This window comes from Thunnus albacares, chromosome 12 (assembly GCF_914725855.1).
Source record: "Thunnus albacares chromosome 12, fThuAlb1.1, whole genome shotgun sequence".
NCBI lineage: Eukaryota > Metazoa > Chordata > Actinopteri > Scombriformes > Scombridae > Thunnus > Thunnus albacares.
The window spans coordinates 17,272,003-17,409,536 of NC_058117.1; the positions used below are offsets into that span (position 1 = coordinate 17,272,003).

Consider the following 137,534-nt stretch of genomic DNA (forward strand, 5'->3'; position numbering starts at 1 on the left):
CTAGACTGTCTTAAGATACAGTAAATAGTTTGATTGACTCTCTAGGTGGCAGCAGTAAAATTGTCTCGATTCTGATTAAAACACTGTAAATGACCATTTGTGGAGTGAACCCCTGCTTTTCCATGATTTGAGCGCCCCAACAGGAAGCGGTTGAAACTCTAACATAAATAGCAATCAGGCCATGAGTAAACCAATCAGCAGCTTTGTTTCAAAATATGCACCAATCAATTAGCAAATGGATTTCCTTCCAAATTAACAGACCGAATCAAAGCAACTCAGGAAACAAGTTACGGACAATCTACAGTTTGTTTTGCTTAATTGAAGACCTCGTGGCAATTTGCAGTCTCAACCTTAGATTTTTATTCACTTAAATGTGTTTACATTGTAGAGGTTTTAATCAGGTCTAATCCATCTATTCTTTAATGAGCATTTTCTTAATGTATGGGTCTTACTTTTTTGCAGTTGCTGTCTGATCTAATTTTGATTTATTCTGTCTCTCGCGGTAACATATTGTTGTGAATTGTGTAGATAAATAATATTTGATTATGTCATTACTACTCTTTATTTTTAAAAAACTGCTCACTCACCTTAGAGGGTTTTCTTACAGGCGTTTGAAGACAGCCTGTTGGCCTCATATGTACTCCAGGCCCACTCACACAGCTGTCTCCCAGGCTACAAGCAGAGCTCCATCACCTGCATCCAGCTGCAAACCACAAACAGATTGAAGTATTCCCCTGGAGGGGGATTTTGTGCAGTCAGACTATCATCGGCACGGAAGATGAAGAGTAAGAATATTAAGTAAAACCTGCCCATCAACAAAGGACAGTTTGCACAACTTTTGTGCCAGTAAGGGCTGATACAGTAGTAGCTAGGAATGTTGTCTGAGCATGTGACAACATTTCCCAGACCACTAACATTGAAAACAGACCGACAAGGCAACATATTGCATTGATTTAGTCATTTGACAAATAGCTTTGGAATGAGTATCCACGTCCAGTCGTTTGTTAGCGGTTGCCATAAAAGTAGTGGATAAAAGGAAACATGGTTTCTCATTTTAAGAGCAGGAAATGAGACAATGACAGGAGACAAACTTATCACATATTGAGACGATTGTGGTCATCGTGGTGAGAAATGCTCCGTGGATGGTGTCTGTATTGTCTCTCCATGCTGCAATCTTGTTGTGGTCATCCTATTCAAAAGATTTTCATTGCATTTGGCATCCAGCTGCAGCCCATGTTCACATGTCTACAGTCCAGGATCATATTATTCAGAGCATTTTTCCCAATAAAGTTTGTAATAATCTACATGAAATCACAGTAACAATTTAACATTTGCATTACATTTACTATATGTTCTTGTGTGTGAGACTGTCTGAGACATTATACCACTTTTTTGGAATATAGCAGATTAGACAAGTGATTACAACTCAAAGACCAAGGGTCTTTTGTGGCAGCAAGCATCTAAACTCTTAAAGTATCTGGATCATTATACCAGTTGTCGGGACTCTGGTGTGTTGCCAAGCATATACTCTGACCTCCTTGGAGGCAGGCAATCGAAGAGGAATTTCCTTGTGTGACTCACTGTTGTGTTTTTCTTTTCTTTCCCCAGTGTTCAGATACTACTGGTCCAATTTGTATTAAAAAATCACATGTGAAAGTAATTGTATTGTCATTTTTTGTGCATGCATTTTTATTGGGAGTATTTCAACTTTAAATCGATGAACATCCCAAACTGTATTAAAGAAATATGCATTTATTGCATATTACACCTTACACACCTGCCCTATGTGTGAACACAGAGTAGCTCTTACATTCTGCACCTAGGCAATCAGCACAGAGTTTGGCTTGTCAAAGCGGAGTGATTGCCTTCCATTTGATTTTCCTAAACCCTGCAAACTCCAGTGTGGAACTTCTGTCAGCGAGAGCAGCACAGTTGAGAAAACAGGATTACTCTCTATGGCAACACCTGGAAGCAGCACGTGCAAGCAGGAGAGAAAAATGATCCCGGTTAACTGCTGCAGATAATGACACTGCTATATTTATATTTGTCTTTGGCAAGGGACAACTCTGCCATTCCACTACTCACCACAGCCAGCTTTTTTTTTCTTTTTTTTTTGTCTAAACAGTGCCAGTGTGATTCTCAACTCAGTGTTGTAGTGAAGTGTAACAGAAGAGTTTCGAAACACTAACAGGGTCAATGGTGTCAAGTGACTTGGAGTCCTCAGACTTTCTAATTACTTGAATGAGGAGTTGAACACTACAGCATGTCAGTGACTCAGTGCAATAATGTGGTTGACAAAGAAAGACATGGAAAGTGAAGACAATAGAAGGTGTTTCATTATGTAAGTGACCTTGTGATTAGTCCAATATGCTCTCCTGTGGTAACACATTAAAGACACTTTCCTTGATTGCACTATAGCACCTCCAGAACCCATGTTTCTGCCTGAACTCACTGTTAATGTTTTTTAAAAGGAAGAAAACGTTAAATGACATTGACTTTAACTTTGATTTCGCCCTTAACATTGACATTTTCAAGGGTGAAGACCCAGCTGAAAAAAAAACTTAGAGGCCAGGAGGTTAGGGTAAATTTACAGAGAGGGAACATGACCGATGCATTACAGCATGCAGGAGGAGCAAGAGGAGCTGCGCCCTCAGATTTCCGTCAAACTAAAACAAAAGAATGTTTTGGACACAATTTGAAGAGTGTGCCTTGAAATTAAGGAGGAAATTGCGAATACTTGAGGAAAGGTTTAAGGAAACCCACACTCTTGCCCTGGCAATATGATCATATTTCCACTGTAAAAGCACTCCCATTCTTGGTCTTGTATTCTAAGTATTAGTCTATATCATCAAGAATTTGAGACTAAATAAGCAAAATTAAAGATCCCGTCCAGAGTCTGCTTTGGATAATAATTTGCATCTGCTCTGGTTTTTCCACCAAAAAAGGGTTCAGTTAACTATTTAACAATTCGTAAAAGCAAATCTACTCCATTTCCTTCATTGAAAACAACACAATCTATGAAAATATTTTTTGTGTGCGAATATGCTAATATTTTTTGTTTACAAAATTTAACTGCTGGATGTAAAATGTCTCCTACTCCTGCTAAAAGTCCATTCTTTGTACTACATTGTTAATTTCTCAAAGAAATACAAAGTACAAAGTCAATAGGTTGTGATATGCAGCACACAAAGCTAGCAAAGAACTGTAAACGGATGGTGTTTGCCTTACACAGAACAACTGTCTGGAGACTAAAAATGTCATCACTGTAATTAGTCTTTGGAGCAATTTCTAAACAAACTAACACAATAATCTTTGGGGTGAAGGAACATTTCATCCGGTGCAACAGTGAAGCTCATTGATGTGTTTTTAATCGTTTTTGGACAACAGCAAAGGTCTACGGCACAGAGGAATAAGATATATCCGGCTTTGGATACACTAATACTTATAAGTAGGATCAGTTCATTGTTGGTTTTGCTCGGCACATAAGATTTGTTAACAATAAGAAAAATATAGAAAAGGGAAAACCTTTACCCTTTAAGTGAGCACAGAAACCTTCAGAATATAAAAACAACCTCCTAGTGTTAAACTCTGCACATACATCATTGTGCAAAGCTCAAACTTCCAACTAAAGTAACAATAACAAGACAAATTTTTAAGTGGAGGGGGACTTTAAAGTAAAAAAAAAAAAACACAACTGATCTGCTTTGTCAGCACTATGGTTGAATCAGATTTGAATGACAGTGGTATCTCTCTGGCAATCTAAGCAAACAACTGTTATCAGATTCTATATTGCTACATTCTGATCCTCTGTGGAAATACTTTTTTCCAATAAACCCATGAAAGCGAAGTCAAAACACAACTATAGAAATCTCTCATGTGAAATGAACTACATCACTCTCACTTTGGCAGATATAGTATAATACAATACAATGTGACAATGTGTTCATGCGGGACCCTGTTGGGTAGAGTAAGAAGCAGATTAGAGTAAAATAAGTTATCCAGTCCTAAAACACAAAGGTTTTGGGTTGTACAGCAATTTTATTTGTTGCTGCATATGAAAAACACACAAGCTCTCTTGACAAGGTTATGTGGAAAATCACTGAAGCATCATACGCGTTTCACCACAGATTTCTCCAGAGGACGATCCTCTTGATTTATCATTCCCAGTCAGGACTACTGATAATGCCTGTCTCTACCCTCCCAGGCCTCAGGTCACGTTCAGGTGGAGCTTCTGTTTGACGCCACAGGGCCACGATCCCAACCTGACAGACCTCTTTTTTTAACAACTCTGTGACCCACAGGCCCCAGACAGTACGCCAGCCTGTGTACTGCTTTTATTGAGGCTTTTCCGGTCCATCACTGTACACATTGTGCCAAAAGAGATGGCCACTATCAAACGAGACGGAGAGTCCAAGGTGAGAAAGGGCAAAGAGATGTACAAACAAAGGGAGCGTATGAGAGATAAGGTGTCAGACAAAGAGATAGTGAAAGAAACAGAGTGAAAAACGTGTTATCGTGGGGCCTGTTCGTCACAGACTCAGGTCAGAGGGGTGTGAGACATGAGTTGGCAGAGCTAAGTGCAGAGGCTTGTTGGAATATGTGTGGGGCCATAGGAAGTGCTGTGTGGAGAAGATAACAATGTGTGAGTGTGTGTGTGTGATGGAGGGGAGAGGAGGCAGTGAAGGGGGTGGGTAGGTTGCGAGAGTAACAGTGTCCTCAGCCCTGCCCTGCTTTCCTCTATTCACTACCCATATCCTGTCTGTGTGCTGCTCCTTAATGGCTTTTAATGAGCCACCGGTGAATCCCTCTCCTTCCTGCCTTCGCACAACATGCCAGGCGAGAGGGCGAGTGAAAGGAAGAGAGTGAGAGGGAGAGAGAGAGTAAGCTGGGTTGAAATATCAACATCACAGGCTCCAGGGGTGGTCACTTGTTCTCTCCTACAGGTCTGCAAGGAAATACAACCATCCATTAAGGTACCATGAGACGACGACTGACATGATAAGGTCATGATGCAGGAGTCCCACCCAGAGGGAGCATGGTACACTGTAAAAAATTGACTTAACAAGTATTATCATAAATGATCTTGACCTAAAACAATATTGTCTATTGCCTATATACATTTTCTAAGACTTACTGGTTATGACTAACTGTAATAATTCCCACTGTCCATACTAGTCGTGAAGTGATCCCTTCCAAGCACGACTCCACTGTAAAAGATAGAGGACAAAATTCACAGTGCTATTTTCATACAAAAATGCAGTCCAAAGTTCAACTGGAGCTAATATGAGGCTTCAGTTTCCTGAGTTAACCAAATCAAGTGGATATCTTCCAGAATATTTGCTTCATGGATGGATACTGTAGGCTACTTACAAGTAGCTGTACGTAGGGTTTTTTTTGCTAAACAACCCTGTGTCCTAGAAATTGCATTTACATACTACTAATTTGCAATAGCAAATACATTTTAAAGGAAACATAGTGCTGCCTGGACATTTTTTCTAAACATAATGAGGAAATTTACTAATTAACAAATCCAGCAAGTCACAACATGTACTGACTGATTTCCATCTGTTTTCCTACAACATCCGCTCTAGCAATACAATACAGTATCTGTTCATGGCAACTAAAGTATAATTAAACTTTTTTTATGGTTATGTTTATGCAGGACATGTTTACTGTATTAACATTTAACCAAAACCACTATCATTCTCTAACTTTGCCAAAAGAGCTTTTGTGGCCTAAACCAAACCACACATATGACTTAAGATGCAAAACTCCAGTGTCACTTTGTGAAAGTAACTATCATCACTGGAAAAAAACATTGCCTGTGAACATAAAGCAACAACTGTGTTTCCTATCAAAGCAAAATAAATGAATAGCTGATGAATGTAATTTTTAGGAGAGTTGTGCCAGGACACAACACACTCCCATGACCAAGATACCCACTTCATTTGACTAATTCAGATTCCTGAGGCCTCATTTCAGCTTTGGAATACACAACACAGTGAAACAGTGTAGTTGCACATGGTAAGTATGGACAGGGTGAATGATTATACAAAAACTGTGTTACATTAAATTAGACTAAGATAGAAAAAACGATCCTAACTTAAACCCTAACCCTGTCTTGTTTAAAGACAAAACATTTTGTATGTAAAATAAAGACAAAGAAATAGAAGCCAGTAAAATCATCTCACCCTTTTTTGTTATTTGCCGTGTTTGACAAGAGAAAAACCAACACAGAAATGAGCAAACATGTGATAGACATGTGATCCCCCAGTCAAATGCTGTACAGGTTGAACATTTGGGTATGAAACACTACTTAACACTCCCTTAAATGTCACTTGCTCATTTGTTGTCTGTCTGCCCGGTCTCCTTCTCCATTGTGGCTGGCAGGATTCCGCGGCTTGGAGTTGTGTCTCCTCGTTGTGATAGATGACAGGTGAGAGGGTCTCTCTGATCCCTCTGACACTCTGTAATCGAGTTAAGAATGCTGGATTAGAGGTTCCTTTTGAAAAGGGCTGAGGTCAGCTCTCTATTCTGCCTGATGCATAGCTTCAGAGAGCGAGAAAAGGCCTGACATAGATTGCAGGAATGCGCGTGCATGTGAGAGGGAGACAGAGGGGGAGAGAAAAAGGGAGACAGTTATAGTGCTTGTGGAGGAGATTGTGTGGGGCCTTAGGTGTGCTCTTAGGTTAGGATTGAAAACAAAGCTTGTAAACAAAGAGGAGTTAACTGCTATCTACCTTGCACATGAAGATCAGCTGTGATCCAGTCTTTCATGGCTATCTGTCATCTGATTACCCCACATCTCCACCACCACATTTAATATTAACAATCAAATATATATCTTCAGTTTTATGCTTTAGATTTTTTTTGTCTGCTGTTTCCTTATCTTTGTCATGCTTTCTTGTGTTTCTCTTATACAACAACTGCTGTGAATATGACAGCATAGCTGAGCGGTCAGAGAGATTACAGCTGCAAATGTGCAGCAGTAATTCATCTTTAGCTGCAGCAGAAAGTCCTCATTTGTTGGGGGCTGAGGGTTAACAATCAGAAGTGACAGCAAAAGTCCTCCCAAAAGTTGAATCTTTCATCCACTCCGTGGGAGGTAGAAACAAGCTAAATATGACACAGCTAAACAAGGTGATGTATGGCGGGATGTTTACTGCTTTTCCAGTTGTTACAGTTGCCTTGAAGCTCTGGTTGAGTTCACCCACAAACCAGGGCTCTGGTCAAGCTGGGTGGGCTGAACTCCAGCCCAGTTGATAATGATATAGAAACATCTACAGTGCCCACAAGAATGGAAAACTTTTGTACAATAGATGACCTGAGATGAGAGAAAGGGTTTAAGTCATGTCAAGTCATTCATTGGCAAACATATGGCACACTGTAGTATGACTACACACTACACTAGAATCCATCTACACAGCCTGCGCTTTCAGTCCTTTCAACCACAGCCGAGTAATAGAAGGAACAGTTGTCTTTTCATTCCTTAAAAATCACCCATCATTTCTCTGGGAAGAGCCTTAAAACAAATGGAGCGGACTTTCAGCCAAGTCAGTGCTGTAGTGGTGACAGCACCCAACAGATGGTGGTTAGGTTAACATTAGTCATAATAGTCACGATGGTGATGATGATGACAATAATAGCTCCAGCAGCAGACAACTGCAGTTGCAGGTGGAGATACAAGGAGGAGGAAATGTGTGTGTGTATGTGTGTGTGTGTGTGTGTGTGTGTGTGGTGTGTGTGTGTGTGTGTGTGTGTGTGTGTGTGTGTGTGTGTGTATCCATGCAAACACCTGAGTGCCTTGGCAACCCTCAGAGGAAGGCTCCCAGTCATCGGACATCCCTGCTGCAGGGCCCACTCCCTGCAGCAGACCCCCTAATCAGTGGGAACAAAGGGGGGAGGGCGTCTAACAACTCCAAAATAGCACGAGGAGTAGGAGGAGTGGAAGGATGTAAGGAATCTGATGCAACGCCTTGTAGTGCACGTATTAGTTATGGTCAAAGTCATCTTAAGAAACATTATACCAAGTTAATATCTCTACTGTTCTACAAACACAAACACCTCATATACAGGAAGCCAAGAGAGTGAAGTAGAGCAGAAAGTGAGGCAGTAAAAGCAAGAGGAAGGTTTCACTGTTGTTTTTCAAATGTTTACTTTTGCTGTGTTTATTGTGCATTTGATAACATAAATCTGGTGTGCGTGTGTATATGTGTGTGTGTGTGCATGCATGTGGTTGTGTGTGACTTCCTCAGCTGTTCATTATGAAGTGACAGCCTGACAAACTGTGGTTATAGTGGTTGCATCAACTTCCTGACTCCACAAGCCACAGTGTTTTCCCTGATTGACTTTTCCTCTTAGATGCCGCACAAGATGGGAAAAAGAGTGTACAGTCATAGTTTCTGGGTAGGATTACATCACAAATCTTGACATGAATCTGTCGTGCTAACTACAGTAAATATACAGTACATTTGTGCTTTAGCATATGTGCACATTAATGCAGATTTGCAGCCTGGATTGGTTTTAAAATTAATATCCCAAGATGTCCACAGAAATCTGTTTAGATGACACGTGCAAGCCTCCTTGTGAGTTCCTCTAAGCAGATATCTCCTGTGGCTCTTTTTCATGATAAGTCCCTGTCCATATGGAGCAAGGCCCATCAAAAGCAGGAGATGATAAAGTGGACAATAAGCGGGGGCCACCAGGTCCCCCTCCTCTGGAGGCCACAGATTAGGCCTCCTGCACTTCCTTTGGAAAACAGGCACCGGACCCAGAGGAAGCTCCTGTCAGCTGCGCTCCCTCACCTCCCTGGCCTCTCTCACTCTACCTTCTAACTCCCTTTCTCCACCACTCTCTATCTCCCTCTTTCTGTCACTCTCTCTCGCTCTCTTATTCTCTCTGTCTCACAGATGAAACGCAGGCCTCTCCGTCTACAACTTGCCACCATACTCCACCCGGATACCACAGGCCAAGCCTCATCAGGCTACTGCAGCACACCACACTGACACTGTTTTTTCTCTTTTTTCAAGTGGTAACTGATTTTTTTTTTAAAATTAGTCTCTTTTGTGTATCAATACATTATAACCCATACCATGTGCGGAGGGGGTGTAATTACAGAGGAACACAAATCTGTGAATAGAAATAGCGAAGCTCCTGCTGAGAATATCCTGCGTTCTGCTGCCAGGGCCGGACAGTCAGACAGTGGAAGGTGGAGGTGGGGGTCAGGTGGTCAACAGTGATTGAGTATGGACACTCCCTTGACTGCAGAGCCAAATCACAGTTTAAGTCATCAGACAGATAGTCCTTTGTCGCCTCCACCCGTCTACTGTCTTGAGGACTAGGTGGTTCTTTGGCCTTTAACATTACAGAAATATGTTTGGCTGCATCACATAAGAGCTGTAGCATATTTGTTGAAATCGGCTTTGTTGAAAGCGAGACTTTGAACTTTTGAAAGAAGACATGACACAATCTTCCTTTTAGAAATGAAATGTTAAGTTCATAAGGAATAAAATACTACCTTTTTCAATTCAATACACCTATGTTTTTTTTACACTAGCCTTACTTGGTCTGGTATGACCAGTTGTTTATAGTGGATAAAACACCCATTGTCTCAATTCACTTTCAGTCAAGTAGCTTAATGATGTTGTTTTGTAAGAAACTAAAATTCAGTGTGTCATTATCTTGTAAATGCTGCTTGTAGCCACAGTGGCCGGTGGTTAGCAAAAGTAACATAGTCGCGCTTTTTATTTTTGCAGCTGTGGCCATCAATTCTATTATTTATGATAACTATCTATAAAAATAAGTCCAACATGACTATAGACACACTCAGACATTCTTACAGGTTGTAGGTAAGCCATTAGGTCAAACTAATTTGGAAGAGAAAACTTAGGTGAAAGGGAATATAATAATTACTCACACTGTAAATGTAAAAACCCATCACATCTTAAAGGGATAGTTCATATTTTTTTAAGTGCGGCTGTATGAGGTACTTATCCATAGTCAGTGTCTTCCCTGCAGTAGATTTGGGTTGGCATGTTCCCAATTTGGAGAGGCAGACACGAGCACGGAAGCTAATCACTGTACTACTGTGGACGGAGCCAGCAGCAAAACGTATCTTAGCCACCTAAATAAAGGCCAACCTAAAAAGGTCAATATTAATTTAAGTGTACACTATACATAGAACTTCTGTATTACTGCGCATGTTGCACACTGTATTACGCCGCAACAGCACTTTCTGACCGAAACAGCTCATCTGTGGCGTAATATAGTGCACAGCATGTGTAGGAATGCAGAATTTCCACAGTAGAGAAAATGTAGTGCCAAAGGAAAGGGCTGTCTGACGGAAAGGTAAAGCGGTGAAAATGTTCTAAATTTAGCGAACACTTAAACTGATATTGATTTTTTTTGGGTGGCTAAAATACATTTTGCTGCAGGCCCTGTCCACAGCAGTACAGTGTTAAGCTTCCGTGCGGGTATTCCTGTCTGCCTCTCCAAACTTGGAGCATGCTGACCCAAATCTACTCTGATTATGGACAACTACCTCATATGACACCACTTCAAAAAATGCAAACTATCCCTTTAAAGGCAAGTAAAGTTAAACAGTGCAGTGTTAGTTATGTCTCTGCATTCCCAGATTTTAGCAATTAGTTTGATGAGAATGATGTTATCATATAGAATCAATGACCCAAGCTACCAAAATAAAACCCATGTTGTAATAAAGTTAGTTAGTTATCCTTAAAGCATATGGCATACAATTGTTTATTTTGTTGAATTTTCACAGTATTTTCAACCTTGCTCATGAGCAGACTTACTACTTACTTACTTACTCACTGAACTTTGTGACTTCACGTGAGGCCATATCTTGTCTGGCTCGCACAATGCCAAAAATCATGCTGAAGTCACAGACCCTAATGATTGACATGTTTAGTGTCACTTGTGTGGTTATTATTCCATGCAGAGGTTGAGTTCTGGTCTTTGTAGACATGACAGGCATTTCAGAGGACTGCAGCACTGTAGGTTCTATTTCCAGCAGTACCGCCACAGACAATTTGGATCTCCTGCTGGCCAAGTAGTGTGCCTGGTGTGGGCGCACATGGAAAGCCTAAGTAGGTAACTCTGTCAGGCTTCCCTGCAGTTGCAGTGGCCACTGAAGGCTGGCACACAGTGCCCTCTTCACCACAAGCACTGCCACAGGTAATGTTTTCCTGAAGCCATGCCAATGTTTTAAGAATTTCCATGCATTGAGAAAAAAGACCCAGGCCTACCTCCTGAAATACAAGCAGTCTTTTCAGCCAAGACCGACACTAATGTAGTCCACCTTTACAGACAGCAAACAGACTAAAGCTCTCCTGTCTTGGAACCAAAGAGGTGAGAGGATTAGGGCTTGCCACAACATTTAACGACACTGAACCTTGTTTGATTCAATCAAGCATGGTAAAAAGCAGGCACAGACGACTCTGACCTAAACCTCCTGTTTTTGACCCTGCCATGCAATGTGTGGTTGTGTATATGTGTATGGGTCTCTGTGTGTGAGAGTGTGTGTCTGCTGAGTGAGAGATTTCTGGCAGGTTGCCACACATCAGCCGGCAGAGAAGACAGATTGATCCTGAAGCAAATTTCATCATGTTTTCCCCTGACAGATTTGACAAATTCACAGGAAAATCACATCATTTGTAATCAACTTGCACCTCTGATGAGATTAAAGGTGAGACACTGGTCCTTTCAGAGAAGCCCTTACTATTCAGACTACTTAATGTCTGAATGCTGGACCAACCTGTGCTCTTTTTTTCTCATGAGTCATTTTTTTTAAAAAAAGCGATGTCTGAAATAATATATTTTAAAGCTTAGTATGTCAATTCTAAAAAGGCTATGTTAACATTTTCTAAAACCATGTATCTTATTATTATTTCCCCAATTTCACATGAGCCAAAAAGCCGACCTTGCCACTTCTAAACTCCAATTGCATTCATTTCCACTGCATGACAAAATGAACAAAATGAAAATGACGCTAAAACACTGAACGCGCCAACTGAATGTTACTTTAACCTTTTTTAGAGTAAAAGCTCAGCTCGTGACTGAGATGTGTCTTGCTATATCATTCCTTCCATTTCATATGAGCCAAAAGCCAGACCTCAGCCAGACACCAGTAGGCCCTATCCCTCTAGAGACAGGTTCCGTGATTTGACAGGGTCTGGGCTTCAATCTGGTCAGGCCGGAGCGGAGCGGAGTGGAGCGAGCCGCAGAGGAACGACGTGATAAATGGGTCTTATCTGGAGGTTGTGGCGTTGGGAAGCTGACTCTGTTTCCCTCCGATTACATTAGCAGGCAGGAAAATGGGACGCGGGGGGAATGGCTGGAATTCCATAGAACGAGGGGCAGACGCTCATTTTCACTTGTTTGCCGACTGATAAAGAGACCAGGAGGAGGCATAGAGGAGGTGTGCTAGACACGGTCTGGGTACATACGAGGTCTGAGTACTATTTGCCATGACTGTGGTGTTTTTATCTGACTACACAGTGCATTATGAGGAGGGAAAATTCAATTAAGTCCATTTAGGTCAGGTTTATCTGCGACTACATAACACACTCACATTCATTTTCAGGATCATGTTTTTTTTTTTTTTGTTCCACTAAATGAAAGGGGGACATAATTGTGTGCTGCTATCTGCTGACCTTAGCCCCTATCATAACAGACTATTTAGAGTCAATATCCTGGTGGCTTCATGGGTCCATACTGGGTGATTCATTACAAGACCCAGGTGACATCAGAGTGCCCACTTGACTATATTGTTTCCCAGCCATAGATCTCTGCAGTGGTGCACAACTTAGGTAAACACAGGTGTCACAAGGTCATGTATCAGCCATATCCCTCTCAGAGTGGGAAAGAATGTTAATAGTTTCTGTTTGACATTATAAAAACTGACCTTTGAATATTATTGTATAAGCAGATACAGAGAATTATGTAGCAAAGTGTTTGTATGTAACTATTACCAGGTTTATATTTTGCCTCAAGAGCATCTTGTATTATATTTTGGTATGTATGAATTTGTCAAGATGCTGAAAGTGTTGCACATAAATATTTGTAGATTATAACTCTCTGTTTTTGGCGAGACTTGACAAATCTGTGCTGCCAATATCTCATTCCAGCTCATCCCAAAGGTTTTATTGGGCTGAAATCTGGGGACTGTATTTTGGAGTGTGGAGTATATATCTGGAAACAACTTAACAAATAGATCATTAGCCTACTGCAAGCATCTATTCACAAATAATTAAACAGATGCACTTTGTCGGCAATGAAATTTAAGTATGCCATGGTAGGTTTTATATTTATTTGGTATGCAAGGACCAGAGTATGTCAAGACAAAACTCAAATAATTAACCAACCACTAGCATAATGTGCCACTGATACCAGACAGAATGGATCCATGGATTTCTATCTGCTGTATAGCAAACTGATTTAGACTTAGACTTAGAAAACTTTAATATCCTCCAAGAGGCAATTTGTGGTACAGCACAGAACATATAGACACATTAATAGAACATCAGATAAAAATAACAATAGTCCAACATCATCTATAGCAGCCATCATAAATATCATCACAGTCCAGACAGGCATTTAATGTGCATCTCAATAACTGTATACCAACAATTGTAATACAGATAAATAGTGAGTATACTGCACATCCCCTATCACATCCATATCACATCCCCTAGTCCATGTATTTCTCCAGACTCTCCATGGCTACCACATCTTGTTTAATTGAGTTATTGTCATGGGAATAAATTAGTTTTTTTTCTTGGTTGGTTCTGATCTTGGGGTATCTATACCTCCGACCAGAAGGGAGTGGCTGGAACGCCACTGAAAATGGATGGGATGCATCCATGCAGACCTTGTGTGCCTTCTCAGTCACCCTGGTCAGGTACAGGTGGTACAGGTCAGCCTGCTGCTCCCCCATGATTTTCCCGCAGGTCTTCACAATTTTTCCTAATTTGATCTTGTGAATGATTTTGGAATGTCCATACAGGCATACAATACAATAACAAAGGATATCTCAGTAAAAGATTTGTAAAACGGAGTGAGAATTTTGCCATCAGTGTTAAAAAAGTTGAGTTTTCTAAGAAAGTAAATGCACTGTTGGCCCTTCTTTAAAATAGCATGAGCACATTTGTCCCAGGAGAGTTTGTGATCAAGATACTTCTACTCCGTCACCACCTCAATCTCCTCTCCTCAGATCCTAGTTAGAGTCGTTAGTGGAGCATCACATCTAAAATCTATACCCAGTTCTTTGGTCTTGGATGTGTTCAGATTCAAATGTGAAACCTCACACCAGTCGACAAAGTCATTTAGACTTCATCCTGCTCCAGTAGGCTGACCAAGGCGGTGTCATCCGCAAACTTGGTGTCCAGGGTATCCACTGCGACAGTCAGTCCATGTGTAAAATATATAACAAAGGTGACAGCACACTGCCCTGTAGTGTGACTCTGACATGGTGTTGCCAACCCTTTGAGATCTGCCCACAAGGAAATCCAACATCCATGTGATTAATCTTGAATCCAGTCCAAATTGCTCTTTGTCTGTCAGCCAAGATTAATGGGTGGATTGTATTAAATGCAAAAAAAAAAAAAAAAAACTATGATCAAAAAGTGGGATATTCACTGACTGGATGTTACTTAAGTTACTTACATGTCGGCTCTTGTCCCCATTGTAAACAAATGAACTGAAACGCTTTATACATCATTCATATATAACTTGCTACATACATTTAAAAAACATTACTTTTAATTTTTCTATTTTCGTTTTGTTTTGTTTTGTTGTCCGTTCGCTAAAATCAATAAAGAGAAAACATTTGCCCCTTTTTTACAGATTTTGTTGCTTTCGAAGAAGAAATAACATTGTTTCAAGATTTTGGTCAGATAGAAAACACAGAGATATAGAATGATACTGAGGGAGAGGGAGAAAGAGGAAGAGAGAGCGATTGTGATAAGAAGTAGGCAGCAGCCCAGACAAACATGGCGTGGCCCTTCCTCACTGACATCCTGAGGAGGAAGCTGTGGTGCTCTGGCCCCTCCGAGACGAGCTCCTCCAACAGGTCATCAGTGAGCCAGGATCAGCGCTTATTAACACTTTCCCTTCCGCTTTTTCTCTCTCTGACTCACTCTCTTATTCATTTTTCTACTGAACTGAACCTAAGATAAACATGTGCGTGCTGTCTGCCTTTCTGTCTGTCTTGATATCTTGCTGTCTATATTTCTCCAGCTTGCTTGTTTTTTTGCTCCCACCATTGTCTCTTTTCTACAGTCTCTCTTTTTCCATCATTTTCCATCAACTTCCCCCCCTCCATTCACTTCCTTTCCACTCTCCACATCACTTATTTTCCACACCTGCTTGTCATGGCTCTGAATGTAAATCATATACCAAATAACTGCAGATATCCACCAGACATTCAGGAGAGCAAGCAGAGGGAAAATCTGACTCCCGGCACCATAAATCACTATTCAGACAATCAAGCTAATTGCCGGTTAAATGGCTTCTAACGAAGGTCTAATTGAATAAGGTGGCTGGTGCATTTAAGCAGTACAGTAAGCTGAACTCTGGAAAGGATATCTTGGAGCGTGTGTGTTTAAACGAGGCAGGCCTGCTGGCACCAGAGACACAGTGGTAAACGGCTCAGTTTAGCATTACAGTGGTGGCTCCCTGCGGGCCTGTCCTCCACTGTAGCAGCAACCTGAGGAATTGCAGGCACTCGGAGAAAAGGCTGGAAAATAAAGAGTGAGAGCAGAAGAGAACCAGGTTGTGCCAGTAAAATATGTGCGCCACAAAACACCCAAGAGCAAGCGATTTACACACAAACTCACAAGAGCATTTTTGCTACAATATACATACGTGCCTGTTCAGTTTGAGCTGTAAATGTTTATAGATTTCTTTTAATTACACATTTCTGTTTTTGTAAAGCAAGAAATGTGCTATCAACTTTCAAACACTGTGGGGTTGATAGACATGTTTTGAACAAGGCGTCACCGTCAAAAACACATAGTCCAAAAAACAATGAGCAAGCCACTTTTTTCACCACGTTGGGTAGATATTACTGCCCTGTGTTGTTTTTCTCCTTTCATTTTGTTCTCATATCTATTCATCCTCTGGCATGGTTATCTGCCCTCTGCATGCCTGTCCAGCACAGCGGGGGTCCCCCGGGAGAACAAACCCATGCCGGTGGGTATGGAGCAGTCCCACAATCTCCTCTCCCTCCCTCCCCCCCACCTCTTCCCTCTCGCCCTCTTCCACTCTGTCTGCCTCCTCCTGTCCCACCATGTCCCTGCCTATATGCCCCGCCAGTCTGCCTTATGACCTGGTTGCTGATAAGGCCAGAGGCCCCGCGGTGCCCAGTGCCTGGTGCCAGCACTTCCCTCTCATACAAAGTCAGTCGTGCTGTGTCACAGATGGGATAGGTGATCAAAAACAGCAGCCCTGCTTAAAAAAACCAGTTGAACTATGAGACAATAGGGCTCCGTGACATGGTAGTAAGGCCCTTTTAACCCTGTGTGCAGCTCCGTTCTCACCACAAGTGTTTTTTCCTTTTTTTTTCTTTCTTTCTTCAGGCTTTTTGATGAAGTCATTTGAACTTAGAAGAAGGTTCTGATTTGTTCCAGTTGAGCAAAACGTATTCGGCCACTTTATGCCACAGACAACACCTACACAAGGAGGCATGCACCCTCACACACATTCCCGCAGATACATGTTTACATACAGCCCTTCAGTCACTCCCTCACTCAATCACTCAATAATTCACTCACCTATTAGAGTGTGTGTGTGTGTGTGTGTGTGTGTGTGTCTGGCATGGCTGAGTATAGTCCCTGTTACTATTTGTCTGGACACATGTAACAAGGATCATCAATCTTCTTCAGGGACTGTTCAGAGTTTGAATTAAAAACACCTGGGCCTCCGCAGGCTGACTCATGAGGTGGAAACACACTCCTGCCCTGTCAGAACAGCGAAGAGCGGTCAGTCTAACACAGCCTCAGACAGATAGATACCTGGACCGGGTACAGAACCAGGATGGCGCTGCGGTGCTACAAGAAACTTTATCTGTCTCTGCAGAGCACCACTGGAATGAAAAAAAAAGGAGCCAGACAGCATAGCATATGATCCGCTTAACTTAAAGCAGTAAATGTATATATGAACCCATAATAAAGCTGCTGGAAAAGATTAGAGGTAGAAGGAAGCAATAATTGTGCACCAGCAGTCAAGAACATGCACTTATTGATGATAAGGCTGTGACGCACTATACAATGCACCTCCTACTGGTTGGCGATTGAAGGAAAACATTAAAAAAAATCCCGGCAGTGAGAAGGATATTAGCTTCCTTTGTGGTCTATTTGCCTTCCTGAGCTGTTCTTGGCTCTCACAAAGATTAAGTCAACTACAGAAACAAGAAAGGTGAAACCTGAGGTAGACTTAAAGTGTGCCCATGTTGAAAGGTTGGTATAATCCACAAAGGAAGGAAGAACAGGCAATCTGAGAGTGTTTCATAACACATTCCTGAGCAAAGCTGAAGCACTGTAGACAATAAATGTGTCTGAGGAGAAATTTAAGGCAGTCCCTGCAATGAAAGATGATTAAGACATAGTGTGAGTCTGTGTGTAATCGTTGTGAGTGTGGGTGCGTGTGATCACATGTGGATAAAGTGCATGTGTGTGTTTGTGAGTGTGTGTCTGAGCGAGGTGCTTTGACCCCGGTCAAGTCACTTGACTTCTCGGCACCTCTGCCTACTCCAGCTGTATCAACACATCCCCGCTCTAGCCGGGCAGGCAGTGGGCCGGCAGTGTGTCAGGAGCCTGGCTTCAGCCCATCGCACAGAGACTGACTGGGTGTTTGTGTGAGTTTGGGTGGAGGGGATAGAGGGTGGTGGGAAGGGACCTGCACCCCTCACCACAACTCCACTCTATGGAATTCAAATTATTCCTCACTACCCCCACGCACCCCCCACTGGCAACCATGCCCTGAGTAAACAAGCAGCTGGGGTCAGGGGCAAAGCAATCAGCACCACTGGGTAGCCTTTAATGGATTGCTGTGTTTGCTGACAGGTGGCTTGGTGGTGCCTCCAAATCAATCGAATCAGTAGAGTTCACATGTGTGACATGTTGCAATGCAACAATGCAGCAAGGATGATGATACAGTGCTCATTGATCATTAAGAAAAACCTTTTCAGTGTGCTTCAAGTTAGGTTCATTTAGCATGCAGTTGCTTTTGTTTCCAAAATCCCTCCCTTGTTGACTTATTTACTATTTCCTACACAATAAACACTTGATTGAATACTTGATACTGCTTTCTAATATGGGTGCCTGATAAGGATTTTCTAATAAACTATCTAGTCCGCAGTTAGAAATGTTAATAAAGTCATGTTTCTGACTTTCTAATTAGCCAATAGTAAAAATTAGTAATTATATCTGCATTTATAAATGTTACTAAGGCATCAATAAAGGGTTCTTACATCAGTCAGTTAAGTGTGCAGTTAGAAATGTTGATGAATGGATTTTCATCTAAGCACTTTTCTTGTCAGTAAGAAGTTGAATGATCCATTCATGATGAACTTCAGCGCCAGCTAAAAAGACAAAGCAAGTGTTGCGAAAGTGGAGGAAAAATACCAGACAAAACACAACCTGGAAACCAAGCTTTTCTTATTAATGACTTATTATTAATTTATAGGTATCACTAAATTATTTATTAACTTTAGTAAATTAATTAGTTCCAACTTATAAAGCCTTTATAAAGGGTGCTGTTTTTGTTTACTCTATAGGGACTAGTTAATTAGTATTTTGTACACATGTGAATCATCAACATTTCACTTCACCAATAGTTGTAGCGTCACATAACCATAGTTTACATGTCTGTTAAGACCAAAGACAAAGCAATGCATTGTGGGATTTCGACCAATTAGTATACATGCTATGGACAGAACACAACATTTTCATTCCTTTGGGGGAATTTATGAGGGCACTGCAGAACATACACTTTGCACTATTGAATTATATAATAGAATTTGGACACTTAAATAAAATGGTGTAAAGTATAGTGGACGAGGTAACAAATATAAAGTGATTTTGGACACAGCCCAGACTGATGCAGACTACAGTCAAGCTGCCACCCAGTACTCACCTGCAATCCTTCTCTCCACAACCTAAGAATTTAGCAAGCTAATAGTCTTCATATCACACTTCCCTCCAGTCTCACTATGGAAGAGAGACGGAAGAGGATGTGGATATGGGTGGAGGGTGAGAGTGGAAGAGGTGTACTCTGTAAGTGTTTATATGTCTATACATATAATATGAATACCAGAAACCTGTGGCATATGGTGTATCTCGCCTTTGGATGACAGTGAGGAAAGACACACTTTCACATAATCTCATGAAATAAGTGAAGAAAGGCTGGATTAGTTTGCTACTTAGATTTTAAAATGACCTACGCCATTTAGTAATCAGACTACCTCATTTGACCTATATAGACCGAGTCCTTTTCCATCTTTACTGATGCAAAACAGATTTTTTAAGATGATAAGACATCGCTTTCATTTTCAAGGGTGACACAAATGTCACACCACAGGAAGAATTGCTTTTTATACAGGCAACCCTCCATGAGCAGCTGTTAAAGATATGATGCATGTTTAATTTCTATCCACCGGGTCCCTTTTCAAATGGATTTAAGGATGTTGGATGCCCTCAGCAGTGACATTAAAAGAAGAAAGTCTGCTACTTTTCTAATCCTCTCTGAACCTCTAATATCATAACTGCGGTAAATTCATCTTGGGGGAGGAGGAATGAATGGGCCTCTTTGTTTTATTATTATTATTTCTGGCACAGAGAACCACACACACGTCTGTGAAGCGCTGACCGAAGGTCTATACCCAGATGGCAATGGTGCTACAACTTATTGTACAACAAACACATCTTTCAGGCTTTCCAGCCAGCACTGGCCTCTCTATGGGCTGGGACATGGGCCAAACAATGCATTACCTCTCACCGCCTGACCTGCACTGCTTCCATCCCACATAGTTAGCCCTTCTCTGAACAGGAGCATCCCAATCCCCAGGCTGATTTACTGTCTGAGGGATGCTATGGGTTTCCTGCTCCAGAGTACATAGAAGCCACAGCAGGACATAGCATGCAGACAAATATCCTTTCACACAATCCTTTACAAACTATGGAGAAAATGAAATAGTCAGACTTTTAATTGCTTATCAAATATTGCATGCTTGCCACTGGATGACAAATTACTATTTGGAGTTGAAAGCGTCAGTGGGGCCTTGAGTGCTTGGGTGTGCGGTTCTGTGCAGTCTGTGTTCTGACAGCTGGCAGAGGAAAAAATTAACCTGGCAGAAACCTGCTCTCCACAAAAAAAGCAGTCAATAACAGGAACTCAATCAAACTAGCCTGGTTTCCGGTAAGCTATGCACTCTGGACTGCCTGGTCTGACAGAGGCTGGCTTGCTGAAAGACTGGTTGGCTGCAGGTCGACCCCCACCGCAGCACGGAGAACTCTCAGTTGGCTCTGTTGTACCACACTCATTTGTACCTCATCTGAGTGGGGTTTCGTCTTTTATTCAGCTGCAGGGTTAAAAAAAAAATGTGCCTGACACTGCAATGACTTGCCAAAGAAAGTACTGAGCCTCAGCCTCAAGTCAGGTTAACGCAACATAAAGATTTGAGTTATCCTGTGCTTGCTTTTTTCAAAACACATGAGGTGATTAAAAATAGAACATTTTTGGAAACAGACACTTGCTATAAATGTCAGAAAAATATAAAAATTGTACCACACTGCACAAGGGAGTAGACCTACGCGAGCAGCCTACGCGAGTAGGTTAAAGTGCTATTCCACTCAAAATGCGTCTTTTGTGAAGGAAACATCCAGCGTCAGAAGTCAAAATGCTGTAAAAAAAAAAGTTTGTCCTTCACAGAGAACAGAGGCTGTGGTCAGCCTGGATTCACTGTGATTACAATAGATTCCAACAGCAACAAGTTTTAAAAATGATCAAACCCATACACCCATAGAAACTTGTCAAATCACTCCTGCTACAGCACATAATCCACTTTTCCACTGTCAACCTGTATGTTCAATATTTTCCAAATTGCATTGCGGGATTAGTTTAAGCACATTAGAGTGGCTGCTCTTCCAGGGTCAAGTTGTAGTTTTGAATGGCTTTTATAGCTCAACCCTGGCTCCTAGAAATTACATTTATATACAACTAATTTGTTTTGCCAATTACATTTTGTCGAGAAACGTAATTGCTTCCTGGATTACGTTCACAGGCAACATTTTTCCAGTTAAAGAAGTGCTAGATTTTTGTGCCATACATACGTTGTAGGGAGGTATTGTGGGGAGATGGAGGGCATAAAATGTGCAGGTCTTTGTTGCCATCATCCATCCACAACAAAAGCACTTTGTTTAAGGGTAGGGAATGATTGTGGTTTTCGTTAAAAAATTAATAAAGTAAATATGTCATGTCTCCTGCCTCAAGTTTCGACTTCTTCATTATGAAGACTAGAACACAATCTTTCTCTAACCTTATATTCATTATATGCTGTGAGTGTCTAAACATAACCATAAAAAATGTTTTAATCATGCTTTAATTGCTACAAGCGGATATTGTATAGCAATACGACCACGAATGTGAATGTTACGTTGATACGTTCAGTATAAACATTTTGGCAGATGTTGGTAGATTCATTCATTTATGTTTCCTCATTATGTTGCTAAAAAGAATTAATCCAGGCCGCATTACGATTCTGCCAAAGCATATTTGCTTTTGCAAATTAGTGGTATATAAACATAATTCCCTAGGAGACAGGGTTTCTAGATTTGATATACCATCATATGTTTGGGGAAAATAACAAGAACTGAGCGAAAATTTCACTCTGTGGTAATAAGTATAGATTTCTCTTTCTACACATGTTAACAAGAGACAAGAAGACAAATATTTTTTACTCTTGATGGAGTTAGGCTCGCTTTTACCCCCGCTCCCAGCCTTTGTGCTAAGCTAAGCTAAACACGGCATGTCTCTATTGATCGTACAACAAATAAACTGATATTGATCTTAAACTGGATAAAACCCAAAGACAAACATATTTTTCAAAAATATCAGACTTTTTTGTTTCAATTTTTTTTAAATTATGAAAATGTGGTGCTGCAGCACAAAATGTATACAAGTTAGTCTGAAATATCAGCATGAAGAGGTGCCAATTCATACAGATAGTTCTGAGCACCATGGTGGTCAGAAAACGGGCTTTGAGGTGGATGTAGCGGAACACGTGGCACCTAATGTCACAGCCAGTAAACCACCAGAGTGACAAGCAGCGTTGGCAGGGTGGGCCTTCCACGCTTGGATTCCACAGCTCCTGTCATCACCTCTACCTTGTTTAGTCTAAGTGTCACTGTCTATCAGCTCACCGTAACACAGAAATATTCCTCTTTTTCCCTGCAGACAAGGGAGGAGACAGTGCTGTGAAAATCAAATCCAGAAGTGAGAAAGGAGAGAGATGTTTATGGGAACTTTTAATGTATTGTGGTGATTTTTTTTTCAGATTTCACCTGTTTTTAGGTGTTCATCATTTGTCAAAGTAACAACAAATGAACCAGTAACAGTCTAGCCAGGTGACATGTCCACATTTCTTCTCCAAACTACATTGAATGTTTTCTTATCCAACGATGTGTTCAGTTCAGAGCCGCAGAACTAGTCTAGCCAGGTGACATGTACACATTTCTTCTCCAAACTACATTGAATGTTTTCTTATCCAACGATATGTTCAGTTCAGAGCCACAGAACTAGATGACAGTTAAAACCCTGAAGCCATTTTCCTCTTGTCTTAAGTGTGTGTAGGTGACTGTCAAACACAACAACCGCACGTCAATACTTGTATCCTTGCCAACAGTTTCAGTTGATGACACATAATGAATTAAGTCTCACAGGTGCTCATTTTCTCAACTGTTTTAGCCAGCTGTTTCAACTGTTCCTGGCTTCTGTTTCAGCTGTGACTTCATTTTATCAGCCAAGTTGCCATCCAGGATCCTCAGTTGGCAAATAAGCTTCAGACATTTTTATCCGAAGTGCTTCATCATATTCGTTATGTTTTGGAGTCATACTTTGGTTGCAAGACAACTTAATAACAGAGATATATTCAGCAGTTTCATGTGGTAACAGTCATTTATCCGATGTCCTTTTTTTAAAGTTAAATGAATCCAATTATCTAAACCCCTTGGAAGCAAAAAAAAAATTAAGCTGAACATACTCAAATATTTTACATCAATACAAGTGTAAAAGATATGTTGATATAACAGACAATGCTCACATTGCTCAAAGTGGTTGTCAATTAAATTCAACCTCTTACAGTTTCAGTATGTTTAATGTTCTTCATTATCAGAAGTGGTTGAAAAAAAATTGACCTGTATGGTCACCCACGTGGTAAAGGTGTCTATTGTGAAATAAAATGTTATTATTAACTATTGGAATAATGGCCAAAACTACAAAAGTATGACTCATATTGTACATTAACAGAATGTCCCTTATCACCTAATTAAATCGTGCTTTTGACTCAATAGCATGAATTCCACCACAAACGCTTGCATATGTTATCTTTTTCATTTTTTCATATTTTGGGGGAGCAACTTTTCCTGTTCTGAATTTCAACAGAAGAGGAAGAATTTGATGACTTATCAGAGAAGGGAAGTCCGGAGCTGGTGACCAGGGCTTCAGGTAACTGAACAGCTGCCTAACGGCGCGTGGTTTGGACTTCAGGCTTAGCAGTGACCCCTCTGGAATGGGCTGCAGCCTCTTGTGTCCCTCTTAGCACCCAAAGTTATTAACATCTACTTATGAGATGTCATGTAGGCGCCACCCTCTGGCAGAAAAGCTCATCTGCCTTGAGCAACAGTTTAACATCAGAAAATATTTTTCAGTCTCCTTTCATATATATATATATATGAAATAATTCTTGCTTCTTCAATTCTGCCCAGTGAAACACATAATCAGCGCCTGAAGATTTAACAGATATAAATGGATGCTGTTTCCTCAAGTGCCCCCACACCATCAGCCCCATCAGACCACCACCCTCTATCTCTACACTTTCTCACACTCTTTCTTGCCCTACCATGTTTAGAGCCATGGCTTCGGACTAATTGAATAAGCAGCGACCCTGTGGACCGCCTCTCTGAGGGATTAGGATATGATCTCAAAAGAGCGCTCCTCTGAGGGCAAACACAGCCAATTTAGAGCCATTTCATGCTCTGCGCTCCAGCACACGAGAGGCCGACATGGAGGCCACACACACACACACACACACACACACACACATACCAGAGAAAAGTAATTCATGGGCTCTCAAATCAAGCATGCTTTAAATTCTGGTCTTTCTCTTATGAAACACAGCTGGCTTTTTTTTGTTGTTTTTTTTTGTTTTTTTTCTTGTTTTTTTTTTTTTTTTTGGTCTCCCCTTACCTCCAAAAACACTGCTGAGACCGTTAATTATTAAAAAGTATATCTTGGCATCCTAGAGTCCACATGTTCATATAACAGCATTTATATATTAAATAATTATTAAGATTGAAATCTCAAATGCAACATATTTGTATTTTGAAAAAATAATAAACGGTAAGCATATTGTAATTTTTTAAAAATGTCTTTAAATGGTGATTTGAAATACAATCAAGTCACCTAGCTGTAACCTCTCTAATGTCTCCTCCTTTCTGACCATATGCCAAGGACTTGTTTCATCAAATTAATTGTCCGAATCCTGTTTTTAATGATGCCTGCTTCCATTTTGTTTATTAAAGTCCCCGTTATGGACTGTTCTCAAAAGTGAAAGGATTTAATTTACAGATAAGAATCCCTAGAGATTGCATGACCCACTATTTTATTCCTCTAAAGAACCCTGCAGTCTATGAGCAACAAAGTTGTAATAGGTGTCTCAATTGACTCACAATGTAGTCCTAAAAAATAGTTCAGAAAATGTTTTTTTATGCAACAAAATACATGTTATACACATATTATAGCTACATTTAAAATAATTATTAATGCTTCAATTCAATGACAATGAAAGCTAAATTGCTCTGATCTCATTTTTTTTTCGGCTTTTCACTCCCTTTCTTAAATATGAAATTCATAAGCATTCACATCACCTTAAACACCATTTCTGGGGCTCTAGGGTTCAGAGGAAGCAAGTCAAACAGTGTGTGTTTTATTACATGCCTCAGTAATCCAGGAAAGGGGAAGCACATGTCTCGGTGAAATACGATCGAATTCAGATTATCTGTGGATATTTTGCCCCGTTTTAACCTCTCACATAAAATGAATCATATAAAAGTCTGTCCTAATTCAGTGTACGTTATTTGTTATGTGGAGAGTCTTCTTCTTCTGAGGGAGAGAGAGAGCAGCCAGCGCAGTAGTTTATGTCTGCCTTTCTTTTTCCAGCTGCCTATTAGGATTGTGGCTTCCCCTGTGGCGGTCGGTGTATTTCTCCCCCCTGGCAGAAAGAGAAGTATGCCATTAGTTCACCAGACCTGCCATTGCTGTCAAAATACGAGTGGGGAGTAGATCTATTAGATACCTATATTTCCTGGTAGAACAGCCTCCATCTCTGCCTTCCATTAAATAGAGAGACAAAACCCAGATGACTGGTTCTGAATCTATGAAAACATGGACTAAGTACACTGCTTTGGATGTGGATTCTAAAAGAAAATAATGAAAAAGCCACTGCTGGAAAAAATTGTTTCTCAAAGGACAATTCAATTGAGAAGACACTGTTTTCTGTCATGGTTAACTACAATGCCAAATTCTTTCTTTTTTACTGTTACTGTTGATTTTATTTGTTTTGCACCTTTTTCACTGTGTTCGGAAAAGTCTTATTAAATTAGTATTTTTACAAGAATTTAACCTTAATTTCCATCTTTCCCATAAGCAAACTAAATCATTTTACAGTGACAGTGCCAGTTGCAAATCCTCTGTGCAATTTCACCTCATCTATCTTTATCATGAGGGTCAAAAACAGTTGGAAGCCATCTATGGTATTTAGTACTGGGTTTCAGTTCCACAATGAAGCGAGCCTGATTCCTTAAGTAGCAGAGGGAATGGTGCAAGAAAGATTTGTAATAAAAGCCTGCTCAGGTAAATCACTTTTCAACCTGTCATCACCCGCAAGGGTAATATTATTGGAAACAGGCGGTGTGTATAACATGTGGATATTGGCTACTCGTTTCACGGTCCCTTAAGACTTGGGCACCAGTGAATTCCACACTTCTTTATGAATTATCTTTAAACCTCGTTTTGGCAGATATTTTGATGTCTTTTTTTCCACTGACAATGATTTAATAGCAATTTAAACTTTAAATTGCATCTTGAAGTTGTCTATTCAAACAGAAAGTTTGGTTTGTAGAGCAAATAAATAATAATGTATTTGTGTTGCACACTGGAATATCACAAATTAAACAAACCAAAAATAGTTTTGCTCTAACAAAATAACCAAATCTAATTAATCGGCTTCTGGTGAAAAAGTCAAGTTTATGCTCTCAGGAAAATTAATTCAGCAGTTATTTGACTACCCCCTCTGTCTGGCCAAAGCCTTATCCACTAAGCTGAGTCTCAGGGCGGTCCACTGTTTGTGTGAGCTCTGAATCTGCAGGCTTTACAGGCTTTCCTCTTCCCTAGGCAGGGCGGAGAGGCTGCTGACTCCACATTCTCATCCCTCTATCCCTTCCTCCATCCCTCCATCCCCCAGTGTCCTGTTTACTCTCTGCAGCCCTTGCGGCCGTGCCACCTCGGAGACACTCCAGACCACCAAGGTCCTGGCGGTCGCCTCGGATTGGCCGGTGACGGCCTTCACCATGGGAACAACCAGGGAGAGGTGCTGGAGTGGGTGGGGGAGTGGCGCTGACGGTGGCTTAGTGGTGGGGATTTTTTATGCTGTGGACCAGGCAAGAGAGTGAAGGTATGATTAAATGTGGCCAGTCCTTGACATTCAAAATATATAGGGATGCTGTTGCATTGTGTGGCCAGGTGACCTCTTGTAGGGCTCCACTGCACTGGTTTTTGTATTTTAGAACTTTTCAGTGGTTGACGACCATTACAAAACCATGAAACCAGTATGAAAAGGAAATGGCATTTTACTGTGACTATGAAGGAAACATTCTTTAAAAGATCTCTCAGTTAAACAGGCATTAAATATGAACAGTTTCTTCTTGCAGATTCTACTGTTACATTTTGTCTCAGCTCTGGTTGGCAGGAGGTTTCCATGCCATCCCTCTTAAATTTCCTCTATAGCCATGAATGTAATGGGAGATGTTATTTTTGACACTCTGAGAAAACGGGAGGGGAGGTCATGTAGGCCTAATAATGTTCTGGGATTCTTTCCAGAGCTGCAGTCGCCCTCTGCTGGTCAAAGACTACACAGTTTGCCTTTCCTCGTCAGCAATGTGGTGTGTTTGCACAGGACTACAAGCTACCACAACAGCAACCGCAGCAAGCTCCATTATGACATCTATTTTTGCATGGGTGGTCCCTTTTACATTGTTGAACTCAGTGACAGCCATGTAAAAAGGAAAGCGCCACAAAGGTCCAGTTTTGGGCCGTCAAAGGAGTTCTGCTAAGGTCAATCTGTCAGCGACCCATCAAAGCAAACAGCGTTGGCCAAGCAGCGCTCACAGCTATTGAAGGGTTTTCTCTAAACGCTCACTGGCAGGACATTGTATTCTCTCTTTGCAAAAAGGCTGCCATTGTGGAATGATGAAGGAGTAAAGAGGATATTGGTTTCTGTTTTGGAAACGTTGTGTATAATATGAGGTGTTCAAGGGCTACTTTTTGGTGGCAGACATCCAGACGGAGCTAAAGAGAAATTGCTGGTGAAAGGGGTGAGGGGGTGGAGGGGGGGGTAAAGGTGTGTGTGCAATAGCCTCAACGTGGAGCCACTCTGCACTAATTTCTGCTGAGTTTTTGGAAAGTGGGTCCCCGCTCTGAGGCAATCAGCAGAGTGTTTTCCCCATGCTGATGTGTGCTGATGTTAGCTCTGTTGGTTCTGATGGGCTCTCCCTTTCAGACTGGAGGGAGGGGTCTGCTGAAACAGCACATGAAGGGAAGGGGGTGAGGCTTGGAAAAGTCCCCAGTAAATAAAAGAAAAATTGCTTGTGTTTGTGTACTTTTAATAATCAAGACTAGCCAACTTCAAGCTTTTTAAAGAGATCTCCATGAAAATGCATCGCTAAAAGTCCTGTATTCCCCCACTGAGTAATCCTTACTTGTGTCCAAACAGACGGTTTTCCAACTGAGGCTACAAGCCATGTTGGATCAGACAAGGGAAACGAAAAAAAGTTTCGCAAAACAAGAGTGCTTTCAAGCCTCTGCAAAAAAGAGCCCAAACTGAAACAAAAGCTGGAACAGTGAGGGAAAAGGGCCTTGTTTGTGTAGGGTCTTCAAGATTTTGACAGCCACAGGATATGTGTGGGCCATTGTTAGTCACTTCAAGTGCTACCTCAGTGGTACAACTTCCTCCTCTCCCACCAACCTCAATGCCCACACACATACAATCCAGTTTTCTGTCATTTGAAAGGACTAAAACTTGACCATTTTAGACATTCATATAAATTATTTATAACCATTTTTTTTAAACTTGAGACAGAATTTGCTTTTTTATCCACTGACTATTTGCTGCATTTACATTTATTTTATTAATCAAACAAATCTACTTAAATTAAACTGAAGTGAAAAGTTTTAAAGTGAATAGGATGCAGACAATGTATGAAAAATTGAGATCCCATAACATTTGATATTCTGATGAAATTTTGGAAACCTGCTTAAAAGTTGGTTTACAAAAACCAGTTGGATAACAAAAAGTAAAACATTATAAAATATAGAAATAGCAATTAAACTAAACTGAAGTTCTGAAAAGTGTATGAGTAATATTTGAATATATCAATTCAATGAATAGATGTACCCTATAAAATACAACCCTTTTGTAATTATATTATTGATTAAAAATCATAAAGCTTCCATCCACATTTCTGAACATTAATTATGGATAGATTAAATATAATTATGTTTATTACATAATGTTTCAATAAAACTGCTGACAAAATAATATAAACATGCCAAAGTATAATGATCTCATTCATGGATTCAAAGAGGAGCAAGCAAAACTTCTATATCATAGTATTTTCTTTTTATTATGTTGCTTTTAAACATCTCTTTCTTTTCTTTAATATGTACTCTTAATTGTTTGTAAAATGATTTGCTACAACATTAATTATAATGATGTGCTATTGCTAAAGCTGTCACCAGACATCATACTAAAATGTGTGCACAGTATTCAAGTACTGTAATGTCTGCGTAAACATACAGTAAATATGTATTCTAACAGCTTAATATGCGACCTATTATAATAGGTTATAAAATCAGTGGATTTTACAGTAGAGATTTTGTATGGTTTTTGTGGAAATTAAACAGTGTAACAGAAACATCTACAGTACCTGATAGTATTTCCCAACTGCAATAAATCCCCGGCCCCTACCAGTAAGAGCATGAACATCATCCAAAACGCCCCTGAATAGACACAGACACAGTAAATCTTTTTCGCCTGCGCTGCCTGCCACACAACACATAAAATGTCTCCCTCAAAATGGGCTCTTTGTGTGGTCAAGTGAATATGGCCTGGAGAATGAACCGCAGCACTGTGACTCTTTTCCTGTTTCCCCTGTCTAAAAGCAGACTGGACTGAAATGAAGGCAGGCCCAAAAAATGCCAAACCAAGAACAAACCAATTTTTAGCTTAAATTTGGTCAGATATCAGTGGTTCTCCCCTCCAAAGGTTTACCAACTCCACATGATCAAAACCGCTTGAGTACACATTTTTAATGAGGTTAAGTTGCCGAACAGCAATACAAATGAGCTTAACAGACTGCTGTGGTTGTATCATGTTGAATTGATATCCATCATGCTGTACTTTACGTCTCAATGAGATACACACCGTCATGACAGAAATGAAATCACTGCATCTCCTGCTTCACCTCAGGCTGACCCTTGTCTTTCAGTTTCAGGGTTGTGTCATCCATCGAATCCTCCTCTCCTGTCTTTGAGCTCCATCGTGGGAAACATTTTACACTACAATAGCAGCAGCCGTATGGGTTGCCATTTGGGTGCCTTGTGCGGTGTTTTTGTTGGCCATGGGAGCTGTTTTGGGAGTCAGACAGAAAACAGGCTAAGGGTCTTTTCCCCTCAGTACAGTCCCTGCTGCACAGAGACCGGGACTCAGCTCATCGATCACTCGGCACATGGAGGGAGGACAAGCACTGTGGGTGGGAAGGGAGAACATAATGGAGAGATGTACAATATGGATATGTATGTTGCTTGTGTATGTCCACTATGTGCTATTTTGTAACACATGAAAGTTAGGCAAGCATGTAAATGTGGGGGCGAGTGTGTGAGTAGATAAAGGGGATCCAATAAAACATGACAGGGGTATGTTGTGGGCAGGCTAAGTAGATGTTTGCATGGGTAAGGGGTCAAGAAAGAGTTCATTTGTCTGGCTGAAGAGGTCTAAAGTGATACAGCATGCACACAAGCAGTGTGTTCATACACCCACGCCTGCACACAAGCTTGTATTAACACACTAACCTCAGACACAGAGAACATGCTCCTTCAGTCTGTTTGAACAAGACGCTTGGCTCCATTTGGTTCCTTCAGCAAAGACTCCTCAGCAAGAGCTAAAGCATAAAAGAGCGAAGCACGTACACACACGGAGGCCTGATGGATTATGGCTCTCTCGGCTGCAGAGGCCTCTCAGCAGGGCTGGCAGACTGAACAGAGACCCCGTGCAGGTCGAGGGGTGAGCCAGAGGGACGAGTAAATACAAAGCTGATGGAAAGGGCCCCATTGTGGGACCGCCTGACCAGCAGTACAGCCCAACCTAGAGATGATATGGAGCCAAGCAGATGACCCAGCAGCGGGGAACCTCCAAGATCATTAAAGGCTTCAGCGTGGCCATTTGATCAGTGTTGAAACCACCGACTGAAAACACTCAACGCAGCAAGCTGCTGTGCTTCCCCCTCATCTGGAAATCAATCTGCGTGTGGGTGGGAGATAGCTGTTTTCATTTCAAAAGTCATGTTGTATTGTTACTGAAAAAACGTGTCGCAGTAAAAAAGTATCAAGCTCATATGGAGTGATCACATAAGTCCCTCATTGTTGTTGTTAAATGCACTAATTAGACATTTTACACAGTTATAGAGCTTTATGAAATACACAGAATCCATCATAAAGACATGAAAGTAAGAGTGATATCAAGGTTTAAACATGTCTTAGCTGATTCTGTGATCACAACACTGACATATTATCACCTTTTAAGTTGATATATGGTGAGCTTGTTGGCAAACGTTAGCCTATTTATATATCCACTGGATACTGAGCAACATTTGCATTCATTTGATATTGTATTTGTGTCCACCTGATGAATGTAAGTCCAGTATTTACTCTCCTTTTATCTTTGTTTTTGGTCTCTTCCAACTCCTGAGGGAAATATCAGGCCCTTTAGCTGCTAAATGCTGCACTATATTCACTAGCTATAGTGGTACTGCTCAGGTGGTGTCCAGTGGGTTTTTACGACAACAAAAATTACACTAACGACAGTGGTTACAACGAACAAAAATAATAAAGATGCAGGCCGGAAAACCAAAGCAATGAGCTGAAAGTTGTTGAAACACCCCAAAGAGCTGTGGGGAACCGCAGAGTCTTGTGATAAGTATCTGTGGGTTCATCACTATGAGCAACCCCTTTCACATATAAGTAGTCATGCCAATATTGATATAGAAATATTGATTATTGCCACTTTGAGGTGACTGTCTTTGGAGGAAACTGTAAAGGGATAACTGGACATTATACTTATTGGTGGTAATCCTCAGCGGTGTTAAAAACAGATCACTCACCCAGCATGTTCCCACCGCTGGACGTGACGACACGTGTACTGCCATTAACTGAACATAAACGTGGTCTGTTCCCCCTTTTTTCGCAAATCAGAACCACCTGCCCCCGGGCCCTGACAACTGGCTGGTCCTCTCTTTGGACCTCCTTGGAGAGAGAGAGAGACAGAGAGAGAGAGCACCCCTTGTTTGGACAAACGTCAGGGCCAGCTCCGGGGCTCGTACATGAAACGAGGAGTGAAGCAGGGAATCTTACCCTTCACATACCCTCCTACAACCCTGGGCCCCGTCTCCTCCCTTCTGAGCAGGACCCAATATTTTTTAATTATGTACAGGAAACTCCTGTTACAAAGGACACTTTCTTAGTCAATCTGCAGGGAGGTTGTGAGGAGTTCTGGGGTCGCCCTCTCGTTTTTTTTTTTTCTCTCTCTTGCCGTTCTTACTGAGTGTGTGTGGGCGGTAGGTGTATCGACTAACAAACTGTAGAGCATGCCACCCAGAGATTCGGATCACTGCTGACAGCATACTTTCCCAAAGCCAAGATGGCACCTGGTCTGTGAACGTAACACCCTCTTTACACACATACAACACCCAAAACTACAACCAGTATCCTCACCTCTTATACCAGCTCCTACCTTGACCAAACAACCAACCTCAGCAGCAACTTCTGTCTTACTTTCTCCTTCACACATACTGTATTATAATACTTGTCAATATTAATAATATTTAATATAGTGGGACAAAGAGTTAGACATGTCAGTAAGCTTTTTTTCACACTCAGCTTCTTTCCTCCGGTGGTCTCTAACTGACAGGAACTCAGGCACTATTTGTTATCTTTAGGCCCAATAAGTCCATCTGGTTTTGGTTTGGCTCCTCGAGATCGCCCCTGGAGATGTGGATGGAGGGGACTTAGGGGTGAGGTGGGGTGGTGGAGGGGCAGTTCTAACAGGCTTTTTTTCTCCTCTTAAATTGAATTTCTCACCATTCCAACCTGGGCCTTGGACCAGGGATCGAGCGAGAGCTTGCATTCGGCTTCCAACCCTCGGGCTCCTGAAAAGCTATGCAAAAAAAGTAAGACAGAGAGAGAGAAAAAAAAAACCTCCTTGGACGAAATCAGTATCACCTGTTTTGCCAAGCGACTCGCATGTTCAGAGTAATGGCTATTAACTGACTCGGTTTCTCTCTGCCTGTGTTTGTTATACAGGAATGTATGAACTCTCTCTGAACCACTCCTGACATGAAACCTTTAGTGTCTGATGAAATGATGTGTGAAAATAAACAAATAGTAGACTAAACAAGTCCTGCCAGTCCTTCATAGGAAATAATGATGGAAAGTATTGGGAATTCATGTTTAGGGTGTTATATTTAAATGTTGTAAAAGGTTTATTTTTAGTACAAACTGTGAGAAATCATTTTTTTAAAGCCAACTTCTGTATTAAAGGTCCATATAATGTTGAAGGATATACATGTACAGTAGCCAACATAAGATCTATCTATCTATCTATCTATCTATCTATCTATCTATCTATCAAGTGATTTAAAGATATTAAAGGTTTAAAGTGAAAAAAATCTGAACCGAACACATTTGTTTTGGTTGTTGTCTATCTAACACCAATCTAGCTATCCAGCTAGCTAGCAGCTGTCTATCTGTGTGTCCTTCACTGAGTCCTAACTTTTTATTTCTTTAAATACAGTATATTTATTTACATGTACAATCAATATTTTAGTAAACTGTCCCTTTTAAAAGAAAAAGTGAATATTTGAGCTTTGTCACTTGCTAGGATTGGATTTAAAGTTTTTGCTTTTATGCTTTTATCATATTTTCTGTTAGCTTTGCTGTTATATTTAAAGTTGTGTAAATATTCCTGTGGTGGTTTTCTATTTTTGGCTACACATTCTCATCCACTTTCTGAGAAGAGGTTGCACAAAAGGATCTCAAGCCCTAAGTCAATTTCAGGTTTTCATGCGGATGGAAGACAGTTTGTCTCTCTCATCCATCTCTTTTGTCACTGTCCAGTGAATGCAATGTAAATCAAAATGAAATCCAAATTAAAATAACCCAAAACTGTGAATTATTTTGTTGTCCTTTACAATTTTATAGCCATGACAGTCTCAAACTACTGGATGTAAAAGTGGTCAACTACTGAGTTTCTATGCTTTTGGTGGGACAGTTTGCTTTTCTGGTATTTCAGTACAATTAAATACATGTTTCCCATGGTATTCCCCCATAAAGTCTGCACTTATCCCTGACTAACCCTGTGGGTTCAGTAAAATAAGACCTTACTGTCTTATAAAGGATAGAGCAGGCTGACAGTGAAGGTATACTTTGTGCAAATGTAGCTTGAAATCTACACATGCTCCTCACAAACTTGCTTTGCTGTTTCCTCGCTGTCATTCTCCGTATTTTTTTTATGCCTCTCAGCCCTTCTCGTGACCTCTGCAAAAATCCTTGATACGCACTTTTTTTTCTCCAATATATTTGAGTCAAAGCCCCATTCCCCCAACATTATCATCATCCCACACACTCCGTTTATTTTCTCAGGTGAGCGAACTGTATTGCGCACACTGGCTCCCTCAGATGCTCTTTATTAGGCTCCAGGAATCAGCTGTACTTTCATCTTGAGTAAGAGTGTGTGTTTGTGTGTTTAAGGTTTAAATAGACCAGTGTTGAGATTATGAGATTGTCACCAAAAATAGTTCACTACATTGTATAAGAAAAAAATGCCTGTTTGTAATCGGGCAGAGAGAATGTTGTCTTCTCAATAAGAGTTTTACGATTGTCTCAGGACTAAATATACACGAGAGAGAGCAGGGAATCATGCTAGAAATATTTGGTTGATTTTATACTTAAATGTAGCATGAAGAGATCACAAAGCTATCATAATTTGTTGTATATTTTGGGTCTGGATTTAGGATCTGCTACATATTGATAAGATATATACTGTTCTTCAAAAAATATAAGATTTTGTTGTCTTCCAATTCAATCTACAACATTTTAAGATATCTTAAGGTGTGACATTGCAAAGGGACATTCACTGTGACCTCTATGTCTTTGGGTGTAATAAGGGCAAAGGTCAAATCCCCACTCTCAAACATGACCCCTTGCTGGTCTTAAATGTCAGGATCCCTTAGGAGAAGAGGATTTTATTCTACATGATGATTAATATATGATTAGTACATATGGAACAGTTACTGAACACTGATTTGTATTTCCTTATTTTCTTCCATCAAGTGATATTTCATGACCATGTGTGTTAACAGCTTCAGACCATATTGTATGATGTTAAACTGAAAAAAAACAGCAATAAAAGCAAACACATTCTGATTTAAGACACAATTTCAGTTTAATGGCTGTGTACACACTTCAAAAATACATGCTGATTTTGAACTTGTTCACACTCGGTGAAAACAACTTATTTTACTGGCACTCTGTGTTCAACAACATTCATCATGAAATTTAATTAAAGCCATATAAGGGTAGTGCCAACAAAATTTCATCAACTTAGGCAACAGTAGGTAGGTAGTGTATTACTTTCAGTTAGTGAACCTTCACAGAAGGCATTTCAAAGATAACTTTATAATGTGGAAAAAGCATTTATAAGGTAACATAATCACGCAGCAAGAGTGGCACCAGCGTGGTAGGACAGCTCGAGCATGCGGTACAGTTAAAAAAAAAAAAAAGTTAAAAAATTGTATTACTCTGTGTGTCAAGTTTAAGTTTTAATGGCTGATAAAATACATAAAGGCATGCAACCTTCAGCAATCACCTAACAGTTATGCTAAATTTAACAAAGAATTAAAATAATACATTTAGCTGATAAGACATGAATTGTATTTTGAATTATTTGTTATAAAGTAAAAATATACTTTCTTCATAAACACACGACTAAAGCAGACTGAAACAGATGGAGAATCGAGCATACAAGCCTTTCCAGAGGAACTACGGTAGCTTCATGTATAATCTAAGTTTAAATAAATAACATTATAAAGTGCACATACCACAGCTTATGACACCAACAACACAAATTCCAGTCCGTCCATTCACACAATACACATCCACCATTTTTATTGAGTCTATCTGCTTAGATAGGATTTTTTTGTGTTTTCCTTAAATAGCGTTTGACTTCAGTATGCGTGTTATATTTACAGTTCAGTTTCTATTTACAGCCCAAAAAAAGAACATTGGAAACTATTTGCAAGCGAGAGAGAAGAAATGCCACACGGATTATTACCAACACATAATATGAATCATGCTGTAGCATTCTTACAGTGGCACTTGAGGTATTTTTCTAAATATCTAAAGCTCTTATCCATCAGCAGAGAATTAAAACAGCAGCTAACAACAGAGTGTATTTGGTTAGAGATACAGTGAGTGAGGGTGGATCACTGAGTGGAAAGTGAAATAGAGAGGAACAATGTGCACATTCAACTATCAAGGCAAAGGTGCCACACTGAGTTCATATATGTGATAATACTGTACGTGTCAAATGAAATTAGGTCAGAATATGATTTTAACACTGTTTTTGAAATGCAATATTCAAGAGGATGAAAAAAAAATAACAGAAACACCTTACAAAGTAATTCAGTAAAACACCACACACTACAACTTTAACAGATGAGTTGGCATTACTTTGACAAAGTGTCAACAATAATTGAACATTATAAGCTTCAAAAAGTTAGCATTTACTGCTTAGCAATTGTACTGGGTTGATTAATATTAAGATGTTTTTGTTATTTTGTAACAGTACAGTTACAGATCTTTTTAATGAAAGTACAGTATAATGCATGGTGGAACTATCCACTCTCATATCCTAATTTAACCTAAACATTTTCTTGTATATTGCTTACATTAACACAACACAGTGGATCACATGTCAGGGTAAAGGTTTATGGGGGTGGCCAGAATTTCAGTCAGTGCCACAGGTGCTTGGACTGAAATTTCGGTCATTTACATGGACAGGAAGGTTGGTCCGATAGGCCACAGCTGGAGCCATCACATCATCGTAGAGCCCTAAAAAAGACAGTGAGGGACAATTCACTCTTGGAAAGCCACTGTTGCTACACATCTGTACAAAATTTAAGACATGCTTCCCCCTTGTGGATGGTTAGAAAACATTCCTCTGAACACACATTGATAGGTGGAATACAAAAAGAAAAGAACATTGATCAGTGTGATAGTAAAAACAGACCCACCTCAACTATCAGTCACGGGCACACATGATGATCGTCGTGATCTGCACATAGTTTTCTATGAAAAAGAGAGGGGCAACAATAACATTTCAATAAATAATTAATTAAAATACATGTATTATTTTGACACTTTGTGACACATAATATAGATTTCTTCATTCCCTAAACATATTTCTATGTCTTTGTTTTTTTTTAAAAATGCATATTTCACTTGTATGTCATAAAAACATTATAAGATTACTGTATAATTACTATATCTTTCCTCGGCATACTAGAGCACTGAAACTACAAAGAACAATACACTCTGTATTGCCACTAACTAAAAATTGCATTCAATTAGTAGCTGACATTTGATGTTGAGCAATCTTGTGTTGTTTCTCAAGTTATTTATGATAAATGCAGCACTGTGTATTGTACCTTGGTATAAAGTCGATGATGAAGGACTGAGTCAGCTAGCCACGGATGTCTTAAGGCCTCGGCTGCCCCCATCCTCCAACTGAAGACATAAATGTTATATTATGTTAAATCTCATCAGATGACAGTCTCAGTTTAGGACAGAAAGACAGTAATACGGAGCAAAAGACTGATACCTTTTGTTCACAATGAGGAGTCTGGTGATGAAGTCTTTGGCCTCCTGGGACGTATCTACAAACTCTGGTTCGTCAAAGTTCCACTGACAGGCCAAGATGTTATTCAGAGTCTGGTTGTCATCATCACCGAGGAAGGGACAAAGACCGCTCAGACTAACAGGGAGAGACAGACAGTCATTACAACTGGTTTTTGCATTTGTTTGCATGTGTTTGCATGTTTACTTACAGCATGTAGGTGATGACACCGAGGCTCCACATGTCTGTGTTGAACGACACAAAGTCATAGTTGATCACTTCAGGAGCCAGAAACTCGGGGGTGCCAAAGTTCACTCGCAGCTTCTCCCTTGGCTTATATCTATTTAGGGATATGATTGAAATCTTTATCATTGAGATTTTAATAGTTTGATTTTAGTTGTTGATAAAAAATGTCAACAAAATAGAAGTAAATTGTCTGAAGCAGATATCAACACTTACATCCTGGCGAGACCAAAGTCAATGATCTTGATCTTATTTGTGACTCTGTTTACACACAGAATGTTTTCTGGCTGAAATTCATAAGAAGAAGAAAAATTACACTTGTTTAGTTAATGAAAGAGGACAGTGGTGGAAGAAATACTGAAATATTTTACTTATAAAAATTCCATTGCAAGTAAAAGTTCTGTATCCTAAATCTTTCTTGAGTAAAATGACAGAAGTTATAGTTGCAAAATTTACTTTAAGTGTCAAAAGGTCCCCACTCAGTGCTATATTTACTATATATATATATTATGTATAGATATATACAAAGATATACTGTTAAGTAGTAGTATTAAGGACCCTTGGATGTTTTCATGTTTTATTGTCTTACAGCATTGAATCAAATGGGATTTAATGTGACCTTTTTGAAACTGATCACCAGAAAAATAAACATGTAATGTCAAACTGATCTAACTAAATTACAAATATAAAAAAAAATATGTACAAATTTTGAAATACACAATCTGTTATACATATAAAATCTAGATCTGAAAACGAATTAGTAACTACAGTTATTAATTAAATTTAGTGGAGTAAAATGTACCCTCTAGTACATGGTGGAGTATCATAAAATTGAAGTTAAGCGCCAGTACCTCAATACTGAATGTGTTCATTTTATTTCCTGTTTCACATTATTTGGGAGAAAAAAAAGTCAAATGTTGAATGTTACCTTTAAGTCCAGATGTAGGATGTACATTTTGTGCATGTGCTGCAGACCGTCACAGATCTGCCTGATGAGCAGCACAGCGTCCAGCTCCATCAAAGTGTAGTTATGATCAATGATCCTGTCAAACAGCTCCCCTCCACCGACACTGAGGTTACCCAAAGAAAAAGCACAATATAAACACGACTCAAGAACACAACTTAAAGCATCTAATCTAATTTAATCAAATGTATAGATTTATTCCAGTAAAATTGTCCATACTCTTTAAGAGAAATTTGTCATATAAATTCAATTAACAGAAATGCTGTCATAGCTCTAAATGAACAAAATTAAATGTTATGAAGGACATGTTCTTGCTATAAGGTGTTCATTACACTGTATTGAAAGAAATAAACATATATGCTGAAAATATAAAAGAAGGAGCATACTATTCAAGTACAAGGATGATGTCATTCCTTGACTCATAAGCTGCATAGAGTTGGATCAGGTTGGCATGGTCCAGATTATTCATGACCTGGATCTCATTCTTCACCACGTCCTACCAAAAACACAGGCGCAGACGGACAGATGCAGAAGCAGACAAACAGACGCAGATGCAGACAAACACCGACACACACACACAAACACAGACACAGCAAGCACACACGCACACACACACAAACACGATGAGAGGTGTCAGCTGTTCTGTGCTATGAGACAATGCATCTTCTCTTCTAGGTCAAATATTTCTCACCTAAGTGAGAAGTATTCCCTCAGCTTCTGTTCCAGTGTCCTTGCGTTGTACTAGTATAGTATGTACTAAAAATTGTAACTGGGCCTCTGCTTTTGATATCATGTGGCGTGGCTCTCTCTGTACTAATTCATTACTATGGCACTGTACATTTAAATGCTATACCTTTTCTTTCTGAGCCCTGGCTTTGATGACCTTCGCTGCCAAAGTGAGACCAGAGGAGTTCTCAACACACTTGTGCACTTGGCCAAAACGCCCCCTTAAAGAAAAAGAGAGAGAGAAAATCAGTTTCCACAGTCATAGTTACCAACTGTATCACCCCTACAACCCTACACACAGTTTTGAAACAGGGATAGACAATGCTGTTTGTATCTTGTGTTTCCCATGACGAATTAAAAACTGATCTTCTTTCAAACAAGTTTTCAGGGAGTGTTGCGCTTAATCTGTTATTTCATTAAATCTGAGCTGGACTGTGTCTCCTCTTTGAAGACTTGGATTAACACTTAGTGATTAGCTACCAGCTGGCACTGGGGATACAGTTTCACATACCACTCAGTCCTAAAGTAAAAATAACTGCCGTGACTCTGAAGTTATGAACTAGGGGAGAGGAGAAGAGGAGGAGGAGGAGGAGGAGGAGGGGTAGGGAGGGGTTACGCAATTAGGCTTTATGGGGGATTGAAAACCTCTTTCTCATTGTCTTTGATCCGTGGTATTTTTTACTTTACACAAAGATGTGAAAAGTGCAGCGCTCACCCGCCCAGGACCTCTTGCCAGTTGATGGTGTAGAAGTTGCAGATCTGGTTGGGCTTGGCCGACACAATGCGGTGATTAAATGGAGCTGCTGGAGGAGGAGTGGTGTCTAAAGTAGAAAAGATATAATCTGTTTTGATAAGTTATGAGGAATGTGAGAACGGACAAGCGTCATTGTTAATCAAAGGGTGCATGGCTGTCATACTCAAGTTAGTACACTGTGTACTAACATGCTATGATAAACATCCAGTACAGACATAGTTGTTGTCTAGATATGGCAGAGAAGTAACCTCTAATCCTACTGCCAGACGAACTCAAGAGCCTTATATTTATCAAACCACTTTATCGAACCAACGTAGCTTTCTCAGATCCTCCATGAAGATAGCCAGAAAGCACTAGATGTATGAAATGATAAATAAAACAACTATTCTTTCATATTTATTTATATATTTTTAGCCAACAGTCTACAGTGTGTAGATTTTGTGATCAAAATAAAGAAGCATTAATTCATCATTATTTGGTTCTGCCTGTCAGTGGCATTGTTCGGGACCAAACAAATTGGTTAAAACTGGCTCAATACAATTCTTTTACTCAACATTTTAAGATCCTAGTGAGTCAGAAGTTCAGAAGTTCTGACTCACCAATAAAGTACCGCTCTGCATCGTCGTCGTCATCTTCCTTTTTCTCATCACTCTCTGCATCATTTTCCTTTCTCGCTCTCTCCACCCTTTCTTTTAGGTCTAACTGGAATTCAACTCCGTCTGCCCTGAAGACGGCCCAGCCCTCAGATTCGAGATTCTGTTCGACCTCCTTGTGGTCTTCCTTCCTCTCCTCTTCCTCTTCCTTCTCCTCCGCCTGGCTCTTTGTGTGTGCCTCCATCACAAAGTGTTCCTCAGCCACAAAGGACATGGTGCTTATGCTGACCTCGGCTACCTGGTCCTGCTCAGCCTCTGGAGGTGGTGAGGCGACTTTGTGGTCGTCACTGCTGGAACAAAGTTGATGTTTTTAATAAGCTTTAAGATTTTTTTTATTACAGAGTATATAGTTTTTGGTGCACATATGTGGCTGAAGGCCCAAGTTTGCTGGAATTTGAATAAAAACACAAGAAAAACTCTCATTAAATCAATTAAACATCTGGATGATTGCAATACTGACAAATCCAAACAACAATCCAAAATGATCCATACCAGATGAATGAGGCTTTATCCTACTTAACCACTGCATCATAAAAAAGATTAAAGTAAATATAAAGATTTCTGTGTTGTAGTGGAACAGTTACTACCTTGGCACAGTCGGTTCTTTTTGATCATCATGGGCAGCAGGGAGCTCTAGTGTTTCAGCTACTTCTTCTGCAGAAGAAGCCTCCTTCTCCTTCTTCTCCTCCTCTTGGACTTCCTGCTGTCCTTCATCTATCTCTTTCACCACATCTTCCGCATCAAGCTTGGGTTCCTCCTCTGTAGTCGCTGCATCCCCCGCAGGCACCTTTTCCCCAACCTCTACCTCTTCGCCAACCCCTTCAACTAACTCAGGTTTTTCATCCTTAGACACTTGGGCATCTTCCCGCAGGTAGTCCACTAAGTTGCAGCCAGGGGGGTCAAGTTGTTCATCTTTAGGAGGTACTCCTGCCTCCAGATCCAGATGTCCAGCGGTGATCTGGTGACCTGATTTCTCTTCATTCTCCCTGTTGAGTTTCTGCACCTCTTCTAAAAGCAGCACCTGCTTCTTTAAGGAGACATGGTCTACAAGAAGACCAAACAGAATTAGTATTTAGTCTCAATCATATTGAGAGAAATATTTCTTCAATGTTTTTTGTAAAAGGTTATAGGTGCAGCATAACGTTACCCAGTGTTTCACTCTGACCTTTTGAACATTGTTTATGTCACAGTATACATGTTAGTAAGCTACAGCTGCACATGTGGTAGAAAATTACTGCAACTAACAGGAATGTTAGTTAGTAAAAGGAATGTTCCTCTCATAGAAAAAGGAAGCGATTTCAAGTTTTCATCGACATTTTGCTGATGTTGTGCTGTGCAGGGGCACTGGAGTTGAAACACTGACATATTTCTGACGAGGTAACGGTGTATTGATCTCAGCACCTGCTGTGTCTGGGGGCTTCTTCTTCTTTTGAGCTTTCAGACCTTTAGGGCTCAAACAGGGCTTCTCCGTGCCATCTTTGCCTTTGTGGTCTTTAAACTGTGAAATACAAATATAAAAAAAGAAAAGAAAAATCTGGGCAGTCATTCTCAAAGAAATCTCATTCTTTGAGTCTCATTAAAAAAAATATATTAAAGGAATATTGTGACATTTCTTGAATGTGAGTTTTGTTTTCCTCTTCACCATAACTTTACAATGTTTTGTCTCTAAAATAAAAAGCTAGTTCATATTGGTAATATTTACTATCCAACAGCTAAAATTTATTTATTTATTGGATACTTGTATACTTGCATAGCTCTGGTGTGGTCACAATGCTACACAAGTCTTTTGAAGAGAATCATAATCTTCATAGTATCAGGGCAGCACTCAAGACAATAAAGACAGTACAGAGAAGGAACATGGAGCCAGCCATGAAAGGAAAAAGTGCATAAAAATATAAAGACAAACATTTCTGCATACACACAGACTATAAGCACAATAAACCTACAAGGTTTCCACATTTGCGAGAGGCGAGGAAATGCTTTGGTCCGTGGAGTTTTATCTTGTGAGAAGTCTGCAGAGTACTGGGCACACATGCAGGTTTTATCTCTTGATTCCCTTTACTGGCTTTATTAGAGGTAGTTTTCTAGTAGAGAGACAAGACAGCAATGCTTATTAGGGTTATATGAATGCACATGGAATGGAAGAAATGTAACATGATAAGTATGAATGCCAAAAAGAGAGACAGGTTGATATGATGAGCCACATGATACACAAATGACAAATGAATCAAACATTAAATGAATAATTCAATAAAATGACAGCAACAGGTTGATTTGATGAAGTTAGGTTCACATGTAATACACATGACAAGTTAACAATTCAATGAAATGACAGATAAAACAATGAAAATAGCAAAAATATAAGCAACACTTCCTCTGTTTTCTGTTTACAGATTAGCACATTTATTGCACGTCTACATGCACACACTGACATGTATAATGGCATGCCTGTGATTATTCATGGCAGATGGATAGACAGCAGCAGGGCAGTGAATTTATAGCTTATCACTTGTCGCACTCAGCGATGGCATGCAATGCTGACCCTGAGCGGAAAATATTACAAGCGACCGTAGGGGCTGTTGTTCAAATTCCTCAGATGAGGAAAATCACTAAACACTCTCTGATCAGGTTAGCATGGAAAAACCTGTCTTGAACCTGGGATGTGTCACATTTGTCCTCTGGATGCTGTTGTGAGGTAAACAGCAGGGGAGATATTTCAAGTGCAGTGTTTCCCCAGTGACAGTGATGTTTGCTGGAGTTCAAATCTCTCATTGGGAGATTGGGGAGAGTGTGTAGAGGCCACAGTAACAGAAATTACTTGAAAGAAATCTCACACCTCTGGAGGTGGAGCAAGATGGAACGACAACCTGGTAAGTGCTCTGACGACAACAGAAATTCCCTGAAATGCAAGTCACACGGAGGCCATAAAGTCGGTATGTAGTCACTAATCCTCAGGATATAATCTAGCCATAAAGTTTGTCTCTGAGAATTTATCACAACCCAAAACATTAATTGACATTATGTAGATTTATTAAGTCACATCGTAATCCAACACAGCACACTGTACACTGTGCACTATGACATTCTTCAAGTATGTGATAACGTCACATGACGTCACAACCACTCAGGTGAGTTTACTTTTTGCTTGTAGGTGATAAAGGAAAAAAGATATGATACCGGCCTCTGCGGCTATACAAGTGATTAGAGTGTAGTGATAACATGCTTTGGGGTGTCTGTAAGTGTAGCTCAGGCCTCTGATGACAGTCTGCACTTAGTGACCTTTATATGGGGACACAGGTCTATTTTATGATTGGATAGTAAAGAAAAAAATACTCGGGTTTGATTAGGAGGTGACTTGTGTCACAGGAAATGCTTTTAAAAAATGTTCATTCTTGGAAATCCAGTCGAGCCAAAATTGAACCTAAAGACATGAAGTTAAAAATGTAAATATGCATCCTGACATACAAGCTCAAAGCACAGTGGCTTCACTAAGATTAAATTTACATAAGTATATTTTATTCACTTATTTACTTATCTGAACCTTTACCAACTATTTTGAAACACTGTATGCACTGTTAAATACAGACCTGCACTAGTACCTCTAAATCAAAAGTACTCTGATAGCATTATCAGCATGACTTCCAATAAGATTTTATGAGGAGCTATTTTGTGCTGTGGGGAGTTTTGCAATTTACAAAGAATCATATGGCATAAACTTATGCAATACCCACTGTGCCCCACATTACAACCGAGGGGTAACCACTGAAAACAAGTGATGTAGAACATACCAAAACTGAAATGGACAGTAGAGAGACTAACAACAGTCAGATAGACAAAAATGTGCCTGGTTTAAGTGAGTCAGTGAGAGGAAAACCCCGCTAAAGAGAGAAGGGGAGAAAGACTGACTCATCACAATTTGTTGACACCTGACTCCCGATGAACCAAAGGGGTTAAAGCCCTTTTAGACCACAAACACCGCAGCACAGATCCAAAAACAGCATTTCTAAACGGGGCCGTTCACATTTCACCCCTGACCTCACACCAGCCCTCTCATGCCCTGCTGGGGGATCCCACCCCCCCCCCCCCCCCCCCCCCCGCAGTGCATCTCATGCCAAGGAGGCCATATTGCACTCAGCATGGGTAGACATCCAACACATATAAATTTGAGTTAAATTGGGTTTTCACAGAAGTTATAAGTGACAGATTGATTGTGCAGTAACTTACAGAACTCTATTAAATTAGCTATTTAGCTTCAAACAGCAGTTGGCAAGGCTAAACATGCTAAAGCCCAGACACTACCTATTAACCCAGCACCATTATATGGGGAATTTAACATACAAGCCAAGTCACATTCATGGTCAGCTTTGCTGCTATGATCATTTTCATATGTTCTGCCAAGAACAAAAAGATACTAGTAAGATCTAAGAAATCAAACTCAGCATGGAAAATATGTAGTGTCTTTTGCAGCATAGCAATGAACAAGAGTGGCTGACTAATGATCTATAGTGATGGATGAGCTGTGATGGCTGGCAACACATTTAGGTACTTAACATGTAAAATGCACAGTTTGACATACAGAATTAAAAATGTCAAATGCACATGCTACACTGGTAAAATGTTAAAACTATAAGCAATGCACAGCTTATGACTTAGTTGGAGCATATTTCTCCAAATCCCACTTAATGCAACAGTCATAAAATGCAGTCTCTTTACATTTGACTACACTGTAGGTACACATTCTAGCACAGAGATCATTATTCAGGTTGTTGGTCTCACCTTGTCGAGCTTCTTGGTTATTGTGTCTGTACATGATTTCCTCTTAATGGCTTGTTTTCCTTTATTGTCTTTGGGTTTGGCACCCTTTTTGGCTGCAGGGCCTTTGAACATCAATTCCATAACTCGTGAGCTCTTCACCGTCTCGCCAATGAAGCCAATCACCTGCTGCATGCTGAGGACCAGTTTTTCCATCCCCTCAAGTTTCTGAGCCTGCTGCTCAGACCGCTGGTTAACCACCGACATTATGGTGCTCATCTCCTGGCATATCTCCCTCACCTCTCGCCCCACGACCTGTGTCTGGTTCACTACCCTGGGTGGGAGATAGATCTCCTCCTTGTCAACTTTGAGATTCTCCATATCCTTTTCAATGCCATCAATGTCATGAGACATCCCATTGAGCCGATTGAGGACCTTTTCTTGGATGTTGATGAGCTTGTCCATCTTGCTGTTCAGTGACTCAATCCGATTTTGTATGAGGTCAAAGCTCTGGTCTCCTCCTGTGTTCATTACCAAGGAACTCATGGCTTCCACCAACTTGAGACAAAAAGAGGACAAATAATGTCTGTGAAACAGACGAAAAGAATTTCTCAAAGATAGTAGCCAGCTCTACCCTGCAGCGCTCCCCATTGGTGTGCAAGCTAATAAAAAAATGAATGCATCATTCCATGAAAATTATTAAAAATCAAAAATCACCAGCAATGCAGTTAAAGATGTTAAATCTTTAAACTGTAAAGATCAAGAAAAGTGAGCGTTGACTAGAGAAAAATCTTCCCACACTTTATCCCTGGCGCCTGCCTCTCTCCACACTAGAAATGGTATTACGAATGGAGTGAGCTGGTGTCCCTAAATGTAAATGGACAGCCTACGTCAGCAGGGGTCAAGTGCTTGGGGTGGGGGCTTGGCACTGCATGGGCTATGAGACATTTGAGAGCCTTTAAGTGCAAAGCCCACCACCGTCACTCACCCGCTAGGTGTCAAAATGGTGACTGTACACAGTACTTCTTCAGACGAGTGTGACAATGCTCATTCATTTTTACCATAGTTAATTTTTTTCCAAATGACAATGAAATTATAACAGATGGTCCACATTCTTGGCAGGTGTCCAAAAAAGAAGGATAAAGATGGAGTTCACATGTGGTTGGTTTTTTGGGGTTTTTTTTCAAAGTAGAAGAAGAGATTTTAAGGTCATCTCAAAATACAAGATCAAGAGCAACATTTCAATGATTTTCATGGCATTGAAGAGTCTGAAAGGACCAGGCTGCTAGTTATTTGGGACTGATGTGTGTGTCTCTGTCTGTACACAACTGTGAATGAGAACCATGTTGCTATTCAGATTCCCTCCTTATCTGTTGAATGCTGGTAACTTGCATCCAGTGTCAGGAGAAACGTGAGGAAGTCTGTGGTTCCTGGCTAAGGGGACGCACAGTAAGATATATAGCCCTTCTGTTGAAAGAAGAGCTGGGTGACATGAATGATTTATATAATGCCTATTCACTGACAAAAACATCCACTGATAACCTCCCTTAAGAGAGTGAGGGATCAGTTTTAATTTAGCTCTTGTAATATAACCGTAATCCATATTCCCTATAAATCAAAATATGTATGAACAACAGGCATGTGTTTCTATAAACTCACAGAATATAAACAGATATTATCTTCCTAAGTAAACACCAAATAAGACAATAAATGCCATACTCAGAATTATTTAAATAGGTGGCTGCAACACACTCAAGGTTGGTTAATCAAGCTATTTCCTGATAATTCTGCATTTCCTACTTCGTGAAAACTCATTTTGTCCCCATATATTCACAGATGATAGAGCTTTAGGGGAATCCAGCTTTGCTCAAGCCACCATGAAACACTTTTGACAATGAAGGCACAGACTGCAAACCGAGCCAGAGTGACCCCAGCCAAACTCGCCTCACTCCAGTGGCTCAAGCCAAAATCTGGGTTGACGGGTGCAGAAGCCAGGCCAGGATGAGGACTTGGCAGATAGAGTGGAACTGGGGTAAGGTGAGGGAAAGAGTTTAGCTGTCAACTCATGTTTCATGACAAGTCACCACACCAACTTGCATCTTATTCTCCCCATTTATTTAGATAAGAATTAATTCATCTTTGTGCAAAGGCTTCAGTAATGTTACTACAGCAGCGAGGCTCCAAGAAGCAGATTGATCCACTGCGTTTCCCTGTATTTTATCTTCATGTGGGTTCACTGGTGTAAGACGGCTATGGTGGAAAGAACAAGCGACTCTGACAAGGCAGAAACAGATGGGAGTGAAACCAGCCATCAATCACTCAGGGAGGCGCTCACACCTGTCCTTGGATGCCAACAGATGACAGACAACGTAGGTCATTTGCAGCATGTTGTGTCAATTTGGAAGGTATGGACAGTTCACTTTCTTATGCAGTGGTGTGCAGGGAACAGACTGAATTTGCACACAAGCAGCAGGTAGAATGTAAAGTATCCTGTACAAATGTTAAAAAAGAGAAAAAGAAAATGAATTCTGCAACTCAGCTTTGTTAAAACTGCTGCTGCATGTTAAAAGGTTAGTATGCAAAACTATGATGGCTGTCACATTATATCTTACATTGCTTAGAGGTGGGGAGGGGGTATCTTTAAGGTTATTAAACCCTGCAGGGGATTTAAACAGGCCGAGGCTTATAACACAAAGCAAATATCTAGTTTATATCACTTACACTTTACAGTGAAACTAATGCCAAAGAAAGTAACAGCATCATAGCAGCCACTGCTCAAAGTCCTCTCTCACCTTCTCTGCCAAGCACAAATATGTGCACACACAGCCTGAGCACACAAGGTGGCAGCTGAGAAATCATTGCCCTGTCTACTGGTGCATGATTAAAATGTTGTTTAGTTAATGTGACAGCAAAATCACCAGGATGACTTGAAACATTGTCACCTGCATCAATGTTCAGAAAGCCTATATTTTTTTTATACCAAAAAGTTGCATGCATGTGTCCTGGCTGACCTTGCAGTTTGAACTTCTAGAGTGGAAAAAATTTAAAGGTAAATTGATATACAGCATAAGGCTTAGCTCCTTTAAATAGTATAACTTTTAACTTTTAAGGTCACCGTGTATGCTTTGTAACTCTAATCTGAATCTAATCTGACAATAAAAAATGCTCCTCACAGTTTCCATAACCCAAAGTGATGTCTTACCCCGACTTACTCCAAAACCAAGATATTCAATCTGAGATGCTATAAGTGGAACATAGAAAAGCTGACAATTCAAACATTTGAGAAGTTGGTACCAGAGAAAATGTGGCATTTTTGTTTGAAAAATTATTAAAAAAAATACCTGAAACAATTACATGATTACTTAAATAGTTGCAGATTAAGTTTCTGCCAATCAGCTTATCAATTAATCAAGTAAATGTTGCAGCTTTAATAAATTGTTGATTCTCATAAATGAATAGAGCAGCTGATTATAAAATGCACAATTATGAGAATATTTTAGATCAAGACATATTTGTTTGGACAGTATCTTCTTTTCTGAACAATATCAGTAGTGCTTGCAGGGGTTATTTGGTTAAATTGTGTGACCTGCACAGCCCCCTATATTAGTCTATTTATTGGCACTGGGACAAGGTGAACTGTTAAACATGGAGCGCTGCCTCCCTTACAAAGAACACAATGTCCTGGGAAGCACCGGTGCTGTGAGCTGTGGCTACTGTCCAGTCACCCCTCCAGTCTCCACTCTCACATCGCTTCGCCTGCCAGCTCTGGCTATACTTTCTCTTGGAAACTTGTGCGCTTAAATGTGTGTGGCAGCCATGTAACTTAACTCCTCTTGCTAATGTCTCAGGCGTCCCTTGTGTTCTTTCCCTGTCGTCTCATGTTTTGTCTTGGCATGTAAGCACATTTTGCCGCTGCATTTTGACAGACTTTTTGGTTTTGTATATAAAAGGTTATATAACTACAGAACATAACAGTGACTCCCCACTCACACGCATACAAATACAGGTCTGTCTGCATGTGAAATGTGATAAATATACATGTTATTGCATGCAAATTGGAGTAACCAAGTATTGAGAGATTTCTTAATTCCATTTGGTAATGATCAGGCTCACATGAACTAAATCATGTGAAACTGTATGTGTCTGGTCCAGTTATACTCTCACTAGGTTTTTATTTTGAACAGTAGGTGGCAATGTTCACCTGTGTAAAGGATGAACAGTGAGCCATGAGAGCTCAGAAGTCAGATTTGAAGTGATACTCCCACCACACACTGTCTTTTAGGAATAAAACAGGCTTGAAGAGTTTCCAATTTTTCACACAATCAGTTCTCCTGAGCAATGAAAGACGATAATGTACTGTTTGCAGACAAATACATGTGTTAGAAAGGATTGTGTGTGAGCATTAAGGCAGTGTTTTTGGCCATATTAGCATACAGAAAGACAGCAGAGAAGAATAATATGTGGCAGGAGTCGTAGTAGTTTTTTTGTGCATTAGAGCTGTAACTCAAGATTAATCTGTCAATTATTTTTGTGATTAATATACAGCCATTGTTGGGTTGATTTGCCAAAGCTGACATGTTTAAATTGCTTGATTTGTCCGACTATTGGTTGAAAACCTAAAGGCTTTCTGTTTCCTATCAAAGAGGACTTGGAAAACAGAACATTTTCATACACATTTGAAAAGTTGAAGGAGTAAAAAGAGAAAAAGACCATAAAAAACAAAAAATGTGTTTTCTGTCAACTGCCTAGTTGTCTCAGCTCTATGGGCCATCACTGAATTTCAAAAGTGTGTTTGTTTGTGGAAATGGTTTGAGTTGAATCTTATGTAACTGACTGTAGCTTTAAAAGAAATTTTATCTCCGATCAGCACCAGTAATCTATCTTGTACTTGAGTAAAATCTAAGTCAAGTACAGTGCTTCTACTTGAGGATATTCCCAGATGCACTATTACTATCAGTATGAAAATGTAAGAGGAGCTTTACATTGAGGATATCATAAAGTGTATTAAAGGTTAGCGACAGGATGCACCAGGTTACATAGGAAGAGCTTAGTCACATACTCGTGGATCTCCTGCAGTAAATGTCATCGTAGATCTCCTAAATGCCAAGAGAGGAATGGAAACAAGAGAGGGTGAGAGGGTTTGTCTCTGAGGTATACTCTAACAGCATTAAGGATTATGACAGAATGTGTGTATTTATAATTAGTGTGTACTGTAGGTCTATATGTTTACCCTGAGGCTGAATTCTTGCAGTATAAATAAGCATTCTACAATTTCCAACAGGTAAGGCGACTCTGGGTCATATCTAATGGTTTAAAAGAATCTCATGAGTTGCTGAAATACTAAATATTAACTGGCAGAAAAGTTTTCTTGCAATGTCTGTAAATATTTTCTTGCTGCATTTCTGTCCACATGCACTATTATTGCACTACACATAAAGGAATACTATAATACACCAGCAATATGAAATTTTTAATCACTAGATGGCAGCAAAAACAGGACTTTGAGTCTGTGTTGTATTGCTTCAGCTCACTGTATCTCCACAGCAAATTCTCCAAACTCTGCGCTCATAAACACCACCGGTCCCTTATCTCATGTTTTATCCCTCCTGCTGCTATCCATAACACACTGTAGCAAAACACGCATGCATCATAATCACCAGCACACTCAGTCTCACCTTTCACTCTGAAATGGAGAATCACATTACTGCTGAAAGGATTATCCACCATATGTTGAACTAATCTAATTAAATGTGACATTTAGATGGAGGATAGCATAGGAAACGTGAATGCAAATGTAATCACCTAACTGCTCGGATAATGAAATGCTCTTTAAAAGTAACACAAAGATGGCTCCATAAAACACAGACTAAGTGCTTCCAGCTTTCTAGAAACAGGGAGGAGAAAGACAGAGAGTTATGTCAGCACAATGACTAATGCAGCCAATAGAAATATATGGAAAAACTGATGCCATTATGGTTTTATTTCATATTCATTGCTGGTTTTATAAGTCCCACTTTTAGGTTCATCACTCAATGTTATTTATCAACTTGTGGATTGTATTAACATGTTTTGTTTTTTTTAATTTATTGGCTATGCAGGTTTGTGTGTTAGCATTACTGCTGATGTGGCAGTGTGTTTTCACTGTCTTACTGTCTACGTTGTTATTTGTCACTGTGCATGATTGATCAAACTAGTTTCTCCTCTGGGGATCAATTAGGTTTAGGGCTCTAAATAACAACTATTTTCAGTACAGATTCATCTGCAGATTGTTTTCTCTTTCTATAAAAATGTCAGAAAAAAGTGACTATTTCCTAAAGCCGATGTGACTTCTTTAAATTGCATGTTTTGTTTAACCAACAGTCCAAAGCCTAAAGACATTCAGTTTAGTACATCAGGTAAAGAAAAGTTGCAAATTCTCACAATCCAGGTGCTGGAATTAGAAAATATTTGGCATTTTTGCTTGAAAAAATTAAATTAATTGATTATAAATTATTTTTCTGTCAATTGATGAAGCCCTAATTAAGTTATCTAATATATAAAAACATAATAGGAATTCATACAATATGAGATGAAAACACTGTATCTGTCAAAGAAACCCAATAAAATACAGAAATATTAAATATTAATTAAAAGTTGTTTTAAATGAACAGACAAGACTATCTTATTACACTTGAGTGAAATGACATTCACTGACAAAACGTGCATCTGTGGTGCTTGTTTGTTGTTTGAGGTTAAAGACATTACAACATTATGATTAAAGAGGAAATCCATTTCCATCAGTTGCTAGAGCTATCCCTGTCATCACAAGCAATTGATATCCAACTATTCATGAAACATGACACAACAATGCATCAGTTCTGCTCCATGCTGGCAAACTATTCATGAAACATGACACAACAATGTAACAATTCAATTCTGCCCCATGCTGGCAACTAATGTGCTGTGTTTAGCAGGTCTTGTGATCTGGATATTGCCCACAGAATTCAAACTCTTGACATGCATCAGTAATAAATCATGTATTTTGATGCTAATGACATGAATCATTGCCTCCCTCAAGGTTCCTTTATTCCTAGCAAGGGCACTGCTACCTCTGTTAAAATCTGAGTGTTTTTCAAAACACTACACACAATCCTCTACGCTTGGCACAATCTTCATGGAAAAAGTTCATATGGAACACGCTCCCATTCACAACAATTTACATGGGCAAACACATGTTGCACTATTGTTCAATTAGCAATCAGAGCTTTAACAATAAAAGGGCCACAGGTGAGCTCTTTTGTTTTGGAGCAATGGATGCCAACATAGCAAGAGGAGTGAGAGTAAGAGGAGGAAAAGGACCAAGCACAGCCTTAATCTCTGATGAAATTTGGGCCACTTTGGTTGACCGTGTGCTCAACATGGTCTAACAATAAAGCTGGGCAAAGAGTACAACCACACAGTATCATCCATTGTGCGGACTTTCCAAAATGAGAATAGGTAAAAAATCTAATCTCATTACAGAATTGTAGTACTGCATATTAATACAGTACTCAATGATTACTGTTGTACAGTATTGCAAGTGGACCGTAGTACTGTGAACAGAAAGTATGTTTCATGTATGTATGAAATTCAGAACTGTATTCCTACCTACACAGTTTTTACAGTATTTTACTTTATTTGTATCCTTTGCAGAACTGTAAGAAAACCACAACGTCTTTAGTCTCCTGAACAGGAGACCAAAATTGTTCTAGAAAACAACACCATAACACTAGAGCAAATAGTAAAATCATAGAAAACAATGACATATTCCAAAATATGTGAGTGAATTTATCAACACTTGACCGTGTCACACACAAAACCAGATGAGGATGAAACGTGTCTACAAGGTGCCTTTAGAAAGGAACATAGAAAGAATCAAAGAATTGCATTATGACTATGTGCAATTAAGTCCTATACATTCCCATAATTGATGCACACTATCAGCAATGTATAGACATATTACAGTATTGTAATGCAATGTTTGCACTTCACAATATTGACCGTTCTAGGTCTATTTCTGATATTGTCATGTTGGCTGTTTCCGAGAGTTCTGGAGCTAGATGCAGCTGCAGCGGAGCATGAACTGATCTTCACCAATGAGGTTGGTTTCAACCTTGTAAAAACATGAGGAAGGGGAAGGAATGTCATCAGCCAGCATGCCATTGCCGAAGTCCCTGGCCAGTAGGGAAGGAACATCACTATGTGCACAGCCATTAACCACCACGGCGTCATCATCACCATGCACCATGCCTCCCTTGGCCTCTACAACACTGCCCGTCTCATCACATTACTGGACACACTACACAACATTCTCATTCCACCAGACCAGGGAGATGACCCAGAGCAGCCCAGGTATGTTGGCATCTGGGACAACGTAAGTTTCCACCGGGCTGCTCTGGTCTGCAACCTGTACTCATGTATCTCATCAGCAAGCTATGGAAGATGCATGTGCAAATATCTGTAGAAGCTTTTCAGGACTTGATTCGCCATGCTAGGAGATACTCCCCCCACTGCTTGGTCTGTGGCCAGACCTAAACACATGACAGGATGCAGCCTTTTTTTACTGGATACAGTATATTGTTCTATTATTTGTTCTGTATTTAAAATAATTTACACATACAACTTTTGTGTTTGTTAGGATGTATACAATATTTTAAGAAAAAAAATAAAAACATATTTTTGTTAGTATTACAGTATAATTGTGTGTTTTATATTTGAATATAAAAACATTTTACAAAAATATTTTACAACAGACTACTGTACAGTAGTAGTAAGTGTTACACTGAGTGTGCAAAAGGCATAAATCTCCTGATAAGGCATTCATACTAGTGTCTTCCATTCATAATAGTTTTACAATGAGCACATCAGTATTCAGTGGGTTCTTAGAAATGTCTATTCACATGATGGTGTGTGTGTCATTTGAAAACAAAATACCATTTTGACAGGATATAACATTATTTTGAATGCAGAGTTTCATTTTGCAGGAGATTCATGGAGTTTTGCTCTTTGTGTGTGTGTGTGTGTTTGGATTTGTGAGTAGGGTTCTGAGAACATGTAGTATGCTTTCAGAAAACGTGTGTAAGTAATTGAGAAATACTGTAAACATAAAAATCACATGCTCTTTACTTACAGGAATTTTACAGCTCAAGAGATGAAGACAGCGCTAAGTGTTAAGATGTACAGTGTACAGTACAAAAGGAGTAGAAAAAAAAGAAGCTTATAGCCCAAATTTGTCTGTAAACACCTTTTGTTTTCCACCTGCCTTGTGGGACATTCCTTCAAGGACAGCAAGATTATCAAATAAGCAAGGTTATTAAATGTTGGTGCTTCACCAGCTGCTGTCTTTCCCTCTGAACTCTGAAGAGTTTTTGGTAATATTTATAGTGTTAGTAGCTGATGAAGACATTCTGTTTAAATGGCCAGCAAGAGGCAGTCACACAATGATAATCATATGCTAATGCTAGCAAAACCCTTTTCCTTGAAAAACATTAACTTTTGAATGAGCATAGCCATATTATGGACCTGGCATCCATAGAGGCATCTAATTGAGGTGTTAACAAATGAACTACTGACACAACTATTTTTGTTCTGTAAAGTATTAGGACCTCATTAGGACCTGCATGTAATGAAAAAAGTGTGGTTTCAGTAATGCTTTTGGGAATTCTTGATCCAAAAAATGCACAAAAAGAAAAAGAGAAAGAAAATATTTGTGTTAGAGCTACAAGGTTAATATTATTGTCAAATTCCTTTCATAAAACAAAAATGTGTTAGTGTTCCAAAGCCAATGTTTGACTCAAACATCCCCGTTTTTATACCTGGATGGCAGGTGGAGGTGACGCTCTGTGGCTCCTCCTGTAGCAGAGTAAATCGCATAGCCTGTGCCAGAGGTAGGAGGCAACCAGACACATGCCGTTGACTAGCCAAAAGTCCCAGCCTGTGACAAAGTTGTCCGTGGATTTCACTTTACTCTTCATCTTTCTTCTGTAGCCTCCCTTTACTACCTATCTCTAACTACAAACGACCTCTTGGGGGTTAGGGGGAAGAGCCTCAAGTGGAGAGTGAGAAGAGATGACAGCTACTTCTAGGTGTAAGGACCGCCCAAACATTAATACTACACTATCCTCCACAGCCTCTGTTAATTCACTCAACGCCCCCACTCCCATCAGCACTTAGGGCCAAGGACGGGCAGTTTGTCCCCATGACAAAAGAGTGACAGGTGCCAGCGAAGGGTGTCTGACAGATAAGCTATCTCTCACTCAGTCCAGTTCTCCCATCTTCATTAGAAACCAGGCGTTATATTCTCCACTCAAAAACATTATGAATAAATTGTTAATACTATACAGTCAACCAAGAGCAAAATGAATCTTCAAGACAGTACGGATATTAAAAATTTAGAAAATTGTGAAAGGTGTCCAGTCTCCCTGTCAACACAGACACTTGGATGTGGTGTAAATAAATAGCCTATGCTATTGGATTACTCTTCCAAATGTCACACAGACCATTATCACATGAGGGCTTACTCTCGAGGGTCTCAATGGAGGCAATTTTATATTAACTTTTCTTGGTTTGCAAACCTAAATTACAGCATCAGTGTAAATACAACAGTTATTCAAGTACAGTAGATGCTAATTAAAGATAACTTTTTGGTATAGCTGATTTCTTAAATAAGGAATGGCATCTGAGGATGTTTAAACTCAACTGTGCAACAATGACACTTTTGTGTGTGAAAGAAACATAACCAAAAAGCCAAGAGTGCATCATTTGGCCAATCACAGCTACAGTATGTGCGGCATGTCTTCACACCTCCACGGGCTTCTCTGGCTTCACCAGCGCATTACTGTATCTGTGCCAGATACAATAATGAGCTCATTTCTGGATGGGAGCTATGCCCTCACTGCTCAAATGAATGTGTCGGCTGCCTTGGAGACAAAAAAAGCAAAACTGGTCTTGGTTACTCACATTATCTCAGTTTGCTTTACAGTTAACTGCTCAAGTTTCAACTACAACATGTGATTATTTGATTCCCTGACAACAGGTTTTACACTATTTTTGGCACTCCCTGGTTATCATATAATCTGGCAACATATCTTTGATACAAATGACATATATCAAATTTCTCTTATCCTTCAGCACTTTTGCAGTGTGCTGAGTAGGCATCCAACATCATGGTGTCATATTTTGCTATTTAATACTCTAGTAAATATTATATAGTGTTTTTTTTACCTTCTACAACACCTTATTGAATCATTGCTAAGAAATACTTGTCAGAGCTGTCTCAAATTTCATCTTTACTCTACAAAGATCAGTAGTAGCATAGGCTCTGCAAAAAATTATGGGAAATTAGTAAAATCATCAGTATATTGTTACACCCATTATTTAATATAAATGTGGCTTTTAGCACCCTCTACTGGTGCTTTTGTAGATTCATAATTCATGACAAAATATCATGATTCTCCATGAAAAGTATCTTTTGTGCGGAATTCATAAACTGGTAGGATACCTCTGGTTCAAACTTCGTCTCCCAGAAGCAGCGCATGGTTTTCACCTTCTCTAAGTAGGGGAATAAGGTCAGCTTGGTCATGTTTCGGCTGTTGGCACACTGATGAACTGACTTCAGCTTGGCCATTTTCCCTGAGGGAGACACTTGGCTGCCAGCCCTTTCCTTATGAGCACTCCCTCCGTCTTCTCACCCTGGTTGACCCGTCTGGTGGGTATCACTTGGCTCGGTCTTTTATCTGAGCAGAAGGAGAAAAAAAAAACTGCAGTAAAGGAAAATAACAGGATACAATCAGTTCAGATATTAGCTTTTCAATTATAATGTATCTATTGTTTTCTTTCTTTTAAATGATAAAAAATGTAACACCATGATATTGTACAATTGTGGCCTTTGTGGGACATGAAAGTCTTGCACTGTTTATGAAGTGTTATGTAGTCTGCCTAATGGATATTGAGCCATAGCCACATTTTCTACATTTATTTTTGAATTTTTGAAAATGAATTGTCATTTCATGATGTATAGTAAGTCTATGTATTGATCATTGAATGTCTTTGGTTATACATCCCTTTTTAATGTGACATTTTTCACTGAATTAATGTATATTAATGTGTAAGTACGTATCTGAATCCTTTATTTTGTTGTTCAATTAGACATCACTTGATAAATTGTTAAAATGCTTTGATCTATTTATTGTTTTGTTAATTTGTCCAGAGGTTTTCCTCTTGGTTTTTATTTATTAATAATTGACTTCTATATAATGATTTCCATCAACACTGTTGGTTTAGTGTCTTGATAGTGTTTACGTTCATGCTGCGTTCACGTGCCATAGCCTGTACAGGCTGTACAAGCTATTTTCCGTAGACACCCATTGAAGTTTTGAAAAAACGGTTTCAGTCAAATTTGATTTCCATAATATAATCCAGATTTACCAATCTAGCATTGTTCCAAGAAGAACCAAAATCCAGGTTTGAACGTCTTCATTTTTATGTAAAGATAACGTTTGTTGTATGTAAAATATACAAAAATCCTGAGTGTCGGACCGTCCCATCAGCACTTGAACGCACACTGACGAAGAAGAAATCAAAGTAACTTCACTAACTCTAAAACCTAATATAATCGTCGTATAAACGTTATATTAAACTAGTAAAAAAACTGAGCATAACGTTTAAGTAAAAACAATTTACCAACGGTTAACCTCAAAACCTCACATGTGTTTGGTCATGTGATTAAAGGTCAAATGTTTCGCGGGAAGCAACATGGCGAACGAGATGACAGCTACACCACCGGACTCGGTGCAATGCCCAGTTTGTTTTAAAGACTTTACGTCTTCCACAATTAACGGACACCTCGACGTATGTCTGCTGAACAGCGCTACGGACAGTTGCTCGTCTACAGCAACGGAGGAGAGCGGACCTCCCGTGAAGAAATCCCGCATCTGTGCGGAAGCTGAACCGCGCAGCCCCGGTGTCAACAAACCCGCAGCCAGCTCCTCTTCTACGGGAAGTCCGCCGTCAACTGCGGTATTCTCCATGTTTCAGGCCAACAAGAGTAAAGTGTCACTTCAAAGTGAACGAAATGTCTTATTTTCCGGTAAACAAACTGCTGTCAACAAGGGGATTAAACGCAGTTTGCTGAACGAGACGGAAGCAGCAGTCACAGAGCCTGTAAAGAACCAGCCGGCTGTAAAAGCAACACATGATTTATCCCCCCGGACGCTGCTGTCCATAGACAAGCCCCTTGCAGAGATGCTGAGACCAAACACACTGGAAGAATACTTTGGTCAAAGCAAAGTCGTAGGCCAGCAAACACTCCTGCGGTCACTTCTGGACTCCCAGGAAATACCCTCCCTCATCCTCTGGGGACCACCGGGATGCGGAAAGGTGTTGTAGTGACGTCATCACCACCCCCCTACCATTCATAATTCATTTTCCTACATTATCCTTTCATTATCTAATACATGTATTCAGCAATAGCACATTGCTAGCACTGAGCTTGAAGGTATTATTGTCTTCATGCTTCTTTATTGTTATTTTTGGTCGATTACGACTTGTTTGGTCTATTAAAGGCCAGAAAATAATGCAACATAGGAACAGAACAGCTGTAGAAATATACACATTTAGCATTGCAAGAATTGCAGGTGCACAATTATACATGGTAGGTTACAAACAAATTTCAAGATAAACATACAAACGAACAAAGCTCAACACTATTTCTCAGAGCCCAGGGGGACATCTTCAGATGGTTTATTTGGTCCTACCAACAGTCAAAACCCCCAAAATATTTAATTTACTGTGATATAAAATCCTCACATTTGAAAAGTCAGAACAAGCAAGACAAATTACTCACTAGTTTTCTGAATCAAAGCTAATGATTCAACTCTAATGCTTTTCTTTTCTTTAGCAATGACCTCCTGGTAGCACATCACTGATATTATTCTTATCCAAAGTAGCCATTACTGAAGCTTGAATATATGAATTCGGGCTACCGTCAGCCATCACAATTTACCACAGCCAAGGTGACATCAACACCAAAACAGAGGCAACTTAGATTTGAGAAGCTTTAAGTAGTGCACGATTGGCATTAATTGCTTGATGAAAAACTTTTTAATTAACAATTAATCAAAGAGATATTGTTGATCCATTTTCTTTCATTCAACCAATAAACTAATAATTTCAGCTCTAACTAGGTATTGTCATAAGCAGTACACAGTCTACAGTTTGTGCCAGTAGAAGTAGTGACTAATATCATGTAGACAGGAGGACTGGTTTGTCGATGAATATAATGTTAATTCATTGACTGGTTGATAGCACAACTTTGTTCAGCTTTGTTAAAGGGTTAATTCACCCATTACAAAGAAAACACCCACCTGCCCTAGTGGTTTCTGACCACACAGATTATTTTGTTTCCTGTGAGATTTTTACTATATTCCCAATACAATGGTGGTGAATAGATTTGTACTTGTGTTGCTCAAAGTGCCAAAAAAACTACTTTTCCATAATCAGTCAATCAGTTGAACTTGACAGAGAGAGATGAGAAAGGTGAAACTTAGACAGCATGTTGAAAGAATGAGTTATTAATCAAATAGCTTCCCAGTGTCTGCAGCTGCTCTGTTTGTCAGACCTTAATGCTCCATGTTAATGACTTCTTAGGTATGCCAAGCTACTAGCCTGGATGGTTGTTCAGCAGCTCATCATACTTAGACTTTGTCAACATGCTTTGCTAACACTTCACCTCTTTAACTCCCTCTGTCTTCAGGTTTCACAATTGAGTGGTTATTTTTGGAGCTGGTTATAAGGATTTACAGTGAAGACATGGTTTATGGGGCGTTCTCATCTAAAGTGTAAGGTGCATTATAAGACCTGGAACCTGGACACCTTGCATTAAGTAGAAGGTGTTATCACAGTTATTTTCGTAGGTGTATCTTACATGAGTGGGGTAAATTAGTTTTTTTTTCTAGGCCCATTTAGATTCCAGTAAGAACTGCAATTTATGAATGATGTATTTGTTTTAATCATGTGTTTTACGTTGTGTTTTGCTGTCTTTCAGACCACTCTCGCACACATAATCGCTAGTACCAGTAAAAAGAAGGGCACGGCTCGTTTTGTGACCCTGTCTGCCACCAGCACATCCACCAATGAAGTCCGAGAGGTGATCAAGCAGGCACAGAATGAGCTCCGGCTGTGCAAGAGGAAGACCATCCTGTTCATTGATGAAATTCACCGCTTCAACAAATCGCAACAGGTGGAGCATTGAACCAGAAAGATCTAATCAGAGTTTGTAATGTGAGCCGCAGCAGTTTAGACAATGTTTAAAATACCTGTTTGGGCTTAATGACAAAATTAGTGTTTAATAATACAGTTTGTAAAGCTAATGATTGTATTTATCTTCAATTTCTGTATCAAATAGGTTCAGTAAAACCACTGAAGATTACACAACTTCCATTTACTCTGATCATGTTTTAGGGTGTCCATTTGTTTGCCAAACTACAGTTAAAAGTTCTAATATTTTCTGCAGGAATAAATGTACAGTTATGAATAATATCTTACAACCTAACCTGTTTACAACGTGTCTTATAAGACCTATATTATGTGAGTCAGTAAAAGAAGAAATATTTCGCCTGTAAAAACAACGTGTGTACAGGTAATTAATTGCTTTAAATTTTAGCTCTTAAATCATCAGCAACTCTAACTGTCTCTCTTTTGAAACGTTGCTATTCACAAACCTTTAAACTGATCTTTGATGTGTTTGAATAGTTCTGCTAAACAATATAATGTATCAGTACTTTGTGTAGTCATTTGCTATGTGACAGCATATCCCTACATCATCTAGCAAGGAGGTTCACTCAGGATCCCTGTTTAACGAGCTGATAAGCATGAAAGGACACGGCAACGTAATACAAGCAAATTTAGCAAATCCACAAGCAGATCAAGTTGTACACTAACAGTCAAACAAATACTTACCCTTGATATCTTGTCACCTCAAAGATGGTCATTGATTTCACATCTCTCTCCTTTTCTCTCTCTCTCTCAATGTGTGTGTTTCTGTAGGACACTTTCCTTCCACACGTGGAGTGCGGGACAGTTACTCTGATTGGGGCGACCACAGAGAATCCTTCGTTCCAGGTGAACGCCGCACTGCTGAGCAGGTGTAGGGTGCTGGTTCTGGAGAAGCTGTCTGTGGAGGCAATGGGCTCGATCCTGGACAGGGCCGTGGCTGCGCTGGGGATCAGAGTACTGGAACGAGATCAAGCAAATCCCAAACATCAAGACCAAACAGATGGACACCAGTAAGTGCTCGTCCAGGGACCCTGCTCTGCTCTTGACTGGGTGTCACCCTATAAATCAAAATCCTTTGGCTGAGTAGAAGGCCTGCTCTCTTCTTCTGTTCCTGGCTTAGTGGGTTTAGTTAGATAATATATGGGAGGAGTGTACTAGTAGTTGGAGCCACAGCAATCCCCCTCAGCTCTGGTCGGGTCTGACATGTTGACAGAAAAGAATTTGCATGTAATGGAATGTGATGATGAGCTTCGGGGAGATATTATGATATTTGTGTTAAGTGTAGTGTTTTGGATGCTCTGAAATCTACGGACTGTAACACACAGTGAGATTAAAGGGTTGGAGCTTAAAACCAGAATGAAGATGGCTCACTTTTATCCAAAAAAATCACCATGGTAACCTACAGTGCGTAGCCAACCTGCTCTAGAGCAGGTTCAGTTCAGGGGATCGGATCAAAACCAGACTCGAACAATAAAGTTATGAGTAATAAGTAGAATCCCTTTGCTTTCCATCATTATTACTGACGTAAGAAACTTGTGTAGAAATATATATTTTTAGAGAGGAAATATGTTCTGCATATACAGATTTCCTTAAAGTATGGAACAATGTTGCTGCATCATTATGGCCCACTGGTGCATTATGATGCCATTTCCTAAATAAATGCAATAAATGTTAAGTGCAAATGCAAAAGTTCAAATACACATTTAGTTGTAGAGTACAATAACAATATGTTATCATATTAATAATAACAATATGTTATATTTCTGAAATTGATCATTATTCCCTGGAGTTCTGATGAGACGCCTGATTTGTCTCAGGTCTAATGTACCTTTTCTACACTCTGATAGCGACCATTATTTTTCAGCCATGCTAGTACTGAGGTTCTTGGGCTGGCCATGGGCCATGTCAGTTGGTCGGTTGGTCCACGACTTTGGTCCAGACTGAAATATCTGAAGTATTTGATGGATGGCCATGAAATTTTGTGCAAACATTAATTATATCCTTATTACTTCATTGATCCCTTGACTTTTCCTTTAAGGCCATTCTTGAGATTGACATTTGTGGTTTTGCGTGAAATGTCTCTACTACTATTTGATGGATTAGAATTAAATTTGGTACGGACATCCATGTTCCCCACAGGATGAACTGTTATCACTTTGGTAACCCCAGGTCATCAAGTCATCAGGTCAAAATCTTATTTGTCCAACATTTGGGTTTATGACCAAATGCCTGCAAAACTAATGACAGTCCCATCAACTGCACTTTGCATTTAATGCAAATTTTAGCAAATATTAGCATGATAACACTGACTCTAAACAAAGATAGTGAAAATAGTGAACTTTGTACTTATTAAACATCATCATGTTAGAATGCTGCGGGGGTTAGTATTCAGACTCACAGAGATGCCATTATGGCCGTAGACTCTTAGTCTTGTTTCTTTACTTAAAAAAATGATTGCTGGGCATTTATTAGAGCAGATGGAAGAAGTGTTGACATTAAGCATTAAAGCAGGCAGCATGGGCACAGATGATGATTCCTGTTAACACTTGTAGAAAATCTTCCATGGGTCAAATTTAGGTCACCATCTGAGGTGCTTGGACTTTTGAGAGGCTATAAACAGCACTCATAAGGGGGGTTGTCAGTAAGGACAGTTTGAGATTAGAATGATGAGAAGTCTTTGGAAAGAACATCTGATGTCTGATTTCCTCGGTTTATTTTTGTAATGAGCAGTCATTTGAGTTGGCATCCTTTGCATTCTTTCTCAGGTGTAGTATGGTAATGCTGCAGATGTATCAAATGAAAAAACATAGCTTTCACATTTATAATGAAACAAATGTCATAATTATTTTTATTCCTTATGTAAAAAGCACTTAAATAAAAAGTATTGACAAACGATATATTTTGTTCTTTTCCCAGGCCAAAGATTTACATTGAACAAAAAGCTCTGGACACTATAGCACACCTTTGTGACGGTGATGCAAGAGCAGGACTCAATGGTCTGCAGCTGGCTGTTCAGGCTCAGGTGAGCTTTGCCCGCCCATTAGGACAAGATGGTTCTTCTCAGGAAATACTGGTGAAGGAGGAGCACATTAAGGAGGGTCTTCAGAGGTCCCATATCCTCTATGATAGAGCTGGTAAGCCCTTTGTCGATGTTACTGTAGTTATTTACCAAAGTAAGCTACGTGAATCCCGATGTGAATGTATACTAATGCTATTAAATTGCTGCTAATGATGACTAAAACCGTGAGACATCAGAGGAGAAAAAGTTAAAATGTTCTTTCATCAAAATTTGGGTTCTTATTAGCTTGCTCTTATTTATTTCTTTTAACTATCAAAGCTCTATAGAAGTTACCTCCTGGAAAATTCAGCGACTACCTCATTGTGTACCAGCAAACACACATAAAAATTCCAGCTAAAAATACGTGATATGTTTTTTAATAGTCTTGGCCTTCTGCTCTTGCCATCAACTAAGACTGCCTTTCAGTCAATAAAGGATCTTACATCAGATTAACAGACATCTGTCTCATTTTGGAAAACTGACACAGCCTGTTTAAAAGGGATCCATGTAATAGTGGGGCTGAGCCAAAGGTGGTTTCAACAGAATCAAGAGGCTTGTTTAAGGATTATTTGTGGGGTGTGTGTGGGTGCGTCAGGCAGTACACCAACATTTACACATTGGGACTTATTTCACAACTACACATGTTTAGAAATCCTCTCAACAGCTTCAACATAACACCTGCCATCAAAATCTTCACTTGAAATAACTTCTAAATAACGTGGCGTAACAGCTTTATCATATTACTCCCCAGGAAGTACAGTAAGAGTGATCACTATCCTTTCAAGTGGCTTTCGTATGAAATAAATTACATAATATATGAAAACACTAAACAATGCATATAGAGATGTTCATATGTGAGCTTACATGTGCTTAAGAGTGTCAGGCATTTGTGTTTTTTTGTGTATTACATTTTTTGCGCTACACATGTTTTAGAGGTGTGTTTAAAAGAAAGCCCCAGAGCCCTTCATAAAACAAAAACTTGATCCTGCTCAAGATTGGTGTGCTGTACATTGACAAATAAGGAAGTACTGTAACTTGTTATACTATAACGTTACAACAACACCTCCCTTCCCTGCCCCTCTCCCCTGACCATCCATGGATAACTCCCACTCACTCGTTCATCCTATGTAAGACTTGGACAGTCCTCCACACTGTCCTGTTACATAACATTCAGCTGTCCCAAAAGATTGAGATTTACTGTTCCCTGCTTCACATGCTGATGAAACTTACCCTCAGCTTGACTAATGTACTTGATGGAGACGGTATTCTTCCATTCATTATGGCTTTATATAATCAGTATTAATGTATGTTTTGTTCCTTTTGTGTTTTGACAACATAATAATAATTTGTATATAATGTTCTCAAGATCATAGCGAAGGATCAGAAGTATGGAAATACTATATATACTGTATACTATAAAATGCTCAATATATTGAACAGTATACGTGTGTGTGTGTGTGTGTGTGTGTGTGTTACTTAAAGGTGAAGAGCATTACAACTGTATCTCAGCGTTGCATAAGTCTATGAGAGGCTCCCATGAGAATGCCTCTCTGTACTGGCTGGGCCGCATGCTGGAGGGCGGTGAGGACCCCCTCTATGTGGCTCGCAGACTGGTCCGCTTTGCCAGCGAGGATGTGGGTATGTGAGATGCAAATGCCTACAGAGAAATGAGAGAGAGAAGATTTTGAGCACAAATAAATGTGTTTCTTTTTTTCCAGTCTGACAGGATGCCTTGTGTCTCTTGTCCCTCTCAGGTATGGCAGATCCCTCTGCTCTTCCTCAGGCTGTGTCTGCCTTCCAGGCCTGTCACTTCATTGGGATGCCTGAATGTGAGGTAGGCTCACCTTAGCAATCAGTCTTGATCAATACATATCATACCTAATTGTCAGTCAGTCATACAGTCATCTTATCTTGCTGTCTTGTTTTTGTTATTCTTCTGCCGTTCATCCCCTGTTCAACAGGTGATCCTGGCTCAGTGTGTGGTGTATCTGGCACGAGCACCCAAGTCTGTGGATATTTACAAGGCCTACAATAATGTGAAGGCCTGTTTGAGGAACCACAAAGGGCCCCTGCCTCCTGTCCCTCTTCACCTTCGCAACGCTCCCACCAAGCTGATGAAGCAACTGGGCTACTCTAAAGGCTATAAATACAACCCAGCCTTCAGTGGCCCTGTAGAGCAGGATTACTTACCCGAGGAGCTGCAGGGAATCAACTTCTTCACCTGGACGCCCTCAGACCCATGAGGGTCTGTTGTAATGACTTACACAACATGATGTAATAGAGTAAAACCAAAGCTGCTGATCCAAATTCAAACTAATTTTACACTTTTGACGTGTTTTCATTCATCGTTAATTTTCAAAAGTAAAAGAAGAACTAACATCACATCCATTTACATTCAGTCCGTCACAGAGCCTCCAAGTTATGTTCAAATTAATCAACTATTTCAGTTTAGTCCATTGCTTTTGATTATGTTATAAAGATTATCAGTCTAAGGATAAGTCTTTAATCCATTCAAATAAATATGCAATGTCACCTCTTCCATTGCACTTGCATACTAGATATTTAAATGCAACATGCATGTTGGTTCATCTTTGTCTTGTCTTTGTAAAAAAAAGTTTCAAGCTGAGTCAAACTGATTAAAATGTTTGTTTCTTTGTTATGAATACTGATTATTTTTTATAATATTTTGATTAAATATACAAGACAAACAGTAATGTTGTCATTTTATTGAATAGTTACATCAAACTGGAAACATCTTCAGTTTTGGGCCATTGTCTGCAAAGAAATAAAACAACATTTAATTTATTAATTTTTACATTTAATTAAAAAAGAACATGTTGGCTTTATATAAAGTGATATATTTTAAGTGCTGCTTGCTCACTGGCCTCACCTCACTGATCCAGGGGATGAAAGAGGCCACACGGGTAAAGACTGTGGGTTTCCGAGGTGTATTACACCCATGTCCATCCACAAATCTGGTCACTCCCTGGACGTACCATCTGCAGTCTCTGCCCTTACAGTTCAGAGGACTTCCAGGGTCACCCTGGAAGATTACAGCAGATATTAAGGCATTGGATTACATTATCTCTTTACCTCACAAATATAATATAAAGTTAGGTGGTTGTTTCTCACATGGCACGCTGACTTGCTCTCTCCTCCTGCATAGATCATGGTTGTCTTTGCTGAACTGCCCCACCAGTCACTTTGACTACAGATACTGTGATCCACCACTGGAAGTAGAGCCTGCTGTACTGTAGCTGCCTTGGGCCCACCAGCTAAAGACATGACATATATTAATAGCAGTAATAAAGAGGTATTCAGATCCTAGTAACTAAAGCTGTCAAATAAATGCAGTGCAGTAAAAAGTACAATATTACCCTCTAAAATGTAGTGGACTAGAAGTATAAAGTTGCAGGAAATGGAAATACATAAGTAAAGTACAAGTACTTCAAAATTGTACTTAAGTACAGTACTTGAGTAAATGTACTTAGTTACTGTCCACCTGATTATTAGTAAGTACAGCTGGAAATTTGTATAATATTTGACGTATCTTTAAAGGTTATGATTTATACAAGGGTGCACTACACCCCATGTGAGCTGGGTTCTTGGCAGCAGGTCTTACAGTAGAGACGAACCCAGCCTGTCACATAGCAGGGCTGGTTGTGGCCAGAGTGTCACCGTGCTGTGGCAGGCAAGCCAGCTGAACCTTTTCACTGATAACAGCACTCTTCTCCAGCTTCAGCAGGGCAATGTCATTCCTACAGACTGCATTATAAAACACAAAAAATTAAACATTTAAATAATTACATTTTTTAAATTACTCTGAGCATTTAACTGTAGATTAACTTAAAATGTATTCATTTCAGCTGCTGTTCTATCACAGCTGCATTTTCAGAGGACATATTTTCTTAATAATCCACCCCACGTCTAGAGCATTTTGGGGGGTTATGTTGAGACAGGATGACAACTTACCCACATGACACACAGTTGTTATTCCACTTGGGATGGAGGAACATTTTTTCCACCATAATAGACTGTTCAGGACCCTCTTCCTTGTTCATGTCATGCTCAGCAAGAACCACCCTGTATGTGTGGAATCTGGATAGAAAAACAAAAATTTGTTTTAAAAATATCAGGAACCCCATATCATCTTATTTCAAGCTTTTTTGTTTATTAAAGAGAAACTATGTCACAAATACACTTTTCCTCATGTGTTGCAGTGTGCAGCAGTCAAGATCCAATTTGAAGCAATAAGTGTTCATCCACAAGTGGGGAAGACAGACTCCAGAGAAACCTGCCATGGCCAGCTGTATGGACGGGCGTCTTTCCCGTTCACCACACGGCTGGTGTCAGGCTGGTAGCTCGGTACACCGCACCCAGACACTAAAACATTATAAGGAACAGAATCAAGATACCAGTCAAATGTGAGATTGTTTCATATTTCAAGTGGTAACCACAGAGTATAATGTGTTTAAGGTAAACTCACCAGTTGTGACAAGCAGGAGACAGATGAGTGCCAGTTCCATCTTTTATTTGTCTTAAGGAGCTGGCTTATCATGCAGAGCTATTTAAGGGCACAAATCCAAACAACATGAGACATAGCCTGGGAGTTTTCCCTCCGTACTCAAGGTGGTGAGACCACTTTGTACCAACAAAGGGGTGAGATAACATCTGTAAATCAGACTGTGTATGTGCAGACTGAGACATCATTTCATCAATTTCATCCGCACATCAGGTCTTCCTTTTCTTAATTATGGGGTGAAAGGTGGTGACAATCCAAGGGACCCAACTCAGTTTCTTAAGGCCCTACCAAAATTTGAGATTATTTTAGTTAAACAGGGGTTGCAGTTCTTACACAGGGCACAAAATGTATTGTTATGAGCTTCAACACTTTGAGACAAGCTTGGCAGGAGGAACTGTGTATAATAACACTTTATATTAATAATCTAAAGAGGATATTTCAAGTCAATGTGCAATTTGAGAGGGAAGTCAATTTGTTGATTAAGGACTTAGCAAATGAGGCAATTATTAGGCAACTATTTATAGGATCTCTGGATCTATACTAAACACCATAATTTACATTTTGGCGTTTGGTATGTTTTCAGTGGTAAATTGAGGACTAATGAAGGAGGAACAACTTAATCTCTTATCCTTTGTATACTTGTAATGTGAACTTCCGGCCACAGGGGTCGCTGTAAGCATTGTTGTCTACCTTTCTTCTACTTCCGCAGAAGAAGAAGAAAATGTAGTTTAAAGATGGCGCTACCCGGTGTTTTACTCGTGCGGCTGAGAGCCCTGTGCAATGTCGCCAAATGTGTTCACGCAAGAGGCAAAACACCGTCCAACTGGGGCAGAGAAATGCGGTGGTATCGGACAAATCGCAAGAGCTTTCAAGAACACGACCCGTCGTATTTCCAGGCGAAACGAGGTGAGTGAAAACGGCAGTTAGCTAACGAGCAGCAGCGGTAAACCCCTCAAGGACGTCACCGTGTGAAAACATGTCACTCATGTTTGTATTTCGACCTGTTTCTCCATTTACATGAGGATCAATGGTGGCATTAAACTACTGTTAACCTTGCTGTGTCTTTCTTTACTGAATAGATAACGTTAGCCCAGGCCTCCTGAAGGAGTTTCCAGATCCCAAAAACCTCTTGAATAGCACCATCTCTCGCTCACTGGGAGTCGGCGATGTGTCCCAGCTCATCCAGTACAACTGTACGGAGCATGCAGGCATCAAGGTCAGAACAAAACGTCACTACTGAAACAGTGTTTTGTGACATGTCATGTCATCGAGAGCTACTGTCTTTCATAGCTGCTGTAAGCTCTGTAACTTTTGTGTTTCTGCAGAAAGCCACTGTCACTGTGCTCAGGCCCTACAAGATAGAGGAGGAAGGTTATGCCTCCAGGAAGAGTGATGCAGAACGATTTGCTGCAGCTGCTGCTTGTCAAAAGCTGAAAGTAAGTTTTAAAAAAAGGGGGTGGAGGACACATTTCCATTTTGTCCTACTCCTCTGTTATAATTTGCTCTGTCTTTGTGCATAGGAAATGGGTGTGATTGGTCCAGACAATAAGCTCCCCAGAAGGGGGACTGGCCGGGGGAGACATTCAGCACTTATTGATATTGAAGAGGATTCCTGGCTCCCTCCCGTAGAAGACACCTCAAACATCTCTGAAGCGCTTTCTCTGTTTCCTCATCCTAAATCTCTCCTGACCAGGGTCATCCAGGTGGCCACATCATCCAACAGAATCAGGGTATGTATCACTTTTTTTGCACAATGAAAGCTAAGCACTCTCTGCTCATCATGTATTTTAAACTTGTCACTTTGTGTGCCGTCATAATCTTTCATTACAGGAACTAATGCAGTTCAGAACAACAGGAGGGAAGGTAAAGAGGAGCAGGCTGACCCTGCACTGGCCAGAGGAGATGACATTCACGGCTACAGCAAGCAACCGAGTGACAGCAGAGAAGAGAGCTGCAGCTCTCGCCTGCATGAAACTGAAAGTGAGGACAACTTTGGAGACCTACTATGATCTTAAATAGTTATTGTTTTAGCTGTGTTAAAATGAATATCATGTCACCTGGCTCAGGAGCTGGAGCTGCTGGATAAGGACAACAACCCGCTGACTCATGCTAAGTACCACCGTGAGTTGGTGAAGGAGGCAGGAGAGCGGGAGAGACGCCCCCTTCCGCTGGAAATCCCAGAATACCTGCAGGAACATATGAAAGAATACTTGTCACAGGTCAGTTCTGACATATAATATTTAGAGCTTTTTTGCTATGTTTGTATGTATGCACACTATATAGCCATATACTTTTGGTCTAGGACTGTTTTTCATGGCTTTGGCTGGGATCCTTTGTTCCAGTTAAGGAAAATCTTAATGCTACATCATACAATGATATTTTAGACAATAGTGTGCTTCTAACTTTGTGGCAATAGTTTGGGGAAAGACCTTTTTGTTTCAACATGACAATGCCCCCATACACAAAGTCAGACCCATAAAGAAATGGTTTTCAGAGATTGATGTGGAAGAACTTGAGCTTTCCAACCCCTTCTAACATCGTTGGGATGAATTGGAACACCAACAGTGAGCCAGACCTTATCGCTCGTCATCGACGTCCGACCTCTCGAATGCTCTTGTGGCTGAATGGGAGCAAATCCCTGCAGCCAGTTTCCAAAATCTTGTGGGAGAACTTCCCAGAACAGTGCAGGCTGTTTATAGCAGCATATTAATGCCCTTGATTTTGTAATGAGAGTTTTAGCAATCACAAAAGAGTGTGATGCTCAGGTGTCCACATAGTTTTAGACAAGTAATGATGTATTAATGTTAAAACCAATGTATTATCTTTTAACAGTACCCAGTAGCAACAGAAGTGCAGAAAATTTGGGAGGAAGAAGAGGAGAGAGGACAGCAGGCAGTAAACCAGGAGGATGAGGAGGAAGAGGAGGATTTGGTGACAGACGCCATCACAGGCAGGCCGTACAGGCCTTTGTCTAAACAGCAGGCCCAGCAGCTCAACACCCACCTACAGGAAGAATGGCACAGCGCAAACTCGGGGCTGAGTGTGGAGCTCCCAGTCGATGCCCACCGCCAGCGCGTGGTCTCTGCAGTCCAGTCCTCCAGGGTGGTTGTGATCGCAGGTGAAACGGGATGCGGCAAAACTACACGGATTCCACGTTTCCTGCTGGAGGAATGTGTGAGAGGTGGCAAGGGAGCAGAGTGCAACATCCTGGTGACCCAGCCTCGTCGGATCAGCGCCGTGTCAGTGGCTCATCGTGTTGCTCATGAGATGGGACCAGCTCTGAAACACTCTGTTGGATATCAGGTAGATACAGGTTTATTATTTTAATGGGTAATATTATATCATGACAGTTGTTATTGCACTAACACTTACTGATTGGTAATGCGGCGATAGGGCAAGCACTCAGTAATTTTCTTCTTGCACGTCGTTTTTATTTATCAGATCAGTTGATTTTAATGTGAATTCAGTGGACTTTTGCTCCTGGCAAGAGAGACGTAGTGCTCATCCCTTCTTGTTATGCTAGTGGATTATAGTTGTTCACATTAGCGGAAAAATCTGTTAAACTGTTTGTCCAATCCTTCTCTGTATGTAGGTCAGACTTGAGAGCCGACCACCAGAGCGGAGCGGAGGAGCCATGCTCTTCCTCACAGTGGGCGTCTTGCTGAGGAAGCTGCAGTCAAACCCCCTCCTGAAGGGGATCAGCCACGTGGTGGTGGATGAGGTCCACGAGAGAGATATAAACACAGACCTGCTGCTGGCTCTGCTGCGCTCCAGCTTAAAGGAGAATCCTGAGCTACGAGTGGTGCTTATGAGCGCTACAGGAGACAACCAACGGCTGGCTCAATACTTTGGAGGCTGCCCAATCGTGAAGGTGCCTGGATTCATGCACCCGGTACGAGACAGATACCTGGAGGATGTGCTGAGGGAGATGGGACGCTCACTGACGGTCCATGACGGGAGGAAGTCAAACGGGCAGGTGAGACTCAGTTTTAATTTATTGCATTCATATATTCTGTGCATGTCTTTTTGTTTTGTGTTTTAACAACTTAAGTCCTGTGTGTCTCATGAGTTCATATCTTATCTTGTTTAAGGAGGGAAGAGATGAGATTACACCAGATGTAGATTTAGTAGCTGATGTAATCCAGCACATTGACAAACATGGAGAGCCAGGTAACAAATACGCTACCTCCTCACTCGCCTTTGCTATTTGAATGATGCCTTTATAGCATTATTTAAGATCATAGCCATAATCATATCTATCCAACGTCTTTCCCTTCACATACTTCAGGTGCAGTGTTGTGTTTCCTCCCTGGATGGCAGGACATCAAGGCAGTTCAAGAGAAACTTGAGGGGAGGCCCCACTTTTCCTCAGGCTCGCAGATGATCCTGCCACGTAAGAGCACAGACGAAGACCTTTTGTCTTTTCTAAACAAGGAGTATTTCTCCCCACAGATAGAATTCATTCGTATTTCTTTTTTTTCTTTTAGTGCACTCTAGTTTATCAGTGGCAGATCAGCAGGTGGTATTCCAGCGCCCCCAAGCGGGCCAGAGGAAAATTGTCCTCACGACCAACATTGCTGAGACCTCCATCACCATTGACGACATTGTACATGTGGTGGATGCAGGAACTCACAAAGAGCAGAATTACGACCCACGAACTAAGGTTTGTGTCAAAGTATTTCAGATCATCAAGTGCTAAATCGTGTAAAATGACAACAAACTTGTAATGATCCAGCTTGTTTCATTGGGTTTTTTTTCAGGTCTCCTGTCTGGACACAGTTTGGATATCTCGATCCAACGTCACTCAAAGAAAAGGGAGAGCAGGGCGGTGTCAACCAGGACAGTCCTACCACCTGTTCCCACGGAAACAACTGGAATCCATGAGTCCCTTCCCCATTCCTGAGATCCTGCGCACCCCCCTGGAGAGTTTAGTAGTTCAGGCCAAAATCCACAGTCCTAACTGCAAGGTACTGAAAGAGAACAATGGCTTGTTTATTTATTTTTTTTAAAATCTGTCTGCCATACTGAGTAATAGCCTTTGTCATTTTTTTTGTGTCTTTGGAGGCTGTAGACTTCTTATCCCAAGTGTTGGACAGTCCAGAGTTAGAAGCTGTGAGAGATGCCGTCCGAAATCTACAAGATATCGGTGAGTGATTGTGTTCTTTTAGACATCATCTGTGTCTAACTTTACATGTTCATCTATTTCTATGTAGGATTAAATTAACATTAATGTTGTCAATGTTTACTTTTGGCAGGTGTTCTGGACAAGACAGAAGCCCTGACGCCTTTAGGCGAGCGCGTCGCCTGCATGTCATGTGACCCTCGGCTGGGCAAAGTGTTGGTCTTGAGTGCCATGTTCAGATGTATTCTGCCCATGCTGTCTGTAGCTGCCTGTCTCACCAGAGACCCCTTCTACAACAGCCTGCAGAACAGATCACTAGTCAACAAGGTGAGATGTTTTTCCACCCACCTTTAACTGATCCATGTAGTTCTTAAAATTATGTTACTTCTTAAATATAATATACTAATTGTTGTTCAATCATCTGTGTTCTGTTCATTTCAGGCTAAAGAGAGTCTGAGCGGCTCCAGCTACAGTGACTATTTGGTGTTCAGTAGAGCTGTATTGGGCTGGAGGCGAGTTCAGCAAGAGGGGGACAGAGAGGACAGAGACGAATATCTGGACAAATACACTCTGTCCAGGAACAGCCTTCGATTTGTCAATGGTCCGTTTAAAGCACATACGCTCGTTTAGGTTAAAAGCACATCTTCTAACCTTTTTACTTGTTATCTTGCTTCACAAAATGATTTCTTTCTCTTGTTCCGTCATCAATACTGCAGGTCTCATCTCTCAGTTCAGCGAGAACCTGCATGAAGCCGAGCTGGTTTCCCGTGCCAACGAGTGCCAGCGTCACACTTCTCTCTACAACGAGCACAGCAACCAGGATGAACTGCTTAAAGCTTTGCTGCTGGCTGGACTCTTTCCCAACCTCATCCAGGTACATGGCAACGTCTCAGAATAATGATACTGCTTTGTGCAGTCTACTTCCTGCAGTGCTTCATTAAAGGTTGAAGCCAGATTTGTGAAATCTGCACTAGTTTATCTTTGTCTGTATTGTTCTCTCTATGAATGGTGAGAATACATTCCACTTTAACATGGATGGTAAAACTTTCTTTCAGGTGAAAAAAGGTGTTGTACTCAAAGGGCGCTTTCGTCCCAAGAGTCTGTCTTTCCGGACACTCAGTGGACCAGTCCTGCTTCACCGCTCCTCAGTTAACAGGTCTGAGCATGCTCCAAAGTGAAATTACATCAGGTGCCGACTTACACAGTGTGTATGTAAACTTAACTTCTTCCTTTTGTGCTGTAGAGGAAAGGAAGAGCTCCCTAGTCGCTGGTTGACCTTCTTTAGCGCTGTTAAGTCAAACGGGAGTGTTTTCATCAGAGACTCCTCTGCAGTCCATCCACTCGCCCTGCTGCTGCTCACAGACTGTGACATCACAGAAACAGGTAAGACATTTACTGCTCTTGTGGAGGAAAAGCCAAATAACCAATTGGTGTCGGTAATTGTGCACCCAGCCCTTAGCCTGATAATCAGACTGAATTTTGTTACACTTATTCATTTTCATTTTCCTTGACACAAAAGTTACAGTTTTTGGAGCAGTTTTTCACATCCATCAAAAGAATATTCTGACTCTTGCCATTTTTCTGGCTCTGGCAAATACAAATGAAATCCCCCTTTTTAATCTGATATACAGTTTTCCAATGGGCTTGGTTGTTTATTCAACAAGGAGTCACAGGGCTGTACAACTAAATGGCACATATTTGAAGTACTATCAGGACTGTGCATTTAAATAAAAACATTTAGGACAAACCAATGACTACATTATCTAAATGTGTCTAGAGATAAATGCTTTGTGATGCACCGATGCCGAGCCCAAGAAAGATTTCCTTAATGGGACAATAAAATATATCTTATTTAAAATATTATAGTTATGCTCCTTCCAAGCAGCTACGAATAAAGTCACCCTCTTACAACTGTATTTCCTGTCTTTATAAATAACTCTCGCCTTTCTCTTCTATCCCAGTGAATGGAGACAAAGTGGAAGTATCATTTCCTGGACGCTCTCTGATGCGCTGTGAGATGTCAGTTGAAACCTGGGAGCTGCTGTGGGAGATACGCACTTCCATTCAGACCATGATGTACCGCAACCTCAACAATCCCGACAACGCAATCACCAACTCGTCTCAAGATGGCAAGCTGCTCTCCGTACTTGTAGAACTGCTCAATAATACAGACTCAAACCCTTGTGCTCAGAATCACAACAGTGACAGTGAAGTGGACTGATGGCGACATCACATCTATGTTGAATCTGCTGGCTGGTACACAGGACCCAAAGAAGATGATCGTATCATTTGAATGTTTTTTTTGTTTGTTTTTTTTAAGATATGTTGTGTACCTCTGTCAGTACTTAATGCGCTGAACTAATCAGGACTCTTGAAAAGCAGAAATCCAAACTGGACTATTGCCTCCTGTTATTTTTGAGGTCAGTAATGGACTCTGCGGTGAGAGGAAATCCATTTGTTTGGATTATAGACTGTGGCTTATAATTTATGATTATTTGCTTTCTGAAAAGCAGAAGTTTGAATTTTACTCTAACGAGTATAAAGAAGGTGACTGGCCAAAGGTCATTTAAACGCACTACATGCAGTAAATGTCAAATGTTTATTATAATAAATATTCATATACAGAAGATAATTTTATTTTATTGTCTGCACTGAATTAACACACAGTGTTGGACAGGATTTGCAGACGAAAATTGTTTTTCCAATTGCTCTGTTTAAGAAAAATCCTTCATAAACTGTGAAAGCTGGACAGGTGTCTCAGTAATTCCTCTATGGTGTCCACAGCGGTCATAGTGCAAAACCTGTAGAAAGAAAGAAGCATTAAAGAGCAGAGGTGTGCTGTTACATTTAATGTCTTTTTGAAGTATGCAACCATGTATTTGACCACTTATCCTCACCATAGCATGATTTATAAATTAGAGAACATGCTCATTAAATACAGACATTATACCTGATGTGGTGGGTGCCCTCCTTTCTTCCATTGTCATAACCAGGACTGACTAACACCCCAGCATTCTCATACAGTAGAATGTATCAGGTTGCATTCCTACCTCCTAAAAATAAGCAGCAACATAACAAGGTATGTAATATTTTATGACACACATGATACACCAGATATAGATTGTTTTTTAATGATTTGTTGTTCTGGCTTAGCAGTGTATATTTGATTCTGTGAGATAGTATTGTGACCATGGCTTTACCTCACTTCAGTAGTAAATGTGAAACAAAATATCATGACTGATTTGAATTGTATGTCACCTCATTATATAGTGGGTATGAGGGATCTCCTAGTTGCGGAGGGTTCATCAGATCCAAGGTGATCTGACCAGTCACGGGTGAACAAGTGTCTGTCCAGAACAGATTGTTGACATATTTCAGAACATCTGAGATTTACCAACTCCACATATCCACCACTGCGGGGAAAGACAAATACAAACAACCTTAACATTGACACAAGAAGGTCACCACAAAGCCCAATGAGTTGTTCTGGAGCTTTCAAGTGTATCACACAATCTTCTTCAGCAGATGACGTTGGCCCAGTTGTATATTGGAATAGTAGATGCTTAAATTTCCATTTTTCAGAGCACTTTAAGAACTTCTTGTCGACATTGTTTTGACCTTTTTTTTTTTTTTTTGCTGTTTTCTACTGTTTTCAAGGTCAAAAATAAACTTTCAATCTCAAGTCTGTTTTGATTTTTCTTTGTTGCATTTTCAGACCTTATGACACTTTTGTAAGGATGAGCTAGCACAGACAAAGCAGTCGAGGCACTCTAGCAGTGAAAACTTACTCTCCCATGAAGCCTTTGGATGCTGAGTGAAAGGATGTCAGCTCCAGTGTATCCAAAAGAGGAGGCCCCATCTCAGCCAGGACCCTCTTGTAAGAGACAAACACACTCTTCGCCCCATAAACACGAAGAGTTTGTCCTGATAGACATGTGGAAGGGAACAAAAAATCTGTGTGTTGATTTACACATCTTTTAATGTTCATGAATTTCTCTGGTGAATTTCTTGTATAGATAACACTTTAAAGAACATTCACCTCATTAGCCAGAAGGAAGAGTTTCTTCTCTGAAGCAAACTGGATCACCTCTTGCATCAATTTTCTGCTCTGAACATGACCTATAAACCACATAGCATGAAAATAACCACAACACGCAGATGTTTTAAAACAAGAAAATACTTAACTTTTACTTTTACTACCTGTGGCGTTTCCTGAGTGACATACAAAGCAACAAGATTACAGACTCCCTTTGCAGTACCCAGCGCTCAATGTAGTTCGTCTATCTGCAGCTCCCAGTCCTCGTTGAGGTAGTGAGGAACGATAACTGCTCCCTGCCTCATTATGGACAAAGTTGTAGCACAGTGGCACGGCACTGGAGTTAACACCCCGGTTCTGGGTGAATCCTCACTGTTCACCAAGACCTTGAGAATGTTCTAGTAAGAAAAAAAAAAAAGATCACTTATGTACTCCTAGGTAGTCATGCAGATTCATGCAGTTCTGCTTTCATTTGTCCCTTTTACTGTGTATGTGAATGGAATTTCATTTCTGATGGTTCAAAACACTGGAAATTTATAATAAAAAAGTCTACAGCAACCTCTCTTTCCAGAAACAGTGTCCCAGTTACTCCGGATAATCAAAAGGAGCACAGTTGTCAACAGATTTTTGGGGGGGTTTTTTTGTGTAGAAAGAAGTTCTAATATGAAGTGAGATTTGTGGATTATCCAGAGGACCTGACATTGTTTCTGAGAAGTTCTTGTTGGTTGTTATAAGTGTTATTTTTTTATCCCATGAGCACCTGAAACAAGCATTGTATTGGGGTGGCGGCAGAAGTCTTAGAGCAATAGATCTCATATATCTCAAAACTTGGGCCAATGAAATCAAAACATCTGAACACCATTAAAGGTAAGTCAGAAAATGTGTTTTTGTTACTTGGGTGAACTGGCTCTTTTTTTCTTTTTTTTTTTTTCTTTTTTATATTGAGACACCACACACAGCCCTTACCTACACTCTCTCCAGCACATACCCCAAGCAGCTTCTGAGCCCTCTGTCTGACATCCACTGGCAGTTTGTTGCTGGTCATAAGCTGCGGGTAAAAACATGCTGCAAGAACCTGTCAGTTATGTAGACAGAGAGGAGATTAAGATTAAGATATGTGGTCAAAAGAAAATACACGATCTTTCCTTTGCAGTATATTGTCTTTGAAGGTCACAGATTACCTGTCTGACAAAAGACAGAGGATTCACACCTGCCCTGTGCGGGTCACCCCAAAACACATCTAACACATCTTTATATGACTTTCTCAACCCCTGTGGACAGGTGAATTCAAAGCAGAGGTTCCAAGTATCACACAAAAGCTGGAAAACTGACTCTAATATTAATTTAGCAGAATTATATCAGCCTATTACCTGTCTGAGCTCTCCCTTGATCTGGTTTGCTTGTCTCATCAGGACTGCCAACTCCAGCTGTTTCATGTTCTTCACATCTGGACTGATCTCCTGCAGGATAGACATGTCTGTAATTCCTCCTCACTGTCTGATCAGAGCAGCTACTGTGATGAGCTGAGCTGAGTCTCACTGCCCAGCTTTTTGCAAGTTCAATTATTAGCATATAGATAGGATTTCTAGTTAAATATACACATGGAAGAAATGTGATGATATGTGCCTTATTAACAGACAATATAGGAGCAACCTGCTGATGGCAGTGTGCTATTTTATTTTATCCCTTTACTCATTTTCTAACACTTTTGTTTTACTTTCTGTATAAAAATGAACAACCTCATTTGATATTAACTTGTAGTCCTGACTGTGCTTGATACCTGGCTGAAATTACATGCATCCTTCTCTCAGACCTTAACCACTAATGTATCAGTCTGCCTGGTTTACATTAGAGGTTATAACCATCAAAATTATGTCACAGATTTGATCTGTATACTATATTAATGTATATATTTGAAAAGAGACAAAGATATTAAGTACACATAGGGGACACAAATCGAATTAATTTGGTGTTATTGTTGAGTTGGCTTAAACCAGATCTTGTCATTTTAATATTCCCTCATCAACGCATTGCTCTCATATTGCAGCAAAAAGGGTTAACAATTACAGTTCATACAGACTGCTGCTGCCAAAATGTTAACTGGCAAAGAGAACAGCTCACATTATTCCTGATCTACCTGTTCTACACTGGATCCTATACATTTAGGATATATTTAAAGATCCTATTGCTTGTCTGTGAATGTATTTGTGGACTTAGATGACAACATAGTTGATATGTTGCAGAAATATCTTTATGTCAATGTGCCACAAACTAAAAGACCTACAGTGCAGTACAGCACTGTAGTTTTTTGTAAGTACAAGGGGATTATCTTTTATCCCTTAACATAGATTTATATTTAATCTGAGGCTTTCTTTGTGAGATTTACTGTAAAAATGTGTTTTGCGTGTGCCATGCAGGTTGTCATATGCAGCAATCCCACTACACTACACTAGTGTTATATTATTTGAGATATAAAAGTGAAACAGAAGTCACCCACCAGCCTCTCATCTCAGTTCTTGAAATTTTGTGTAACCCCTGTTTTACAATATAAATGATGCTGTTTTGCACCTATATCTGTGGAAGGTGTTTAATATATTTCTTTTATTGCTGAATGTTTGCTTTTGTGCTGTTTTATTGCTTTTGTCCTCATTGTGTGGGACCGCAGAAAACTGAGTCAGTTTTTCTTGATAATAAAATAAAATATTAAAAAATCCTTTTACGTTTGTGTCTTTTTATTTCCTTATCTTTGAAAAACTACATTATTTTCATTATTATAAATGTCATTTTTTGGTGCATGTCGTGAGATCGGATGTTCCACGGCCAGGTTTCTGGACGGAGATAAATAAGAGACGTACAGCTCAGCTTCCTGTTTTGTTTTTCTTTCGCTCAATGTCTGCTGCTGCTCGGGTCCGGTAGATATGGAAGAATTTGCGAGGCGGGGAGACAACCACGACCTGCCCGCGAAGAAACGCGCTCTCTTCAAACACCGGTGGACCGTATAAACCGACCAGAAGCGGCGGGCGGCAGTAACACCTGCCGCGGGGCTTCAGACGCCCTCACTCCCCCCCAGCGACATGGCACTCAGTTCGGGCGGCTGGGCTCCTCCAGCCTCGGTCCCTGCCTCGTCCCAACAGGCTGCATGCGGCGGCCCTGCGCCGACGGCTTGCTGCAGTACAGTTTTAATGTCGGTTCGGGTGTCGGTATGTCATTCCGGGATCCGGCCCCTGTGTCTCCCCGGAGCGGGCAGCGAGGCTCTGCGCCTACAGCTCAGCATGGACCCGAGCCGGGCCGGAGAGTTCCGACTGGCGCTGCGAGATACGAGCGGAAACCGCAGCGTGGTGAGAGTTCACACACACACACCTGAGTGTTTTACAGGGTGTGTGCTGCATTAATCTGCTTAGATATGTTTATCATGAACCACCTTACTGGACAATATTTATTTTTGGGGCCTATACACGCCATTTTATTCACCACTCACCCCGATACATGCAGCTCCACAGATTCAGATTTGTGGTTGAAACTGCACCAGACTTCACTCTGCAAGCACCTACAGTATCACCCAAAACTTACATTAAAGATCACTCATAAGAGATATCCGCCACTCATATCTGAAAGTCTTATTATATCTCTTTACTGTACTCATCTCACAATAACTCCATCATAGTCCTAGATAGTTTAAATTTATATACACTAGGCTATATGTTGTGTTAAAAGCCTCACATTGCTGTTTAGGGGGGTTACAACTACTGTAGCCAAGAGGGGTTTTTTAGTTTCACTTTCATTTTCTGTCTTTACACATTCAGTTTTATTGAAATTATTAACAGCATCATGGGGGAAATCCTTCTGCTTCTCATAGTGGTTAACAGATGCTGGTCTTAATGCAAAGTATTTCACAGTATTTCATCTGTCACTATCTGGTTAGGAGTCTTTCTTCATCCCTTCAGATTCTATGTTAGATGATTCAAGCATGGGCAGGGTAACAACAAGAGGGACTTTTTGACACCACAGTCATTAATCATTCCTTCGTACCGGATAAACATGAGACTATGAAACCTGGAAAAACTGAGATTAGACATTCAAGCACGAAAAATTGTAGATGTGTGCAGTGTGATAGCGGTGACAGTATCGCAGCATTCAGATGGAAGGGAGGAGGGAGGGGATGGAGGGGGGTGAATAGAAACTTTTCTATGCGATAATGAAACAATTACACAGAGATATAAATAACGGTGTGGAGCTCAAAAACAAGTCATGGCACACCGCACACCCACTTTCATTATGCTTTTCCACCACCTCAGCTTTTGCTTGGTTTTAACAGTTTTACAAAGCCAGTTGTTCAAATCACAAAGCAAGAACTGGGTAACCTGCGCATTAGTGAAGAAGTTCATCTTCATCAACAGCACAAAGCTTCATTAACGTGCTTAATGATTTCCAGCTTAAAGCACAGCTGAGACTGAGGAAAGTAGAGCCTGAGAAGCTTCGTTTGAGAGGATAAACTCTTGATTTAGGTAACAACATATCATATCATATCAAACATTCATTCTTTAGGGTGTCACAGTGGCCTGAGGGTCTCATGTCCGCAGCTCCAACTTTGCTCGACACCCCCGCGTTTCCTGCCGGCCTCTCTAGTGTGTTTCTACTACATAAATAAAAGCAGACTTTCTCCAATAGTGATGAGTTTTCTCTCTACTTTTCAATCATCCATCATCTATATAATGAGAATTACAGCATGTTAGCTCTTAAAGAATCAGCTGTTGTGTTAAACTGGTTTAAAAATGTTAGGCAGGAGCTCTAGTTAGGACAAGATGATGTAATAACCAGAACTGTCATCATCATTTGAGTCAGGGCTGCAACTAATGATCGTTTTCATTGTTGATTAATCTGTTGATTGATTGTTTAGTCTATAAAATGTCAGAAAATACGGAAAATGTCTCGCACCCAGCGTGTGCGTCTTCACACACATACTCATTTTTTCCGACTAATCACTCAAAACACAAATATATTTTTATCAACAATTATGCAAAACAGAAAAGATAATCCTCGCATTTGAGCAGCTGGAACCAGAACCAGAGTTTTGCTTGATAATTGACTTCAATCAACTGATTGATTAATTGTTTCAGTTCTGGTTTGAGTCACAACCACATGTTCAACTTCTACTGTAGAGCCGTTGTGGTCTGCATTTCTTGCTTTCCCCTGTTTTTTGTTTTTGCTTTTGTACCAAATCTGTTTTTTCTTGGTGTCACTTTGTTCCAAGCTGGCTTTATTGTAGTAGATTAGACACTCAGTTGCTTAAAGTAAGTGCTTTACATTCCAAATGTTTTGTCTGTACACTGTTAATGTCTAGTTTTCCTTTTGCAAATTAGATTGCTCTGGTTAAATTCATTAAGCTTATACCATTCTCATACAGTGCTGCTCTGCTCAGACACAGGGGAACTCAACTGACATTTCAGTACAAGAATGAGGTGTTTGCCCTCTTTCAGTATTATAGGGTATTGAAGTTGACCTTACTTTGCACTCTGTCTGTCCCACCGCATCCTCATTTAACGTGTGAATCTGTCCTTTGTCTGTCAAGTTCACTATGTGACGTTTTCCTAAAGTCAGACAGGCTTGTCATCTTGGTAGAATCTCAAACCAGACAGGTTTCCCCTCGACAATTGAGATGCTTCTTGATTTGCATGGTTCTCCTTTGATCCTAGTTTCTTTCAGCCTGTGTGTCTGAGCTGGCACGCTTTTTGTACACAGTCATATTGGAGGAGTGTGTATACACTCTTTGGCAGGAGGCAAATCCCTCTTCTCATCCCTCTGCCTTTGTCTACCCACAACAGACTTTGGTGCCCTGATGATTCCCTCCATTGTCACAGTGAATGTGAGAGATTAAGCTGTGAAATCCTTGTGCTGCCAAACTCACTCATTTATGAAGTCTTTTTCTGTCAGAACCAGGATTTCACTTCACTTTTTTTTTTTTGCCATATATCAGGGGATTATTTCCTTTTTCTCATCTAGATTACTCCTGCATTCTGAATCTGCATATTGCAAATTTAATGCTTAATGAAGAAAAGATCATGAGTACTTACATAGCAAATAAGTGTATTTACAAAATTTTCAAGGCTGCCCTAATTTACCAGGCCCTTGAATGTAAACAAAACAAAATGATGATTTGATTTGTTTTGTTGTTGTTGTTTTTTTCACCCTCAGTTCATCGCAGAGTTCGACCTGCGCTCGGTGCAGTACGAGGTCAAATCCCCTCGCTGCCACGAGATGCGTCTCGCCGCTCCGCCACACGACTGCATCCGCTTTAACTTCCGCTGCGACCGGGAAGCCGAAGAATGGGCCACGGTGGTGATGTCATCACTAAGAGAGGCACATCGAGGTCAGTTCGACATCGTTTTCTTTATTCTTTGACCTGCTTTGTCTATGAACCATTTGTTTTTTTGTGACATGTGCTTGATCAGTGAAGTGAAAAAAGTAGTAGTTCTTATCACTTTCCAACATAGATTATATAAATGAGATATTTATATTCACAACATGACACTGATTTTCTTCAACTCTAGATTTCACTGCTTTCAGGTCATTTTTTTTAAGCAGTAATCTGGCCTCAGATGGAAATGGATACACTAATCAGATATAGATCTATGTGAAAAGTTTAAAGACACACCACTTTTTGTCTGCAAGTGCTTTAAAAATTGGAAGGACGTTGGTGTCCTCAGATATAAATTGTACCTTTAACTCTTCAGGCTCTTCATCATTGTCTATTAGATTTTTTATGGCTGAGGTTTGGGGGATGTTAAGTGTCCTTTGCTCGGTTGGTACAAGAAACCGTCAGTGTAGTTTCTTGTTGTGACTGTGAACATGGACATTTGGATGTATTAAAGAATTAAAGTGTTTTGCTGATACGTACATTGGGCAGCAAGGTTAAACACTGATATCAGTTGATATCGGTGTGTGTTGACACCCACATGTTTTAAAGCACTTTTGTTCCACTTTTGTTTGTCATCTCTCCTCCGACAGTTGCAAATATTAACACATACGAATCAGACGGCGGTCAGCCGAACACGACCGCAGCTATGGAGCAGTGGAGCTCAGCCTCGCTGCCTCTCACCGGTGGGTATATCTCAGCTTACCGCCATATGTTCTCCCCGTTCTCTTACACGCTCTCAAACTGTCACTTACGATCGTCACCTCTTTGTTTCAGAGGAGCTCTGCTTGGAGCTCGCCAGGGCGATTGAAGCGGGTGACGCTCAAGCCGCTTCGCAGCACGCATCTGCTCTGGCTCGGCAAAAAGCGGGGCTGACAATTCAGCTGTCTGAAAAGAACTACGCAGACGGAGAGATCAGGTGAGGATTGAAAAGTGTTGGGGCGGAGGATTCAGAAAAGGTCACAGTGACTGATTAGTCTATGACGTTACAGTTCACGTGCAACTTATAACACCATATCTATCTTACAGTTTATCTGTAGTTGTGGAGGATGTTTCGTCATCTTGTTGCGTCACAGTGAAAGTTTTTCCCTACATGACTGTGGCTGCACTGAAGCAACAGGTTAGAAAAGCAATTAACCAGCAGTAAAACAAACATAGCACGTTTGCAGCTCCACTGATAACCTCCACACTTCTTTGTCAGGTGTTTCTAGAGTATGGTTTCCACCCTCGCGTGCAGCGCTGGGTGATTGGTCAGTGCTTGTGCACAGAGCCAAGGTCACTGGCGTCCTACGGCGTGCAGAAGGACGGAGACACAGCGTACCTCTATCTGATCTCTGCCCGCCAAGCCCGCATTACCCGCCAGCTGTTCCAGCAGGACCTGGAGAGCGCCCTCCTCGCCCCGCCTCTTCCCCCGGGCAACGGTCCCACCTCCCAAGACTGGAGAGGGTACAGCACCCTGCCTTCAAGACTACCCCACAACAACCAGGGTGAGTTCCGCACATCCTCCTCACAGTCACAGAGCGAGTTGTAGTTTTGTTCTACAGCAGCACATTGGATTTTACATGAATCGTGGTTAAAGCACTGACTTAAGGTGACAGTATACTCCATCAGAACTGCTTGTAGGATGGGTGAACAGCTTGGGAAACCCCTACATCTGACAATTTCTGTAACTTTCAAAACCCAACAATCGTGCGGAGGTGACACAGTAAAGCAGGGTTTGAACTTTTCTCTCCCAGCTCTCTTTTTTTCATTCATTACACAACTATGGCAGTTTTCGTGTATACAAAGAAATGCAACACTATGAATGTCTTCCAGGAGAGAAATGTGTGCCGTTACCCCCATATTCAAACCATTATTGCGTCTCCCTCCTCTCTGTGGCAGTCGGCTTTTCACCCCGTCTTTGAGTGTGGCTGTTTGGAACAACTATAAACACTTTTGCCCTCAGACGTTTTCTAGCATAATGCAGTGCTTAGAGCTGTCAGTGTTTTAAGGTGTTTACATCCCTATTAGCTCTGCAGTTTAGGACAACGCAACAGGTCAGTGATCCTAAACATAAAAGTAAAATGTTCTTGACTGGCCAATTCAGTCACCTGACCTCAGTCAACCTGATCATGTGATTCACTTGCTGAAGAACCAGAAGGCGAAAAGTCCATGAAACAAGCAATACGTGAAGCTTGGCAGAACATCACGAGAGTTAAGTGTCAGGTGATGTCTATGAAGTAGAGACTTCAGTTAGTCAGTGACTGCAAAACATTTCTAACCAAATTCTAAATATGATGACTTCAGAGTGACATGATATGTACCTGAGTGCCTGATCCCACAGCTACTTGTCCTGCTGCTGACGCCCCAGTCACCGTCCCTAAGTCTTGGATGCAGCTCGGGGCTAAGCCTAAAAACCTGATCAGTTCCACTCCATCACATCACGAGCCCTGGTCCTTGGTCGGTGCGCACAGCAGGAGAGGGAGGCGCTCCTCCCGTGCACCCCCTAACTATAGCATCCAGCTGAAGAACACGTACGACCTCCTCGACCAGAATGACTTTCCTCCTCTACCTGCAGAGTCTTCTCCCCCATCCCCTTTGCCACTCCGTGGGCCACACAGCTCGTCGCCTCCGATCCCTCATTCAGCCATACATGAGCTCTCCACTCGCACCAGGGCTCGCCGCTCCATACCGCACTTTACCCCAGCCCCACGGCGGGCTCCTGCACCCATCTCCGTTCCTTCAACTCAACCACACACTACTTTCCTAGGGCCACGTTCCCGGTCATCCTGGATAAGTTACCAGGTCTACTGCACTCACTCCCGTCCTCTATTAGGCGAATGATAGTCCATGTGGGATCAAACGATACAGCTCGCCAGCAGTCGCAATTGAAAACTCAACTGGAGGTCCACCGTGCAATCTACAAAGAAAACTTGGTGACCTATAACAACACTGTACACACTACAAGAAGATCCTATTTTTCCACAATCATCTCAGAAAACAACAGCAATCCCAGAATACTGTTCTCTACCATTAACAGACTGTTAAACCCTGCTCCTACTTCAGACCTTCTTACCCAAGCCTCTTCCCTCAAATGTGAGGAATTCGCCAAATTTTTTCGCAATAAAATCACAGCCATCAGAGGTAAAATTGTTAGAACACCTGGTGACCTCTGCAGGCAACCTTGTGGACAGCTGGCAAAAATGAGAAAATTCTCCAACATCACAAACTGCGACTGCGTTTTAAACTGGTTCCAGGCATACATCACAGGAAGGAAATCTTTCATTAGTTTTGGGGAACATGTGTCAGAAAAATATGACATAACTTCTGGTGTTGCACAAGGGAGCTGCCTCGGGTCTCTGCTATTTTCACTATATATGCTTCTGCTAGGTGATGTCATCAGAGAACATGATGTTAACTTCCACAGCTATATATATATATATATATATATATATATATATATATATATATATATATATATATATATATATATATATATATATATATATATATATATATATATATATATATATATATACTGCCTGTCTGTCCGCAATCAATAAATGGATGAGTGATAACTTTTTGAAATTAAATGAGGAAAAAACAGAAATCTTATTAATTGGCCCCAAAGCAAAAAGGGATGAGATCTTTAAAAGACTTGGCAACCTGACTCCCTTAATCAAATCAGAGGTAACAAGCCTAGGAGTCATTTTAGATTCTGAATTAAGCTTCAAATTCCATATAAACAAAGTGACTAAAACTGCATCCTTTTATCTCAGAAATGTTGCCAAGGTTCGACCATTCCTGACTCAACAAGATGCTGAAAAACTAATTAATGCTTTTATTTCAAGTAGATTAGACTATTGCAATGCACTTTTTACAGGTCTTCCTAAAGGGCCAATTGAAAGATTACAACTCATTCAAAACTCTGTGGTCAGACTATTAACAAAAACAAAACAGAGAGAAGACATCACTCCAGTCTTGGCTAGTCTACACCGGCTCCCTGTGTCCTCCAGAATCAACTTCAAAGTCCTGTTACTCGTTTTTAAAGCTCTCAATGGGTCAGGGCCGAGCTACATCAAAGACTCCCTGATTCCTTATGCTCCCTCACGATCCCTTAGATCATCCTCCGCAGGACTGCTTGAGATCCATATACTTTCCCAAAAGAAAATTGGAGATGCAGCTTTTTTCAATTACGCTCCCAAACTCTGGAGCACCTTACCGAAAGACATTAGAGAAGCAGTCTCTCTTGAAAGCTTTAAACGACGCTTAAAAACATATCTTTTTAGCCGAGCCTTTCTATAATATGACTTTTACACCATATCATATACTCAAACATTTTAATCTACTCTAAGGCATTTGTATTCTTATTCATGAATGATTATGTCTTTTACTTAAGATTTTTAGCTGTCTCCTCTGTTTTAATGTAATGCACTATCTCTCTATCTTTTCTTGTTTGCCTCCTTTCATTCTTCCTGTTAATGTTCTCAATTATTTATTTGTTTATCTATCCATGTTTTCTCAGTGATTTATGATGTTTATTGAAGACCTAAAAGTCTGAAAATCTTAAAATGATTCAAGTGGGGTTTTTTTTAATCTTTTTGCTTTTGTAGCATTGTTTGAAAATCTGTAAAACTTCATTCATGTTCTATGTTGAAACTGTAAAAACCTTTTTCGTTGTTTTTGTCAACTGTAGGGAGCACAGGTGGAGGAAGCGATAGACCAGGTGATATTAAAGATGTCCTCGACATTGAGAATCTGCAACTGAATGACAAACCCAACAAAGCCAGTAAAACTCAGGTATGTTACCAGTCTGTATTGTTACGACAGTTGACACACAGTGAGAGTAACCTTATCCAGAGTCGACAAATTAATGGATGCATCCTTTAATAGTCTTTGTCTCCGTGTGCAGTTTAATAGTATGCTCAACCTTAGCGCTTGTTTATCTTGAACTAGTGGTGGGAATGTTTGTAGATTTAAGTAGTACTTTAGCTCAAAAGCAGTGAGATCCCTGAACTTTTCCAAAGATTAATTTCTGACCTAACTAAACCATATGTTATAATTTACATATTACATATTTGCTATTTCACCATTAGCCAACACAGAAATTAGATATGAATTCTAGAGCTGCAACAATTAGTCAATCAATTCATTTAATTTAGAACATTAATGAGCAACTATTTCGATAATCAATTAACCATCAAGCAAAAATGCCAAATGATTGATAGTTTCAGCTTCTTAAATGAGATGATTTGCTGATTTTCCTCGTCTTAACACTGTAGTAAATATGTTTGTTAGACAAAACAAGACATCTGATCACATGACCTTGGGCTGTAGGAGATTGTGATTTTACAGTTTTCTGATGTTTTATAGACCGAGCAACTGAACTGAAAATGATCGTCAGATAGAATGATAATGATTACTGCCCTCTTTTTGACTCAACTTCCTATTTACACACACGCACGGACATGTTGGATAAACAGAAATATGCATATCTTTGGAGAATGTAGTTCCCAACAATAATGTAATCGTACATACTTACACATAATTTTTATGAAAATTTGGTAACAATATACAACCTCAACACTGAACACCGTGTGTTTCCCTACTCTTGAATGGAGCAGCTACTTGATCCTGTAGACATCCAATAATAGTGTCAAGCTAAGTGAACGCCAGTGTTCAACATACCTTTTAAACTGTCAAACTGCACATACAAAGAGACTGAAAAACTATTTGAGCTTGTCTGAGTTTGGGTAAATTGTTCATTTGTTGTTCATTTCACATCTTCCCTGCAGACAGAGTGGGCTTGTCCCTCATGCACTTTCATCAACAAGCCTTCCCGTCCAGGCTGCGAGATCTGTGCTACAGCCAGACCGGATACGTCCTGCATCCAGCAGGTACTGCGTTGTATCTCACAGTCAGCACCTTTTGTCATACTCTTCTTAACATTTCCCTTCAGTGACAATCACCTCTTTTTCATCCCCTCTTCTCTCACAAAGGAAAAAGGAAGGAGAGAGGACCGAGGAGAGCCCGGTTTAAGCAGCAGCTGACTGCCCATCATCATCCTTCACACACTTACACACACACACACACACACTCGCACACACACACAGGGTGAAGATGCTAATTCTGTCGTACATGTCGACAACATACTCATATAAAGACTGTCCAGTGCACTGAGAGTCCCGACGGCTGGCTGGCTGCTGACGACTGGAGCGTTTAAAGCACTGTAGCATGACACAGAGCTGCACGGCTCGGGCAATGAACTGCAGACAGAGTCAGCTTTAACCATTTATACGGACATGACATGACCATGACATACATTTGAATTTGGCCAGATCTCTTTCTTATTTATTTTAAATGGTGTGTGTGTGTGTGTGTGTGTGTGTCTGTGTGTGTGTGTGTGTGTGTGCGCGCGGAGCAAACAACACGGACGGCCTAATATTTATTTTAGGGGAGATGGACATGTTAATTCTTTATATTTGATTTCAGCCGAAGATGAGGGAATGTCAGGCTTTCAGTTTCTGCCAACTGTGAAGTTAGAGAAAAGGTGAAGCCTTGTGCAATACCCTGATCTGTTTGCTAGTGCGTCATCTGTTGGTGCCAAAATATTGGGACTTTTTTTTTTTTTTGAAAAAGCCGTGTTGGAGATGAGAAGGTATGTCAAGTTTACAGGGTTGTCAAGTGCTTTTATTTTTTTATAACATTGTATTAAGTGTATTATTTTTAACAAGATGCATTGAGTAATTGATGTACATTTTAGCAGTTGATCTAATCTTACTCGATTCCCTCTCAGCTGTGACAGCAATGGAATGATCTGTTTTCAGTACATAATACTGTAAAAAAAAAAAAAAAAAAAAAAAAATTGCATTAGCTGAATAAACATAATGAAACAAATCATGTCATGTCTATTTATCAACTTGTAGTTGTACAGCAGGTTTTCAGGTTTTCAAGGCACAGATGAATTTATTCTGCACAGTGCTTTAATTATAGCGTAGATATATTGGATTTTATTGTATAGTGTTTTAGGGTTACAAATGCAAAGACTAACTTCCAGTAAAACTACTTTCCATTCACATCTATTGCTATTTTTAAGTGGTTGATCACTGAACTTCTTTAATGATCCATGACTCAATGCAAATTTTAATTTACATGAAATCTATGTGTAAATTATTTATTCAATGACTAATATAAGGTTCTTGAATTGAGTGGATATTAGTGTCTTTGGTTTTAGGATGAATGTTCTGTGTTCATTATCAGATCAAGTGCGGTAATGTGATGTAAGCGTTATGCTTGAAAACACGGGGATCCAAACTTTTTTAAGTCTTTTATTATTTTGGCATTTATAAATAAGAAATAAACATGTTTCAAACAAAGTTATCAAAACAAGTATAAAAATATGGCGATGCAGCGACGGCTTGTTCGACAGATGCAGATGTACAGACATCTTGAAAGAGACATCCTACCAACCAGCTTTTTACCAGTTTCCAGTTCCAGTTACCATGTTTGTACGGTCTAAACTTCTTCCTTCTATTATCGATTAATTTCCTGATTATTTTCTCAATTAACTGATTAACTGTTTGGTCAAAATAGTGAAAAATGACAGTCAAAGGTGACATCCTGTATCTTGTTTTGTTTGTGGCTAACAGTCCAAAACCCAAATTTATTAAGTTTACTATCGTGTATGACAAAGAAATGCAGTAAATCTTCGCATTTTTGTGGAGCTGAAACGCTTGCCATTTATCAGAAAATGACCAAAAACGATTAATCAATTATCAAAATAGATGCTGATTAATTTTCTGTGGATTGACTAATCGATTAATCAACTAATCGTTGCAGCTCTACTTCCATCATTACCATCCTGCCTGATAAAAGACGTAAAATAAAAAGTGCAGTATTTTTTCTTTATGTACCACAAACAAAAATCTTTAAACCTTAAACCAAATGTAGTTATTACAGAAAACAAACCAACATGACATTTATAGTTACTTGGGAAAAGATAGTCTCTTCTTCCTTTATGCATTTATACATCTGTAAGACTGATATTAAAGAACAAATCAGTCCATTTTGCTTTGTTTAAAAAATGGTTTTGTTCATTCAGAAATCCTCCAAAGCTTTGGAATAAAATACTTGGGAGTTAATATTGTAATATCAACAAAATGTCCAAAAAAAAGGGAGTCACAGCATCCTTCCCAAATCAACTACAGACATTCCTCTTCTTCTTTTCCAATCACTCCAGTGGATTTAACTGTCATCTTCACATTCCCCCGGTGAAGACAAACCTGAGAAACAATGCCTTCAGTGGTCCTGCAGGACTGGCACCTACTTCCAGAAGAGGATGTTCCAGAAAAGCAGCCAACAAGGATAGACCAGCAGGGCTACTAGCGGGTAAACCAGAGAACCGTAGAGGAAGTGGTCCAGGATGCCCTGCGAGATGACTGACAGGTAGAGCAACCAACCATCTTGGAAGCTGACGGGCACTTCCAGCAGCTCTTGGTAGAGGAAGACTGAAAAGAGCAGAGTGCAGGCTGGGCTGAGGATGACCATGATGAAGGCTGACAGAACCCTGTGCGGAGAAGAAGAGAGTGAGGTTTTAGTTTACTGGCATATGGTGCGTTCTAGGACATTCTTACTTAGTGAAAAAGCCAAAGAAGTTAATCATTTCAATTAATACCATAAATAAATAACTCACTGACTTCAAGTAATTCACTGATTTCATTAAGTTGTTGTATATGTCTGTGTGGGTGTATTACTTTGGGACGTGGGGTGTGACGAAGGCAGCCACAGGCACCAGGGTGAGAGCCAGGATAAAGCCCAGTGAGAAGTTGATGAGGGCGGTGCAGCCCAGCAACACAGCCAGGTACAGCACGGCGACCAGCTTCAGGACTCTCCAGCCCTGCTCCGTCCCCTCACCTGACAGGAGTCTGCAACAAACACAACATGACACTTAACAATAGTGGTTCCTACAGTGGAGGCCTCAAAGACAGTGTCACATGATTCCTTTTTTTCCCCTGCACATTTTTAATAGCATCACATAAAAAAGGAAGAGACATTTACATTACTTATGTTTTCAAACATATCAAAATGGAAGAATTAAGCTTTAAAATCAACATTAAAAACCTTGTTAAATATGCTATTATGCTGCAGCTAAGCCAGATATCAATAGCTGCTCGTCAAGACATTGAAGAGGAGCCATGGGGGAAAAAAAAAAAAAAAAAAATCACAAAAAGTAGTGCCTTGTAGAGCTCCAACTAGTCGATTAACTGATTAGTCGACAGAAAATTAATCATTTTATAATCATCAGTTTTCGTATCAACATGTGAAGCTGCCTTTAAAACCATGAAAAGACAACATTTATACTATACAATAGAAGAAGAAAAAGATATCTAACATGTGAGTCAGTGTTGCAGGTGTGGGCAGTTACCTGTGTGTGTTATGAGGTAAAGCCAGTCCTGCGGTGTAAACAGCAATAGCCGTGAGGACCACAGCCTCAGTCTCAGACACTGGGAAGTGTTCCACTGCCATCTCCTGAAACCGGATCGGCAGCGTGTACAGAGCTACTCCGGTCAGATGGCTGATCACCAGAGGAGTCAACACAGAAAGCACTCCTGGACTGGACTGCTTTGAGGAAAGAGTTTTGATTAAATCGCTGACTTAAGTCGCAAGTCAGATGAACAGTTTAATGTCTGGTGCGTTTGTTGTAGCGTGTGTGTTTAACCTGCTCGATGTCAGCGACTCCATCTTCTGTTCTTGGTGGTGGAGTTGCCAGTTGAACCCAAAGGTCTAAGGCCTGTATCATAGTCAAGGGCAAAACTGATAATTAAGTATATATTAATAGGACTGTAAAAAGTATGCAGTTAAGATGTAATCAATTATACTAAACCCTGGGCTGCTATCATGTCTGTCTAAACACGTCAATTTCTATTAATTAGCTTTTCCCTATTTCATTTTTAATCAAATCTAACTGATGACTTTGAAATAATAGTGGAAGGATACACGTAGCAGCAGGATAACAGCAAGCAGGCCAAACGCTGGCATGTAGTAACCAATGGAGACAAAGTGAGAGAGCGATGGCATCAGGTAGAAGAAATAGGACTGGTGCAGGCGCTCCAGGAGGTTATTCAGCTTACGATACATTCCTTCCAGGAGCCTAGAGGATATTCATTAGGACAAAAAAAGAAAACCAGTTATTAAGTGACGACATATGAGGTGAAGGTGAGATTTTTAAAAACAAACAAACAACCAAAAAAAAAAACATATATATAAAAAGCATAAACTTGCTCTGACCTTCCAATAGTGGTGGCGTCAGTCTTGTACTGGCGGAAGCTGTTGATGCCTTTGAGGGTGGCAGCCTCAATGTGGTAGCGCAGAAAGAGGCCGTGGTCTCCCCAGGGCCGCCCACTGGCCTGCTTCATTACCATCATCATCATGGTCTGGACTGCGTGGCTGTAGCCTGACACACTGTCCCAGTCATTCCTCTGCAGCTACAGAAACAGAGAAAAGCTAAATATTACTCAACTAACTGGGCATTCTGCTCACCACAAATATGACAGAAAAGAAAATGTGCTAAGTTGCAGCTGTTGCGTTTACCTTGCCCTGGATAGTGCAAAGGACCCCTATCTTCTGACAGAAAGCATAAAAGAGGTTGGCTAAATCCAGGTTGGGGAGCTGACCATTGAGACCCTCTAGTACCACGTCCAAACTGGTGATGACATCACTGCTGAGCTCCAGAGACAGGGCTGCCTGGATTGAACCACCACGGCCTTGAAGAGGAGACCAGTCCATACCTGGAGGAACCAATCCAGTTGTTTTTAATATGTTCTGCAAGACAGTGGCTTCACGGTGTTGACCACTGATGTATATGAAGAAAGGGATACTTGTTGATGTGTTTTGTAAAAAAAGCAGGGGATCACCTGTAGTGTTGGTGTGGTGGTAGCCCTCCAGCCACGCCTGCATACCAATCAGATCATGCTCGTTCACGAGGAATATGATATCCTTGGCCCAGTAAATCTGATCTATCGAGGAACACAGCACTCAGTAAACCAAGAAATGCAACTGCCAGGTATAAAATGCACCAACACAGTGATATTTACTGTTATAAACATTAGGATTAAACTGTGATTAGATGTCTTAAACTCATACTATATGTGTGTTCCTGTTTTTACAAGTCGTGATGAATGTTCTTGTTTTGCTCTGCAAAGTTGCAGAAACAGCAAACGCAGCTGGCCATCAATTAGAGAACTGAGAAAGTGTTATCTGTGGAATGTGTCTGTAAACATCAGGAGAAAGCTGAAACGCCCATTTGTAAGGTATATAAACTAACTGTGAATGCTCCATGACGAGCCTTTTTCTCTGTAACCCTACTTGTGTGTTGCACTGTGAAACGCTCCTTCTTGTACAAGAAAATAAGTTCAACTTAAACTTTGATACTTTGGATCCAGTCTCCATCATTTAAAGGTCATTGAGAAGAAATTCTTTTAACATTTACAGTGTTGCACGCAGGTATAATATGCTATATGTTCTATACTCACTCCTGAAGTAATGTGCCAAACCAAGCAGCAGTCCCACAGCCTGGTTGTTGTTATCGCCGGGGCTGCAGGGAGCACTCAGCACCAGAGCTTCAGTCCGTGGAGCTCTAGGAGCACGAAGGATCCCATATACGTTTGTACCTCTCACCATCTGAGAGAAGAGGGGAGAGTGAGATGAATATACAAAAACCAAAGTCAGCCAGTTTGTTGGCTGTTACCTGATGCATCTTTCATCACAAACTCACATATCTCTCTTTGTTTTCATCAGGGAAGGGCAGAGTGCGAGAGAAGCTCTGAGTGAATACCTCCAGACCTCGAGCCTGCATAGTCCTCACCAGCCAATCCACTGGCATCCCACTGCAGAGAAACAACTGATTATATTACTGCACAGATTTGAGGCATAAGAGCAAATGCAACTGGGCTTGGGCTAAAAACGATTGCTTCCTTATGGGATATGTTGAAATTATGAAAACTCTCTATGAAATGGACATTTTTGCTCTATGTGGGTATTTGGACAATGCCTAGTCATTAAGAAAAAAATGTTTTATACTCTTTTTGTTTGTTTTTCTGTGTAAAGCATGTTTTTCCCATATTACATACAGTATGTGGTTTGCAGCAATAATTTGTTTCTGTTTGGAACAAATTATATTTTGCATTATTGCGTGTCATGTAATCGCATGTGGGACAGATTATTTTTTAATGGTATGACAAAAATAAAAACTCATTCATTCATTTTATAGTACTGAATAAGCAAACTGTGTCCAGACTTATATTGTTAACAAGCTCAAAAAACATGTAATCATGTAAAGATTTGTCCAAAATTCCAGAAAAATTAGCACAATAAACTGTACTAATCATTCATAATACCCCTCCTTATATTGCACAAATCAGGACGGACTCTCCACAAACTGGGATCTCAATTATTTTTCTTTGTAGCTCTTGTGTTGCTTACCCTACTTTCTTCTTATGTGCTGCAAACTCCCTGCCCGTGGCCAGTGCCCTCTCCCCGGCTGGAAAACGCTCCTCCACCATGGTAGAACCCATAGCGTTCTCTGACATGTACGTCCGCAGAGTGAACGGCTCGAATGCCAACCCCATGAACCAGGCCACACCCGCCATGTAGCAGACCACACTGTGAAGTGCATGAAGGGATAGTTGAGAGAAGGAGGAATGACAAAATTAATTGTAAGCAAAAGCACAGGTGCACATCAGAATGAAGTGTAAAATAAAGGGCTGCAACTAACTTATTATTATTTTCATTATCGATTAATCTGTCGACTATTTTCTGAAAAATGCAGATTAGACTGTTACCCAAAGCCCTGCACTGGTTACTTTCATATATTTCATCAGACTTGACTTGTACATTACATTCAACCCCCACTGTTACATAATTTAATTATTTATTGCATTTGTCACATTTAATTTTTGCACTTGTCACCATTTCTTGGTCCGTAGCGCAGTTCATATTTCAAGTTTTATATCCCATTTCATCAACTATTATTCCATTCTGTAAACAGATTTTAAATGTTTCATTTAAGTTAGTACTACTTTGTTTATTTCATTATTATTATTACCTTACTCTTGTTATATTTGTATTGTTCTATGTTGCATTCGTGGGAGCAAATGCCAAAACAGATTCTTTATATGCTTGCATACTTGGCTCATAAACATTCATTCATTTTCTGTCCATCGACTAACCGACTAATAATCGTTGCAGCTCGCGTAATATGTAGTGTATTGAAGGGTACAGATTTTAAAAAGGTACCAGATTGGGGCATTGAGGCGGGTGAGCAGGCTGATCAAAGCCCGTCTTCTGTTTGGATCAGACAGCAGCCCCATCTTGTTGTTCTGTGATGGACTCTGGAGAGCAAACAAACACAGCGATTATAAAGTATACATTTAAAATACGTCGTTATAAACAAGACGTTACTGTGGTTGAATCCCGCGGTGCTGGATATTATGAGTTTAATCTACAGTAATTTATATGTATATCATCATCTATGCCTCTGTGCACGGGCAGTTAACATTTCTACTGACAGCTAGCCCGCCGCTAACTAGCACAAAACGTTTTAAAGCGCTGTCGTCTGCAAACACGAGCTGAATTATTAACAGTTAAGTGGTTGGCTTTGTATTATTTTACAGAATATAAGTGAATACATACCGGTTTCCAGTATACAGTGGGTCAGAGCCACCTGCAGAGGTGGGGTTCATACAAACAAGTATATCCGGCTACCTTCTTCTTCTTCTTCTTCCTGTTTAATAGCGAATTGCCACCATTCAGAGCACTACCGCCACCAAATGTTGAATTACATAGTTCTGAAATCCTTGTTATTAAACACATGCTCTGTAGATAAATGAAGACAGTCATTTGTAAAAAAAAAAAAAAAAAAAAAAAAAAAACTGCTTTCAAGTCACTGCATTCAATCCCTTTATGATCCAGTTCATTCTTTAACAGCTGTCTTTGTCTTGTATATTTGACACGATGAAAAAAGACGTGATCCAGAGTCTCCATGTGATTGCACTAGCAATGCATAGCATGGCAATAATGCATTTCAGCTATTTATTCAGTATATCTTTATTAATATAGCACTTTATAGGACAAATGCTACAGTGCTTCACAAGGCAATTAAAAATACATTTCATATATACAACTTAAGCTTTTGAGTTGTAGATTTCAAGTAAGGATTTCGTTTCTAAAATGTATATTTATAAAATGTATATGCATCCCTGTTTTATTGCTGTTTTCAAACTAGGGTGACGTACACAAACATTTAACACCTAAAACATGAATAATATCTTAAGTTGTAGTCTAGTGTTGTTTAGCACATTTAAAGAGCTGTCAATCAAAATAAAATAAAAAATGTAAGTGAAAGTAAGTTTCAGTCTTACATTTTGTTTTTTTTTCACATCTACCCTTTTGTTTGCATTTATTTTACGTAGTGTGCATTTAACTACATAAATAAATGCAGCCATTCATAGATAAAGTAAAATACAAATGAGGCAGAGTTCACATATTTATTGTTGCTTCTCACATATATACCATAATGTACAAAAGTATACAGTAAATACCATGCATACATAAAAAACATTCAGGCTGCACCCAAAAACACAGTCCAGATGTTCACCCCTCTGTCCAACATCACTCTCCAGTGAGCACTGAGACTTCCTGGAGATGTTGCCGCACCACCTCATCCAGCACCTTGCTCACACCTTTACAAGCCGTCATGGCGGCCTCAATCAGAGTCTCCAGGTGATCCTGATGCAGTCTGGCGTCCATCTGCAGCAGAGCGATCTGCCCGCCGCGGGGCAGCAGCGCTAAAGCCAGAGAGCTCACTCCTCCCCCCTCCTCAGCATAGCAAAGATCTGCGAGGGGCGTCTCGTCCACAAACCCAACTGTACAGGCGCACACGTAGTCCCGCATGGGGATGCCGGCATCAATCACCGCCAGAGTGGCAGCATTAACACACACGCTGTAGTTCCCTCCATCTGACTGAAGAATCTGTTTAGGAGAGAAAGTTTCCCTTCACTTTAATAAAAGACAAAAAAAAAAAATCAATTCCTGTTATTCATATATTTCCCAAAATGTCAATATTTACCTTGACATAGATGTCTATTTGAGAGCGTGGGTAGAGCTGGGTCATCACAGCAGCTTCGAACGTCTGCTTGAGATGGAGGCTCATCTCAGTGGACTTGCGGTCCCCGTGTGGTCTCCTCTTCCTCTCCGCCGTGCTAAATGTGGCCATACTGTACTGACAGTTGATAACGGCCCGATCGTGAAGAGTCCGACTACGTGAGCCTCGCATCTAGGGGTGAAAAAGATGAGTCAATTTAATTTATGTAGCCCAATATCACAGATTTGCCTTGATGGGGATTTACAATCTATACACCCTCTATCCCTAGGCCCTCGATTTGGATCAGGAAAACATAAAATTGCATAATGCCAAAATAGAAAATCATTATAGATATTTGAGACTGCTAACTTGTATGAATAGTACAAAGGGGAGGACGTTGAGCAACTTCCAAAACATTTCTTGATGACACATATTTTAAGAATTTATGCACTGTTCTTTTTCTTAATGTGAAAATAATGTTTAATGTACAGAGGGGCGACAAATTAAAGAAAAACCAACATAAAAACCTATGGATGGGGACATTGTCATCCTGGAAGAGACCAGTCCCATCAGGATAGAAATGTTTCATCATAGGATAAAGATGATCACTCAGAACAACTTTGTATTGATTTGCAGGGACCCTTCCCTCTAAGGGGACAAGTGGACCCAAACCATGCCAGCAAAATGCCCCCCACAGCATAACAGAGCCACCTGATCCATTCACTGTAGGGGTCAAGCATTCAGGTTTTTTCCTTTAATGTGTCACATGCCTGTATGTCTGTGAATTATCTGTGCGTCTGTCTGTCTATGCTTAAACTGTATATCTTCATTCTTGTAGACAGGTCTCTCTTGAAAAAGAGATTCTGATCTCAAGGAGACTAGGCGGGGTCTGAGTAAGTCATATCAAGTGGATGTCTGTCACATTTACAGTCTTTTTAGCATCAAATCCCCTCTCTGTTTCCTCGGACAGTGTTTCCCTGTTGAGCTGCGGTGGAAGTAAAGTAACATAAGGAGGGACTTTGGCACTAAAAAGACTAACGTTGACTAGATATCTACTTCATATTAGCCTCAGATGAACTTTTAAATACATATTTGCACCGAAGGGGGACTGTTGAGTTTGTGGAGAAGGAGGTCTGTGGATCCTCTAATGACCAGTATGAACAGGAGGAATGATTACGGTAATTTCAAAGCACCTGACAATTGTTTTAAGACAGACTTGAAAAATTGTGAACTAGTACTTTAATCCAGTATTCAAGTATTCTTGACTAAAACACTCACATAGGATTATGGTTTCATCCTAATTTGCATTTTATCCCTAGTTTGTTAGAATGAGCAATGATGCGAATAATCAATATCTGTTATAACACACAGTATATATCGTCCAAGTGCAGATTAAAACAGTACTGTTTTACAGCAATTATAAATGCTTGCTGCACCAGATAATTAATAATGTTTATTACCAGTCTTGGGTTAACGTTATAGCTGTTGGCTCAGTGCTACTTTACTTACTTCATGCGGACCGTATACGACAGCCAGCGCTTTGGTGTTTCCCTGCTCTAAATACGCAGATCCATCGGCCTGAGCAAACACTCCCATGCGGGCCTGAACCTTCCGCAGCTCGGTGGCTTTTCTTCCATCTACACGGTATCCCTGGTCAGACAGCAGCTCCAGGCCCGCCATGTTTCCGCAAACTTCGAATGAACAGCAACGCAACGATCCCACGTGTCTGTCGCTGTACTACATTACCCATACACCCTTTCTCCGGAAGAGCTACGGCAAACAAAAGGGCCAAAAATAAGAAGTGTAGCTTTTCGTAGCTGCAGATCAAGTTTGCCGTTGTTGTACCCTCTCTATCGAGCACGAAAATGACATGATTGAATGAATAAATAAATAAATACATACATTTGGTAACAAAAAATGACATAATTAAATTGTCTTGGATTTATTTTCTACATTTCCATAAATAATATTATATTTAGGCTATTTCTGTATTTCTACATTTATTTATTTATTAATACTTATGTCGTTGTTTGTGTTCCATATTTCACGAGCATTCAAATACTGTGCAGCCAAAGTACATAAAATATGGTAATCATTCAGTGTAACAAGTTATCTGATAAGTCTCCATCGTTTTTTAGCTGAAACAGATTATTTATTGAACTCTTGTGGGACTCATATAATTTACTTGTTGACTAATAATATAATTTGAATGCATTTGTTCATTTGGTTTCTTATGAGGTGAGATAACTGTCAGGATTTGAAACACTAAAACTAAGATTTGAAAGGTTGAAAGTTGGTTTTGAAAGTATAAACTGTGGTTGTAAAACCCGAAAAACAGGATTCAAACATTTAAGATTTGAATGTCTGAAATAATTGCTTCACTCTTACAATGTTTGCAGTGCAATGTTCCCTATGTTACAAATCAGTGTCTTCAAAGGTTTGAGACTTGCTTTGCAGATATTCAACACAGTGCTTTCACAGATTCAACTCACTTTTTTCAGAGATTTAAAGACAGGGATATTAATTTATGTTTCTGTTCTCCAATAAATAAATTGGAAACATCATTGTAAAACTGGTTAAAAATGTTTGTTATTGTACAAACTTAATTTTTGTTAACTGTTATATATGTATATATATATTACAAACATTGGTTTTGTTCATAAAGATGTAAAAAAGAAAGTCACTGCATAAATAAAACTTGCAAAACACTGTCTCACGAACTACTGAGTACCTCCAAATGGGACCCAAAAACCCCCATGTAATAACTGTTAATGTTTTGACTTTGTCAGATTAGTCTTCCTTCCGTTTCGGTACAAAATTACAGAACTATGCACTGTCACATGACTATGATACTCATGGTGATGGAAGTGAAAAAGTAGGCATACACTATCATTTTGCTGACTTTCAGGGAGTGTAATAAAATCGTTATTTTTGGAAATCTGTCAACAACCTTTATTACCCCTACAGTGAAGTTAAAGATGCATCCTTCTCACATTCATCAACATTGCTGGAAAAGTATGTCGTTCAGACTTGGTGACATATTATATATGTGTCAAAACAAGACATGAACTACTTGAACTAACTGGGAGTGCACTGAACGGCACAGTAATCAATCTCACAATGCAAGGCGAGTTACACAACTTCAACACTTTTAAAAATAAAATTTATTAGCATCTCTAATGTGTATAAATAAAAACATATATGAAACAATGCATATACGTATAATGTAATGAGCTTAACAATAACAGGGTTACATGTGATACAAAGGAGCAGTCTTTATTTTAGCCAGTGTATTGTGAGGAAAACTGTACCTTGAAATCAAGCTTTCAAATATGCATACCTATAAGTCGCAATCTACATTCTTTGACAAGAATGAAACAAAGTAATTCTGGTCGGGGCTGGCAACAGGGAAAATATGGTAGATTGCAGTTTTGTGTTTCTTAAGATTTAAAACATCTTTGATTTAATACATGATAAACTCTGTACTTTATTTAAGGTTTCACTAACAATGTTGAGGCACAGAGCCGCAACACTATTCACACTGACCCTCTCACCTTTACATTATATTCAATAAAAATCCTAAAAAGGATTTAATGTCACTCTCTTCCATTTACTGAAGTCACATTGTTCCACAGACTTGTAACAAATGGTCTTTATGGGAAGACCTGAAATCTAGGGACAATATGACTATAATGTTAGACACAGCGACAAAAAATAGTAAGATACCAAATGACAAATTTTACATGTAACTAACAGATCCAAAAGGATCAAACAAACAACTTGATTTGCATTTTACTAATGTAACAAGGTTTGTCATTTTCAGCGATGGCTTGCTGTGCCTGGGTCAGAATACCAAGAAGACAGTGAATGGATGCTTTTGTGTGGGGGGGGCTTTGAAGGACTTGGCTCTCTAAGGCAAAAGCAAAGAAAGGAAAGAACCTTTCTTCTTGTGTCACCCAATGTTTTCTATTTGGTCATGCTTTAAACACTCAAAAGTGTTCAAATGTCTTACAAAATTGACAGATATGCACATAGGACAAATACTACCTCTGAAAGCTGGCCAAAACTTTACAATAGCCAATGTAACGTGGACCTGTAACAGACTGTTAAATATACACCGCTGACAACTAGAGGGAATACCCTACAACCCACACAACTGTGTGTCAAACTGCCACAGACATGTCAGTTACAATGTGTGGACTATTATTGGCCATTGTCTCAGTTTTTCCTCATAAATTGTAAAATGTCACATTTTAAAAGGGGATTACAACATCCAAGACTAACTGCTTCAAAGTAAAAAAAAAATGGTGGGTAGGTAAAAAAAAAAAAAAAACAAAGTAAAAGAAAAAGAAAAAAGTGGTGTGTCTGCTTTAATACGCAGGTGTACGTGACAGTGAGAGGTTATCGGCACCCAAGGATCATGGCAACCTCATTCAGCCTTGTGGAATGAAGGGACTATGTAGTAGATCTGAAAAACGATGGTCTCTGCTCCATCCAAAGTCTTTAGAAGAGTGCAAAGATCCCCTTATTTCCCTGATATATCCATGTTCTGGCGTCCTAAAACTCTGCAAACTCCTTTGCGCATTTTTCCGTTAAAGAAACGCGGATCTCCTCCTCCTCATAGTCGTCGAAGTTGCTAGTGTCCCCCGGGCCTCTGCACTTTGGTATGAATGGGGCTTCCACCTGCAAGAACAAGAGCGATGCATGTTTAAATAGGCTGGATTTACATTATATTTATGTCTGACGCTGCCAGTCAGAGGAACATCCATGAGGAAAGCTGTTATTTCTCTGAGGAGGAGCAGACTGTCTTACATTGTTTTTACCTGCTTTTTAGCCACACTGTTGGTAAAGTACCACTCTTTGTGTATAATTTCTAATAAAATATTCCCACATTCACTTCAACCTACAGCATTCCTTGATTATATTTTGTGATTGATGATTTTTATGTGGTTTAAAACCTCTGACTGGCAGAGTATGAAAGTAAGAAACAGCATATGTCAAACGCTACAATACACCATTTACTGAGCCTTCAAGTTCTTGAGACTTTTCTTGGCTTAAGCTCTGTCTCCTGTCAATAAAGGTCATTTCTGTGTGCATGCTGCCTTACATTTTCCATGTTTTCAATGAAACATAGTCTTTTCTACCGAGGCTTGACATGACACACATGTAAGCCTTTGGTGTACTATTTCTTCAAAGTTGTCTGTCCACTTCCTTCAACTACGTATTTACTAAACATTCAAAGAAAAGACAATAAAGGAAGAGAGATACAGAAAGACATGGCATTAGTCTGCACGAGTGTTGTGTGTAGACTAATGCCATATTTTACAGACTTGAAAAGTCCTTAACTTTGCAAAATTCAGGACAAATGTGTATTTTTAAAGCTATTCTATTCTATTCTATTAAACATAATTTATATTATAACATAATATTAATATTAGCACTTTATCCACGCATATGTTGAATTTGTATCCTTTTTTAAGCCCTCATTTATTAAGAAAAATATATTAACAAGAGATGCAAATAAAGGGTGAAAACACATTGCAACAACCCAAAACCATAATACTACATTCTAGCATTTTCATACAGCAGCACTACACAAGCAAACAAATGAACTTTTTGTCCACAGAATAAAATCTGTAAATGGACAAAAACACAACAGACTTCCTAATTTTTGCATGAAATCTAACTTTCACTTCTGCTTTTTATATTGCTTCTAAATCACAGAATCCCACGACCATTTCCCCCGTAACCAGCAGTTATTAGAAAGCATTGAGGGAAAATTAAATATAAGAGCATGAATATGGTGCTGAAATATGCATATAAAGCAAGCTGGCTCAGATTTAGAAAAGAAAGTGTCCGGCTACAATTCATTAAAGTGAGGTATGATAGTACAGTAACCTTGGTAGAACACTGTCAACAGATCGATAAGAGCTAAATATCTACTTTGATTAATCGAAGAACTCCATTATCATTGTCATCCTTGCAAAATACCATGTGGCACTGATACCTCACTGCCGGCAGTGGAGCTGGGTGGTTTCCAAGTGCAATTAACTGCTCTTGTTGTGAAATCATTGTTAACACACAAGTAAAAAAATGCTGCAAATAATGATCATCACACAGCATGAAACAGAATTGATGGACACTCCTCAGATAAATTTCTACAAAATAGTATCAAACAACATAGTTGCAGCATCATATCAGGACATTTTACTAGCAGAGAATCAATATCAACAAATCAATATGTAATTAACTTGTTGTTTTTTTTTCCAGGGGGTTACAGTGTTTGGTGTCACTACTAAACGTGTACGGTGTCTTGCCTTTCTCTCGTAGATTGCGATCCAGTCTGTTGTGGCAAACCATTTGTGACCCTTGATGTCATTGACTCCGTTCTTCAGGTTGCCGTAACGTTTGGTCAGATCCACCTGCAGCAGGTTTCTCAACAGGTCTTTCAAGTCAGAGCTGAAGTGGGAGGGGAATCGTACCTAGAAAGATCAAAGTTGTAAGAATTTCTTTCAAATAGTTGGGTTTTTTTTTTACTTGCACACCAAGAAAACTACCTAACTTATTCTAAAACTACAAGTAGGAAGCAAATTTCAGATAAAATGACATCTCTTCTTTCATGTGGTAAGATCCAAAACAAACACTGTCTTACCTTCCCAGACACGATCTTCTCATAGATCTGAATGGGTTGATCTGCAAAGAATGGAGGGTAGCCAGCTGCCATTTCGTAGATAAGGACTCCGAGGGCCCACCAATCCACAGCTTTGTTATAGCCCTAAAAGAGTCAAGTTATAGACAGTAATGACTAAGAACACAAAAAAAAAATGCTTCTACTACTCATAAAACTCAAAAGTCATGCTTGATTTTGATAGATATTTATACTCAGGACTTCTCTTTGCTTCTGATGTAAAACTCCCTTGTTAAGTTTTCTTTTATTTGAGAAGGAACTTCCAAATACCTCCAACATTAAGTGGGAGAGTTTGTTCACCAACAGTAATATTAGATGTTCAGTATGAAAATCCAGAACAAACCTGCCTACAACCCATTTCCTAAAAGGGAATTATTGTGAAATAAGTGTATACTTATGAAGTTGTGATTTTTTTCATGCTATGCCTACTTTTCTACCTTTACTTTGTGTATATTTTCTGCGGTACAGCTGCAGGTTTTACATGCCAGTAGAGACAGCTGTTACCATAGCATAACATGAGTTTTTCCAGTTGATAAAAAGTTAAATTTGTAGCCCCTACACAAAAAACACATCATGTCTTTTTGCTGCATTATCTTTATGGTCCACTGCGGCTGATAATTGTTGGAAGATTATTAGAATGGATTTCTACCTGTATGAGTGTTCAGCTGTGAATGTAGTTAAGTCTGTAAAACAACCTGACTTTTACTTTTTATTGTCACTAAAACTCCCTTGTAGCTGCACTGGAAATGGTTAAAATTGTCAATGTTTAACCAGTTATCTACTGGAGTAAGAAAATTACACAACCAAACAACAATGTGCTTCCAGTTATGCAAAGAACAATACAAAAAGAAAACTCTTTTAGTTTGGAAGTTTCATTTCAGCACATCATGGACATTATGACATTTGTATAGTAGTAATAACAACCAATCTGCTTATTCAGAGCTCCGTACTTTGCTGAGAATGATTTCTGGCGCCAGGTACTCCGGTGTCCCACACAACGTCCAGGTCCTGCCTTTTACCCGCTTTGCAAATCCAAAGTCTGTCACCTAAGAATCAAGCGTATAAATATTAAACATCGGCAAAGTGTGGACAGACAAAACACAGCGGCATTATGTATTTATTAGCTGCATCTCGTTCACCTGAATGTAGCCGTGGTGGTCAATGAGAAGGTTCTCAGGTTTCAGATCTCTGTATATGAGATCTAGTGAATGGAGGTACTCAAATGTCAGCACTATCTGGGCGGCGTAAAACCGTGCATGTGGTTCACTGGAGAGGAGGAGGAGGGAAGTGTGTTCACAGTTGTAAAACAAGACATATCAAAACAGAAAAGAATAAACTATGATTCACTTGTAAAACAGATCACTGTATTTGATCTTTGATAAGCTGATGAGAGGTATAGTATAATACCTGAACCTTCCAATTCGTCTTAGGTGTGAGAACATCTCTCCTCCGGGAACATACTCCATCACCATGTACAAATTGGAGTTGTCCTAAAAAAAACAAACAGTAAAAAGACACTCATACCATGCTAATAACCTAATAAAGGAATTTCAATTACTAAATTAAAAAAAAAAAGAATATCATACCTTAAACGCATACTCAAGTTTGACGAGAAATGGGAAGCTCACAGCCTGTAATATCCTCTTCTCATTTAATGTGTGTTCTATTTGCTTGAGTTTCACCACCTGACAGATAAAAAAAAAGAAAGATAAGATGACCTTGTCGTGCAAATCTCACTAGCTCTAGCTACAGAGATAGCAGGCGCTGAAAGGAAGCTGGTTACTTAGATATTTAACCCTGCAACGGAACAAGTTTTTAGGGAGATAAGTATTTGTTAGATGTATAAAGTTGCAGCAAACTTTTATTGTCGCTGCACATATTAACTCTATTATTTAGGCCTGATACAATACATGCTGCTGAATTTAAAAAACAAGTCTACTGACCTTCTGCTTATCCAGTATTTTCATGGCATAGTATTGCTCTGTTCCTTTGTGTTTCACCAGCATGACTCTTCCAAATGAGCCGGTACCCAGGGTCTTTAATCTGTCAAAGTCATCTAGGCACGTTGTGCTCTGTGGAAATAACAGCATGTTAGCCTACTCTGAATATGCAGCTACCTTAAATGTTAACTTGAACTTTTCAACTTTGAGCTTTTGGTAACGCTTTATTTTTTACAGGTCCCTTAATTTCATACTAATTTCCTGGAAATTTTCTATGCAATTTGCAGGTATGTGACAGTTAATTTCCACGACATTGCAAAACATTTTGGTGCAATTTGGTACAAATTATAAGGAAATTATAAAGAAATGGGAAAAAAAATGTTGGTGTAGTTTTTCTTTTTTTATTCATATGTAGTTTATAATTTTGCAAAAACTCTTACTTAGATTCTCAACAATTCTTTAACAGACTGAAAAAAATATACTTACTACATAGTGTGTAGTTTTGTGTTTCAAACAATATATTAGTTCGTTTCTTAAGACTTTGTAACAAGGCAGCGAATATCAACAATTTTGTAGCACTTCATCCTACAGATCCTTACTTTGCTGTTAATTTCCACGACATTCTCTCAACAACTTCCTAAAATAGCTTCTGTGTAAAGTTCTGTTAATTCTAAGGACATTTCTTTGAAAAGGTTATTTAATCTGGTAGTAAAGAAGAAATGCGCTTATTATATTATTATTATTATCATTATTATTATTATGTTTTTAAGAAGCAATCTGATAGGCTAATATGTAGTTTGACACACACTAAAAACTAAATATTTTCTGTCAGTTTAAGAATCATCAATAATCTAATTTATAAAGAAATTTTTGCAAATTAACAACCCAAATATAAAGAGTGGGCACTTACCAAATAAACCCACTTAACATTTTTTTTTCAGTTTTTTCATATAATTTGTACCAAATTACAACACATAAATACCACCTAGTACCACTCAACTATCAGGCTCCTCTCCTGTGGAACCATCTTCCAGTTTCAGTCTGGGAGGCAAACACCCTCTCTACGTTTAAGAGTAGGCTTAAAACTTTCCTTTTTGATGAATCTTATAGTTAGGGCCAGTCAGGCTTGCCTTGGACCAGCCCCTAGTTATGCTGCTATAGGCCTAGACTGCCGGGGGACTTCCCATGATGCACTGAGCTCCTCTCTCCTCTTCTCCATGTCATGTCATTAATGTCCCATTAATGCATGTTACTAATTTGGCTTCTTCCCCAGAGTTTTGGGCTTCGCGGGCTTCCGTGGATGGCCAAAGCAGATGGCTGTCCACCTAGAGCCCAGTTCTGCTTGAGGTTTCTTTTCATTAAAAGGGAGTTTTTCCTTGCCGCCGTCACCAAGTGCTTGCTCATGGGGGAATGTTGGGTCTCTGTAAATTAAAGCGTACGGTCTTGACCTGCTCTATATGAAAAGCAGTGTTTGCCCTATAATTGTACAGGCCTGGCAGGTCGCCAGGCCAACAAGAACGTCAAATATCCATTCATTCGGAAATCAATAATCATTTGGTTTGGGAGCCTCTCTGCAATGCTATTCTGAAATGTGAGACAGCCTGCGTCGTTGCCTCGGAACTTTTGGTTGCATAGCTCCTTTAAGGAATAGGGCAGTGCGTAATGTTTGAGTGTAGAGAGTGTGTGGTTGAGCAAGTGTGAGTGGCAGAAAAGTGACGGTGAATGTGAATGGAGCAGAGGAAAAGGTTAGCAGTTAAGTAAGTTGTCCGTCTGGCAGTAAATGTACAGTGCAAGCTACAGTGTGTCAGTTAATAAACGCTGCAGCTTCCAAAGACAAAGAAACGTCTCGTCTGTTGTTTCCTCAACTGCTGGAAGGGGGTGAGCCCCAAAATTAGCAACAATGGGTTAGCCTAACCTCACAAGACTCACATAAGGTGGACTGACCTTTAAGGTGGACCAGCTATTATCATTTTAGTGTCAATCACAGCTGCTCCTAAATGGAGAACGAAGAAATGTGTGTCTCTCCCTAACCCCCGCCACCGCCACTCAAAGGCAGTCAACGTGGGGGAAACACTGAAAAGTGTCATGAGATAACTTTTGTTGTGATTTTGTGCTATATAATAAATTTGACTTGACCACCTTTCCTTTAAAAATGTCCTAAAAAGTGTCACTCAAAATTAAGAGACTTGTAAAATAAAGCGTTACAGATCTTTTCCTCACTCTGACCTGTGGTGGGCATTCCCATTTCCGTAAGAAATCTTCTTTGGCTTTGGCTAGAAACTCTTTCACTAAAAAAAAAAAAAAAAAAGAGTGCACACAGATAGTTAGCATACACTTATTTGGCAAAACAACTTGTATTATTTGCAAAAAAAAAAATCACATTTGGGTTTTTAGTCAAAAAGACCAAATGCTTTATTACCAGAGGGGAAAAGGAGGGAAAATGGAAATTAAATTGTAAATTAATGGAGAAGAATACGGGCAAAGTCAACTCTCATCTGGATATAAATTAGATGGGATATCAAAAATATAGCACACATTGTTCTAAAGATAAGACAAAACGCAAACACAAGACAACAACATCCAAGACAGGCAGACTAGTGATGCATGCCAAGAGACTCAGTCTGGTTTTCTTTTCTGTTATTTAGCCTTATTCAAAGGGGAGGTGGGACACAACACTCAGAAATTACAGGGCAGGTTTCTCTGAGTATCTTGTGCATCACTTGATAGAGTTTGAGGGAAGGCTAATAAACACAGCATAAAAATGGTAAGCAAAGACAAACCAATGTATGGGAAACACAGCAGACAGCAGATATCCAGATTGAGAGAATGTGGATAATAAAAACACTGATTTATTATCAAAGCACACAATAAAAAGCAAGCACATCTAGCAAGTTTCCACAGTGAGACCAATGCCAATTGCCATTCTAGTCATCTTTTGGAGGAATGAGCATACCAAAAGTCTCTATTGATCACCAAGGTTTTGCAGGAACAATCACCCACACGGATGGGATGATACGGAAGAGAAGACAGAGAGAAATATAGAGTTCATGTACATAACAACAAGTATAACACATCAACAAACATGAAGCATATGTCGTGAATAAAGCAACAGGAATGAAAACAGAGTTGACATTCACCTGAGGAATTTAAACGGAGACTGACTGTCTACTGAGTTATTGGAAGAACAGGTGTACCAAAATACCATGTAGCAGAGATTCAGTGGAGCATGTGAGGTCAGATTGAAACGATAATACTAGAGGACAAAAAAACATTCAAAACCTGCTGTTCTCTACAAACACATAAAACTTTCTCAATATGAGTAAGAGTAAGTTTTATTTCCTGCACCTGAGACTGAAAACTTTTCTCCCCAAAATCAGTTTGAAATCATGATAAACAGAGCTGAAGCAATTTGTTTATTACTTATCCAACTGGCAGAAAGTTAATTGTCAAATATGTTGATAATCGATTAATTGGTGGGGTGGGGAGTAATTTTTCAAGCAAAAATACCAAAGATTTCCAAGCAAGTCCTCACAAATTTCTCATTTGTGAGAATTAGCTGCTTATCTTTGTCTTACATGATAGTAAACTAAGTATCTTTGGGCGTGGATGAAACAAAACCTCACCTTGCAATTTTTGAAATTGTTTCAGGCATTTCTCATTATATTCTGACATTTTATAGATAATCTATTAATCAATAGCAATTAGCAGATAAATACATAATGAAAACAATCTTTGGTGCCCTCACGATAAATGCATTGAACAAAACAGGACTGAAACAATTAGTAAATTAACTGATAGGTAAATTGACAGTAAAACAATCTGCAACCTTTTGGGAATCAATTAATTGTTCAAGTCTTATTTCAATAAAAAAAAATACCAAGAATTTCCTTGTTCCAGCTTCTAAATTGTTAGGATCTGCTGCTTTTCTTTGTCTTTTGTGATCATAAACTGAACATCTGTGGGTTTTGAACTTTTGGTTGAACAAAATAATAAACATGTAGACGTCACCTTGGCCTTGAGTAAATTGTGATAGGCATTTCTTTCTGTTTTCTGACATTTAATAGTCTAAATGATTAATTGAGTAAATAAAGTGCTAATTCTTTAATAATGAAAAAAATCACCAGTTGCAGCTCAAGAACATTACTTTAATGCTGACTAAATATTCTCCATCCAATCACAGAATCTTTGACAGCGGAAAAATATCTAGTCTACTTGTTGGCACAAATGTCTTTCCAACATTTTGTACCTTTAAGAAAAGTTAAATGGTCCAAAGCCAGCTCAGTCGGCCAACACTTCCTGAGAGCAATGTCAAAATCCAGACAAGCATAACATGGTTGAGTTATGTCCTGTTACACTAGAGTGTGAAACATAATACATGGGCACAGTGAAATAAAATAGGCGTCCTGATAGCAACTGTTTAATCTCCCTGTGCAAGTGTGACTTGTGCTGGTGTTGTTCCAAGTGTTCCAGCTACAGTAATGGCAGCTATATACAGTAAACACAGCTACTCTAGTGTATATACAGCACTGTAGGTAACCAGGTTATCTTGTCAGAGCAGCTACACTCTAGACAAATCTGCAGCTCAGGGTACAGTGTCAGCTTAAACAGGTTTAACAGTTAGCCACGGCCCAGGATCTAGGGATCATAGTTACACTCAAAAGAAACACTTGGCAGTATGGGAACTATTGCTGATCTGATCATCTGTCTCTGTGAGTGTCTCTGGTTGGCACTGTTCACTGTGCCTGCCTGGTCTCTCTCAACAGGTCAATAAATCTCAGAGGAACGTATTCACTGCATCATAAAATGACACTACTTTAAACAAACTAAAGTGCGCAACTGAACATGGAGGGTTCTCAGCATGATTTTAAGAGAATAAAAATGCATGAAAGTAGTTTTGCATTTCAGTGCATACAGCAAGTGACTGATTTTAGGCCATCAAATGCAATCAATTCTGCGAAAAACAAACACCTACAGCCTTCATGTTTACAACCAGGCATAGGGAAATATTTATGATTTATCGCATGGGATGTTCAGTGATGACCGGCTGGACACATCAAAGTATACGAGCACAGTAACACTGGTCTAGGCCGAGTTACGTCAAACCTTTCAAAGCTTGTAATACCCCTTATCCTCTGACGAAGGTCTGATGACAAGCTGCTCCAGTCAATGACAAGTGAGGCTTGATGGACCTTTACCACAGCAAGATTAGAAAAGGCCTCTAAATAAATACAGGTGACACAATTCAAGTGTGTTTGTGTGTGTGTGTGTGCGTGTGCGCATATGCCTGGAAGACAGTAGTAGGTTGCAGTTTTATGAATGGAAAGAGGGCATTCGTCATTTCTTCACCATATTTGGTCACGGTGCTGTACAGAAGAGAAAGCTTTGTTTATGTAGCCGAGAATAAAATGTGGCAGCAAAGCCTGGGGCAGAAACAGTCCCACACTGCCTTCAAGTAAAATTTATTGGCTATTTATAACAATTACTCATGGGTTTGTGGTTTATTGCTGCAGATTTAAGATCATCACTGCAAAGTTTCTCTCTGGAACAGCTAGTTGCAGCCAAACATAAGCACTACATCCTGACTGTTACTCACAGGAAAGATGAAGGGGTGATGCTTGCCTGGAAGATTTTTTAGCCATTAACCTCGCATTTCTACACACTAAAACTATACACTAACACTGTGTGTGTGTCTGTAGGCCTTGAACAGCTACCACCATCAAGAGGCAATGAAATGACAGGGGCCTTCTGAGGGCTAATCCCCCCCACCCACCCCCCCTCCCTCCTCATAGCTAAAGTTAGCAGGCTAGCTGGTCATCAAGCTCGACCCTTCTTGTGATCCAGATGGCATGCAACCAGCCTTTTAACGTGTCAACTTATCAATACGGGCAATTTATCGATAGGCATCGCTTTCACGGCTCTGTAATAGGTTTTAATAGGCTGTTATGGTCCCCTTCCCCACCCCCCTTGCAGCCAAGATAACCACAACATCCACGGGGTCTTCTTGCTGCTAGCTAACTCAGCTATACATTGACATAATTTCGTGTGCAAAAAGAAAAAAAAATCACACAAACACACCCCTGCGTGATGATACATCGACAAACTACAAGTGTTTTTGGTGGGATAAACGTGCGAGGTGGATGACGACGGCCCTTCCCTTGCTTTATGTTAACTGTAGCTGCCAGTTAGGACAGTTTCAGTGTTATAACAGGCTAGCTAGCGACTCCGTGGAGGCTTGGTGAGTGTCAAAACGACTAAATACATCATAAAACAAGCGTCGAGGTCCAAACAACAGCCCGGACTCACCGCTCTCCAGCTCGTTGCCCTTCTTGGCGGTGGCAGCGTTCCCCATGGTGTGGAAGACACGGCGGTCGCTCCGACGGAGAAGAGATGGCGGTGGCTAGCTAACCTTCCTACAGCTGATATTCCCGAGCTCCTCAAAATAGGTAAAAAAAAAATCGATTTAAATGTTTAGTCGGTTCAAACGTGACAAAAATAACAGTCCAGGATCCCTTCCGACAGCCCCCCTCGCTCTCCCTCTATCTCTCCCTCTCCTTCTTCCCCTCTGAAAGGTTTCCGCTCCTGCTAGTTCAGTAATGTCTGTATGGTTGACATGAAGCTAGCGGTCACTTCTGTTCTGACTGAGCTGCCTCTCCCCCCTTCTCCTCCCCTCTCCTCCCCTTCCCTCCCCTCTCCTCTCCTCTCCCCCCTCCCTCCCTTCCTCCCTTCCTCCCTCCCTCACTCTCTCACTCATTCACTTCAACAGACTTTACTGACATGACATTTGACATGTGTTGCCCAAGCACAATTATGAAAAACAACAATGTGAATAACAATATAAGTTAATAGAATAACATAGATAGATAATAACAATAATAGAATAACATATATGTAAGTAATTTAAGTAATCAAGTTAGAATTGGTGCAATTTCAATGTGACTTTAACTATGCAAGACAAAGACAAATAATGCAAGTGTTAATCCACTGGTAATAAAACTAATAATAAAATAAATACATTAGTGGGGATAATAAAATAAAGAGATGTTAATAGTAGTGATACAAGACAGCAATTAGTCTATAAATAACAACATTAAAAAAAAACAAAAGGAGATGGTAGCTGTAAGTAGAAGATGATAAGTACAGGTATATTTATAAATGTCTATCTGTCTATATGTCCTTGTCCTACTGGTTGTCTCTTTTGTTGTGGCAGGAAGTGACAGGTGACTCACACCCTCACTCAGCTGCATTCATTTAGTTTAGCATTTGGATTGGCCAGAGATGTCAAGATACAGAGCACGACTTGTTTCCGCGTTTTTGGAGCATCATGATTGCATTCACAGATATGGGATGACATTTGAGCAGCATTCGCTTGCCTGGCTTTATACAGGCTAAATATAACTTGAGAAATGTCTTTGTTTGATTTCTAATGTATACGAAATCTAGCTGTGAATGGACACAGCAGCAACTTAAATAGTGTTCATAGCGCAGAAACTTAGATCCTATCACTTTTTATTGGCTGTACTTTGACTTTTTGTGCATTTCAGGTTTATGTATTTAAGTGACAAACATGAAGGGATTTAACTTGAATTTGAAAAACAGACAATATTTAGGTAGAACTTCATCATAAAATAAAAAAATAAATCCCAAGACAAAATGAAATATTAGGCCAGAATCAGAGGTCTAAACAAGTCTGTTTATTATCAGCAAAATGTATTGATCTGTTTTGATCTACTACTGACATGTTTTGTAGGTGAAATCTTCATTTGCAAACTAACTTTAGTAACTATATCTGTAAAATGTAGTGGAGTAAAAAGTCTGAAATGTAGTAAAGTAGAATTATAAAGTAGAATAAAACGGAAACACTCAAGTAGTAAGTCAAAATTGTACTTGAGTAGGCTGCAGTACTTGAGTAAATGTAGTTAATGAGACTAATAAATAGTAGCCATATGACCTAACATTTTAGTATTTAGCAAACTTTACATTTTTAAGCCTTACTGGAAAATTGATCCAGTTTAAGCTTTTTATTGGCTGCTGATTGCTTTGACTTCTTGTGCATGACAGTATTTTAAGTTTATGTATTTATATATATGAAGACTTTGCATCAGGCATGTTTGAAGGACTTGAAATACAAATATTTAGACAGAGCTGCATCAAAAATGTGTTACTACATCCCAACAGTCGTGAAAAAAAGTACCTAATTAAAGTAAAAGTGGTAATAACACAATGTAAATACTCCACCACTAGTACAAGTCCTGGTTTCAAAATGTTACCCAAGTAAAAGTATCATCATCAAAATGTATTTAATGTATCAAAAGTAAAAACATGAATTATGCAAAATCGCTCATTGCAAAGTGTTTTATTATTATAGATCACGTTGGATTATTATTATAGATGCAATAAACTGATTTTTATCACCTAATAAAAAAGCGAGGGGTAGTCTTATCTATAGCAATATATTCTATTTATAAGTTTATAACATGTTGTATGTGTAAAACTAATTAAATCTACAAAGTAACTAATAACTTCAGTTGAGTCAGACAAATGTAGTGGAGTAAAAAGTAGAATTTTTCACTCTGAAATGTAGTGAAGTAGGAGTACACAGTTGTAGAGAACTGAAATACTCAAGTAAAGTACAGTAGTAGTTGTTAAATGTACTTGGTTACTTTCTAATACTGGCAACAACAAAAAACACACATTATGTCATGTAGTATTTGTAATTCTTTAATCACAACTCACAAACTCAACACATAAATAGGCTAAGAGAGATTAATTGAGAGCGTTGACACACCATAAAACATCGTTAAAACATAAAACGGTCCTGTGGGTCGTTCTTCTGGTCCCCATCTTTCCTTTAGGGGGCGGTGAAAACATTCTTATAGGTTGTTTTGGGAATCATTGGAAATAGACCTACTCTGTTGTTCTGCTATGAGGATGTGTTGTGACAATACTATGTTAATAATGCAACAACAGCTGGAATATTTAGTGTAAGAAAAGTGTCTATTTTAATGTGGAATAAAGGGGAAGAAAGCACAAAAGGAAACAAGAAAAGAAAAAAGAAGAATATAAATAAGTAATGGAATTAAATATTTATTGAACATGTTGAGTTATTACTCTAGAAGCAATATGACATTCAACGCACTAATGTATCACGCTGATGTGTTGATGTTCAGAGGTCAATTTGGGACAAGATGGCAGGACATTGGAGAAAAATGCACATAATTTACCCCCCAAATATGTTGCTGATATGTCACCATTGTTTTTCTTTGATATAGTAGCAACATCACAGGATGAACAGTTCAGTCAGGCAGCAGCACAGCAATTTGAACAGCTGGAGGCCTCCAGAGCATGAGGCAGACAGCATAATTAAATAATATAAAATTAGATTACAGATGTATTTAGTCAATAATTACAATTAATGAATCCAAAACATAAAAAACAAGTTTGCAAATGACTGATAAATTTGAATTTAAATAAAAATGATCAGTAAAAGTAATATGTTTGTTACTCTTCATATGATGAATAACTATGTTTTTTAATTGATTATTGAAATGACTTAAAAAGTGAACAGAATTTACATGGATTTTGATGTGTCTTCATTTAATTTTCCATCTTTAATTTGTCTTCTGCTTTATTTATTACAGTTTCAGTTTGCCAACTGATCCAACTGTTGTTTCCTGAGCCAATATGTCATTCCTACTATTATCATTTCCTGAAGCCAACAGCAGGCCAATTTGAGTGTCTTATACCTCTTTTTAATTGTTTAGCTTTTGCTTGGCATTAAGACTGCAACTTATGGTTTATTTTTTATTAGGCTACTTATTAGTCTATTGATTACTTTTGTATTTAACTGATTATTGAGTGTATAAAATAACTCAATAATATTTTGTCAAAGCCCATCACCAATTCTCGAAGCCCAAAGGGGTGTTTATAAATGCTTTGTCTGACCAACAGTTAAAAAATCAAAGTGATATGCAAAAAAAATACAATGTATCACATTGTATCACAATATTTCTATAAATGACTTAAATAATTAATCAATGATCAAAATGATCACTGCTTAACTTTCCATTGCTGGTTTCGGCAGTTTGGATACTGACAGAATGTACAGAGAGTTTAAGAGGCTAAAAATAACGTGTGTATTTGGATTTAAGTTAAAAAATTTTACAAACATTTCAAAAACAGGTTTTTTTTTATTTATTCATGCTGTTTTTCACACCTCTCAAGCAGCTCTCAAGGTCAATTTTCAAAGTAAAACTTGCTTGAGATGAGTGCAACATCACAGTAAACAGCATGTCTTGTTTCATTCTTGTCATGTTCTGGTGGAAATGCAGCGGTGAGCAGAGACTATTTTGAAAACATTTTTGCTGGTATGTTCAATGCATTTTTTAAAAAAAGAACACATACAGGTTACAAGTAGATACATTATTACAAGATGTAACAAGTTGTAATTCAGAAACAGCCCAAGTAGCCTCGTCGTCATGAAAGCATACTGAGGATGTCAAAATACTGTTTGGTCAAGAATGAGCTCTCACGTACACCTTTTCAAAACAGACTAGCTGAGGTTTTGATGTGCTGACCGATTGCATTTGGAATGTAAGGGAAAACCTCATAAAGTTATTTATAATTAAAATGATTTCTTTGAGCACATGACCAACATTTTAATTGGATTAAAGGAACAGTAAAATGTGCCTCAATGTTTGGAGGACACCAGTTCATTTGTCAACACGGTCTCAATCTCTTCCACCGGCCACCACTCCATTTCTCAAAATTAGACCACATTTAACTGATTGTAGTCAAAACATAACAGCACACGGTCAACATGATGTATTAATTGGGCCCTGCAGCACTCTAAATTGTAATATTCTGACTAATTACTGTAGCAACCACAATAAGCCCACTAGGCACAGCAGTACAGTCTTTTCAATGTTTTTTGTGTTTAAAGCTAGGGTAGGTAATGTATTTTAGAAGCATTTTTTGTCATATTTGTTGAAATTCTCTGTACATCCCAACAGCAATCAATAAATCAAATGCTGTGACAATAAAAAAAAAAAAATTCAGTATCTGTGGCTGGCGCGGGCCTGTAATAAGTCCATCCAATCATTTCATTCAGCCCGAATGAAATGATTGGACGGACTACCTGCCTGTCAACCTACCTACCTGTCTATCCGCACGCACTCTTCCTGTGAATTCATTGTGCATGACACAGAAAGTTTGGAGGCCAGGTGAGCAGTGGGATACCGATGGATAGGAAGTGACAGGACTGCATGAACTGCAGAAGGAGAGAAGAAAAAGATGGGGATATCAACAGAAAGCAGAATGAAAGTAACTATATAGACATATACATATATGTTCATACAAAGAATATCGGCCTATGTATCAATATTGGAATTTCCTCCAGAACTCCGTAGAGGCAACCATTCTGGCCTCTCCATCATGCATTATTTCCTGACAATGGACACCTCGTTGGGAATTATCTCTTATTTAGCTAAACTGCACCTGCCATTGAACTGTACCAGTAACGGTTTCTATAGCAACAGAATATGCAACCGAAACTGTGTTGGTGGCAGAATAGCAATTTATACTTCTACTCCAGTACATTCAAGAGGGAAATCTGAATACTTTACTTCACCTCTGCTGTTTAGCTTACTGACTCTGTTTCAAACGAGGGTAGTCAGATGTCCTATTAGCCCGGTGGTGTTAGCGAGTTTAGAAATGACTGGATAACCAGGGATAAGCCTAAGCGTTCAGTAGGCGCAGGGTAATGTACACTATAGCTGGGGTGGTTGGGAGGTCAGAACTCACTGCTCAGCCCTGTGCAGATATCATGCGTCTAATTATCATCAACATGTGGGATGGGAGGTTCCCTCTCTCACTGACACACTCAGCCAGCTGCCATATTTTGATAAGCCGTGTGATGAGTGGTGTTTCCTGTTTGATTGCAGGCACAGTGCATAGCCTGATCTCCTCTGTGGTGACCAGTTGTGTGGTGATAACTGCAATAAGATAATGTGTGAATTCTCCGCCTTTGTATTGGGACAATTTGTAGTTGTTTTAGCCATTTAATCTTAGGTTTTAACATTTCACCCTACAAAACAAGTTGATAGCTAGTTTTTAAAATATTTTCACCAAAAATATAAATGTATATTTTTATTCCTAACACCTCTGCTACTACTCTGTCTATTACTGACAATTAAACTATTAATAGCTTCAGAAAATATAGGCTATGTTTGAATTAATTTACATGGTTTGTAATTTACCTGTTTATATTCACAATAGAACATTTAGGCAAATCATCGTTTTAACTACCAGTTAGTGCAACTGTTGAATGGCACTTTTCCTGTCAGATACATAATGTACAGTGTGATATAAAATGTTGTAGTGACAGTCTAATGTCACTGCAGAGTCAGTTCAGTTGTGCTGCAATTATACTTTACTACACAAGAGAGCAGCAGATCTCCATTGCACAACCTGTCGTGAAAACCTGTGCCAGTTCTGTGAGCAGTGATGTTTTGGCCTTGACCTCAGTCACAGGGACTTAATTTAATTTGTTGATTTAAGTTCATTGTGGTCAGCGTCATTCTGTTCAGTAGTTTTAATTAAATTGCATTTGGCTGATGTAATTCTGCAAACAGGGCTGCAAACTTTTGCACTTTTTGTGACCAAAATGTGATTTCCCAGTGTGTCCTGTTAGAGCTGTGGTATGTCAAGAACCACATTGTGTGTCTATAGTCCTCGAAGAATTTTTTACTCAACAAATGAAGTACAGCGTTTCATTTTGTTTCTCATAGAAAATGCGTGCAAGCCTGTGAGGAGATATTTTGGATATTGAATGTGATGCTCATCTGTTTTCACTCTTTTATCTCCTCATTTCTCCTTTCTTTCTCTCAAACAAACAGCATGTCATGTTCATCCCAACTGACCAGCTGCTCTCCATATTGGCTTTCTTATGTTCCTTTGCAAACAGGCTTGGCTGCACTTCAAAGGGAATGATTTATGCCCTTAAATGAATGAATGAAAAGCCATATCTTCCCTGTTTTCAGATTTGGTCTATTTAGAGCTCTAACTATAGAGTGTGCTGCATTATTTCAGCCTGACACATTCATCCACGTTTAAAGACACAAATGATAATTATGATGAAAATATTTTTTGCTCTAAATAAACATCTAAGCTCACTTGTTTACAAAGATGGTTAGTGTAAAACATGTTATATCTTAACCACTATTTTAAGCCTTTATTTGTCCAGGCAATTGAAATATTGGGCTGTATTTCAGACACACCCTGCTACACATTCACACAGGAGCTGCCTTAGTACAACCACAGATTTCCTCTCTTGGCTGCTGACCAACTCCACTCCAGTGGTTGAAGCTTGAGTGCCTTCCTCCACAGCACGTCAACTGAATTTATAGGGAGTGGGGTGTGTGATATTTGCAGCTCTCCAGCTCCTGGTTGTCACTGGATCCCTAAATTTCCTTCCTCTTTCTGGGATTCAAACCAACAACATTGCAAATGCAAGAGTACCTCTATCATTTTAACATTACTGAGACCTGGAGAGTACAATTATTTGACTCATTCTGCTTAAAAATGTGTCTTTTTTTATGTTTTTGGTTAGTGGAGCATGTATGTTGGAGTTGGCACTATGTGAATAAAGTAGTCTTTGAGTGATTATTGGCAAAAGTGTTGCAGATTGAAAAAGAAAAACAGCAAAGTGATCAATGTGAATGCCTTAATTTGTTAATATGTACACCATTTCAAGGCTGTGATATAGTTAAAGAGCGAAAGAAGAGGTTACAGGTTGCAGACAGACATAGATGATCTGGTTATCTCCTCCTTATCAGTCACCAGCTACTATTAGGATGTTGCATGTGGTTCCAGGACATTACCCATTTCCTCCTCTGTATATCAAAGCCTCTAGGTCCCCCTCCCTCCCTCAGCCTAATTCACTCCAGATGAGCACAATGGGACATTTGTGTCAGCCTGCCTCAAACAGCTGGCGTAGAGCTTCAGAACAACTTTTAATCATGCATTTGTTTATGTAATTAAGATTAAAAAAACAGCGCTGAAGACTGTGTTCTATTGTCCTCAGCTGCAGACCGATCAGATATTTCAGTGTGATGTAGGTCTTGTCTTTGTTGTAGCTCACACCGCTCGCAAATGCTCATGGTTTAATGACATGCAGGTGATACAAATCATGTGCAAACTGCAGAAGGTTTTCCAAGTGTGTGTCAACACGCATGACAGCTCTCCCAGTGAATTTACACTGATCAGCCACAACATTAAAACCACCTGCCTAATATTGTGTAGGTTCCCCTCGTGCCGCCAAAACAGTTCTGGCCTATCGAGGCATGGACTCCACAAGACCTCTGATGGTGTCCTCTGGTATCTGGCACCAAGACGTTAGCAGCAGATCCTTTAAGTCCTGTAAGTTGCAAGGTGGGCCTCCATGGATCAGACTTGTTTTTCCAACACATCCCACAGATGCCTGATCAGATTGAGATCTTGGGAACTTGGAGGCCAAGGCAACACCTTGAACTCTTTGTCATGTTCATCGAACCATTTCTGAACAATTTTTGCAATGTGGCAGGGCGCATTATTCTGCTGAGAGAAGCAACTGCCATCAGGGAATACTGTTGGCATGAAGGGGTATACTTTGTTCACAATGTCGAGGTACGTGTCAAAGTAACATCCACTTGAATGCCGGGACCCAAAGTTTCCCAGCAGAACATTTGCCTTCTTCCCATAGTGCATCCTGGCACCATATCTTCCCCAGGTAGACGATGCACACTCACCCGGCCATCCACATCATATAAAAGAAAACGTGATTAATAAAACTAGGCCACCTTCTTCCATCTTGCTCTATGGTCCAGTTCTGATGCTCACATGCCCATTGTAGGTGCTTTGGGTGGTGGACAGGGATCAGCACGGGTACTCTGACCATTCTGCGGCTATGCAGCAAGCTGTAATGCAATGTATGTTTTGAGACCTGTCTATCATAGCCAGCATTAACTTTTTCAGCAATTTGTGCTTCAGTAGCTCTTCTGTGGGTTCGGACCAGACGGGCTAGCATTCGCTCCCCACACATATCATTGAGCCTTGGGCATCCATGACCCTATCACCGGTTCACCGGTTGTTCTTCCTTGGACCACTTTTGGTAGGTACTTGCTATTGCATACTGGGAACACCCCACAAGACATGTCGTTTTGGAGATGCTCTGACCCAGTCATCTAGCCATCACAATTTGGCCATTGTCAAAGATGCTGAGATCCTTACGCTTGCCCTTTTTCCTGCTTCCAACACATCAACTTCAAGAACTGACTGTTCTCTTGCTGCCTAATATATCCCACCCCTTCACAGGTGCCATTGTAATGAGATAATCAATGTTATTCACTTCACCTCTCAGTGGTTTTAATGTTGTGGCTGATGGGTGTATTTTTGTTGAATATGTTCTTTGGACCCCGGACAACAGGCTCAAATGACCTGTTGCAAAGACCCATAATCTGATTTTGAAATTAACAAGACGTTTATTTCTTTATTAAGATGTTTAAAACAACTTGAGACAGAAAATCCAGAGAAAAAAAGAGGAAACATGATCTTAAGTATGCAGAACATGTCTTAGTCCCATTTTGGTTTTGCAGCCATCAAGGATTTGATGCCTGAATTTGCAGCTTGGTGCCCTCTTCCTCTGTGTTGGCTCAAAGCAGGGTGAGCTCTGGGCATCAAGAGGTATCATATGTATACACATCTGTCTGGGAATGTTGATCTGAAAACCATAAGGGCTTGTCTCTATTCAGTCTCTACTCACTCTACCAGGTCTCCTCTGTGGCTTCATGCAAGGAATATCCCAAGTTTTTTGTGTTTTGGCAGGCTCAGAGGTGCACTACAACATAAAGGCCTGTCATTTCACAACCACACGATAATGTATTCTTACCAACAGAGGATGGTCTCAAAGTGCTCAGACAGTTGTACAAGCAGCTAATTGGGGATAGATGCACAATATCCCTTTGAAGTACTGCTTTAGTGCTAGTGCATGGAAATACGCCCCTAGAAAACAGAACATAACAGCCTCTCTGTAGTACAGTGTTTTAGTTGCTGAAGGGAAGGTAATGTTGCATTTGATTTAGTGGAAGGTTGATTCGTTTACAAAATAGGGCATGTATGCTGTCCAAGTGCAAAGTATGGCAAGAAAGTGGTCTGGGTCACCTTGCCAATCATTCCTGTATATTCTGTTTCAAAGAACTGTGTTATTTTCTTTTTGACACACTGAACCATGTTTTTTTTTTTGTTTGTTTTTTGGGGGGGTGGAGGGGACATATTCAGTGCAGGGGTCCCTCAGAAGATATTCTTCTAGTTTTTTATTCATAGATAAGATGATTCATACTTCATACTCACTGTGAAGGGTGAAAATATTGGCTAAGGTAGTGCACACTGCAGAGACACAGACACACAGTTAGTGTCTTTTCCACTGCAGCGTTTCAGAGATGGCAGAGATTATGGGAGGATAACACTGCACAACATGGCCGCCCAAACCAGATCAAAGCAAAGACAATCAAAGCCAGAGTGAAAGCTACAGCAGTAAGCTCTTTTAAATGTCTGCCTCCCCCGCCCCAACTGAGCAAGAGTGTTACCCTCCTCAACTGTTTCCATCCCCAATCTTTCCACTTCTGGGACTGACATAAGCCCCTTTTTGCATGAATGCTGGACAGTGAGTAGACCGGACATAAATCCTTCAAAGCAATGCAAACAGCACAGTAAATGACCTATGATAATATTAAACCTGAGCCGTCATGCTGTAAAGCCTGCATAATGCCAGTACTGATAAGACATGACACTGGTCATAATCATTTATGGCGCAGGGTTTAGGCTATATAAGATCGTCATGACAAACGACTTGTCATGACTCATGTATGGTTTTACATGAAAGGGTGTAACCACAGGGCTCGCACACTGCATGGTCACAGCTGAAGTAGAAGTTTTGACCCAGTTTCTCACAGAGGTTAGACTGCACTATGTATATGCTGCAGGCTGTAGAAATCCAATGACACTTCACCATACATCTCAAAAGTTAAGCCTCCTTGACTTTTGAACCTTTGACCCACTTGACTTTTGACCATATGTTTTTAGATTGATGAATGCATTTTTTCTACCTCCCAGACAGCTACTGGTTTCAGTTCATGTGAACATGGCATGAAAATCAACATCAAACAATTGCTCAAGAAAGGTAATCCATCATTGACTTTTAGGCATCTTTAGTTTTTGCCAACGTTATGTTAATGGTTGCATGGTAATGCATTGATTGTTCTGAAAATGCTTTCAAGCTGGCTCCATCAATCAGTGCCTGCCTGGATCTTAGCTGCTGAACCACTGTTTAATGCAAGAAGCTACCAAATCACTTGATTCTTTTAATAAAGTGAGGATATATTTGATAATGAATTTTGAAGAATAAAACCCAACTCCTCTACACAGCTTGTTTTGGTTTCCCGGCCTACGTGTACACCAAGACTGTATTAAAACAATACTGACGTGCCCATATGCACATTAAAAGCATTATTGGTTGGTATAATTGCTCCTCGTGTCCATACTGGCCACAAAGAGATCCCCTCAATTTCAATGTGGGAGAGTTGGGACAAAATCCACAGCCTTTGTTCTGTGTGAAAATGTTTTCCAAAGTTCATCTAAGGCTTTAGTAGTCTTTGGAAGACACCCACTTGATTTATCTAACACAAAGTCTTTTTAATATGAAAGTCCTGCCTTGTGTTACTATCCTTTTGCCTTGCCTCAACAAGCATTGGCCATAGGATTACAGAGAAGGAATTTTGTATGAAAAAGACTATAACTTTGAAAGACACCAACTTGATTTGTGTAACTCAGACTGCAGAAGCCTTATATTAACTTCAGCTCAACTTTGAATGTATTTTTGCACAGATCAAAAACTGTGGATTTTATCCTCCATCCTTTAAATTACACTTTAGGAAGGGATCTTATATGAGGAACAATATTACAGTAACCATTAACTGTCAATGTATTAATGGGCATGTGAGTATTGTACATGAATAGACTTGAAAAATGTGCACCTATCCTTTAACAGCTTTTTCCAGCACAAAAGCACTGACAAGATGAATGTAGACCAATTGTCTGAACTTATTGGTAGAAAGCTGTTGTAAGCTACTGTAGCACTAGAAGGTCGAGCATCTAGAAAGCTAAAATAAACAGTTAATGGACAAAACTGGAGCTGGAAGGCGAGTTAAGTGGCCATAAATGTAACTCCAGTAGTATGCCCCTGTTGCTTTGTAGCTACTTTATTTGTAAACGGTTGTTAGCCATAACAACATGATGATAGTATCCCAGGGTTGTATGGTTTGGAGTTATTATGCCCTCTAGTGGTCAGAAATCACTTAATGTAGCTTTAATCCTTTAAATCCTTTGTTCGTCCTCTGTTTGTTCCCTTTATTTACAGGCTTGTAGCAGAGTCACTACGTTTTAGCTAGGCATGCTATGTATTGTTATTTTCAGGATAAGATAGGCTGCGAAATGGCATTAATATGCATTTGACTTGTACTACATACAGTATGTTCTATTACAATTCTTATAAAACAAAAGTTTAATGGAATTTGCATTATTTGCCTGTATGTTCACAGGTTTTTGACACATGGCAAATATCTATATATGAATGAAAAGTGTCAGTGTTCGAGCGATATAAAAACCATGTTGACAGGATACTCGGAGCTTAAGTAATGTCAAAAAATGTACTGATAGTGTACAACATAAAAGCTAATATTAAGTTGCACTTCTGACTATTTAGGGATGGTGGGCAGCCACAGAAATAGGCAAATGGCAGAAAAAGGTTTTCAAAATGTATGTCTTCCAGGTTTGAATCAAAACTTCCTATCAGCACTTGAATCCATCACCTAGAATACACTTTAAAGCAATCCCCACTTGCCATTGTACTACCACAACATGATACTATAACTCAATAATTCATAAATAATGTAAAAAAAAAAATACTATAATGGATTAACTATGTGAAGCAGGTTTAAATCTCTGCAAGTTTATTTTCAAATTGAACTGACATTAAGCAGTAAACAGTGGCTCCCTAGAAGGCATGAAAAACACATTGATTAATCTAAAAAGCTGCAGTATGCTTTGGGAAATGGTTGGCAGTAGCATAAAATATAAACAACTCATAGTAAATGGGCAATGTGCAAAAATAGGTATGGTCTTGTGGAAATATCTACACACTTTGCTGTCTTAGATGTTTGATTTTGCCAGAAGCACAGGTTTACTTTTGGGAGCATGGATCAAATGTTTCACCTGGACCTGCGGCAGTAGGGGACAAACCTGTATCAATTAGGAGCATCGTAATGATTACGACTGAGATCAAACACCCGACCTGCCACCGCTTGTCAATTCCACAGAGAGCAGCTTTTGGAGTGCCTATAATGTCTGTGAGAGCAGGGATGAGCATGCTGAGGGGGAACTCTCATTTTGATGATGTTTCATCAATCTGTTTGAAGTTTTTTTTTCTGTCCCTTTTTTTTCTTTTTGGCTCTACTCTTGCTTGGTTTGCAAAAGCTTTCAGTCTCGGTGAGACATAGCAATATTTCGCTGTCCTAAGTGTCCTTGAACATTTCTTACCAACGTGGATAAACATTAGGTGACAGCTCCTCATGGTGATACCAGGAATTCTATGGTATCTAAATGTATATTTCAACCAGACTGAGCTACACTTTAAGTGGTTTGTTGGCTGTTGTGTGGAGAGGTTTCCAGAGATATAAGTCAAACTGAAAATGAATATAGATGGTAGTTGTCTTATCAGGTTAATCTTGGAAGGTTATATTCAGTAGTGCATGTGTTACCTTGTCAGCCAGCTGCTGTTTGTTTTTATCTTCACTGCAGCAGCTTTTTAATTAAAATAGACTCCACACTTATGACAGTTTAGTTTATAACTTTTCTATCGTTGTAGGCTACTTTTCCAGTCCTTAATTTTTTGAGTGTTGAATAAATGACTTTTTGGCATCAGCACAGCAGACTGTGGTTGTGTGTTTTGAGCAAATAAAATGACTGCTGCCCCTGCTCTAAATATTTAGTCATTGCAAACCTGCAGCTCATGCACTGTGTCTGCATTAATAAGATGTGACTGTGTCTGGACATAAACTTCATTCGCATTATTACAATTTCCAAATAGCTTTAAATTTTCCCTTGGATATGAGAGACAGGTTTTGGCCATGGTTACCGTTGTACAGCAGGCAGAGGGTTGTTAAATAGCTTAAAAATCAGAGCTGAGAAGTCTGCACTGGCTTCTTGCACATACTGCTCAAGACATTACAGATTCCAGGAGTTCTTTCTGATCTTTCAGCATTCAGCTTGACTCCAACTTTTCCTTTATAAATCTCGAATGGGGGAAGTGGTGTAACCAGCTCATCTCATTTTTTTAAACTCTCCTGATAGCTCTGCTTCCTATGTTCAACATCTTTTTGTTGCTTAGGTCTGCCTGCTACCGTTGTAATTAAGACCAAGAATTATCAGCCCGGAATCAGATGAAAGGCTCATAAAGCACTGCTGAATTCAGACGTATGCCAGGGGCCAGCTCAGTTACAGACTTAATTCATATTCCCTTTGTTCCTCTCCAATCTCACAGAGGGCTCGAGGCAGCTGAAGGACTGCTGGGTCTAGTGACAATATAACAGGTATTAAATAGACCATTTCCAGTGTCACCATGTGGTAACTGAAGGCTTCAAAGAGCCAACAATTTGCTATGAAATTAAACCAGGGATCAGTCTGGCCCACATGATACTGTATATCTTCAGCACTGCAATGTGAAATGTTTTGATGCAGACGTTTAGCATGTCCCCAACAGAGACCCCTAAACAACATTATTTTCCTGAAGATATTAGTCTACCGTGGCAATCATATGAAAGATTTATGTTCACTCACACTGTATATAAATCATGATATGTTTCCTGTGAATATAAAGTGAACTGGAGCATGCTACATCATCCGTTTTGCTTTCTTTTTTGGCTCAAACCCTCTAATAGGCTGTTTCAACTCTGTTTCTGTAAACATGGCAGGAATTATACTACCTAACCTTGCAAGTAAAATGATTCTGTTTGTAAAGCCTGTTTTGGTATTCCAGTCATTCCTAACCACACCATCTGGTGGCGGTCTTTGCACTTCTCCCAGTAGAACATTACTCTTAGTGATCTTGTTGCCCTATCACTTGCTACCTCATTAAAATGAGTGATGATAATAAATCCCATGACACGTGCAATGAAATCATATTGATCTGCAAACACACACACGCACATCCCTTGCATCATATGCATACTTATCAATCCACAAACAAGCCCCTACAGAACCAGCGTGAATCACTCCACTATTAAAATATTTCATTTCAAATCTCTTTTCACAGTCCAGCACCTTTGTAGGTGCTCAGTACATACACACTATAGACACATAGTGAAGCCTGGGTATTCAGAATACAGACCGGAGAGGAATGTTTAATCAGCCAAGGTCACTGTGTGTTGCCACGCACTGTTGTTGAAGGAGGGTCTGGGAGAATAGAGGGACCATCTCTCATCTGTATTCTCTTCAGATGGCTTGCGTTAGTAGGATCATGCAGATATGTGCTTCTTCTCTGAGAATTAAAACCCAGATGTCATGCTAACAGACACACACATCCTCGCCACAGTAAAATATTATTTATGGCTCTGCAGTCAGCATAACTAATGCCTCACACTCAGCAATCATTCACTGTGAATAATGCAAAAATAGTCTTCAATTTGAACTTGTTGGCAATGATCCAGTTCCACCCATGTACCAGAATTTATCTGCCCCCTAACTTTGCTCACACGCTCATGCCTGAATGTTAAACATTAAAGTATTTCACAGAGAGCAAGACAAAATAGTGCTGTTTCCTTGATTTTAATCAAACTATGACTTGGTTATTTTGGATATGAGTGTGAATGTCAAAAACACTGAGTGAAGGGACTGCATGCTGCAGAGCAGGTTTGGCTGATCCTTTAATGATACCTTCATTTTAAGGTCATATATCACTTTGGCATAGCCTAATGGTGAATACACAGGTGACACACCACATTGTGCATTTGAATGTTTCATGTAATGTTGGAGATGAACAGTGTAATTGGTGAATGCGGTTAATTATTTATTTCATACCAAGGTGAAAAATCCCAGCAAACAACTTTCTGGACAGTGATGTTGTGTCCCCAGCCAAAAATGGTTCCGATTGGACGCCAAAAACAGCAACATGTGCATGAAATGCAAATAATGAAACTCAAGTCAAATTGCTTTGTAGTGGACATGTGCACATATTTAGAAAACAGATATGCATGTGTAAGTGTCAATTTCTCCTTATAATGAATATCAGGTCTGGTTCAATTTTGGTTTAAAATACTGTTGGAGCAGACGGTCACAGGGTGTCCTTTCCATGTTCAATAAAGATCTACGTGGACCTGACTCCAAAAACACTTCAAATACTTATCAAAATTTGACTGTGCAACACATCTATGAGTTTTTTGTTTTGTAGTTTTCATATAAATTCTGTAATTGGTTGGGAGCAGATTGTCCTACAGGGACGTCCTCTGCCTGTAGAATAATGTCACCAGGCATTGTACGTTTTTAACTGTTTAGCAATGATGTGAGCTTTATCTGGGTTAATAACAGTTACAAAGGGTTTATTATTCACATATCGTCATACTTTTGGTCATTCATGTTTGATATGAGCAGGGCGTCAGCCCGTCTCATGAGAATACGTGGGTAGTTCAGCACGAGAGCTGAGAGCTGAGCATGTGTCGCATTCGCTGAGTTTGAAAAGCAACAGGACCAAGAGGACAGAAACAGAGCACAAATAACGCTGTTCGGTAAGTTTGCTTTTAAAGTTTGATTTTTCTGTTATGTAACGCTCATATTGATAAGGAGTTCAGTGATTTAGAGCCTCTGTTTTCCTCACAAAGTTCGGACAAGGACGTGTGGCAGCTGGTTACATCCTGGAGTTAGCATTAGCATTATCCTGCTGCAGTGTTTCCATGGAAACTGGAGCAAAGTGCATCAGATGGAATTAAAAGATTGAACAATTCAAACTGTTAGATTATCTGCAAGATTCTGTACTTTTGATGGTTATCTTTTTCTGTTTAGTTTATCCTAATAAAACATTGTTGCACGTCAATATTGACTCAATATGTTTCTGTAAAAATGATTCATGTCTTGTATTAACTGAGATACTTAATGTGTTTGCTGTGTGTTTGGTTATAAATGATTTATTATCAGGATTATTTGAAAGTGACCATTTTGGACCATTTTAGAAAGTAGAGCATATTAAATTGTTAATCTGGACATATGGCATGTATAAAGCTGCAGAATGCACACTGTACGCATAAACTTTAGCAGAATAGCTAAATAGGCCCGTTGTATTTGGACGTCCAGCTGATGTCAGCACAACATTCATTTTGGAACTATTTTTGATCCATAATGGGACGTCTTGATGGGACATTCAAACAACAGTAATTCAACGTCTCAATGTTTGCTGGGATGAAATCTCGCATTCACATTTTATATGCAATATCAAATTGCCTTTTCACTGAGCAGAAACATACACACTGAGATAAGATGACAGGTTACATATCAGGAGCCTTTTCTCACAAAGAGATTTTTTTAATGCATTTCTCATTTAATGTAGTTATGATTCATATTTGCAGAGCATCACTTTATCTGCAGATAAATTTGACAATATGACATGTTCATACGTTATGTTGTGGCAGAAGTCCCAGATCCATTCTGAAGTGGCAATTGACTGAGCTACAGATATGAAGCTGCCGAGAGCCTTGTGCTGTTTTACATAGAGAACACAGGCTTTGATGTCCCCCAATGAATTGTGCTGCAATAACTGTCTCAACAGAAGAGATAATGTCAACACATCACAGGTACAAGCCATGCAACAATATGACAACTGTGTTTCATGCAATATTTGATTATGCTAATGCACCAAACAAATAAGGCCAAGGCATGAATGTAGACACCAAAGAGCAGTTTAATATATCTTATCTTTTGTTTTGAGACAATAGAGGCCACAATAATTGTTTATTTTATTTTTCAAAATTTAATAAGAGGATAAAACCCTTGAGATGCACCATCTCATTTTCAAGGGGCTATCCAGACACAAAACATGAAAGGTAACAAATATTTAAACAAAAAACAAATACATGATAATAATGATAATAGATTAAACAATCCAATGACACAAAACAATCAACCCTGACATACACATAAGGGCTCTCCCACCATCCCAATCCACACACACTACATCTGTTACAAATGTCATCTGTACAAAAAATGAACGAGAAATAAAACAAATGATCAGACCAAATAACATTATGTCAAAGTATAAAGTCTACTTATAAACTAAAAAAAGAAGGTATACAATCAAAAACAAGAACAAGTAGATTTAAGGTAAACAAGTAAAGAAGTCTTGAAGTCATGGAAAGAAGTAATTGATCTGAATGAGTTAGGCAAATTATTCCAGTCTGATGGTGCTTTAAACTTAAAAGCCCGTCTCCCAATTTCTTTAAAGATTCTAGACACAATAACAAAAGGTTGTTGAGTGTGTCTGAGTTAGTATGATGATCCGATGGGAACTAAAAGCTGTTTTAAGTATAAAGGATAGTTAAAGTAAATGCATTTGAAAACAAAGAGAGACCAATGAAAATGTCTCCTCGAGTGAAGTGGTAGCCAGTTCAGTGTGTCGGACATGAAACTATGATGTGTGCAGAAAGAACACCTCAGGACAAATCTACAAATATTATTGTAGACTGCATTCAAAGGCTGAAGTTGTGTTTCAGTGGTGTTCTTGTATATGATATCACTGTAATCAATAATGGGAAATAAAAGCTGTTGGACAATTTGTTCTCTTACTTGGAGAGTAAAACAATTAATTGACCAATATAGTATTCTGGGACTAGCATTTATTTTTATTTCTAATTAAATCGATATGAGGCCTAAAAGAAAATTCAGAATCAATCCAAAGTCCCAAGTATTTAAATGTATCAACTTTGGGAAGTGGAGACCCATCAGTAAAATTAATAGCCAACTCAGCAGGTGAATGATTAAGATTATAACTAGTACCAAATAACATGCTACGAGGCTTCTGCTTGTTTATTATGAGATTGTTATTCAGATGTGTATATAACTGTGTCATCTGTGTATAACTGGACAGAACAATTAGAGCAAATTTTTGGAAGATCATTAATAAAAATAGAGAAAAGTAAAGGTCCTAAAATACATCCTTGAGGTACACCCTTTTAAACAGTTAAATAATCTGACTGATTGTGAAGAAACAGACTGACGTTGGTTATGGAGGTAAGAATAAACTAAAATAATGCCTGTTGAGAGACACCAATAGAAAGTTTATCTAGAGGAAGACAATGGTCAACCAAATTGGAAGCCTTGGTTAAATCAATATAAACCTTGCACCTATAAATTGTCCTTTGTCTAGGGGTGAGCATACATCATTGGAAAAATTTTACAAGGGCAGTAGTAATAGAACAATTAGTACAAAAACCAGACTTAAATGGGGATAAAATATTGAGATCATTAATGTACTATGATAACTGATTAAAAATTAACTTCTCAAATATTTTAGCTGTAGCACAAATAATAGAAATTTGTTTATAATTATTGAGATCTAGTGGATCTCCTCCTTTTATGAAGTGGAGTCACTTTAGCACATCTCCTAATAGATGGAAGCTTACAATTAGATAGGGACAGATTAAATAGCTTGGCAAGTAGAAAATAAGCACTTGAGAGGCAAATTTTTTAAACTTAGCCTCTAAGCCATCAGGTCCAGGAGCACAGCCAACATTTAGGGCAGAAGTAACTTGCATAATTTCAGCAGATAAAATACTTAAAAACTTAAAAGTAAATGAGGCACTGGTAGTTGAATTGCTAATTTGATGATTTAAGTAAAGTGAAACAAAAGAGTAAGAACTACAAAAAGAGGAAAAATTATGATTGAAAACTTTTGAGATAATAGCAGGGTCATGGACAATTTCATCATTAAGCTTTTACTGGGACTAAGGATACTTTTCATCCTGTTCCAAAACTGTTTAGGGCTAAAATTTTGAGAGAGACTATTTCTATAATAGTTGGACTTCGCATTCCTAGTTTTTGTCTTACAGAAATTTCTTGAATGTTTGTATGCTTCCAATCAGCTGGATCTTCCAAATCTTCCAAACACAGAAAATAACAGAGTGGTCACTTAAACAATCAGAAAGCACCCCGGACTGAATAATCCTATCTGGGTGAGAAACAAATATCAAATTTAGCAGAGATGATGATGTTTCAGTAACTCTGGTAGGTTCAGTTAGTTGATTTATTTTATAGTATCAAATAAGTTTTTATCATTTGAAGAGGAACAATCAAACCAATTTACATTAAAGTCCCCTAAAATAATCAATTCAGACAGACAATTGAGTGAGCCAATTGTAGGCAATATGCATTTAGTGGATTCAGGAGGTACAGATGGAGATCTATAGAGATTTCCTATAACCAAATGTTTATAGTGATGAAAACTTCCGAAGAAAATCTTAACAAAAAGATACTCAAATCTCAGGGCCAATTTGAGGAATTACAAGTTGTGACCTCAATCTAGAAGTGACATGTTACCACACCTCCCCCTTTACTGCCCCTATCTGTTCTTAACAAAACATAGTCCTCAGTTTGGATTTTATCGTCAGAAATACTACTGTTTAACCAAACAGTGATAACATCAGGTCTATAGTGAGAAACCCAGGCTTTCAGAACGTTGTTTTTTGGTAGAAGGCTCCTAATGATTAGATGTAACTAACTCTTAAACCTTATATGGTATTAATGATGTAAAAATAAAAAATCAGTATGACAATTGAATATATGGTCAGATGAGAGAAGGTTGAGAAAAGGAGAGAGCAACACCAGAGCGCAAGACACACACAGACATAAAAAACAAAACAAACAAAAACAAAGATATACCCACAAAAAATAACAAATGGAAAGATAAATCCATCCAGGGCCCACCACAGGCTCATTGTTCATGTGATTTTTACTTGTTACCTGTGTTTGCTTTACACATCTTGGTACCATCTTGTTGTAACATCAAAACAAATCAATCCAACCAAGAGACCAAACAAAAAATCAAATTCCAGTGTTATTGTATCAAAGCTATGAAATAATATATCAAAGCTAAATAACAACAGTTAAACTTAGCTTGAAAGGAAACACCTCAAGTCTAGCTCTCCATTCAGTCCATGTGGCGATGGTATGTTTAATTTATGGATCCAAAATGCTTCAGGTTTCAGAAGCAACAGATCCAGATTGCCACCTCATTTATTGCAATTCTCTTTTTCAGTGCCTTGAAAGCATAGACTAGAAATAATTTTGCTACAGTAGAAGTTGCCCTCTGAAATCTGAATTTTCAATTGTCATTTTGTCTTCCTCATATGCATTTCAGTATGTAAACAACCAAAATCTGAAAAGGACAAATACAAATTTTGACCTGATATTGGTGGTGTTGAAAATCAGGGGATCACCAAAGATAATACAGTTTATCCTGAGGATATCTGTGCTAGATTGCTTAGCGATCCATCCAGTAGTTGTCAAGACATTTCCCTCCAAACCACAAATGACACAAAGAGTCCCCAAAGTCATTAGGATTTATCCTCTGGAGATCCTGAATGTCTGTCAAATAGTTGTTGAGATATTTTAATCTGGAACAAAGTGGTGGACCAACCAACAGACCCAAATAAAAAGCACATGTTTAATCCAAAAGAGAAGAGTGTCTTTATCATTCTAATGTTTGTCCTTTTTTGGCAAAACACACTGGTCTTTGGGAACCTGTGAGTGAAACCCTTTTGAGCCGGTGCCCATATTACTGCATTCTCTGTCCTGTCATTATAATTCCACACACTGGAAAGGCACTCTGAGCCTGTGCCAGCCACCTATACTTAGAGCGGAAGACATTAAATGGAGACATACCTGAAGTGACACAAACTTGGCAGGGCTGAAATAGTTTCCAGATAGTTAATTAACCTTAGTGACTTGTACAGCAGTCTTGTGTGGCTGGTCAGTCGCAACCAGTGCCGGGATAAATACAACCAGTCATGTTGACATGTCACAGTTCATACATGTCATGTGTGTACTGCCAGCCTTTACACTTTGTTTAGAGCTGAGTTCACAGGGTATTTTCGTCAAGGAGGGGAAAACAGCGCGTAGCCATAATGTTATGCAAACATACCAGAAGTCTCTCTGTCCGTAATTAACTCAAGTAGTTTGTAAAATGGTATTTGTGCAGACTGGTGATACAACCCCATGTGTTCAGTTTTGATAATTATAAGAGTTGGGTAACCTATATATGTCACCTATACTTAAAGGGCCAGTTCACCCAAATTACAAAAAAACATACTTTGTCACTTTTCTCATGTGGTATTTAGACTTTTTGGTTTTACTTGCCCAAGTTTACAGATATCGGTCTCTGAGATTTCTGCCTTAACCTCAGTGTAATGAAGGTGAAGGGACTTTGGTTTTTGGTGCTAACAGCATTGAAAAACTACATTTAAAACATTTGAAAGCAACATATGTCTTTCCAGAAATATTGTTCCTGTTACTCTGAACAATCTGCTTTTCTCACTGTGAAATTGTTCCTGTTACTCAAAGTAATCTGCACTTCTCACTGTGAAATCTCACTGTGAAGTGGTAGCCAGAGGTAAGAGAGAATACGTGTATCTGAAGAGAGTGTAACCTTGTTATCTTGAGATTAGAGCTGAAACACCTGCAGTAGTTGATTAACTGAATAGTCAACAGAGAATAATCTGTAACAATTTAAATAAATTAATTATATACGTCACCAAAATCTGGTTCCAACCTCTCAAATGTGAGTATTTACTGGTAGTCTTCTATGATAGTAAACAGAATATCTTTGGGTTTTTGAACAAAACAAGATATATAAATATATCCACAGCTCAGGAAAATAGCAAAAGACATTTTTTTCCCACTATTTTCTGACATTTTAAATAATTACAGCCTTATTTGAACTACTTTATTCCTATGATGGCGAGTGAGTGAATACATTATTGCATGACTCTCCTGTAGAGTAGTTTTAGTGCAGATAGGTAGTGAAAATCATTTTGAAGTTTGAAATGTTACAGTGGTTTGCTGCATGAAGTCCAGATGTCACTCTGCTATGATTTTATGATGAGAGAACGTCAAGCTAGAAGGTTGCAGCCTAAAAGTAACTATTAAGTCCACAGTGTGACATAAACATTTATGTGGATCACACTCCTGGTTTTGAACGTTTCCATATTACGCACATAGCTACATTTCGACAAGATCCTTAAAAGCTGTGTCTCTGAATCAAAACGTCTCTATGAAAGGACTGAGAATGAAACATCTGGTGGGTAACACCTCACAGCTCCTGGGGAGAAAAAGTCGTCACGTTTGTTGAAAGAGATTGTATGTGTCAGAAAAATGGATAAAAAGTTGGTGGAATGA

At 39.6% G+C, this 137,534-nt stretch overlaps 7 protein-coding genes and 2 pseudogenes across 11 annotated transcripts; 3 read left to right on the top strand and 6 right to left on the bottom strand.

Moving 5' to 3' along the window:
• Positions 1 to 35,265: 35,265 nt before the first annotated feature.
• Positions 35,266 to 46,670, bottom strand: LOC122993764 (myosin light chain kinase 2, skeletal/cardiac muscle-like). 3 transcript variants are annotated; one of them, XM_044368181.1, is made up of 15 exons: positions 45,852 to 46,670; positions 43,022 to 43,159; positions 42,477 to 42,573; positions 41,663 to 42,119; positions 41,022 to 41,365; positions 40,384 to 40,489; positions 39,796 to 39,889; positions 39,329 to 39,438; positions 38,907 to 39,048; positions 38,195 to 38,265; positions 37,947 to 38,075; positions 37,721 to 37,873; positions 37,548 to 37,626; positions 37,134 to 37,188; positions 35,266 to 36,951 (listed from the first exon to the last, which is right to left on the bottom strand). In XM_044368181.1, the coding sequence occupies exons 1-14, from the start codon at positions 46,371 to 46,373 to the stop codon at positions 37,135 to 37,137; spliced, it is 2,496 nt and encodes an 831-aa protein (XP_044224116.1). In that variant the 5' UTR covers positions 46,374 to 46,670; the 3' UTR covers positions 35,266 to 36,951; position 37,134. The 3 variants fall into 3 exon arrangements, with proteins under 3 accessions (XP_044224116.1, XP_044224117.1, XP_044224118.1); XM_044368182.1 differs by having other exon boundaries at positions 41,022 to 41,362; positions 45,852 to 46,669; XM_044368183.1 differs by lacking the exon at positions 43,022 to 43,159.
• An 11,820-nt stretch (positions 46,671 to 58,490) lies between these two features.
• On the top strand, positions 58,491 to 66,839 carry wrnip1 (WRN helicase interacting protein 1). Its single transcript, XM_044368187.1, has 7 exons — positions 58,491 to 59,222; positions 60,889 to 61,083; positions 61,890 to 62,128; positions 64,035 to 64,252; positions 65,659 to 65,814; positions 65,931 to 66,010; positions 66,138 to 66,839. The coding sequence occupies exons 1-7, from the start codon at positions 58,599 to 58,601 to the stop codon at positions 66,417 to 66,419; spliced, it is 1,794 nt and encodes a 597-aa protein (XP_044224122.1). The 5' UTR covers positions 58,491 to 58,598; the 3' UTR covers positions 66,420 to 66,839.
• Positions 66,840 to 66,887: 48 nt separating this feature from the next.
• LOC122993395 lies at positions 66,888 to 68,321 on the bottom strand (annotated as a pseudogene).
• Positions 68,322 to 69,393: 1,072 nt separating this feature from the next.
• On the top strand, positions 69,394 to 76,774 carry dhx30 (DEAH (Asp-Glu-Ala-His) box helicase 30). Its single transcript, XM_044368180.1, has 19 exons — positions 69,394 to 69,604; positions 69,778 to 69,914; positions 70,024 to 70,134; positions 70,219 to 70,428; positions 70,529 to 70,678; positions 70,765 to 70,917; positions 71,531 to 72,001; positions 72,291 to 72,674; positions 72,790 to 72,868; positions 72,987 to 73,091; positions 73,186 to 73,361; positions 73,459 to 73,665; positions 73,763 to 73,844; positions 73,954 to 74,147; positions 74,262 to 74,421; positions 74,537 to 74,694; positions 74,876 to 74,976; positions 75,064 to 75,203; positions 75,782 to 76,774. The coding sequence occupies exons 1-19, from the start codon at positions 69,433 to 69,435 to the stop codon at positions 76,039 to 76,041; spliced, it is 3,450 nt and encodes a 1,149-aa protein (XP_044224115.1). The 5' UTR covers positions 69,394 to 69,432; the 3' UTR covers positions 76,042 to 76,774.
• On the bottom strand, positions 76,113 to 79,896 carry LOC122993396 (annotated as a pseudogene).
• Positions 79,897 to 80,713: 817 nt separating this feature from the next.
• LOC122993768 (ranBP-type and C3HC4-type zinc finger-containing protein 1-like) lies at positions 80,714 to 91,126 on the top strand. Its single transcript, XM_044368188.1, has 9 exons — positions 80,714 to 81,194; positions 84,049 to 84,223; positions 84,862 to 84,954; positions 85,046 to 85,187; positions 85,298 to 85,388; positions 85,470 to 85,755; positions 88,944 to 89,047; positions 90,043 to 90,144; positions 90,247 to 91,126. The coding sequence occupies exons 1-9, from the start codon at positions 80,931 to 80,933 to the stop codon at positions 90,295 to 90,297; spliced, it is 1,308 nt and encodes a 435-aa protein (XP_044224123.1). The 5' UTR covers positions 80,714 to 80,930; the 3' UTR covers positions 90,298 to 91,126.
• Positions 91,127 to 91,555: 429 nt separating this feature from the next.
• On the bottom strand, positions 91,556 to 98,047 carry gpaa1 (glycosylphosphatidylinositol anchor attachment 1). Of its 2 annotated transcripts, none has more exons than XM_044368185.1 (13): positions 97,937 to 98,047; positions 97,541 to 97,635; positions 96,728 to 96,907; positions 96,021 to 96,132; positions 95,779 to 95,926; positions 95,161 to 95,262; positions 94,838 to 95,034; positions 94,535 to 94,731; positions 94,244 to 94,397; positions 93,966 to 94,037; positions 93,672 to 93,865; positions 93,001 to 93,171; positions 91,556 to 92,813 (listed from the first exon to the last, which is right to left on the bottom strand). In XM_044368185.1, the coding sequence occupies exons 2-13, from the start codon at positions 97,612 to 97,614 to the stop codon at positions 92,570 to 92,572; spliced, it is 1,845 nt and encodes a 614-aa protein (XP_044224120.1). In that variant the 5' UTR covers positions 97,615 to 97,635; positions 97,937 to 98,047; the 3' UTR covers positions 91,556 to 92,569. The 2 variants fall into 2 exon arrangements, with proteins under 2 accessions (XP_044224120.1, XP_044224119.1); XM_044368184.1 differs by having other exon boundaries at positions 93,672 to 93,868.
• Positions 98,048 to 98,776: 729 nt separating this feature from the next.
• exosc4 (exosome component 4) lies at positions 98,777 to 101,133 on the bottom strand. Its single transcript, XM_044368189.1, has 3 exons — positions 100,896 to 101,133; positions 99,372 to 99,578; positions 98,777 to 99,274 (listed from the first exon to the last, which is right to left on the bottom strand). The coding sequence occupies exons 1-3, from the start codon at positions 101,064 to 101,066 to the stop codon at positions 98,915 to 98,917; spliced, it is 738 nt and encodes a 245-aa protein (XP_044224124.1). The 5' UTR covers positions 101,067 to 101,133; the 3' UTR covers positions 98,777 to 98,914.
• Positions 101,134 to 102,532: 1,399 nt separating this feature from the next.
• Positions 102,533 to 114,664, bottom strand: prkacbb (protein kinase, cAMP-dependent, catalytic, beta b). 2 transcript variants are annotated; one of them, XM_044368558.1, is made up of 11 exons: positions 114,318 to 114,664; positions 110,968 to 110,976; positions 110,241 to 110,302; positions 108,018 to 108,146; positions 107,661 to 107,759; positions 107,482 to 107,564; positions 107,214 to 107,340; positions 107,025 to 107,120; positions 106,039 to 106,161; positions 105,704 to 105,868; positions 102,533 to 104,069 (listed from the first exon to the last, which is right to left on the bottom strand). In XM_044368558.1, exons 1-11 carry the CDS (start codon positions 114,361 to 114,363, stop codon positions 103,944 to 103,946), a joined length of 1,065 nt encoding a protein of 354 aa, XP_044224493.1. In that variant the 5' UTR covers positions 114,364 to 114,664; the 3' UTR covers positions 102,533 to 103,943. The 2 variants fall into 2 exon arrangements, with proteins under 2 accessions (XP_044224493.1, XP_044224494.1); XM_044368559.1 differs by lacking the exon at positions 110,968 to 110,976 and having other exon boundaries at positions 114,318 to 114,663.
• Between the last annotated feature and the right edge of the window lie 22,870 nt (positions 114,665 to 137,534).

Excerpts from the sequence above, each read along its gene's own strand:
- wrnip1 (XM_044368187.1), top strand. The coding sequence starts at position 58,599 with ATGGCGAACGAGATGACAGCTACACCACCGGACTCGGTGCAATGCCCA. Across the intron at positions 59,223-60,888 it reads GACCACCGGGATGCGGAAAG|ACCACTCTCGCACACATAAT; the intron begins GTGTTGTAGTGA and ends GCTGTCTTTCAG. Across the intron at positions 61,084-61,889 it reads GCTTCAACAAATCGCAACAG|GACACTTTCCTTCCACACGT; the intron begins GTGGAGCATTGA and ends GTGTTTCTGTAG.
- gpaa1 (XM_044368184.1), bottom strand. The coding sequence starts at position 97,614 with ATGGGGCTGCTGTCTGATCCAAACAGAAGACGGGCTTTGATCAGCCTG. Across the intron at positions 96,133-96,727 it reads GCACATAAGAAGAAAGTAGG|TGGGATGCCAGTGGATTGGC; the intron begins GTAAGCAACACA and ends GTTTCTCTGCAG. Across the intron at positions 93,172-93,671 it reads TTACCTCATAACACACACAG|ACTCCTGTCAGGTGAGGGGA; the intron begins GTAACTGCCCAC and ends TGTTTGTTGCAG.
- prkacbb (XM_044368558.1), bottom strand. The coding sequence starts at position 114,363 with ATGGGGAACGCTGCCACCGCCAAGAAGGGCAACGAGCTGGAGAGCG. Across the intron at positions 107,760-108,017 it reads AAATACTGGATAAGCAGAAG|GTGGTGAAACTCAAGCAAAT; the intron begins GTCAGTAGACTT and ends TTTATCTGTCAG. Across the intron at positions 107,121-107,213 it reads ACCACCACGGCTACATTCAG|GTGACAGACTTTGGATTTGC; the intron begins GTGAACGAGATG and ends CTTGATTCTTAG.
- LOC122993768 (XM_044368188.1), top strand. The coding sequence starts at position 80,931 with ATGGCACTCAGTTCGGGCGGCTGGGCTCCTCCAGCCTCGGTCCCTGCC. Across the intron at positions 84,224-84,861 it reads ACTAAGAGAGGCACATCGAG|TTGCAAATATTAACACATAC; the intron begins GTCAGTTCGACA and ends CTCCTCCGACAG. Across the intron at positions 85,389-85,469 it reads TGGCTGCACTGAAGCAACAG|GTGTTTCTAGAGTATGGTTT; the intron begins GTTAGAAAAGCA and ends CTTCTTTGTCAG.
- dhx30 (XM_044368180.1), top strand. The coding sequence starts at position 69,433 with ATGGCGCTACCCGGTGTTTTACTCGTGCGGCTGAGAGCCCTGTGCAAT. Across the intron at positions 73,362-73,458 it reads ATTACGACCCACGAACTAAG|GTCTCCTGTCTGGACACAGT; the intron begins GTTTGTGTCAAA and ends GTTTTTTTTCAG. Across the intron at positions 74,148-74,261 it reads ACAGATCACTAGTCAACAAG|GCTAAAGAGAGTCTGAGCGG; the intron begins GTGAGATGTTTT and ends TGTTCATTTCAG.
- LOC122993764 (XM_044368181.1), bottom strand. The coding sequence starts at position 46,373 with ATGAGTTCCTTGGTAATGAACACAGGAGGAGACCAGAGCTTTGACCTC. Across the intron at positions 40,490-41,021 it reads TGCAGAGCGGTACTTTATTG|ACACCACTCCTCCTCCAGCA; the intron begins GTGAGTCAGAAC and ends TTTCTACTTTAG. Across the intron at positions 37,627-37,720 it reads CTCCTCATTGTGAACAAAAG|TTGGAGGATGGGGGCAGCCG; the intron begins GTATCAGTCTTT and ends TTATGTCTTCAG.
- exosc4 (XM_044368189.1), bottom strand. The coding sequence starts at position 101,066 with ATGGCGGGCCTGGAGCTGCTGTCTGACCAGGGATACCGTGTAGATGGA. Across the intron at positions 99,579-100,895 it reads TCGTATACGGTCCGCATGAA|ATGCGAGGCTCACGTAGTCG; the intron begins GTAAGTAAAGTA and ends TTTCACCCCTAG. Across the intron at positions 99,275-99,371 it reads AAATAGACATCTATGTCAAG|ATTCTTCAGTCAGATGGAGG; the intron begins GTAAATATTGAC and ends TCTCCTAAACAG.